General features: G+C 39.3%; 2 protein-coding genes across 3 annotated transcripts; both read right to left on the reverse strand.

Annotated features, from left to right (window-relative positions):
- Window positions 1–12,934: 12,934 nt before the first annotated feature.
- Window positions 12,935–92,672, reverse strand: frmd3 (FERM domain containing 3). Its single transcript, XM_067394041.1, has 14 exons — window positions 92,568–92,672; window positions 72,115–72,219; window positions 63,393–63,435; window positions 62,085–62,163; window positions 51,889–51,986; window positions 50,933–51,056; window positions 50,371–50,458; window positions 49,796–49,884; window positions 45,868–45,931; window positions 38,024–38,112; window positions 32,839–32,913; window positions 32,646–32,714; window positions 31,463–31,587; window positions 12,935–15,856 (listed from the first exon to the last, which is right to left on the reverse strand). Exons 1-14 carry the CDS (start codon window positions 92,670–92,672, stop codon window positions 15,204–15,206), a joined length of 1,806 nt encoding a protein of 601 aa, XP_067250142.1. The 3' UTR covers window positions 12,935–15,203.
- A 3,635-nt stretch (window positions 92,673–96,307) lies between these two features.
- Window positions 96,308–111,168, reverse strand: gkap1 (G kinase anchoring protein 1). 2 transcript variants are annotated; one of them, XM_067395404.1, is made up of 12 exons: window positions 111,075–111,168; window positions 110,200–110,434; window positions 108,847–109,008; window positions 108,673–108,750; window positions 101,934–102,066; window positions 101,798–101,826; window positions 100,218–100,361; window positions 99,976–100,062; window positions 98,190–98,253; window positions 98,037–98,107; window positions 97,857–97,934; window positions 96,308–96,647 (listed from the first exon to the last, which is right to left on the reverse strand). In XM_067395404.1, the coding sequence occupies exons 2-12, from the start codon at window positions 110,428–110,430 to the stop codon at window positions 96,606–96,608; spliced, it is 1,119 nt and encodes a 372-aa protein (XP_067251505.1). In that variant the 5' UTR covers window positions 110,431–110,434; window positions 111,075–111,168; the 3' UTR covers window positions 96,308–96,605. The 2 variants fall into 2 exon arrangements, with proteins under 2 accessions (XP_067251505.1, XP_067251506.1); XM_067395405.1 differs by lacking the exon at window positions 108,673–108,750.
- Between the last annotated feature and the right edge of the window lie 636 nt (window positions 111,169–111,804).

Genomic DNA, 111,804 nt, shown 5'->3' on the forward strand with positions numbered 1-111,804 from the left:
TCATGCGCCGTGGTATCACGTCAAATCATTCACAAGTATAAATATGAAGCTATTGTGAACGTAGTTGATTTTTAATTAATATTTCATGTCGATATACAATGCTTACATACTTAAAACTAATCATGGTATTGACATCTTTGTAAAACTGTTGACTTTATAGAACAGTGGCAAGGAATAGTAATATTACCGAGCTCTGAGAGCCCCCAAGTGGTCGGGAGCATTTCCGTTGTGTTGTGAGCTTATGTTTGCTTTTTTTAATTTCGTTGTGTTTTGCACTACTGGGCCACCATATGTGACGGTTATAGTCGCTTTCGGCAGCGAGGACGGCATTTGGGAAGTTTGTTAAGAGTATATTGCTGCATAGGAATTTCCAACTTATTACTTCTAAGTGAAGAACTGAAAATAAATTAACGTTACTGCTCGAGCACGAGCAATATGCTGCTGGCTGCAGTTCACTTAACGGCCATCGGTATCGCTAATAACAATGGTTTCTGAATTGTACATGTAACCCGTTTAAAATAATACAATATTAGGTCCCACTTTATATTAGGTCTCTTTAACTACTGTGTATTTACGTAAGAATTAATTGTAATTATTTTGTTCATGCTGTTTTGCAGAATACTTTACCTTACGCACCAGAGAAAGAAGCGTGCCGCCATCTTTATAATAATGTCTTTGAACTTCCGGTTTTGCGGTAGCTTTGTACATTTGGCATCGCTGTCGAAGAATAATTAGCTGGTGGGTTTACTGTTTTGTAGAATTAATAAAGTTATCATGAGTATTGTAATATTTAAAGCATATGTCTAGATTTTAAAACGAATTTTTTTTTTTTAAACGAGCAGTTCATTCATAAATATGTAAGATCGCTTTGGAAATACAAACATACATAAGGTGGGATATGGTGTAAGGCAAATATTAATATTTTTTGTTACTTCAATATTAATATGAATCAATATTAATGGAATATGAATTCATATTAATAAATTGTATGAATTCATATTAATGAAATATTCATGCAAATCAATATAAATTAACTATGGACATTAATATAATGAAAAACTCTGTCAAGTGTATGTCCAAAATTTGACCGGTATAGTGTATACAGTATGTCATTTAAAAAAAAGAATGAATGTATTAATAAGAAATATTAATTTACATTAATTAATACTGACTAAATCACAACCTTACGCAGTATGTAGGTAATGTGTTAATACTGATTTTGATTTGATGATGCACATAATGTAATGTTAATATAATGATTAAATATGAGCCTGTAGGAATATCAACCACACAATGAGCCACAAATAACATACAATAGCAATCAAATATTTTCTCTGCGTTAACGTATCCATATAAATGCCTGTTTGCTAATAATATGCATATTTGTTTTGTTTAGTTTTCTTTTCTTTTTATCAGAAAATAAACAGCTTTTTAAAGATCCTTCAGTATTTGACATACGTTCCTGAGAGAGCCGCCTGCTGTTAGACAGTAAATATCAGTGATCAGGGGTTTTTATATAGAACTCAATATAGTTGAGTGTGATGCATTGACAGAAATGTGTCATTAGCCCTTTTGCTATCAGCTCAGCAACAGATGTGACATCACGTCAGATTTGCATCACAAGTAGCCGTGTTAATTTTGATTAGTTGATGTGGATGTGGTCAAAGCCCTGTGTCAGGAAGATCAACTTCAGTCTGATCCTGGACCGCTGAAGGAAACACAAATGTAATCATGCTATGCATTATCATAGACTTAAAGGGATAGTTCACCCATTACTCACTCTCATGCCATGCCCAATGTATGTGACTTTCTTTTTTCAGATAAACACAAATGAAAATTTTTAGGAAAATAATCCATCTCTGTGAGTCCATATAATACAAGTGAATGGGTGCCACTAATCTGATGTTTGAAAAACCACACACAACGATTGTGATGGTAATCCATATGACCCCAGTGGATGAATCAATGTCTTCTGAAGCCAAATGATAGGTGTAAGAAAAATACTCTTTTAAATGTAAGTGGCGGTCCTCTGTGTTTCCACGTTACTTCTCGCACAAACTTCATGACACACTACAGAGAAACCTGTGAAAATAAATATTTGTTGTTAATCCTTTTGATCTTTAATTTATTCACAGAAAAACGAATCTTTCATTGAAGTAAAAGAACTGAAAAAAGGGGGATCTCTTTATGAAATGTTTTTCTCCAATACACGTTGGCCACAATTAATGACACCCTTTTATTCAATACTTTTTTCAACCTCCTTTTGCCAAGAGAACAGCTCTTGAATTTTCTCCTATAATGCCTGATGAGTTTGGAGAACACCTGACAAGAGATCAGAGACCATTCCTTTGTGCAAAATCTCTCCAGATCCTTGTTGGAGCTTCTTCTCTTCAGTTTTCTATAGTGCACAGGTCAGGGAACTGGGACGGTCATGGCAGAAGCTTCATTTTGTGCTCAGTGCTACTTTTTTGTGTTGGTTTTGACGTTTGTTTTTGGATCATTGTCCCGATGGAAGCGGGCCAACCATTATTGGATTTCTAGCAGAAGCGGTCAGGTTTTAATTTTTATCTGTTAGTATTTGATAGAATCCATGATGGCATGTATATGAACAAGATGTCCAGGACCTCCAGCAGAAAAACAGGCCCACAACATTAAAGATCCAGCAGTATATTTAACCGTACACATGGGGTACCTTTATTCCTGATTACACCAAACCCATCTCGTGTGTTTGCTGCCAAAAAACTATCTTTTGTTGTTTGTTTCATCTGACCATAGAAGCCGGTCCTGTTTGAAGTTCTGACAACTGAATATGCTTGAGTTTGTTTTTGGATGAGAGCAGAGGATTCTTTCTTGAAACCATCCTGAACAACATGTGGTGATGGAGATGTTGTTTGATCATTTTTTTAGGCTGAGAAAAAAAGTCAGAATTGTGCAATTGCGAGTGATAAAATCAGAATTGTAAGATATTAACTCGATATTCTGAGAAAAAAAAAGTCATTTTCCCACCTCAGAATTGGACTTCATAACTCACAATTGCAAGTTTATATCTCACAATTCTGAGAAAAGAAGTCAGAATTGCAAAAAAAATTAGAATTGTGTGATTTTTTCTCGTAATTGCGAGTTCCCATTCAGTCGGTCACGTTCGACGTACGTCGGACAGACCGACGAATAGGAATCTCGCCAGAGAAGCCAATCTACTTCGAGTGTAACTAAACGAGCCAATGCACATTGGCATGCAATCATCTGCACCAACTGCTCACCTCGCAGCGCGGGTATATAATGAGCAGCAGGTGCGTTGCATCTTCAGCTTTTCGCTTCGGAGCCGAACTACTGCAAACACGGTGGTTTCTACGAGCGAGTGTTTGAAGAACGGACTTCAACGAGCCAGCTCTCTCTCTGACTGCTCTTTTCGTCCGGTGCAGGAGGAACAGCACAGCAGCGGGGCCAATTTTTTCTTCTTTGCTTTGTGTTTTGCCTTTTTTATTTGAGCAAATTAAGCTGTGTATCAGCGTGAAGGCCGTTTTCACGGCTGGTGACGGTGCGCTTAAGAGCGCTAAAAAGCTGTTCTCACAGCTGGTAAGAGCAGCGTCTGCAAAGAGAGTGCACACGACAGGCTGCACATTCCCTGTCTGTGCTGCAGCGGCTATTCCCCTGCGTGCTTCAGCACCTAAAAGAGTCAGTCCTTGAAAGAGCTTACACGAGTAGTTTGCGTCTTTTTAAAGATATCGTTCTACTTGTGTGCTGCTGGATGCGGTCGTTACCTGGCGCCCCACGCTGTATCGCGTGCTTGGGCTTAAGGCACGCTGAGGCGGCGTTTGTGGACGAGTCATGTACCCATTGTGGGATGATGACCGTCGCGGAGTTGCGGTCTAGACTCCAGTTCCCGCAAAGGGGCGGAGTCCCGGTGCCGTTGCCTCGTTCCAATCCTCCTCCCAAGGGTTGCTTCGGGCAGCGGCACTGGTGACCTGAGGATCACGGTGAGCGCGCTTCCTTCGGGGAACCAACCCCCTAGGAACCCTCATCCCTCCTGCACTCCGCAGCCAGTAGAGCTGCCGGGGGAGCGCGGTGGACCACCCCAGAGGTGTGTACCATCCGTATCCTTCGGAGCTCCCCAGGATGTCCGGATGTCGATCGCTGCATCGGAGGGTGAGCCTGATACTTCCGGGGATGACTATTCGGCGCAGCTGCCTCCCTCGGGAGTGACAACTGTGCCCGATTCAGACCCGGAAATGATGGCTATGCTTTCCCGGGCTGCCAACGGGGTCGGGCTCGTGTGGAATCCTCCACCATGTCCCGAACCCTCGAGGTTGGACGATTGGTATCTCGGGGTGGCAAGGGCTGGTTCTCAGCCCCCCACCCCAGTGCCTTTCTTCCGGGAGGTGCATGAAGAGCTCACTGGCACGTGGACGGCACCTTTTACTGCCCAAAACCGTGTCGGTGGGTCCTCCTCCCTCACCACCCTTGACGGCGGGGCAGCGAAGGGTTATACGCGCATACCCCCTGTGGAACGGGCCGTTGCTATGCAACTGTGCCCTAACTCCACCTGGCGGGGGGAGCCGTCTCTCCTTTCCCGGGCCTGTAAGCACTCGTCGGATCTTACCAGCAAGGCTTACCAGGCCTGTGGGGAAGCTGCCTCTGCCCTACACACTATGGCGTTGTTGCAGGTCCATCAGGCCAAGGCACTGCGGGATCTGCACGAGGGTGGTCATGACCCACAAGTTCTTCAGGAACTTCGTGCCGCGACGGACCTCGCGCTTCGTGCGACGAAGGTTACCGCGCAGTCAGTGGGTCGTGCGATGTCCACACTTGTGGTCCAGGAGCGCCATCTCTGGCTGTGTCTCGCGGACATGAGGGATACCGACAAGGTCAGGTTTCTTAATTCCCCCGTGTCCCAGACCGGCCTCTTCGGCGACGCGGTCGAGAACTTTGCCCAACAGTTCTCGACTGTACAGAAGCAGTCTGAGGCCATCAGTCATATCCTGCCGAGGCGGTCAGCTGCTGCTCCACCAACGCCCGCAGCACCTCAGACTGCTCGTCGCCGAGGGCGCCCCCCTGCGGCAGCCCCCGCTCCCGCGCCCCAGCAGCAGCAGCCTCCGGCTAAGCGGCGCCGTGGAGCCGGTCGCGGTCGGGGCGCCCAGCCCGTCCCGCCACCCCCCAAGAAGAAGGGTGGCAAGGCCAAGTCCAAGCGGCCCTAGGACGGGCGACCCGGAGATGGAGAGGACTGCTCTACAGGAGGTGGTGACCGCACCGCTCCTTCCCCCGGAGGAGGGCCGGGTGGAGAATCTTTTGTTTCCTTCTGTTTTTGTTCCGCCGCTGGCCCAACAGCCAGCGGTACCCAAATTCTCAATAAAAGAGCAGTTTCCTCTATCTCTGGGTCCGAAGAGGGCTTGGAGAGCAGTGGGAGGGCAAGAACCTCACCACTCTCATCCCCCTCTTCTCTCGCCAGCGGACAGCAGCGAGCAGCAGGCAGTCAAAGCCTCGACTGCTCCCTCTGTCCACCCGTGGAAGCAGGTAAGTGTTGCACAGCACACTGTGACGCCGCGTCGGGCCGCCTCGCAGAGAGAGCCCCCCAGGCCGCGTCCCTGCGTTCCACCTCGCTGCCCCGCTGCAGGACCCTGTGGTTCCTCTGGTCCCGCTGGTACGGCCTCTGGGGGCCAGGTTAGCGCTCACCAGTCCGTCCCGCTGGCTCATTCGGACCATCAGGCTCGGCTATGCGATTCAGTTCGCCCGGCGTCCCCCCAGGTTCAGGGGTGTCCACTTCACTGTAGTGAAAGATGTCGATGCCCCTGTCTTGCGTGCGGAGATCGCAGTCCTACTGGCCAAGGATGCGATAGAGCCGGTCCCTCCAGCCGATATGAGGTCAGGGTTCTACAGTCCCTACTTCATTGTACCCAAGAAAAGCGGCAGGTTACGACCGATCCTGGATCTGTGCGTCTTGAATCGGAGCCTTCACAAGCTACCGTTCAAGATGTTCACGCAGAAACGCATTTTCGAATGCGTCCGTCCCCGGGATTGGTTTGCAGCGATCGACCTGAAGGACGCGTACTTTCATGTCTCGATCCTTCCGCGACACAGGCCTTTCCTGCGGTTCGCGTTCGAAGGTCGGGCATATCAGTACAGAGTCCTACCCTTCGGGCTGGCCCTGTCTCCCCGCGTCTTCACAAAGGTCGTGGAGGGAGCCCTTGTTCCCATGAGAGAACAGGGTGTTCGCATTCTCAACTATCTCGACGACTGGCTCATTTTAGCACAGTCCCGGGATCAGTTGTGCGAACACAGGGATTTGGTGCTCAGACACCTCAGCCAGTTGGGGCTTCAGGTCAACTGGGGAAAGAGCAAACTCGCCCCGGTGCAGAGGATCTCTTTTCTCGGTATGGAGTTGGATTCGGTCGAGCAGATAGCACGCCTCACAGAGGAACGTGCTCGGTCAGTGTTGAACTGCCTGAATACGTTCAACGGCAGGACAGCGGTCCCACTGAAGTTCTTTCAGAGGCTCCTGGGGCATATGGCGGCTGCTGCGGCTGTAACACCGCTCGGTCTGCTTCATATGAGACCGCTTCAGCACTGGCTTCACGGCCGAGTCCCGAGATGGGCGTGGCAGCGCGGCACGTTCCGGGTGTCAATCACTCAGGAGTGCCGCCGAACCTTCAGACCGTGGTCGGACCCCTTGTTTCTTCGGGCAGGAGTGCCCTTAGAACAGGTGTCCCGGCATGCTGTGGTGTTCACAGATGCTTCTGCCACCGGCTGGGGTGCCACGTACAACGGGCATGCAGTGTCAGGGGTTTGGACGGGACCCCATCTGTATTGGCACATCAACTGCCTCGAGTTGCTGGCAGTGCGCCTTGCTCTAAGCCGCCTCAAAGGCCTGCTACGGGGCAAGCATGTACACTGCGACCGTTGCGTACATCAACCATCAAGGTGGTCTACGCTCCCGTCGCATGTCGCAACTCGCCCGCCATCTCCTCCTGTGGAGTCGGAAGTTTCTGAGGTCGCTTCGGTGTGCTCAACCGTGTGGCCGACGAGCTATCACGAGCTGCGCTTCCAGGAGAATGGCGACTCCACCCCCAGGTGGTTCAGCTGATCTGGAGAGAGTTCGGAGAGGCTCAGGTAGACCTGTTTGCCTCACCAGAAACCTCCCACTGCCAGTTGTTTTACTCTCTGACCGGGGGAACACTCGGGACAGACGCACTGACACACAGCTGGCCCCGGGGCCTGCGCAAATATGCGTTTCCCCCAGTGAGCCTACTTGCACAGACTCTGTGCAAAGTCAGGGAGGACGAGGAGCAGGTCTTGCAGATTGCGCCTTACTGGCCCAACCGGACCTGGTTCCCAGAACTCTCACTCCTCGCGACAGCCCCTCCCTGGCCCATTCCTCTGAGGAACGACCTTCTTTCTCAGAGACGGGGCACTCTTTGGCACCCGCGTCCAGACCTCTGGAAACTCCATGTCTGGTCCCTGGACGGGACGCGGAGGTTCTAGGTGACTTCCCCCCCGAGGTACTTAACACCATCACTTCGGCTCGCGCACTGTCTACGAGACTTGCTTACGCCTCGAAATGGAACCTGTTCGTCGAGTGGTGCTCTTCTCGCCGGGAAGACCCCCGAAGATGCTCGATCGGTGTCGTGCTTTCCTTCTTGCAGCAGGGGTTGGAGCGTAGGCTGTCCCCCTCCACCCTCAAAGTCCATTCTGCTGCTATCTCCGCTTACCACGACCACATAGATGGCAAATCTGTTGGTCAGCACGACCTGGTCGTCAGGTTCCTTAGGGGGGCGAGACGGTTAAATCCTCCTCGTCCCCCCTCCATACCCTCTTGGGACCTTACTCTGGTGCTCAGAGCACTTCAGATTGCTCCCTTTGAGCCTTTGCTGTCAGCAGACTTAAAGGTTCTGTCTATGAAGACTTTGCTGCTGGTGGCATTGGCCTCCGTCAAGAGGGTAGGGGACCTGCAGTCATTTTCGGTCGACGAATCGTGCCTACAGTTCGGGCCGGGTGATAGCCATGTGGTACTAAGACCCCGGCCTGGCTATGTGCCCAAGGTTCCTACCACTCCCTTCAGGGACCAGGTAGTAATAATAATAATAATAATAATACATTTTATTTGTAATGCGCTTTTCTTAAACCCAAAGCGCTACAGTAATAAAATAAAACAAAACAACACAACAAAAGCAATACAATTCATTAGAGAAAGACAGTCTTAAATAAGTGTGTCTTAATCAACTTTTTAAAATGACCCAACGTTGGTGCATTTCTGATGGGTAGAGGAAGCACATTCCATAGCTTAGGGGCTTTGTATGAAAAGGCTCTTTCCCCCATGGTCTTTAGCTTACGTGAAGGCTGGTAAAGTGAAAGAGAGTTAGAAGAGCGAAGAGAGCGTGATGGAGTATAAGGACTGATGAGATCGCAAAGATACTCAGGTGCAGTCCCATGAAGTGCCTTGTATGTTAAAATAAGAATTTTAAAATCAATTCTCGCATTTATGGGAAGCCAGTGTAATTGTGAAAGAACAGGTGTAATGTGTTCACGAGGAGAAGTACGAGTAAGCACACGAGCGGCAGAATTTTGTATATACTGAAGCCTGCTCAACGATTTAGCTGGAAGGCCAGAGAACAAGGCATTACAGTTATCTAACCTAGTTGTTATGAAGGCATGTATAAGCCTTTCTGTGTCTGCAAAAGAGAGAAAAGGTCTAAGTCGAGCTATGTTTCTCAGGTGGAAAAAATGCAGTTTTAGAGATGTGTTTTATGTGTGCTTCAAATGTTAAGTGTGGATCAAAAATGACACCAAGATTCCGCACCTGTGAAGTGGGGATTACCGTGCTGGAATCAAGAATCAAACTGATCTGCTCGGCCTTACGAGTAGCTGCCACTGTACCAATCTGCATCAGTTCAGTTTTGGAGCCATTCAGCTTCAGGAAGTTATTCTGCATCCAGATACCGATCTCTGCTAAACAACCACGCAAAGCTATTAATGAGCAGTGGACATCAGGACTCGTGGTGATGTAAATCTGCGTATCATCAGCATAGCAGTGATAGCCAAGACCATGTTTCCTGATGATCTGCCCAAGCGGAAGCATATAAATGTTAAATAATATTGGACCCAGTACTGAACCCTGAGGAACTCCCTGTCGAACAGGCACGGTGTCAGATTTGTGGTTACCCAAGCCAACGAACTGGGTACGATTTGTTAAATAAGACCGGAACCAGTTGAGGACAGCTCCAGAAAGACCCAACCAGTTTTCAAGCCTGTCAAGGAGAAGAGAGTGACATATAGTGTCAAAAGCAGCACTAAGGTCTAGTAAGACCAAAAAACTGCAACACCGGAATCTGCTGCGATAAGAAGATCATTTACGACTCTAATTAAAGCGGTTTCAGTACTGTGCCCTCTTCTGAACCCAGATTGAAAAGGTTCAAAGAGACTGTTCAGTGCTAGGTGATTATTTAACTGAATGGCCACAACACGCTCAAGAACTTTAGCCAAGAATGGGAGGTTAGAAATCGGCCTGTAATTGGATAAATCAGAAACATCACAGCCAGTCTTCTTAGGGACTGGTGTAATGGCAGCTATTTTTAGTTCTGGAGGAACAATTCCAGAAGTCAATGACAAGTTCACAATTGAAGTCATAAAAGGGCAGATTGATGCAAGGCAGTTCGTAATAACCGAGCAGGGAACCGGATCTAAAATACTGGTAGTAGGGTTCATGGACTTCACTGTACTTATAATAAAATCATCTCCAACCGTTTCAAACATAGAGAAGGTAGTGGTTGGAAAATTTGAAGGCTGGATATCGACTAGCTCAAGAGGAGTGATGGGATTTAAAGAGCTATATAAACCCTCAATCTTACCAGTGAAATAATGAAGAAACTTGTTACATTGGTCAACAGAGGAATGAACAACAGCCTTAGTTGGTTTGAGAAGACTGTCAACAGTCTTAAACAATGATTTAGAATTTGTTGCAGCATTACCGATGATGCTTGAATAATAGTTCTTATGTGCAGTGTTCAAAGCAGAATGGTAAGCAGACTGTTGTTCAGTGTAAAGCAGCCTGTGTACCATCAGGCCAGATTTTTTGTACTGCCGTTCTAATTGCCTACCGGCAGCTTTCATTAGACGTAATTCTGGGGTAAACCATGGACAGGGTTTCCTAAAAGTAACAACCCGTTCTCGCACAGGTGCGAACTCATCCAGAAGTGAGGATAGCATGGAATTATAGTGCTCAACGGAGTTAGTTGTGGGAAGCCCAGAAACAGAAGTCGAAAAAAGAGTGAAGTCCATGTGCTTGATGTTACGAAATTTGATAGTTCGCTCAGTAATGGATCGTGAAGACATAACTTTTATCTCAAAAGTAATAAGTCTATGGTCACTTATATTCATGTCAATACTATCCAAAGATTGGATACCAACACCAGCAGAACATACCACATCCAATATATGGCCCAGCCTATGGGTCGGAAAAGTAACATGCTGTTTAAAGTCAAAACCATCCAATATATCCAAAAAGGTAGCAAAACAAAGTGAGCCTGCAAGCGCTGCCCTCGGAGGAGGCAGACCCAGCCCTGGCTTTGCTCTGTCCAGTTCGCGCCTTGCGACTGTACTTAGACAGAACTCGAAGCTTCAGGACCTCAGACCAGCTCTTTGTCTGTTACGGAGGCCAGCAGAAGGGAAAGACTGTCTCCAAGCAGAGGATGGCCCACTGGATAGTGGATGCCATCGCCCTGGCTTACCAAGCTCAGGGCGTGCCCTGCCCGCTCAGGTTGCATGCTCACTCCACGAGAGGTGTGGCATCCTCCTGGGCGCTGGCTCGTGGCGCCTCGCTAACAGACATTTGTAGAGCTGCGGGCTGGGCGACACCTAACACGTTCGCTAGATACTATAGCCTTCGTGTCGAGCCAGTCTCATCCCGTGTTCTCGCCTCAGGTCAGAGGCACGGAGAGGCCCCGGCTTAGTGTCGGCTTGCTGCGCTACAGGCGCGTTCTATTCTCCAGAGAGTCCCTACGGGCAGACCCTGTTGAGTCCTCCGGTTACCCTTCGGCAGCCGACGTGGCGGAGCGTCTGGCGCCAGGCCTATACTCCGTTGTATCCTTGAGAACCGGATTTAGGCTGGGTTCCATATGTGTGACCCTACGGGGATCCCATATGGCTTTTTCCACGGCTGCTCCTAAACGAAGCCTGTGTCTTTCCCTCTGGGAGAACCCATCTCTATCGAGTTGGAGTCACCCCAGTTCTTCCATATGTAGCACAGCCCTACAGGGTTAGTCCATATGTACTTCTCCACATAACTCCTTCGGGGAAGGATGTGGCTTCCGCAGCGTTCCTTCAAACGAAGGTTACGCTTTCCCAGCGTTATCCAATAGTCTCACTGAATGGGTTTTGGAACAACAGTGATCGACCCTCTCTGTGTGTTAGCCCTGTCCCACCGTCCGCAGGCAAGGGGGTTCAGGTGGCTTACAACAGAGCGCTGGAGGAGGGCAGCTCCTGTGGCGCTTTGGTAGGGATTCCTATTCGTCGGTCTGTCTGACGTACGTCGAACGTGACCGACTGAATGGGAACGTCTCGGTTACAAAGGTAACCCTCGTTCCCTGAAGGAGGGAACGGAGACGTACGTCCCGTCGCCACAGTTGTTGTCCTGCTGTGCTGCCGCCTGCTTGGTTCGGCTCCTCAGCGAAAACCTGAAGATGCAACGCACCTGCTGCTCATTATATACCCGCGCTGCGAGGTGAGCAGCTGGTGCAGATGATTGCATGCCAATGTGCATTGGCTCGTTTAGTTACACTCGAAGTAGATTGGCTTCTCTGGCGAGATTCCTATTCGTCGGTCTGTCCGACGTACGTCTCCGTTCCCTCCTTCAGGGAACGAGGGTTACCTTTGTAACCGAGACGTTTATATCAAAATTGTGAAAAAAAAAGTCAGAATTGCAAAAAAAAAAGTGAATTATGAGATTTTTTCTTGCAATTGCGAGTTTATAAGTCAGAATTGTGAGTAGAAAAAGTCAGAATTGCAAGAAAAAAATCAGAATTGTGAGAAAAAAAAGTCAGAATTGTGAGAAAAAAAGTCAGAATTGCAAGAAAAAAGTCAGAATTGTGAAATTTTTTCTCGCGATTGCAGGTTTAAGTTAGATTTGCTCGTTTATAAGTCAGAATTGCTAGAAAAAAGTCAGAATTGTGAGATACAAACACGCAATTGTGAGTTATGAAGTCAAAATTGTAAGATAAAAACTTGATATTCTAAGAAAAAAAAGTCAGTATTGGACTTTTTAACTTGCAATTGCGAGTTTATATTTCACAATTCTAAGAAAAGAAGTCGGAATTGTGAGAAAAAGAATCAGAATTGCAAAAGAAGACAGAATTATGAGATATAAACTTGTATTTATGAGAAAAAAAGAATTGCGAGATAAAAGTTCGCAATTACTTTTTATTCAATGGTGGAAAACAAGCTTCCATACATTAGACTGTTAGTATTAGTAGACTGTTTGCTACTTTATTTTAATGGTCCCCCAACAGACATTCTACTGACTAGGTAACTACATGCAAACTTATTCTACCTAACCCTAACTTAACAGTCTACTCTAATGAGAGTTAGTTGACATGTAGTTGCAAAGTTACTTATAGTTAGTAGAACATCTAAAGTGGACCATTGAAATGAAGTGTAACCAATTCATCCACTGGATTACAGTCACTATCGCTGTGTGTTGTTTTTCAAGCGTCGACCAAGTGGCACCTATTTACTGCATTATATGGACTCACAGAGATGGATTATTTTCTTAAAAATCTTCATTTAAGTTTATCTGAAGAAAGAAAGTCATGTACATCAGGGATGGCATGAGGGTGGGTAATAGATGAGAGAATTTTCATTTTGGGGTAAACTATCCCTTTAATTACATACATAAAAAGTGTCAATGGAACAAGCCATCGCAGGTTTTTCTGGTTTGGCATGCATGGGGATATAACAATGAATAAATAGAAAAACAAACTTTAAATATATTTTGTCAAACAAGTTATCCAAAGGGAAGTTAATCAGGGACACATTTAATGATTCAATCAATTGCCAATTAATAAAATCAAGTTGTGTGCTGCATGAATGACTGAAACCCTTTACTGATACAATTTACACAATCAAAATGGCCTGCATTAAAAATAAGTAAAAAATATCTATGAAGAAGAGCCAACTGTGCAAATGAAATGTAGACTTTTTTGGGCCAAATGGACAACATTTGTAAAGGAAATTTTATTAGCTGCACTTTGTTTCAATACGTTCAAACTTTTGACTCCCCCATAATGATATCGACACAAACACTTATGTTCTTTAATTATGCGTAATATGAGAATTTGTGGCATTTCATGCATTTTGGTTATGTATTTTGTGTTTATGTAAATTGTGTGATTACAGTGATCCGTTTCATAAGAGCCTCTCAAATGTACTAGCAACCTGCTGTTACATCTGCTCATGACATCTGAAAATCTGAAAAATCAAAACATTATATTTTGTGCTATTCTATATAAAAAACACAGCACAGCATTTTAAGGTAAGCTGTTGGTGATAATAAAAATATTTCACTTCTATACCACCTACTTTCTAGTGTAAATCAGTTTAAATAAGATAACTCAGGTCTGAAAAATATAAGTAACTGTAAGCGTCACATAAAAATGTATAAAAATTTAAAAACAGATATTAAGTTTTAGCATGTATAGCTTGCCCTTGCTCTCATATCTGTGTGTGTGTGTGTGTTGCTCTGCGAGAGGCAGAGAAGGTTTATTCCAATACAGTGTTATGAGGTCAAAATCTGCTTGTCTTATTAGCTGATTTAATTTTTAAGAAAAATAAGTTGATTTAGGGAAGCGGGTCCGAGCTCATTACGTGCCTGTGCCTCTTCTACCTTTTGACGTGTATTATTTGTGTTGTTATGGAGGTTGATTGAGTCAAAGACATCAAACCATTTGAAATGGACTCTTCATATGAGTTTACACAGGATTTCACACTGAAACTGGTATCAGGGTCCAAAATTAACTTTGGTAAGCATCAAATGTGAATAGACAAATTGGCTTTTGTGAATAAGTACGTTTTTTACAGGCCGGTTTGACTGGTTATGTAACCTAACACATGGTTTAAACAGTGACCTTTTTACGGAAGCTTGTTTCCCCCACGGAATAAAAAATAAAAAGGTAATTGTGACTTTTTTTCTTCCAGTTGACAGTTTTTGAGTTATAAACTTGCAATTACAAGTTTATATCATTTTTCATCTTAGAATTGTGAGATATAAAATCAGAATTGCAAGAAAAAGGTTAGATAATTAACTTATATTGTTATACCCTCTTTTATATCCCTCACTGGCATAAGTGCATCAAAGGGATACAGTCTACAAAAGATTTTGCCTCTTCTAACAAATTTACCACCAGAAATTAAGCTAGTAGGCCATGTTGTGTCAAATTCTTTCCCTTAAGCCAGCAAAACTGAAATATGAGGAACAAAGTCATAATGTGTCTAGATTTTTGTTTTGTGAGAGCTGCTGTTTTACAAAGAGATTCACTTGTATGTGATGCTTTAGCTGATGGGGAGTCAACTCAAAAGTGTCTAGTATTCTTTTTTTAAAGTTGATTCCTATGGCTGAAGTCGGAGTGCAAATACATCAATATACACTACTGTTCAAAAATTTGGGATTGAAAAGTTTTAAGTCTATTTCTCCAATCTTCTGTGTCAAAAAACATTTCTTATTATTATCAGTGTTGAAATCAGAAAGCAATGCTGCTTAATATTTTTGTGGAACCCGGGATACATTTTTTCCAGAATTCTTTTCCATTGAAGATTTCAGAATCCCACCATTGACAGGTAAGGCAAAAAGTTCATTTTGGACCCTGATTGATACTTTTTTAATGGCAACAGGCATGTGAAATGAATGAAAAATATTGAAAAGGCATACATATCCACTGTCAGTGTTGAAATGTAAGATGCATTTCTATCAGAGCTGTGCTTTTCTTGCACCCTTTGTGAAGCTGACTGAACTGTCTGAGACCTTTAGTAGGCACATGCTGCTGTCTAACGCTACTGATGAAACTACAGCCGGGACACTGCCTCAGTTACTGCTATGAAAACTTGCTGGCGGCATGATTTGCAAAAGATGTGAATGAATAAATCATGTAATGTAGGAGAGCAAACCTGCCCATTCCATTTCATTCCCGCCCCCGTTCCCTGTAGTTCCTGTAGGACGGTGAGCCTCAGTCGCCCCATAGCTGCTCTGTAATGAGTTCGAGTTTGCAGAGGAACCAGCGTCGCAGGGGGCAGTAGTACTCGTAGTGGAACTGCTCGAACTCGGGCGTCTGGCGGATGTCATGCAAGAACGAGATGTCCAGGTCCGACTCCAGCAGGACGAGGAGGAGGGGAAGTAGAATCATGAGGAGGCCGGTGGCCATCACCACCAGACGGGCAGCACTGCGCAGGCAGGCCTGCATCTGCTGCCGCCCGTTCGACGGGTTACACAGCGACTGACGAAACGCCTCTCTGGCGAGTTCCCTCTCCCTCTCCGCCTGAAGCTCCACCTGCATTTCTGGATCAGCGTGCAGCTCCTTCAGCAAGCGCGCGGGGCTCTGGAACAGAAGGTCCAGGCCGCCCTGACCCTCCTCCACTGGTGTCGGCACCATGCTGGCGCACGGGCTGTACGCCGTGTCGGATATGGTGAGTGTGCTGCACCCATCCTCTTCACTGTCTACATGTATCTCTCTCCTTTCCTCATCTGCTCTCGTCCTGTTGGCTGCCTCGTCTTTGCGTCTTTCCTGACTGTGGTTTTCCATTTCTTCTATTTCTGCTTCCTCAGGAGTGACCGACGGTTTCAGCGGGGACAGATGAACCGAGTCTTTCAAAGCCGAGAGTCCTGCAGAGGGAACGATTGCTTGTGTTAATCGCTGAAAATTCACAGTATTCATTTTACACTGATATTTCTACATTTCCTGAAGGACATGAGGGTCATTATCAGGATAGCTTTTAATACAGCTATCTAAAATCACGAGGATTACTTGTCTCATCATTTTATATTGTCATTTCACCCACACCTAACTTTCTCCATGGTGAAGCACTAATTCAAGGCTTTAACAGTACCACTTTTACGAACTTTTAAAATAAAACATTTTATTTTTAAATATTTTATTCCTCATCGAAAATATCTCCATTCATCACCATTAAAATGAATAGAATTTTAAAAAATGTACCTTTAAATTAATTAATTACTATTTTCTATGTTTTATTAATTTTTTGAAAAAAGTTTGTTTAACCTGTTACATTTCCACCTTCTCTAATCTTTCTGATTATTATTAGTAGTATTAAGAAGTAAGTTTATAAATAAGTAATATTATGCTTACATTCTGTTATGGGGGAAACATTTTTTATCCAAAAATATTGTACTTGCCAAATAACAGAAGAATACTAGTGTGGTGTAATGCAATTAATTAACTATTAGACATTTTTGCTTTAGAATCCTATTAACATTCAACAGCAAAACATTTAGCACAAAACATGTTTTCAGAGACAAATGTCGTAGGTTATTAATAGTTTTTCCCCCCCAATTTCTAATTACAAGGTAATATTCTAAACTTTCTTAAGTTTTTTGTTTGTTTGTTTTGTTTTGTTTGTATTTGCCACTAATCTGAATACTGGGTGAAAACACATCCTGCTATGGTGATTCTCCAAAGTCCACGGCAGTTAAGAACCTGGTACTATAGGTCTGTGGTGGAGAGAAAAAAAGAAAAGAAAAAAAAAATATATATATATAATGCAAAACCACTGTATTTTATATAAATACTACACTCGTACCACGAACTGTAGTTTTAATCGCTTTTTAGGCGAGAATGTAGTTGTTTAAACCTGAAATAAGTAACTATAAATAATATGTTGTATTTGGTGTTGTGAAAGGGTTCATTAGTGCGTAATATGGATTAAAAGAAAGTTACATTAATACGCCATTAGATGATAGCAAACTACGAGTGAATGAGTCAGTCGCAAAAGACTTTTAAACTGAAAGGGACTTTAGTCAACAAATGACAAATAAATCCCTTAACTGTAAAGGACAAATACAAATATCGCTTTCCTCAGCGGACATTCAAACAGATTTTTTATAATGGATATAATATTATGGACATCGACCTGAAGAATGAATGTTATATCAGACACAGGTAATGCTTGCTCAGATGATCTCTCTCTCTCTCTCTCTCTCTCTCTCTAATACTGTACAAAATTCAATGAGTTTCAATGGAGGGACTTTTAGAAAGGGATGTTTTATAATTAGTAGTCAAACTGTCAACTTGAGATTTTAATCTGTGGCAGAAGGAAGTAGTTCTGCACAAAAGAGGGTTTTTAAAGACACTCCGTTGTTGTTTCTTATTTATTTACACACTCATGCCGTCAAACTGTTGTATAAACACAATATCACACTCGTAGCCGTGCGATATGGCTGTATATCAGCACACTGTGATTACCTACGGCCGAATCATAGCCATGCAGATATACAGTATATATTCAAACAAAAAGGACCCAAGAGTGACCCACATTCACAAAATATTCTATACGCGATATCCTTTGAGCTAACTAAAATATAAATTTATGTTATTGTGGCTTGCAAACAATTGCACAGTTTAAAGCTTTTGCTCTAGTAGTGTGCATGTTGTATGTGTTTATACAGCAGTTGAGAGGCACGGCTGTAGCCTGTGTTCTTTAGACAAGTCCCGTCTAAATATAGACCCAGCTGCCTGGGTAGTGTGGATTAAGACAAGTCTCCCGGCTAAGTTGTCACTGACGTCGATGCTTCTCCATGCAACTATTCTCTAACACACACAGAGCTCTGTAATGCCATATTACATAACCATCTTCTCATTTCTCAATGATATCTTAACATACATTGAAAAATAATTCACATCACTTTACATCAGAACTAGATTGTTGGATTGAAAGCATTAATTCCACATTCTGTAATTAAATAATCCGTAATTGACAAGGGCGTACTGGATTTCAGGGCATCAGCATTGACAGCCACTTAACAGTGCCTGAAATGTAATATTTGTCAAACTAATTGGATAATCATGAGTTATCTATTGAACACCTTATACAGAAACACACTTAAGCAAGCAGTTGCAGGCACGGGCAAAAAGAAGATGTCACCATAGCGACATAGAGAGCCATTTAGCCCAGGAGGATGTAACAGTCATCACTAGTTACAGACCAGACTATGGCTACCATGGTAACAGTTAGATGCAACAATAACTTAATATGAGGGTGATTTTCCAAAAGAATGTGAAAGACGTAAAAAAAAGAAAAAAAGACGTCATTTGGCACAAATTAGACATCCCCTGCCTTCCCATCCGATGATTTGTCATAACAGCAATGTACAAAGAACTAGATTTTTCCATTTTCTGAAGAAAACTGTTCATTGTCTGTGCAAAAATGATTGCAATTTGAATGCTTTTATTTGAAACCACTGTTAATTCATTCATCACTTCTGTTTAGTAAGCCACTGTTTCATTTTAATCATCAAGTTTAATCATTTAATTTTAATCACTCAAGTTTACATAAAAAATTCCCCTAGAAGAGTTTTTTAATCATAGATTTTGTCTTTAGATAAGTTAAATTAAGTCAATATTTTGTTATATTTTAGTCAATTTTACTCTACTGTTAATCTAAAATAATAGGTGAAAATAAAATTTTAGTTTATGAGAATGAAACAAAATATTTGTATTAACATTAAACAAAACACTCCTGACATTTAACAAAAGCTCCTGAAATAACATTATTGTACTACAATATTGTGAATTATTTTGGTTAAGTTATTCATTTTCTGTGTTTTAGTGTAGGCTTAATCATCATCATTAACGTACATTTTTTTTTGTCAACTCTTTGGTCATTTATTATTAGTTATATTACTGACAGGCTAAATCAAAGTACGATTCAAAAATTTTCTGCTGCCATAAAAGAATAGTTCATCCAGAAGTGTACTCATGTCATTTCAAACCTGTATGACTTTCTTTATTCTGTGGAATGCAAAAGTATATTTTTTAAAGTATAGTGTTAATCAGTTTTGGTGCCCATTGATGTCCAATGAATGGACAAAAAATAAAAATAAAAAAAATAAAAAAGAAGTTCTATCAATTGATTAAAAACAAAAAAACAAACAAATTAATTGCACATTTTTCTGTAATTAATCACGATTTATTGCACCTAACATTAAAGCTTAAAATGTATTTTTTTATATTGTAATAATTTCACATTTAATCTCCAAAATAATGTAGAAACAACATAAAGACAGTATATTTTAAATATTTGATCTAACAGGTAGGAAATATACAGAATTTGAATAGTTATTAAACACTTCACAGATTTCATGCCATAAATTATAAATTATAGATTCATTTTTATTAAAGCTGCAAAAGTTATTCAGTCAAGAGCAGTGAGTTATTTTCTTTTACTTTGATTCTTTGATTAACATTAAAGGGTTAGTTCACCCAAAAATGAAATTTCGGTCATTAATTACTCACCCTCATGTCGTTCCAAACTCATAAGACCGTAAGAACACAAATTAAGAGATTTAAAGTTATTTTTGTTTTGTTTTTGCACACAAAAAGTATTCTCGTCACTTTATAAAATTAAGGTTGAACCACTGCAGTCACGCCTACTATTTTAACAATGTCTTTAGTACCTTTCTGGACCTTGAAAGTGGTGGTTAAATGAAAAAGTCAGATACCTCTCGGATTTCATCAAAAATATCTTAATTTGTGTTCTGATCTAAGGTCTTACGGGTGTGGAACGACATGAGGGTGAGTAATTAATGACAGAAGTTTAATTTTTGGAAGAACTGACCATTTAAAGACAGACAGCAGCAGACTTATTAGGCTGCTGTCACTTTAAGACCTGACACAAGAGTGGATCTGAAACGCATCCCATTTTCATAACTCTTTACGTTCATTTAAGACTTCATTTAACTCATTTAAAGACCGTGCTTACGAGGATACTCAACAAAACGGGAGAACTTAAGCGGCTGGCATGCTGTCTGAAGCGCCAATCTCTGCACATGAGTCGTATGTGTGTCACACAGACAGGAGACTCACAGACAGCGCTCCAGTACCGCACTGAGCTTGTGTCTTGTGATGCTTGAATGGTTTAAAAGCATTTGCATGAATAAGAAAAAAAAAGGCTGCTGTTACTTGCGCTAAATATTTGAACACGTTAAACTGAAAAAATTAATCGCTTGCGTTAACATGTTCATTTTGACAGCCCTAAAAAATACATTCATTGTTTATACAAGTCATTTCTCAAAATATCTTCTGTTATGTTCAGAAAGACTTTGGAATGACAAAGATGAATAAAGGATGACAAAATTTAAGTTTTTTCAGAATGATGCAAGGTTGCTAGTCAATGAAGAAATCAAGTAGGAATCATCATTTTAGCAGTATTTTGGAAGCTTCCGTACCGGTTCCTGAGATGCGGTCTCCATGCCCAAGCAACCGCACATATACGTCTCGTGCCGTGTAGTTGGCCATGCGGAGCTGCAGGTTGTGACGTGTGGTGATCTTCACCTGACAGCGCATGGCGTCCGACCGCTCTTCCAAACCTTCATCCAAAACTGCCTTCAGAACCTCATCTACATCCTTTTGTAGACATTCCTCAGCAACATCTTCACAACCCCCCACACTGTGCACGCCGCTTCCACACTCCCCATGCTCTCCGAGAACCTCCATATCTGACCCCCTGCACACCTCCCTCTCAATCCCACCTCACTGTACAATGACCTTCTCACAGCTTCTGCTCGTTTGAATGACTCCCTGGCTCTTCCGGCTGGGTTAATGCTGTAATACATCACACACACCCATAAGATGGGGTCCTGCTGGCCCCTTTCCTTCACCGGATAGCATGTCGACAGTGCTAACAAAGTCGGGGCATTAGGGGCAGGATCAGCCCAAATGCAGGATGAGCTATTTATACAGCATCAGTCATAGCACAAGGCTTTGCTAATCACAGGGGCTGATTATGGTGAAAAGATCCACTCCGGAGTACAGTACAGCTAGCAGACATCACACTCATCCTGGTCTGAGGTGTCATGCAGTTGTCCCTGAATAATCTCTTTTTATTATTTTATTAAAGGGTCATGAAACCCCTTATTTGAGCCCCAGTTAGTTCTCACCACATTTTTGAAAAATGCTACAAAAGTGGCCAAGGTCGTCAAAGCTTCCCATAAATTCACGCTGCAGTTCACCATTACACGCTACAAAACAAATATATATATTTCATTTCCTGTGAAAGCTATAATTTAATAGACAAATAAATGCACAGCCATTCGCATTTGTACACTGCAACGAAAAAAGGAAGACATAATGAAGCCTCATTTACTGAAATCACGTGACTTTGGCAATCCGAACCACTGATTCGAAACAAAAGATTTGTAAAGCTTCGAAGCTTCATGAAGCAGTGTTTTGAAATCGCACATTACTAGATATTGTTGAATAAAGCCGTTATTTTGATTTTTTGGCACACGAAAAGTATTCTTGTCGCTTAATAATATTAAAGCCGGGTTTACACTGCATGCATGTGCGGCGCGTTACGGCTGCGACGCGGCTACCGGAGCTGATACGCGGCCACTCTAGTCAATGCTTGTGTTTACACCAGCCGCGCCTCGCCTATTTTTGACGGACGCCGCGTCCAAGACGCGCAGCTCAAATACAAAATAAAGTCAAAATAATCACCCTGAGTAAACTCCCGCTCATATTTCACTTCTCTACGATGCCAGAAACTGACGACAAGAGATTCGAAGTTGAAAAACTTGAAATTTCTTTGTTTTTGTTGTCCATAACTGGAATATTAAGTGTAAAATTATTATTAACTTCATCTGTATAGCTACAGCAAAATAAATTATGGCATAGCAATAAACATAATTAAACCGGACAATATATAACAATTTAGCCATTAAAACATGAAAAAAATCAACGAAAACAACGTCAGATAGGCAAATCTCATTGTCTCGCAAATCCAGACGCTTCGCTTTTGCCGGAGCCGTAATGCAACGCACACACGTGCAGTGTAAACGAGGGGTAAGGTTGAACCACTGTAGTCACATGAACTATTTCAAACATGTTTTTAGTAGCTTTCTGAAAGTGTAACTTAACTTGCTGTCAATGGAGGCCTCATTGAGCCATCGGATTTTAACAAAAATATCTTAATTTGTGTTCAGAAGATGAACAAAGGTCTTACAGGTGTGGAACAACATAAGGGTGAGTAATTAATGACATAATTTTTATTTTTTGGTGAACTAACCCTTTAAGCTAGGCATCTTCTTATATGATAAGGACACGCAGACTCATGAATAATTATAAAGACACCCATGAGTCATCGATGTACTATGGTACAAGAAAACGTCACATCCTGTAATGTAGACATGAAGACAAATGAACCCTCTGGTGCTGTTTATTTTCTACTGCACAAGAGGCGTGACTAACGAGCATTATTCACGCAATTGGATAGTCCTTCAACCAATAAGATCAACGATCCGGGTGACGTACTTTGTGTTCTTTGACGCAAAAGTGTAACAGAAGCAGTAGAAATGAATGTACGGGTTTCCAGACTGAGTTGCCTGGCGAAATCAAATCGCCGGCAGATCAGGCTGGGTTTACCCAGTCTAGTGCTGTTCGGTAATTTGTGACCGATTTATTTATTTATTTATTTATTTTTACTTCATCGGAATAGTACAAAACTTGGTAAAGGTTTTGGCACTTGCTATGTGAACACACACACACACACACACACACACACACACACACACACACACACACACACACACACACACACACACACACACACAAAATAAAAAATCATGGACATGATTCAAAAAGGTTATATGGTCCTGAAAAAAAAAGTCACACTTGTATTGTTTGCAGTCAAAAATGGCATTGGAAATGAATGCAAGACAAATTTCATCTAGTGGAAGCATTTAGTACTGCACCCAAACAAAATCTTAGTGAAAGCTCATTTTTTGAGATATCAACCTCATATTTTGAATGGTCCAAATGTCCATCTCTATAAGTAGACATGCACACACATTTTTTTCCAGCACTTCAAACGTTATTTTTAACGTGATGACCACAAACATTATTTGTTCATCCTTCTAAGATTGTCCCCATTTGTAAAACTGAATATTTCAAAATGTAGGAAATTCTAAATTTGACAGACAACACTTATTTAAAAATAAAAAAGACATTTATTTCCACTATCAGCAGCAGGTGGTGGCAGAGTAGCATTTATTTGCGTATATTTCCTCTAATAGTTTTTCACTTAGTTTCACTTTTGAATAAATATTAAACATTATAAAACGACTAGGTTTAAAAATACATTTTGTCAATGAAGTACTCACAAAATCTCATGAAAAACAATAACTTTCCTTGAGAATAAATTACACAAAGCAATCAGCCCGCTTTGTCAGTCAGTGCAGCGCAAGCTCACACTTGTGAAAACTCACATTTTATTCAATGAATCTATGTGCACAATAAATGTTTAATTTTTGATGCTTTTTTCACACGAAAGTGTGAAACTGATGGTCGAATTGAATTTAGCCAAGGAGGAACAATTAATAAATCTTTATTTATTTTTCTATGTCGTCTTAAGTTTGAATAACTAAATTAATGCTATGCCTGACTATTTAAGTGACTATATTCTGTTTATAAACTAAGTATTACACTATTGATGCTCAACACAGCAGCAAGTGACATTTCACAGAAAGTTTTACAGCTGGTTTATATTATTGCGAAAGTTCTAAAGAACGCTCCGTGCATATAGTCAGTTGCAATGGTAGTTGCAAATAAATTAAATTTTATATTAAATGCAATTAGCTGAACTTCAAAGAGCTTTTTGACCCACTTAAGTAGGACTTAAGTACATCTTTATGTGTAATTTCAAAATTTTCTTGACATCTTTGAAATTAGGTTATAGTATACTTTAATTGTATGTCATGTATTTAAATATATTTGTAATTACACATTTATAGTAAAGTTGTAATAAAGTTGCAATTTAGCCATTTAAAATATAAAGTAAAACTTTTAATTTCACATTAAAGTACACTAAAGTGCATTCATGTCATGAAAATGTACTCTCTTTAAGTACATTTAAGTGACCTCTTATTTCAGTAACATTAATATATATATATAATTATATATATATATATGTCTTTTTTTTCTGTCCACACTTCCTTTTCACAAGGCATGCCAAGTGGCATCGGCTGTCGTATGTCAAGTAAATAAGCAAAAAATAGCTGGCACGTTCATATAAGCTTCTCCTTTTGTGTTTCACAGAAGAAAGAAAATATTAGGAAGTTGTAATGACTAATGAATGAAGGTTGGTAAATGACAAAATGTTTATTTTGTGGTCAAATATTTCTTTTAGGCTTCTAGCAGAACTGTTGTGGTGCAACAAAAGACAAAAGTATGTAAGACTCAAAGACCATTTAAATATTTCTAACCCAGAGCAGTTAACACTGTCTAATCTAGCAAATCAACTCCTTGCAGCAAACAAGGCATGTCTGGAAAGATTTGAAAGCCTCTGAACGGGATGGAGCTGCAATATCTAATAGACAGTGTAATTTGGAAAGCCACTGTGATATCTAAAAGGTGAGCCAACAGATGGTCTATTTTAATCAAAAGCAATGTTGTCGTCACTTGCTTGAGTTGTAAATTTCTCCCTTAAAAAGCTAAAAGCTACTTTAGCATCATGCTGACAGATTCATCGAACCAAAGAGAGCCAGATTTTCAGATATGAGTCACTGTTCTCCAGGGTGGAAAACTGAAACACAGTTTGACTCTAGAACACAATCCCCAATGATTTGGTACTGCACAACAACAACAACAACAACAACAAAAACTGTACTAACAAAATGAAAGGGGTCATATTATGCTATAGCTTTCTTCAGTGTGTAATGTTGCTGTTTGAGCAGGAAAATCGTCTACAAAGTTGCAAAGCAAAGCAAGTTCCTCCAGCAGGAGTTATTCTCTATACAGTGTCACTGTTTCTGAACTCCCTGAAATGCCTCTATTGTAGTTTTGAGTTTTCTTCTGGCAACGAACACGTTACAATATTCCTCATTTCAATAATTTCTGCCCAATGCTTAAGCAAAATACAGGGGTGGGGCCTGGTTGAATTGTGTTAGAAGTGTGTTGAAACTCACGGTTATGGTAAGGGGCGTGACATTTCTCAAATTTGCTCAAAGCAGTTGACCAATCACAACACAATGGTCGAGCCGACCAATCAAAGCACATTTTGCATTTTCGGAAGGAGATGCTTCACAGAGACCGGATCTAAACAGAGCGTTACTGACAGACTGGGAAGAGAGGTGCTGCAAAAATGTCAAATATATAAGAAATAAGGTATTATTTGAACATTCAAGTATGAAAACCTATTCTAGTAGAGCCCAAAAACAAAATCTAGACTTTGAAAAAGGACATAATAGCTCCTCTTTAAATGAAAAAAAAGGGAATCTAAATGATGAGTATGTAAACAGCTTTATAATGCATTTCATTTTAGCAGACTTAGCATGTTAAAGGTTTAGTATAATAAACTAGTTTGTTCCAATCTCTATATCTCTGTCTTAGCAAGCACATTGTTTTCACACAGGATGTACCTCTGAGAAGGGCCAGTGTGACATTCAGTCGTTAAAACCTTGTCCTCTCCTCTGGTAACCCAATCTTTTAGGGGCTTAGTATTGATGAACAAGCTTCAGGACTCCTCACATGGACTCTACAGCTTGATCTCCCCCGACTCACGTGACTAAACCCTTACATGAAACACTCTAATCATGCTGCTCCTTCACTCTGAGTTAAAACAGTTAAGTGATTCAATTTAAGGACTTCATTAAAGCAGCAGCTTCTAACTCTGTAAGCATGTGTACTTGTGTGTCACTGCGTTAATGCACACCTCTAACAGCACAAGCCCGAGCAGGCCTCTTATTAATCACTGCTAACATGCTGTCTGCTGGGATATTCACAAGTTTTTAAAGCTCTGATTGGAGTCTCCACAGATACCGGCACCTCATCGGCTCACTTTGAACAGATCCCCTGAGAATGGGAGGCTTTATACCTGGCAACACCATCTATTTTAAAGGTGCACTAGGTCAGTTTTGCCAGCAGCTATCATCCTGTAGCCCAAGACTGGTTGCCCACTGAAGCTAAGTTGAGCCTCGTCAGTACCTGGATGCAAGACCTCCTGGGAAAACTAGGTTGCTGCTGAAAGCAGTGTTAGTGAGACCAGCAGGGAGTGCTCACCCTGTGGTCTGTGTGGGTCCTAATGCCCCAGTATAGTGATGGGGACACTATGCACTTCGGATGAGACATTAAACCAAGGTCCTGACTCTCTGTGGTCATAAAAAAATCCCAAAATGTCCTTCGAAAAAGAGTAGGGGTGTAACTCTGACATCCTGCCCATTGGCCTCTGTCCAAAAATGTTAAAAATGGAGTTATCTCGTTTTGCAACGAAACTCTTCATATATATATATATATATATATATATATATATATATATATATATATATATATATATATATATATATATTGTATGTGTGTGTGTGTGTGTGTGTGTGTGTATGTGTATATATATATATGAGCAATATCACACGAGTAGCCGTGCGATATGGCTGTATATCAGCACGCTGTGATTAGTCCGTAGGTAATCACAGCGTGCTGATATACAGCCATATCGCACGGCTACGAGTGTGATTTTGCGTTTATACAACAGTTCGACGGCACGAGTGTGTAAATAAATAAGAACAACAACGGTGTGTCTTTAAAACCCTCTTTTGTGCAGCACTACTTCCTTCCGCCACGGATTCAAATCTCAATTTGACAGTTGGACCAAGCCTCCATTACTAATTCTAAAACGTCACTTCAGAACTAGTAACGAAGGAACGTTTCAAAACTCAAGTTGTCAGTTAAACCAAGCCTCCGTTGCTAACTCTAAAATGTCACTTTAGAACTAGTAACGAAGGAACGTTGAGTCGCTTCATTGAAACACATTGAATTTTCTACAGTATTAGAGAGAGAGAGAGAGTAGCTATTACCTGTCTGGTATATTGCATTACATTCATTCATCAAGTCGATGTCCATAATATTACATCCTTTAAACAAGTCCGTTTGAATGTCCGATGAGGTAAGCGATCTTTGTATTTGTCTTTTTTTTTTTCAGCTTTGGGAATTTCCCATCCATAACACCACAGCGCTAAAATAACTTCCTTTTGAAAAAGTTCCTTTCAATTTACAAGTCTCTTGTGACTCACTGACTAATTCTCCTGTAAAGTGTTGCCGCCATCTAATGGCATATTAATGTAATGTTCACTCAATCCATATTACTTCATGGACATATTTATATAAAATAATATTTATTGAACAACATATAAGCACAATTGTACAGTTCAGTCAAACATGAAGCACTAGTTATTAAAAAAAAATAAAATAGGTCACCATTTACGCTGGTATGTGGGTTTTACAAATATTTAACGAATGAAAATGATTTTAAAGAGCTTGTGACAAAACCTACTAACTCCATTGGATCCTCAAACTGTCAATCAAGCCACATTAATCCGCCTCACCTCGTGAATGAAGTGCGCACGCAGTTTGGACATCTCTGTGCAATGCAAAGGTAAATAAAAGATCTGATGTTTGAAAAAAAACATGTAAAGCGTTTTCTTTACTCAAAAAAACATATGTTTATAAAGTTTAATGTTTTACATATTTGAAGCAGAGAAGAGTCTGATATGTCCCGTCTAGTTGTAGTCAATGTGCTATATGTAACGTTAACGTTTATTATCAAATTTAATATAGCACAATTCGACTTGCTCTGTAACAAATAATAGATTAATAAGACCAAAGATTGCCCGTTCTATGTAAATTGAATTATGTCTCGTGTTTAACCACTATAAGAGCCAGCGGCAAATCCCCGAGGCACTGGCCGAGATGAAGCTGTTCTCGGCGGTTACAGAAGCACTGAACGGCCGCTGACGCACTCGAGCTCGCATCTCCGAAAACGCCAAAACAAATTGTAAAATAGGCGCTGTTATTAAATATGAGTCACATATTTCAGGTCTAAACAACTACATTCTCGACTAAAAAACTATTAAAACTACAGTTCGTGGTACAAGAAATAGTATTTGTAAAAATTACGGTTGATTTGATCGGCCGCCATGACGGTCACTTCAAGCGGAGTGATACAAACGGTGAAAAGGCAGTAGGAGTGCTGTTTCAAACCTGCTCGTTACGTGTGCGTCATAACTGTTTACTCCCACTGACATTCCCACGTGCGCTGCAGAGATGCGGTGGATATTTCACAAAGAGCGCTGCATGTTGCAAAATCACAAGGCGGCGCTGTTGCACAATTTTACAGGCTCGCGCAACAGCACTTCAGACTGCTTCAAAGTGATTCTCAATCAATGAAAAGTGCAGATTTATGCCAAGCGATTGCTAATGAACTCAAGTTGATGAATTATTACAATGTCTACTTTATGGCCTTTATATAAAATGTTTTAGACGGTTTTAAGAATCTGAAGGATCAGCCAGCACTTGTGTAGACATTTCAAAATAATAGTCCCGGTGTATTTCGGGCTTGTTTATTATTAAAAGTCACACGCCAAGTTTTTTTTTCTTCTGGGCATAATTGGTATTTTGGTTACACATGTTACAAGTGAGGCTCTCGCACTTCCCTCCTTGCACCACCGGAGAGAGCCCTCACCTGAATATTGACTATTACCCATTCGGACCTCATTTCCCAGAGGCCCTCATTCCTGGGACTGATTGCACACACCAGCACCACATCACACTCACACACTTTATAAGCAGCACACACACACACATGTTTGTTTTTGTGAATTGTGGGGACTTTCCATAGGCCGCAATGCATTTTATACTGTACAAACCGTACTTTCTATCCCCCTACCCCTAACCCTAAACCTAACCATCACAGGAAACTGTGCACACCTTTATTTTCTCACAAAAACATTATTTAGTATTTTTATTAATTAATTTACATTGTGGGGACCGGTGGCTGGTCCCCACGATGTAGGTGAACTCAGGTTTATATTACATCGTGGGGACATGTAATATAAACAAAAACACACACACACACACTGCAAAGTCTTGATTTGCCCCGGTGTTCATTTCTGAGAATTATTGTGGATTGTGATTGTTGTGTACGACTGGACTGTTCCCCGTGTGTGATTCTCTGCTGCCTGCCCTGACCCTTACCTGTTTTTGGATTGTGTACGTTTGCTGCCTGCCCTGACCGCAGCCTGTCCCTGTTTACGCTTCTGCTTTATCCTTGTACTGTTGTGTTTGCTTTTAATAAAAGCTGCAAATGGATCCTCACTCGGTCGACCCATCATTACAACACAATAAATTGTATTTAATTTGATTTCCATTTAATTCATAGTAAATTATTGTAGTCTCCCCCACAGTAAGAAAAGACTAAGAACATTATTTGACACGTATATTATTTATTATATAAATTTTACTTGTAAAATCTGTCCCATTCACTGAGAGAGATACTATATGACATAGCAAGGAGAACATAGGAAAAGGAGAACCATTTAAATGCTGTAATTTTGCATAATTTAACATGTATAATAATGCATAATATTAATATGTAATTAAATGTAATTGTATGCTATGTAATGAAAATTAATTTCAATAAATAAAAATACTGTTAAAAATCACACATTATTTGTTTGTCCCATGTAGTAGACCATTTTTGTGCCATGGGTAATAGGAGGTTTTTTCACCCGGCAACCAACGCAAGTATAATTCAAACCTGTGGGAAGCACTGTATATATATATATATATATATATATATATGTGTATATATATATATATATATATATATATATATATGTGTATATATACACTCTATCTCCTCTCCACCAATAACCTGGTGTGTGGTTGGCATTCTAACGCAGTATGGCTGCCGTCGCATCATCCAGATGGATGCTACACATTGGTGGTGGTTGAGGAGATTCACCCTTCCATATGTAAAGCGCGTTGAGTACAGAGAAAAGCGCTATATAAATGTAACAAATTATTATTAGTTTTTCATGCAAAATATACAATGGGTGATAAAAAGTGTTCTTGGACTTTATAATGAGACTTATTGCCATAAAAAGAGCATCACGTTAGATTAAATGTATTTATTTATTTAAAGCATTTTTTCTTAAGGCCAGTATATCTTTTCAATTATTTTCAATGGGAGTGCACTGTATTTAAAAAGTATATTTCACGCTTAGTGCTGCATGCTTGGTGTTTTTTTCTGGTTGCCGAGAGTTGAAACTTTGGGTAAGATGAAGTGCTCATCAATGTCACTTTTTACCCAGCCATCCAATCACAGTGGAGGAGGGTCAGGACAAATACCACACTGACCAACCGTCACATACTGCTTGAACAACAACAACCGACGACAAGAAGCACAACAACAGATCAATATCATTTAAAACAGAGGCCAGAGCAAGTACTTTACATTGTGTCAACATTTTTATATTCAGAAACAAACTATGTAAGAATCAGATACTAGTAACACTTCCACAGATATTCCACATCATAGCAACCAAAGTATCTCAACTGGATAAAACCGCTGTGCCGCTGAAGAGCTCTCAAGCGCCCACAGCTAAACAGTGCCTGGCGTTTTCAGCTGGAAAAAATGCTTTGGTGGACATACTGCATTACTAAGATAAGACTAAATTAAGTCATTTTTTTCAAAGGTCAGTGAAAAGTGGTGCTTAAACCTTCGGATGTTGTTATCCACACCTGATTTATCTATTTTGTAGCAAAAGTGATGATCTATCCATTCAGTCGTATCCGACTCTCAGCGACCTTATGGACAAGCATTCTCCGTGCTGTCCTGTCAAGCAGTACTTCTTTCAATTGTTTAATGTTCATATTGGTGTCGAGCCAGCGTGTTCTTTGCCATCCCTTCTTCTTCTGATTCCACTGACCATTCCCAACATTACTAACTTTTCTAAACAGTTTGCACTCATTATGTGGCCAAAGTCAGCCAGTTGCAATATAGTGATTTCAGCTTCTAGTGACGTCCCTAGTTTTATTTGATCCAGTACTTCTGTATCTGTTTTCCTGGCTATCCATGGTATTCATAACAATTTCCACCAGCTACACATATTGAATGCCTTGATTTTCCTTCTCTTGGCATTTCTTAATGTCCAACTCTCACACACAAAGAAGTTGGTTCTGACTAATCTGCTTTTGGAAGTTAAAGTGATATCTTTGCTCTTCCAGATGTTCCAGATCAATCAATCATTCTCTTGTAGAATAAAAAGAGCTTTTCTAGTTTAATAATATGACCAGAGTCTCATGTTTAATCATATTTGTTAGTAAATTTTAGTCTTTTTCATTTCTTTAAGGGTTAAAGATTTTTACAGTTGGAAAAGGTTCATCTTTAAGGTGTGTATGCATGCAGGTGTGTTTGTGTGTGTTACCATTGTCTGCTGAGGAGTCTCTGTGTTCCCTGCTGGAGCTCAGTGCTGGTATGAGGGGCTCCATGTTCATTATGAGCTGTTTATGACTGAGTGAAGTAAAGCTTCTGCTTTGGCCAAACTGAGACCTGAAACACCCACAGAAGCAGACACAGAAAGACAAAAAAATTAAGACATGAACTTCTAAAGTAATAAAAAAAAAAAAAAAAATAAAAAAAAAAATATATATATATATATATATATATATATATATATTTTTTTTTTTTTTTTTTTTTTTTTTTTAAATGTTTGATACTATAAGTCATTCACAAATTAAAATACTTAAAAAAACTTTTTTTAATTGTTTTATTGCCGTCACTTATTTCAAATCCCAGTTTTGCCAATCATAACATAACTTTTGTGAGATGTGTTCTTAATTGTATTGAATTTAAACTGGTTTAAAAAGCATGTTTCTTGCAGATATAACACTACTTAAATAAAAGACTGCTTAAGTGTACTTAAAGAGAGAGTACACTTTCATGGCTGTTTCTTAACACACTTAAGTAGACCTTTAAAAGGTGCACTTTGTAATGATGTCAAATTAAATGTTTTAGATTAAAGTACATTTTAAATCTTTAAAATAATAAATAAAATACAATTTTAACCTTTTAATTTACTATTATTTTAAATATACAAAATTGCAAGTTCATCATTACAAATGTACAATTACAAATTTATTTAAATATGTTAATAATACATTTTCATGTATATGCAAATAACACGCAATTAAGTGTCTAAAAACAGTACATTTAGTTTGCACTTAAGTATATTCTTTTAAAGTAGATTATTTCCATATTAAGTATGCTAAAGTATTTTAAAATGTTAAATGTTTTTTTTTTTTTTTATAAGGGAAATGAAAGCCCAGTGTCAAAAATATAATTTGTTTAATTGTGAGGGTCAGTGTGAGGATGGGAAATGGTCACAAAAAACTAAATTATAACTTTTTGGTCAAGGAAAGCTTAACTAGATTATACAGTAAGATTCATAAAACATAAATAAATGGTAAGTGTATGTTATGGCCCTTTTAAACCATATGAACAGCTCAATCCCCACAACATTCTAACTCACAAACAGCCTGGCTGAGTGAAGTGTCATCTAGATACAGGAAGAAAAGATGTGGTAAGATATATTTATAATGGATGCTGACCTGTGTACAACAGGAGGTTCTCGCTGAATCTTTGAACTGGCTTCAATCACTTCTTTAGCCACCCGGCCACTGGAATCAAGCCAGAAACAATCATTTGATTCATAATGTGAAATACAATGAAACATAAATAATACAAAAAAAGTCTGACATATGATTTACTCCCATCAGATAAAATGCATCTAAATCATCTTACCTGTAGCGAAATCGGCTTCCCTTGAAAAATATACTGCTGCTGGACACAGTCTTTATCTGACTTGACTTTGCACATCTAAATCACATAAATCAGAGAAATGCAATAACATTTAGATATGACTGAAATTGCAATACATATATATAAACTCAGAACTGTGAGAAATAAAGTCAGAATTGTGAGATAAAAAGTCGCCTTTTTTGTTTATCATTCTGTGGCAGAAACAAGCTTTCATAGTATAGACTATGATCTGTGACTATGAACCCTAACACCTAACCATAACTTAACAGTCTACTAATACTCTAATAGTTGACTTGTAGTTGCAAAGTTACTTACAGTTAGCAGCATATCTAAAGTGGACAATTGAAATAAAGTGTAACCTTCTATTTTAATTGTAAAGCACTTTGGACTTTCTGCTTTAAATGTGCTTTAGAAATAAATGTGTATTGCATTTTATTGTATTATTATTATTTATATTACAATACAAAAGTAGGACCATATGGAGTCTGTTCCTGCTGTTTTTTTCCCAGCAAACAGACTGCAGTATTCTCATTTTCATTTAGCACTTTTTCTATAAATCCATTGATCATAATTCAACAGATTTCCCCCATAATCAGTGTAGAAAAGCGTACAGATACTGTGGTCTGCTCATGAGAGCAGTTTGTCATTGATTGACTGATGTGTGTGTTGTTAATATGAAGACAGGGATAACTGCCAGTGTCCTTGTTTGATATGTGCAGGCCTGCTGTCATTAAAGCTCTTAATTAAAGGGCTTTCAACAGTAATGTGACACCACCCACACATAGTATCTAGAGAGAGAGAGAGAGAGAGAGAGAGAGAAAGAGACATAGAGGCACTTATATCAGGGTCGTTCTCAGGAAGCGCTGCCATTTGTGTGCCGTGTGCGTCCCCATGACCTCATACTGATATAATTACCAGGATCCAGAACTTAGTCACATTATTATATAGGTGTAACCTTGTTTAGTGTGGAATGCAAAATCTATTTTTAAAAATGTACAGTATATTTAAAGCTTTCATTGAATTTTAATTCATGCTCTCATAATATTTTTTATTTTGTTTTCCTTTAAAATGCTGTATGCACTTTCTGTTCAACCCTATGTTAAAAATAATGATTTGAGGAACAAAATCCTAAAAAAAACAAACAAAAAAACAAATGTAGGTTTGAATTACATTCCATATTTCATTAAGTACTTACATTGTGGAAAAATATGACTGTAAAATAACTGTAAATTATTGTATTTGATCTTCAAACCCAAAAGGCTTTGTATTTAAAAGGATTAGGACAAAAAGAAAAGAACAGAAAGGTCATGGGTTATAAATAACTAAATACATACATACATTTATACATACATTTAATTATTTTAGCATAGCATTAGTAATATTTTCTAAGAATGACCCATATACACCACTGTTTCACAGTTTGAGGTTGGTAAGATTTTTAAATGTTTTTAAATGTCTCATGCTATAGTAAAACCAGTAATAGTGTAAAAAAAAAAAAAAGCTATTTAAAATAATTGTTATGTATTTTAAATCGATTGAAAGTTGAATTTTCAGCATCATTACTCCAGTCTTCAGTGTTACATGATCCTTCAGAAATCACTGTGTCCTAACCAGACGCAATAGAGTACCTCAGAGATGTGACGTGTTTTTTGTAAAAAAAACCCGGAAGCGAGTTAGCATTTTAGGACTTCCGGTTCCAACGCCGTAAAGTCTATGGGTTTTTTGAATGGGTTTTTGCTAAATCGCCTGAAATAAGGTCTGTGGTTAACAAAGCCTCTAAATATGTTCACGTTTTGATCTATGACATAAAACACACCAGTTATAACCTGCTTGTGATTTTTTAAACCTTTATCGTGTCTTAAAAACGGCGGTTGTTAACAAATTGCTAAAAGGGACTACTTCCTTTGGCGGGGACTTTAGATGTCATCATGACAAACAGGACATTTGGACAGTATTTCTCATGAAAAAGTGGATAAGTATTCATACACAGCGCAGATCATAATTAGTGAGCATGTTTTTAAATAGAGTTGTTTTCTAAATAAAGTTTGAGGAAGCTTGGTGGTGACGACGTTGATCCGCGACCATGGTGTGCTGTAGTCCGTTTATAGCCTACTGTTAGCCTTTTATATCTGATGACTTTATTTAGGCTTCAAAATCTATAAATGTTGTGTTAACTTGTAAAGATTAACTTGATAGACAAAACGTGTAAATGTCATAACCCTTTGTTAATCACAGAGCTTATTTTCTGCGATTTTCCAAAAGTCTATGGGAAAAATGCATAGGCTTTCGATCCAGGGAACCCGTTGGCCTACAAAAACAAGTCATCCCTGAGGTACTCTATGCGATAAGATTCCAGCGACAAACTATCGCTGTGTCCGAAATCGAATACTTCTCTACTATATAGTACGCGAAAAACAGTATGTGAATAGTATGTCCAAATTCACAGTATTCAAAAAACAGTAGGTGAAAAGTACCCTGATGACTAACTACTTCCAGTGAAATTCTGAAGTGTGCAAACGATAAACACTTTACTATCCCATGAGGCCATGGGAGAGGATTTGTGAAAGGAGTTGAAGGGACGTAACTGACGCTGACGCTAAGACGCGATAAAAGTCGATCAAAAATCACAGCCAATCAGAAAAGCGTGTGGGTGGGCTCTCTCAGCAAGCTCCAATGGCACTCGCAACGAAATGGATAAGTACATAATCAAATTCATGAAAATTACACCATTTTGACATTATTAAAAATACATACCAAGTTACTGAAACAATCTTTGTCATAGAATACACTTGTCTGTTCACAATAAGTTTACAGTTTGAACGTTCTTGTTTCCTTTAATTTATTTTGAAGATCTGAGGTGAATTGTCCATTGGTGCTTTCAGTACAGCTATAAAAGACAATATGTAATAATTCTGTCCGCTAGAGGTAACTAGAGGCCTATTCAAAACAAAGACGTAGCTTGATGACGGCAAGTTTTAAAGCAGAATCTTGGGACATGTGGTCTTCACCTCAACGGATGGTGCAAAAGAATTGGGATTGGAGTCGGGAAGAAATCATGTTCATGGATGCGATTATTAACGTTACTGTAGTATGAAGCAAATCATACACATGCTTCATGAGCAGCAGAACTTTTATTATGTCACAGTCGCCGGCGCCGCTTCTGCTTTTCCGGTCATGAGTATGAGGTAACGCAGCTCTGTTTATCATATTAGATACATTTGAAAGTGTTGAAAATGATGTTATAACGTTACTCTGAGCGTTCGCTCGGTGGCTGATGTGAGACACTGTTACACACTGCAGTAAGATAGATCGATTTTAGAATATCATATTGAATGCTGGATGGCTTGTGTTGATAAATGGCATGGAATTCATTTTAAAACATATTGTAATTATGTATTACTCTTAATAAAAATAAAGCTGCATCTGATTATGCTATATTAGCTACTTGACAAAATAGTGTTTTTCTCTGAGGCATGGTAAAGAATGGTACTTGAAAAAAATAAAGAAAATTGATTTAAACAATAAGACTAAACGTGTTGAGCTATATAGCAATAATTAGTTTTCTGTCTATAAATAAATCAAAACAGTTGTTCCCTTGTCTATTAAAACATGTAAATATTAAAGCGTCTTTGGTGTTTCCATCGTTTCTACAAAATAAAACCGGAAACCAAGAGTAACGCGGGTATGACACAATTGACACGCGACTCCTCACACGTCCCGGAGCCTTGGTTAAAATTGCAATTTTCTCACGATTTACAAATAGTTGGAAACATTTGGGATATTTTAAGTACTCAAATGAACAAAATATATAACACTGGCCTAGTGGTTTTTGGATATTTTATTGCAAAAATATTACACATTGCACCTTTAAATAAAGCACATAAACATTACCTTGGATTATCATTATCATACTTTATGTTGTTACTCCAGCTGTGACATCGCAAAAAAAAAAAAAATAGAAACCGTTTCTAAAATAGAAATCGTCGCTTGTCGCCGTCGCAGCTGGTTAGGACAAAAACTCTGATTAATATGGAAAAGATACCTTTTATCGCATGTCGCCTGTAGTTAGGGCACGGTGATTTGCTGCTCAAGAAACATATCTTAAAGGAACACTCCACTTTTTTTGAAAATAGGCTCATTGTCCAACTCCCCTAGAGTTAAACAGTTGAGTTTTACCGTTTTCGAATCCATTCAGCCGATCTCTGGGTCTGGCGGTACCACTTTTAGCATAGCTTAGCATAGTTCATTGAATCTGATTAGACCGTTAGCATCGCGCTTAAAAATGACCAAAGAGTTTTGATATTTTTCCTATTTAAAACTTGACTCTTCTGTAGTTAATTTGTGTACTAAGACCAACGGAAAATAAAAATTTGCGATTTTCTAGGCTGATATGGCTAGGAACTATACTCTCATTCAGGCGTAATAATCAATGAACTTTGCTGCCGTATCATGGCTGCAGCAGTGCAATGATATTACGCAGCGTCTCTCACAAACGTCTCCATGGTTGCAATGCACGTTCCCTGTGCAAGCAGGGGCTCACGGGCGCTGCGTAATATCATTGCACTGCTGCAGCCATGGAACGGCAGCAAAGTTCCTTGATTATTACGCCTGAATGAGAGTATAGTTCCTAGCCATATCGGCCTAGAAAATCGCAAATTTTTATTTTCCGTTGGTCTTAGTACACGAAAAACTTAGTAGGAAAAATATCAAAACTCTTTGGTCATTTTTAAGCGCGATGCTAACGGTCTAATCAGATTCAATGAACTATGCTAAGCTATGCTAAAAGTGGTACTGCCAGAACCGGAGATCGGCTGAATGGATTCGAAAACGGTAAAACTCAACTGTTTAACTCTAGGGGAGTTGGACAATGAGCCTATTTTTTAAAAAAAGTGGAGTGTTCCTTTAATATTATCATGTCGAAAGTTGAAGTTATGCTCCTTGATATTTTTTGTGGAAACCATTATGTATTTTTTCAGGATTCTTTGATGAATAGAGTAAAAAAACAAACATTTATTTGAAATAGAAATACTTTGTAATATCATGCTGACCACAAACTTTGAATGGTACTGTATAAAAACACCAAACCACGAGCAAATGCTACTTAGAAGACACATACAGAGTGTGAGGAAAAGAGAGACTGAGATAGAGAGATAAAAGGACGGCTCACTTGTAAAATGCCTGATTTTCCACAGCACATTTCCAAAGGTGTTTACAGGCTGCTGGTGTGGAGGTGTGGAATGTCAGAACCAGTTTCTTCTGCAGAGAGATGAAAAGATAGAATGAATAACTGAAGTGTGGAATCTTAGCAAAGGTAACAACAATCAACTTAAGTGAACGGGGAGGTAAAAGGACATAAAAAGGATCTATAAATTACACAGAGATGGAATCTGAGCACAATGTCATAAATAATGAGAGCTGAACAAAATGCTGACCCAAATCTGTGTGCATGTTAGTGAGAGTGATGGCCGCTGAGTGTATTTGTGGGCAGCAGGACGGCTTTACCGGGAAGAGTGCAGGGAACATGAGAGTGCGGATCAATATAACACGTCATAACGGCACAGTCGGTCAGCCAGTTAGCAACAATTTGACTGGAACGAACACAATGTACACTACACATATTAACCTTCATTTACACTACAGATACTGCAATATGTTTTACAAGGACACATATTAGTGTAATAAAGGAGAAAATCACAAGGAGCTGTGCATCATCATCATTACACAAGATTGCGGAGTGTTGTTATAGTCACAACGAATAATTAGTCTCAAATTACCAATAAATACTTAAATTTATTATGATTAATAATCACAATAGACAATTCTCATAAGTAATATACAGCAGTTAATTTACCTGTTAATTCTATGTTTACAATTTTGTAATACAGTTACTTCATAATAAATGATCGAGCATACAAATTTTCATCAAAGGGTTTATTCAGATTTTAGGCAATTTAATGTTCTAATCAAGGTGATTTTTATTAAAACATACCGATTTCACCTTTTTTGTTATTTAAGGATCACATTAAAACTGTCTTGGTCTTAATCTTAAAATCATCATAAGTGAATTATTATATGCTAACATTTTTCTTAATCTAAAAATCATACTCCAGTATCGTACTCCTGTCTTCAGTCACATGATCCTTCAGAAATCATTCTAATATGCTGATTTGCTGCCCAATAAACATTTCCTCTTATTAATAATGTTGAAAAAATAAATATAATATTTTTGTGAGAACCATGATAAATGTTTTCAGGATTCTTTGAATATAAACTATGAATATAAACTTTAAAAAAACAGCTTTTATTTGCTTTTATTAAGAGAATAGAATGAAAAGTCTTTACTGTGACTTTTGATCAATTTAATGCACCCTTGTGGAATAAAAGTACTATTTTCTTTCAAAAAAAAAAAAAAAAAAAATACTGACCTCAAACATTTAAATGGTAGTTTACCCAATAGCTGATGAAATTATCTTTCACATTATAAATGTTTCTATATTGTGTTTTATCACCACTATAATGCTGTATTAACCAATCAGGAGGACATGAACTGGTTTGTAATAACCATAATATGTTAGATTAATCATCATGCATGAGAGGACAAAAGCTACATCAGCACCTTAATGAAAATGTATAGCAGTATTGGTTTTCTACTGGATCAATATGCATCAGATTCCCGGTTCTCTCGTTAACACGGTTGAGATTACAGTGGAATGAATCTGCTAATCTGGCATCTGAACTATGTGACAACCTGAGCCCATCAAATATATGTGCTGGATTATACGTCCAGGACCGAAGCGGAGGTGAATAAGTCTGTGTTAGGCCAGTGTGGCAGAGATATATATGACGTCTGATAAAGTGCTGTGAAAAACAGAACTGTCAGGAGAATAAGTACCATTAACCCTATGCGTGTGTAATCTGAGCCTGGGATCAATAGATGGAGCACTAAGCAGAACAGTGAATCCAGGAAGAAATCAATACAAACCACTTCCAGGCCGTTTAGCATCAAACTGCCGCCCCCTGCAATATACTGCTGTACGATCAAACTGAGCTTAGAGTCACATCATTAAAACAAAGCAAAATGTCAGAGCGCTCCCCCGTTCTATGCTCAGAGAGATCTGAAATTGACAGTCAACTACTCATTCGGGCTTACAGTGGGCATCCTGCAGTAAACTAACTGTGATTACAAACGGTATCCTCAAACTGTGGTTACCTCAGGTAAAATTATAAAAATACAAAATACAATTGATTGAAATTGATTGATTGAAACCATCCTTCCATGGTTTATTTGTAATTTCTGACTAATTTTAATGAATCTTTATACATATAAGTGTTAGGGTTATGTTGGTTTGTCATGGCCTCTTGGTTTGCTTTTCCTTGTTTCCTGTGTTTTTGTTCCTGTTTCAGTAGTTCCATAGGTTTCCCGACACTCATTTTTTACCAGATTATGTTCACCTGCCCCTCCTTGTCATCTTCTTTGTATTTAAAACATCAGTTTGATTCTATTTTAGTAACACTTTATTTCAATAGTCTACTTGACATTTTACTAATGTCTCAGTTACTGGTGTAACCTTCATTCCCTGATGGAGGGAATGAGACATGTTGAACCAGAGACACTAGGGGTCGCACTTGGGAGCCCCAAACACCTCTGGCGTTTTCAGAAAAGGTCAATGGAATTGGCGTGTGGAATTTGCATGCCTGGCCACACCCCCGGACATGCGGGTATATAACGCTGCATTCACACGGGGTGTCGGCGTTAATGCGTCTCATTTACTTTGAATGGATGACGTCATGCGTTGGCGAACTGAATCGTGGGTTCCATCGCATCACTTCACTCGCATTGCAAGCAGCAGAAGTTGAAGATTTCTCAACTTTTCAAGCTTTCCAACGCAGGCGTCAGCCAACCAGATCGCTTTATGCAAACACCCTAGAGCAGTCGCTAGCCAATTGCGTTCGTGCAACACCGGAAAGTAATGTGATTGGCTGTTATCACTATAACAGTCACGTCAACACAAGCTTCAGACATGCCTTCCGTCAAGCGTTGATGCTGACTCCCCGTGTGAATGCAGCATAAGGTGGCCAATGTGCATCACACACTTCAGGTTTGTTCTGAGGAGCCAAGATGGCGTCTAAACCCCTCAGCAAGTTGTGGCAGGAGGAAAAAAACTCTTGTTCTCTCCATCAGGGAATGGAGGTTACACCAGTAACATTCTCTTTCTGTTGCTCATTTCAATGTTGTGTCAAATGAGAGACACTCTTGGTCCCTATACTAAACGCCACAACTGAACTGTGTCACGAGACATTGCAGTACAGATGTGGGTAAGGCCCAGGGTAAATGACATCAGATCTCTCTAAGAAGGGGACCTCTTCACCTCTAGGAAGAGGTCACTCCAGCCGCTCAGGGTTTTACTGGTTGTTAACGTTGGGAAGCGTTGTCCTTCTCTTTGAGAAAGGAACACTAAAGAGACCAGAACCTACCCGAATGAGGAGGTTAGTATGTGGAAAACACATCCTATGGACTCACCAGAAGTGAGTACTAGTGGGTCTCTGGGGAGAGCTCCACCTGACAAGGGGGAGACTACCAGCCACAGCGACTGGTGACAGAGCTCCTTCCAGGTGAAGACACTGGGTTCACCCACTGGGAAAGAGTGGAAGAATACATCATATGGGGGTCACCATTTGGGAATCACTACATACAGAGCACTAGCACTTACAAGGGCTCACCTGAAAAGGGACAAACCATGAGTAATGGTAGTGAGGTCCTCCGCCAAACTCACCTACCATAAGAGAGCTTAATGATGAAGGGTGGCCCAAGATTCACCATTCAAGAAAAAAAAAAAAAAAAAGCGCACCTCATAGAAAAGGGAGGGCGCTTCTGCAAGCACTACACCCAACCAGTTGCCTGAGTTTTACCTGTTGTTACCTAAGACTTGAGACAAAACTGGTTCCATACGGAGATGACAGAAATTTGCGACGGTGAAATTAAGTTTGGCAGAGCTGATGTGGCTGCGATACCCCAAGTGGAGTGAGCTCTCACTCCCAATGAGCACAGTACACCTTGGGTCTGATAAGCCAGGAGAATGGCATCCACGATAAAGTGGGCCAGTCTCTGTTTGGAGACAGCCTTCCCCTTTTGCTGTCCTCCAAAGCAGACAAAGAGCTGCTCAGATTTCCTGAAGCTCTGTGTGTTGTCAAGGTATATGAGCAAAGTACACACTGGATGCAGCAAAGACAGGGCTGGGTCTCCTTCATCAGTAGGGATAGCTTGCAAGTTCACCACTTGGTCCCTGAAGGGAGTAGTGGGAACTTTGGGCACGTATACAGGCCGGGGTCTCAGGACAACGTGAGAGTATGCTGGCCCGAATTCCAGGCACGATTCAGTAACGGAGAAGGTTTGTAGGTCCCACACCCTCTTGATGGAGGTGAGTGCAATCAGGAGAGCCGTTTTCAAAGAGAGGGCACTAAGCTCTTATTGTAAGGCCTTAAACGGATCCTTCTGTAAGGCCTGTAGGACCAGAGAAAGATCCCAAGAGGGGATGAGGCAAGGTCTTGGAGGTTTCAACCTCTGTGCACCTCTCAGAAGCCCAAAATTGAGGTTGTGCTTCCCCAAGGACCTGCCTTCTTCCTCCCCGTCTTTGCACAGTGTCTGTGCAATGAGGGTCATTGGGGGAAACGCATACTTGTGCAGGCCCTGGGCCCACTGTGAGCCAGTGCATTTGTGCCAAGAGGGACTTGGTCAGGGAATGCCACATTTGACAGTGGGAGGATTACTGGGAGGTGAACAGAACAGAATTAGATTTTAGTCGACTAAAATCTTATGATATTTAGTCAACTAAAACGAGACTAAAACTAAAACAATTCAGATGACTAAATCTAAATGGCATTTTAGTCAAAAGACTATGACTAAAACTAAATAAAAATTTGCTGTCAAAATTAACACTGTGTTCAAAAGTAGCATGAATATTAAGCCCAAAATATACTTTGGTTTTTCATTTTTTGGCATTTTTTCTTTCTTTTTTTTTTCTTTTCTTTTTTTTTGCATTAAGAATACAGCAAGACAAACAATTAACCCATTTTTTTTTTTTTAAATGTTGAATTTGTTTTTTCATGTTCAGTGACACTTTAAATAGGACAACCATTAAAGGACTAGGAAGACTTAGCTAGGTTATTAAATACATTTGTAAATACTCAGTAAAAACTACAAATATTAAATAAGTCTTATGATGCAAGTTGTAATTTGTGGCCCTTTGCATTTTTTGTGGTTTAAATGTGGCCCTTTTGGCTTCATAACTTGAGTCCGAACTCCAAACCTTTACACGACAACGATGCTAAAAATGGAAACGTTTTTCCTTTGCGTTTTTCGCATACAGCGAAAACAACTAGAACGCTGTATTTGGTGATGTAGGCCAGTAGTTGCCGATGCCACTTTGTACAGAAACACTACGTGCCTATAGACTCAAAGCGTAATATGCATGTGCATGACAACAACATTTTCATTAATTATACGATATTGACGAAAATGGTATTGTTTTCAAAAACTTGCACTTTGAAACCACTTTGAAAACTTTCCACTCAATGTAAAAAAGTGCTGAACTTCTTTACAAAATGAACAATAGTAACTTAACCACAAAAATATTTTGTAATTATAAAATATAAAAGCTACGCTTTATCACTACTGACACGCTAACTTTTTTCATATTTTACATTACATCATTAAAAATGTTTATAATATAATTTATTGTCATATGAAATAAGAGAAACATACAAGAAAGGGAGAGAAGAAAAAAATAAAATTATGTAATTATAATTTTGTAATTATAAATATTAAATTGCAAGGGTGCTTTGTGGTTGCTTAATTAATTTAGCCCTAATCTTTAGAATATTCTTGTTTTCAATGTAAGTCTACTGTATGTGATTTTTTTTTTTTGCTAATTTTATTGTCTACATGCAAAATAATAATAATAATAATACATAGATAAATAAATAGCACAAATCTCCTCAATAAGCCACACATTTTGAGGTATTATTCATGTCAGTGCTGGATGAGTTAACTACAAGACTTTGAGGTTTGTTTAAATGCCTGACTCTAAGTATGAGCAATAATACAGATTCTGTGAGATTTGAGTAGCAGAACAGGTCAGCCATTGCTCAACCTCTTAGGATAGTGAACAGTCTGCACTTGTGGAATAGTGCGTATCACAGACAGACGTGTGCTTGTGTGAAACACAATCACATGTCCAGTATAAGTAAACACACACACATCTGTTCAAGTGTGTGTGTGAACATGCAGATAGGGACAGACTTCAGTGAGAACAGCATACAATGGTTCTTACTGTTCACAATATCAACCCGGAAACTTTCAGACTTGCATGGGTGGTGAACCAGACAGACGATGACATGGTGTACAGAATTAAACAATCACACACAGATTTACACATCGAACAACACTTTAGTTTTATACCCATCATAATATGCATAATTTCAGAAGCAACTTAACAAATATGTAATACTTTTAAGCAAATGGTTTTCAACATTTTTGACTCCAGGGCCTAATAACTTTTCTAGTTTGTGATTTACTGGATAAGGATTAAGCTTAAGGATTTAAAAAATACATTTTTACTTACAATTTATATCTGATAAAATATTTTAGTGCTTGGCATAATTACAAAAATGTATATTCATTAGAAAAATGCATAATGTTTTAAGATTTCATTCATTAACTTGACTTTTCCAGGAGTAGAAATCACACTTTTAAACTTTGGCTTCCTCATATATTCAAGTTTTCCAAGACAGTGGGAACCCTAACAAAACAACAATTAAAATATGATTTTTCTTATTTTATTTTATTATTTTTTATGTATATTTTTATGTTTTAGCTTATTTCAATGCTTGTTTTGTCTTATTTTAAATCATTTTACAGCAAAATAATATAATGTGGCTGCCTCACACAAAATGATTTCAATGTAAATTCAAAATCAAAATGAATCATTTCATAAGTGAAATACTTGATAATTAAGTTTTTCATAATTGTGCAGTCATGATTAGACAGTGTTGCTCATGAAATTCTTATGAATACTCTATGTTGGGCACTACAACTAAAGTCTGATCAAAATCAGGACAGATATGTAGGTGAGGAACTGTAAGGCTGTATAATAATAATTCATAAGTTAATCAATGGTCATGATGTATATGTTTACTCACCAGCAATGGAAAAGTGTACACAGAGAAAAGAAGACAGAAGCACATGTAAAACTAGATTTAAAGCGTGACACACAAACAGAAATGACAGGCACAGGAAGCTGAATAAAGGCCAGTTCACACCAAAAATGATTATAATAACTTTATCAGTGGCCACACCAACGGCTGCTAATATTCTGTTTATTATCAGTTTGCGCTTCAGTTACGTTGTCTGCTGCTTTAAATGCTTGAGCTTTTTAAAAAAGGCTAAATTCTGGTTGGCTTTTCATAATTCATAATTAGAAAAAAAATGTTCTGAAAGTGATTCCAACTATATTGTTCCTCCATGATGTTATTGTTATAGATGTGTTGTGGACTCTATTATCAAATAATTAGAATGATTTTTCTAATTTTATACTTATAGTTATCATTATAATTATTGTCCTTGGTGTGAATAGGCCTTAAATCTGTACTAATCGGATATCTTCGTGAAAATACTGAGGTGAAAAGAGACGTTTAATAGGTTTTATTCTGTATAAATCATTAAAAAATCTTTTCAGCTATTTATTATAGTATAATGAAGAACAGGGACATGGGAATGTTAATAAATATATAAAAAACAATGCGAGTGAGTTTACCAAAGGTCATAAATGAATATAAGATAACATAAAATTATGTTTATAACATCCTCATGATGTAATGTACAGCATAATGAAAGTCAGAATGGTTTTAAGTCAAATTAAATTGGCGTTACATGGTAAATGCATTATGAACCATATGACTACAATGGATGAGAGATTTAAAAAGAAAAAGAGCTTACAAGATATTATATTTTACCTCTCTTTGCACGCCAATCACATAGAATGTTTTCCCTTCAAACTTGAATTTGCTGACATCTGCCCTGCAAGAGTGAGACATTACAAAAGAATTGTTACAAGTGAAATATTCACTGCAACTACTTCATGTCAACAGTCAGGCATAAGAGAAAGAGAGAGAGAGAGATAGACATATAAATGATAAGAGAGAGAAATCTCTTCAAACGTCTAGCCTTGAGTGCATTTATCTGCTTGTTGACTGTGGGCTGGTGTTAACAACTGTACAAAATCTCATGTCATAGATCATGAGCACTCACAGACTGCTCACTGATCAGCTGATGTATACTGCACCGATCGACTGGCTTTACGTAATGTCTGTGAGTCAGAGCACATGGGCATTAAACTCTGTCTGGAAACAGTTTTATTTACAAGCTCAGGCTGATTTTGAGAAAGAACAGCTCCTGGTCGCAGCTCAATTTGCAAGAATGACGGCACCAAATATTTTAAAGACATTCAAGACTTTTGTTTGAGAAACTTAGTGGCAAGATATCCTTAAGCATACATTCCACTTTGTTCTCAGAATTATGTCTGATTTCACATTTAAGGCCTGTTCACACCAATGATTATAACAATTAACCATACAACAATACAACAAATAACTACAACAATAATGATAACCACAATTTTAATAATTCTTAGGATTTAAAATGCAGTGCATGCTCATAATAAACAGAACGTTATCAAGAACATTGGTGTGGATGCTAATAAAGTTACTGTTATAGTTATCATTCTTGACATGAACAGGCCTTCCCCTAAATGACACAAACACTGAACTGTTTAAGCACTTTACAAAACAGTTAAGTGCTTCTTATTGTCTAAAGGCCCATTTACGGCAAGGAAAATAACTATAAAGTAGGGTTGTCAAACGATTAATCACGATTAATCGCCTACAAAATAAAAGTTTGAGTTTGCCTAATATATGTGGGTGTACTGTGTGTAATTATTATGTATATATAAATACAAACACATCCATGTATATATTTGAGAAATATTTACAAGTATATGTATTTATTTATATTTTTATATAATTTATATGATATATAAATACATAAATAACATATTTCTCTGAAATGTATACATTAATTTGTGTGTATTTATATATACATATTAATTACACACATTATTCACACATATATTATACAAACTCAAACTTTTATTTTGTATGCGATTAATCGCGATTAATTGTTTGACAGCCCTACTATAAAGATAACAATGACTATATTTCATCCACACCAACAGATGACAACTTTCTGTTTATTATTGTCAAGGTTGCATGCAGTGAGTTCAATAAAGTGGATGCGTGACAGGAGTTTGAGAAATACTCTACACTTTTACTTTGACGTTAATGACACCAAACCATGAACAGAAAGAACTGAGGGCTTAAATACACAGAGATGATCACTGACGGGACAAGAATCAGGTGCGGAACTTAATTAGAAACTATGGTAACAAGCTAGAAACGAGTGAAATTCAGGCAAACAAAAACAGGGAAAACCATCACAATGAAACTAAAGAGTGATTATAAAACTATTAAACTAAACAAGACAACATTGTGACATAAAACCCATCTCCCGGAGAGCGCATCCTTGCGCTGCAATAGTCCAACATAGGAAGGAGGGGGTTTGGAAGGTGGGTGAAGAGCCAAAGGACGAGATCTTGGATAGGCTGGCAAAAGGGAACACCAAGGTGGAGACGATAGACGGAGGAGCCAGGGTGGAGCCAGAGGATGACCCAGAGCAGTGCCAGGATGAAGGCCCATGGCAGAACTGGCAGAACTGATGGAGGGAGGAGCCAAGATGTAGCCAGAAGCTTGACCAACTGAGGTGAAGCCGTGATAAGAGACTCAGGAGTAACCTGAAGGTGGAGCCGCATTCATGCATGACAGAGGTAGGGACATCTTGGCAGACTTGTCAGAGTCTGTGCAATGGGGATGATGGTGGAACCGAAGGGAAGGAGGAGCCTGGTGGAGCCAGAGGGGTGGAGGGTTGAGGCACACAGCAGGAGATCAGCAAGTCCGAAGCGGGGCCAGAGTGACAATAGACCAAGGAGGAGCCAGAAGGATAAAGGAGCCTGGTAGAGCCTGAGGGATGACAGACCATGGTTGAGCCAAGGGAGCGTTGAGCCAAACTGATGGGTCAGAGGGCAAAGGTGGACTCTGGGCCTCGGAGGCTTGAAGTAGAGGTCAGGAATCCATGGATCAAGGGTGTAGCTGATGACTGGGAAGCCCAAGGTGGATCCGAGCAGCTGGGCTGAACCACAGAAGGAGGAACCGAGGCCTAGGAACTGGATGGCTTATGCAGGAAGGAGAGGGAGGCTGGACGGGACCATCCATGTTGATGGAGACTTGGAGCTGGGCAGAGCCAATGGTTACGAAGGCGACTTGGAACTGGGCAAAGCCAATGGTTACTAAAGCAATTTGGAACTGGGCAGAGCCAATAGCGATGAAGGAGACTTGGAGCTGGTTTGATTTAATGACAATATAGAAGACTTGATGGCTGAACCATCAGAAACAAAGACGATTTGGAACTTGGCTGATCTAGCTGAGACAAAGATTACTTGGAACTGGGCTGTACTAGCAGAGCCGAAGATGACTTGGAACTGGGCTGAACCAGCAGAGATGAAGATGACTTGGGGCTAGATGGAACCAGTGGAGACCTTGAAACAGTATTTCATCCAGCTCATCAAATTATAAACCCTTAGGAACCCACCTCATTGAATGCTTCTCAGCGATGGGAGTGTGGGTAGGGCTCCAATCCATCCCCTCAAATTCCACTAATATTTGTGATGCTGTTGCCAGTTCATGCACCTGTTCAGACTCTGCAATGGGCTTGGGCTCCAGAATGAACGTTGCTCTATTTTCGTAGAGGGATCGGACATTGCTGAAGGCTGGCTTGGCTCTGGGCCAGGAGTGGGGATGGTGATGTCTTCATCAGAGAATCAGACAGTGAATAGTGAATTAGTCGCATTTGACCAGCACTAACTCCACATATTTGGCAAAACTCAGTCAAGGACCTTCCATGGGCAGGCGTGCCTTGGACCACCTGTTGAGGCTGGTGTGATAGAAAACACAGAGTGACTGGATAGTGAGTCAGGCATGCCAGATCTAAGAAATCTGTTGTGTGGTCCTCGAGGGAACGATCCTCAAGGTTCAAGGAGAAGCATGCGTACTGTGGGAATATCCATTCCTTTTTTCCCATTTAATTCCTCCAGGAGGTCTGGTATACTGTCATGGTTGCATGTCCAATTTATTGGAGTCCAATAAAGATGATGTGAGATGCAGAATGCACAAATAAAGACACTTTCAATAAACACCAGGTGAATGAGAAACACACTACACGTAAACATTGATGTTCTTTAAATTCGGGTGGATTCTGATTGGCTGTCAATGTTTTATCATTCATCAGCTGGAAAAATGGTTCTGAAAGAGATTCCAATGATTTTGTTCATCAGTTTTGTTATCATTATAGGTGTGAGATGGACGCCTCTATTCTCAAAGAATTAGAACGATTACTAAAACTTTACAGTGACAGTTATCATTATAGATATCGTCTTTGGTGTGATGGGCTATAAGTGAGTGTTTCTTTCCAGAATAATCTGAAATGTGGACACTAGACGTTTGCAGGTAAAATCCAGTCAATTCAATAGGAAACCATGTGACTGGGAATTTCACAACAGGTGGATTCGCCATGTTGAGCAGCAGAACACTTCTTGGTTTGTAAGTGGCATCTGTGTGTGTTGGGCTTCATACATCACTGCACTATTGACAATAGACAATGGACCTTTTTGACCATTTTGTGACCGCACCTTACATACTACACTGAGTAGGATGAGGTGGAGGTGGAGAGTATATCTGAGAGTGAAGCTAATGATAAGATGGTTTTTAAAGTTACCATTTTAAAAGATGTATCCGCTTATTTCCCTGGAAAACCACAAACCCTCTTGCAGTGAATCCCAGGAAAGCTGTGGATCCTGTGAAATCCTGAAACAAATTAAATTAAAGATCAGATTTATGATGTTTTAGCTACATCCAAAAGTAGTTTTTGCATTCCAATACACTGTTGTTGTTTGTTTTCTTCTTCATTTTTTTGTAAATGTGCTAGATGGACTTCTTTGTCCATTGCTGTTTTTTCATCATCTCACAAGTGTGTGCTGTATATTTAAATGTGTCTAGTTGAAAGTTGTTCAAATATATATACTGAATTTTATCCCTAGACTAAAATGCATGTTTGAGTAACTTTTAGTGACATATCTTAAAATTTGTTACTGCCATTGTTTTGTCTCAAAATGCACACCAGCAATGTTTTTTTCTAGTGTATGTTTATAAAAGCTATTTAAATATCCTAATTGAACTAAGGTCTAATCCTGGCTTAGGCTAAGCACTTTCTGCGAAACAGGGCCTATATGTATTAGATACTAGATACAGTAAATAGTAGACATTTTGTAAGTTTCTGAGGCGAGTCAGTACCTTGCATGGGTGTGGGTCCACTCCATATGTGTCTAGTGTGTGGGCCCTCTGAAGAAGGTTTAACTCGGCAAGTGCAGGACACTGTCCCCTATAGAAACAATGTAATTTTACAATATAAGACTAACTAAAATGATATATATATATATATATATATATATATATATATATATATATATATATATATATATATATATATATATATATATATATATGTATTAATGTTACACATACACTACATTTCAAAATAAAATAAAAAAAAATACATCAAACATGCATTACTGTAATTTGATCAAAAGTGACAGTAAAGACTTTCACACTGTAAAAAATAAAATAAAATAAATGGTTTTGAACTTTCTGTTCAAAAATATTTAGCAGCAAAAATAGTTTCAACATTGTTAATAATTAGAAATGTTTATTGAGCAGCAAATCAGCATTTCTGAATGATTTTGTGATTTCTGAAGGGTCATGTGTCACTGAAGACTGGAGTAATGATGCTGAAAATTCAGCTTTGCTATCACAGGAATAAATTTGTGGGTTTTTTTCTTTCTTTTTTTTCTCTCACCTAAGCTCAGTCTGGTGGATCTCCATGATCTTGCGCTCTAGTTTGAGGGACTGTTTGGGGAAGAGCTTGAAGTCACTGATGTAGTCAGCAGGATGTTCCTCAGGATCATAGTCCCCAAGTTCAGCTAGAACAAGACAAACAGCCTTAAAACTCATCAAATTAACACATGAAAAATCTAACAAGCTTGTTAAGACATCTGTGAATCTAAAACAAAAGACTCTCATCTGTTCCTGATCTAAAGCCATATTTACACTGTAGGTCTTGATGCCCAATTCTGATTTGTTGACTATATCCTTTTATTTTATTTATTTATTTAAACAAAGCAGCTTACATCTTCTTTTAAAAGTGACCCATATCTGATATTTGCATTTAAACTATTTACTTGGTGAAACAACCCAAGGTAGCCTACTGACCCGGAAAGGCTTAGGCCAAAAAGGAAGTAAAAATGGTGAAATGTGCACTGGATGCTGATGAAATGATAATACAAGCTTTTACTTTCCGTACCATCTTTAAAGGTCAGCAAAACATTGGGTTAAGCCTTCATCCTCCATTGCACCATTGAAAAGAGTCATATAATGGTGGGTGGAGTTATTCCCACCGTTGCTTTTTCAATGATGTACGACTATTTGGGAATATTTGATCTGTCCACTTACATTGCAGATGCAAATGCACATATCCGATTCATAATAATGAATAATGTAATGTAAATGCGGCCTAAATGAGGTTCATATCCATGAGAAACTCTCTTTGTTTTTCACTTTGAGCAGGGAAATATGGAAAGAGGTTTGAAATATGACTGCTCATTAGTTAAAAAGGTTCCAGAAGAAAATTTATCAGGAACACCATGCTACTGTAGCTGTCAATCAAATCATTCTCAAGCTTTGGTTACATAACAAAATGTAATGAAATGTGTGATTGGTTGTAAATGTTGTATGAAGATGAGGTTGTATTCTTACCCTGCACTATACAGGCTCCAAGGTACGCAGCATCGGCGAACGGGCATAAAAGCCTACCGTGGTACACGTCTCTTTTCAACTGCAGGTACAGAAGGTACCTGACACAGAGTAACAACAAGAGAGGAGATATTTCAAAAGAGCGTTAGTGTTATTTCAACATGAAACATTCACCATGGATTCTATCTCTTTGGCTGCATTCACACTAAAACCCCTGTGAAAAAGAAGTACTTTACTTCACTTTAACATTCTTTCAAAAAGAGCACTTCTTATGCAAACAATACAGGTTAAAATAATATACTTAAGTGCAAACTTTATGTTTTTGGACACTTTCGGATGCTGGTAAAGCAGAATTTTTGTACGGCATTCAGGCTCAGGAGATGAAACAGAGGCTGCTCTTTTTCCTCTTTGCAGCACAAGAAGGTGTAACAGTTGCACAGCTTCTTGCTGTGAAAGTTCTGTTCAGTTTAGATGTCATTTTGTACTTGTGCTTCTGTTACTTGTATTCCCTTTCAGTTGAGTCCCTGATTATTCTTTAGGTAGTAGCTATGGTTACTACTTGTTCATTACTGATTAGTTTTACCTGCGCCTTGTTTAGTTTCCTTTGTTTGCCTTTGTTTAAAGCTCTGTTTCAGTATATTTCTTGTCAGTTTTTGTTCATGTGTGGTATGCAATCTCCTAAATTCTTGATATTTATTCTCCAGTGATCTCCTGTGTGTTTAAATACATTTAAATTTAAATAAATGTAATAAAAGAAATTCTGTTTTTTTGTTTTTTTACTCACAAGTCTTCTTTGTGAGCTTTGGCTACCACACCACCTTACACTTGCATGTTATTGCAATCAGTTGAACTTAAAAGTGCTTTTCTTGTTCCACTTGTGGAACTTAAGTACATCTTTATACAGTATGTAATTTCACATTTTTTTCTATTATCTTTAAATACTTTTAAAGTGAACTGCAGAATGTGCTGACAAACATTTATGGTAAACTAAAATATACTTTAATGTAATTTCTATTGAAACTTGTATGTCATGTATTTAAATATATTTGTAACTGCACATTTGTAATGATGAAGTTGCAATTTAGTAAATACTGTTTATTAACTTTAATTGACCCTTCGCCAGGAGTTTGATTGACAAGTGATCTAACCAGTCAGAACACCGAATCCGCCATTTTGTCCGACAAAGCAGTCAGGAGTTAGAAGATTAACCTTGGTGGACTTAAACTTAAAAAAATGGTGTATATTTACATCTTTCAGCGCTTGAAACAACATTCCTTCTTATGTTCATTCATGTTTATTTGATGCTATAACTGAACTAGTAGGAAGAGAAGATCGGTTCAAGAGCCGTTTGAGCTGAGGCGCTACAGCGATCTGTCAAGAAACATTAAAAAGCCACAAAACGGATTTTATTGTTCGAATTTATTAAAAAATTACACCATTTGAAAGCTGGGACTTTGTTTAATATCATAAGTAACCTGCTCTGTCTTGTCTGTCGACGTGTTGTCAGTATCCTCTTTGCTCCGCAATGTATTTTTCACTCTGTGTGGCGTGACAGCGCCACGGCTTGTTGGACAAAGCAACAGTAACTAAGGGGGGCGGGTCTTTGTGAAGGGTCAACTGAACATGCTACAGTTAAAATTTTAATCAAGCATGACAAAAGATTATTAAAACAGTAATTTAAAATGTACTTCAAAGGAAAACTTAATTTGACATTATTAGAAAGTTCATATTATTTATTTTAATATTTGCTGTACCTTCGAATGCACATTCAGTACAATTAAGCACACTTCTTTTTCACAAGAGAAGCCAGAGTACCCAATACCAAATGTTAAATGTGGCCCATATCAGAGAATGGTCTGAATAATCAACTTCCTGAATAAAATGTATGCGTAAGACCCAATATGTTAATTCTAATATTATCAAAAATATTTTTGTTATTATATTAAAAACAAGAACTTCCAAACTTAAATCTATGCATTTTTATTTTAACTTTTAACTTGTAGTTACTTTTCATTGGTACTGTTAAAAGCAGTTTATAATACAGTATTTTAAACAAAATGTAAATTTCTGCAACATCATATAGTGCAGTTCATAAGGGTAGATTATGTGCATAATAATGATTTTCAAGTTAGTCTAGATTTACACTGAAAATCACTTGAATTCTAATCTGCCTGTTCACACTGAATTTGCAAAATAAAATATCAGTCTTATTTAGAATTGAACAATGTTGAAAATGTCAGGTTCAATGTAATTTTTGCTGTTCGAAATTGGATCTAAAAAAACTACCCATGTAAGGGACAACTGCACAACCAGTTACCATAGGGGTCTGTCCTATAGACCAGTAAGCACAAACACATCAGTAACAATAACAGCACCCCAAAATGTGTGGAACATCTAAAACAGCAGTTTACTGAATGGATGCTTTGTCTCGAAGTTTGACAGCTGTAGAATGGCCTTCTAGTATCGCAATTGACTGGTATTTAATAAAAATAAAATGTTGATACCCTTCAGTTCTGGCATCATCTTCTGATTTTCAGAGCAGAAATGTCTACCCGATGGTCTGTGCTCACTGGCAAAATAGCCCTGCTTAAATACACTAACATTTCTAGGAACTGAGCGCTAAACACTACTGTTTCCTTTAAGAAATGTTACATTTGTAAGGCCTAAAAATAAGTGTAGACACATGATACACCTCACACAGGTAAGTCTGAACTGGCAATGACATTTAAGACGAAATACTGACATGTACTTTAAAATATAACATAATACCTATGAGAATCTTTACTTAATTTTTAAAAAAGTACCAAAGAAGTGCATTAAGTTGTTTTCTAGGTATGTAGGAGCTCAATATTTTATTTTATTTTTTTAAATCATGGTCAAACTTGAAAATGCATAATGGTTCTACATTATTTATAATTTTCTTCCAAGTCGATGCATAAAGAAAAAAAAAAAAACTAGTGTTAAGGGAATTTACAACCTATTTCAATTTCCTTTGGAAAAAGAAGTGTACTGTACCATACTTTAAAAAGCGCACTTGTTATGCAAATAATATACATTAAAAGAATATACAGTACTTATATGCATACTGAATACAAAGCTTTTGGACACTAAATTACAGGTTAATTTCAATTAAATGAAATTTTATTATAATTTAACTATATTAAATGCAATTGGTTGAAGTTTAGAGTGCTTTTTCAACCTACTTAAATAGGACTTAAGTACATCTTCATATTAACTAATATACTTTGTTGTTTGAAACTTGTAAGTCATGTATTTAAATATATTTGTAATTACACATTTGTAATGATAAAGTTGCAATTTAGGTACACTTAAATATGTTAACTTTAAATTTAATATTGAATAATAATTATAATCAAGTACTTTAAATGTGCTTTAGTAAGCAAATTAGTACAATGCAAGTTTATATTCAATACACTTAAGTGCACTTCTTCTTCACAAGGGTAATGTGACAAATTTCCAAGAGAAACATGATATTCAAGCAATAAAAAAATTATTAGGGTCGATGGAAGGACTTGATTTTATACAGTGAAGTCATTTCAGAGGTGGAGTAAGTTCTTTCACATTTGATGAAAAATTATATAAGATCACATAGGAATCATTCGCAATAACCGGGTCCATTTTTATTTCATGGTGATTTATGAAGTTTATATGATGGAACTGCAATGAATTGGCCAAACATTTGCATCTGCTTTTGTGTACTTGCATGTTTCATTTTCGCCATTCTCGCTCTTTGTAACCCACCGCACTCAAATCCGTTCCTTACATTAAATATTAAAGAGAGAGCTGTAGGAAAAAAATATAGATGTTTTCTGTGTCAAACTGAGTTTTAACAGGAAAAACTCTGGTACAGAGCAGAAAATAGCATGAACGGACACATTAATGCGTCCATTTCAAACCTTTTCTTTCTCTTTCACAGGATGTAACCATTTAACTCTGACAATCTGGGCTCCCCAATACTCTCACACACATACGCCTCGCACTCTCTAAAGCTTCTGTCTGGCCACGGGAACATTCTCGTTTTCCAGCGCACAGAGAAAGCATGGAAGATCAAGAAAGACAAATACATTTATCTTGACAGTTCAGATGGTGTACATGCACTGAGCACCATGTTTTGAGAGCAGCACTAATGATTTAGTCACACTAACAATCTGTGAGTGTGTGTTTGTGTATCTATGCAGATGTCTGTGCATGTATGTGTGTGTGTGTTTGAGAGAATTAGCAACGCTTGTGTTTGGAACGTTGCTCTCTGATAATGTAAGAGGAATATGTGACACACATTGACACTGACAGTCTATTCAGAATGTTTTTGCTTCCTTTTGAGGAAGAAAAAATCCGATTTAAATAAAACTGAGGAGCAAACTGTTACGGGTGGCTGGTAGAGAGATGAGGCAGATACGGATTTCCACGATAATAGAGACTTTACTTCAAACAATGGCAATGAACAACAGACAGACACCTTAACAAAACAGAGAACGGACGAGGAGTGAAGGGAGTGAGTGCAATATAAAGGGAGTGCTAACAATAGAGTCCAGGTGCAGGTGATGAGTGATGATGAGGAACTGACGAGGGAAGTGAGTGCAGGTGTGGAGAACAGGAGGATACTGGGAAATGGAGTCCAGGGAAACAAGGGATCTGTAACAGTACCTCCCCTTCCCGGTAGGCGCGTCCTCGCGCCGTAGATGTAACAACCGGGAGGGGCGGGCGCCCTGGAGACCTCAAACCGGAGCAGGGGAAGGAGTAAACTGGAGTGGAGGTCTCCAGGGGCAGGTCCAAAACCATGGCGGGTCAGGAGCCGTGGGCAGCCATGGCGGGTCAGGGGTTGAAGGCAGCCTTGGCGGGTCAGGAGCCGTGGGCAGCCATGGCGGGTCAGGAGCCGAAGGCAGCCATGGCGGGTCAGGTGCCGACGGACGCCAAGGCGGGTCAGGTGCAGCAGCCAGACATGCAGCGGGCATACATGGCGGGTCAGGTGCAGCGGGCAGCCATGGCGGGTCAGGTGCAGCGGGCAGCCATGGCGGGTCAGGAGCCGAAGCCTTCGAGGCGTTGAGCCCAGGCGTCGCTGAAGGACTGGCGGGTGATGGCGGAACCGAAGGCTCCGCCGACCGAAGCGCAGCCGGGGCTCCAGAAGGCCGCAGTGAAAGCAGAAGGACAGCCAACAAAACGAACACCGGGGGGAGTGAGGAGGCCAACTGAATCCGAGGGACGGAGTGACGGAGCGGAGACGGAGGAGTGAAGTCCAGAGGGGAGGGCAGGCTGATGAATGACCAAGGTGTGAGTGGAGGCAGGATGGAGACTGGTGAAGCTGGAGGACTGATGGGCAACGGTGGAGCAGAGGGAGGTTGGAGCCGGGGTGAAGGTAATCGCCCAGAGGTCCGAGGTGGAGATCTGGGCGAGGGGGCTTGAGGTGGAGGTGCAGTAGAGACCTGACTGGGAGGCGGCGGGAGAGGGAGGCTGGGTGGGAAAACAGTCTTTGGGCTGGAGAGTTCAATCACAGAGACCATACTAGGAGCGGCTGGCTCGGCGGCGGCGGCTGGAGCGGCAGGCTCGGCGGCGGCGGCTGGAGCGGCAGGCTCGGCGGCGGCGGCTGGAGCGGCTGGAGCGGCTGGCTCGGCGGCGGCGGCTGGAGCGGCAGGCTCGGCGGCGGCGGCTGGAGCGGCAGGCTCGGCGGCGGCGGCTGGAGCTGAGGGCTCGGCGGCGGCGGCTGGAGCTGAGGGCTCGTAGGCGGCGGAGACTGGAGAACTTTGCTCGGCGGCGGAGACTGGAGAACTTTGCTCGGCGGCGGAGACTGGAGAACTTTGCTCGGCGGCGGAGACTGGAGAACTTTGCTCGGCGGCGGAGACTGGAGAACTTTGCTCGGCGGCGGAGACTGGAGAACTTTGCTCGGCGGCGGAGACTGGAGAACTTTGCTCGGCGGCGGAGACTGGAGAACTTGGCTCGGCGGAGACTGGGGTTGAGGGCCATTTCATCCCCTCAAATACAATTAAAATCCCCACAGGCACTGGAGCTGGCTCTGTGGGGACTGGAGCTGGCTCTGGAGATACTGGAGCTGGCTCTGGAGATACTGGAGCGGGCTCTGGAGATACTGGAGCGGGCTCTGGAGATACTGGAGCGGGCTCTGGAGATACTGGAGCGGGCTCTGGAGATACTGGAGCGGGCTCTGGAGATCCTGGAGCGGGCTCTGGAGATACTGGAGCGGGCTCTGGAGATACTGGAGCGGGCTCTGGAGATACTGGAGCGGGCTCTGGAGATACTGGAGCGGGCTCTGGAGATACTGGAGCGGGCTCTGGAGATACTGGAGCGGGCTCTGGAGATACTGGAGCGGGCTCTGGAGATACTGGAGCGGGCTCTGGAGATACTGGGGCCGCTTTCTTCCTCCTCCTCCGCTTACTGGGCCCAGTAGCGGAATATGGGTCCAGCCTGGGGCAGGCAGGGAGTTCGCTGGAGCGGTGTGCGGAGGAAGCCGGAGGTTGACTAACTGGCCCGGCCAACCGTGTTTCTGGATGGACCGGACGACAACACTGATCCTGAACCTCTTTCACTAAGAATTTGGAGCCATTCAACCACAAAATTAAATTGATAGTTTCGCTTAAGGAGAAACAAAAAACAGGTTCATCAAAACGGATAGTGTCGTCATCCAATCCATCCAAAAACAGGGAGATCAACTGAGCGTCGGGCCAGTTAGACAAGTAAGCAAGCTCAACGAACTCCTCCACATACCTCTCCAGCGAACGTCCTACCTGCAGGAGCCCGATAATGCGTTCGCCGGCTGTTAGGGTGAGAGGCGATGGAGGAGCTGGATCCAGGGAGCTGGGGAAAGTCTCCATTTTTTTTTTTCGTGGAAAATCCGGTCGGTTTGGGTCCGTTCTTCTGTTACGGGTGGCTGGTAGAGAGATGAGGCAGATACGGATTTCCACGATAATAGAGACTTTACTTCAAACAATGGCAATGAACAACAGACAGACACCTTAACAAAACAGAGAACGGACGAGGAGTGAAGGGAGTGAGTGCAATATAAAGGGAGTGCTAACAATAGAGTCCAGGTGCAGGTGATGAGTGATGATGAGGAACTGACGAGGGAAGTGAGTGCAGGTGTGGAGAACAGGAGGATACTGGGAAATGGAGTCCAGGGAAACAAGGGATCTGTAACACAAACATGTTTCATATTCATTTATGGAAAAATAATGATGTCCAAAATGATGAAAAGAAAAATCTTTTAAATAAAAGTTCTTGAAATCTTTGTAATCATGTTGGTATGATAGTATTTTTAAGTATTATTAAAGGTGCCGTATACGATTTCTGAAATTCGACATTGAACATTGTTGATATTTGAAATCAACCCTAACAAACCCATGCCTCTCTTCATTGCTCCACCTCCAAAACTCACGATCCAATCCTAACCACCCTGCTCAGAGTCAGTCTCGAACCCCGGCCCGATCTCTCCTGACATGTGAAGTGAATGCACTACCAGTGTCTAGTAGTTTAACTGCAAAACTCTCACTATCTGTTTATCACAGCTGACACGCAACAAAATGCTTCATGAAAAATAAAGCGCAGATGATGAACGTACGACAAGGAAGCACAAACAATGAATGTACTGTACACAAGAGTAAATACAAACTAGAGTTTTTTGTTAATCGCCAACAGCACAGCAGCTCCAGGCAATCAAAACCCAGTGTTACTCACAAGGAATCAAAGCAGCCGCGTCTGTTTTCAGGCCTTCCCTCTTAGCTCTCTCCAGCGCTGGAAAGCGTTTCTAATATAAACGTGGGTCCTAAAGCACTTGCCAAGTCATAAACCTTCATTCCAGTGATATTCTTTTGAGCTCTTTTGTATTGTGTCCCATCCCTCGTTCTGATGTTTTTTCTTCTTATTTTCAAATCTCCCACTTGCTTGTTTTCTCTCCTTGACTGTCACACGCCCCCTAATGCTGATTGACGTTTGGTGTTGGTATCGGCCCGACTAACTTACAAACTGTGTATTTGAAATAATACTGAATACCCCTCTAATTAAGTATACTTATTAATTTTCATGTCATCCTTGTGACTGTTGGTTCAGCCCAGACCCAAGTTGTCTTCATTATCGCTGGTCAAACCCAGTTTCAAGTCGTCATTTCCACAAGCATGAACCGGGTGGTAGTTCAGAACCAGTTCTATTGCCGGTTCGGGACTGGTTCGACTGACGAGCCTTCTAAGAACCGGTTTGCCTTTCCACGAGCTAGAGAGTCAGCACAGAGCCAGGTCTTATGTCACTGTATGCATCTCATCTTTCACAGAAATGCTAGCGTACAAACACACCAAGCTTGTTTGAGATCGGCTTCTCACAGACCGATCGGCGTATGACATCAAAGCACCGCGAGAGCGATCCAAAAGCACAAGTAGTCATATGCTCTACAAACGCTCCCGTGGCACTCTGATGTCACACGTCGATCAGTCTGCGCATCTCTAATGCATATTGAACAAGCCTTTCATCAACAATGGCCAACGTTGCGTTACTATTGATGCTCATGGCTTTGCAATCCTACATCAGCATCCAAACATAGCGACTCCAACACGTTTGTGTAACACCTGGCTCTGTGCTGCTCTGTAGCCCGTGGAAAGGCAAACTGGTTCTTAGAAGGCTCGTCAGTGGAACCAACTCCGAACTGGCACTAGCACTGGTTCTAAACTAGCACCTGGTTCGTGCTGGTGGAAAGGGGGTATAATTGATTTGAAACTAGGCTCTGGCTCTGAACCAGCACTCAAACTGCCTTGGTGGAAAAGGGTATTTGTCTTTGCTGGTTCAGCTAGAGTCTAGTTTCAAATCAGTTCTTTGTCTTTCGACACACAAAGCACCAGCTCCGAACCAGGAAAAGTGGTTCGTAAGTAGCACCAAAACATTGCTGGTCTAGAAGTAAGGACCGCTTGCGTCAGGGGCTGGGGGCGGGGTTACCGTGACCAACCAGAAACTTGCGAGATTTTTGAAATAGCAGCTAATCAAGCTAATAGCAGCTCGATCGTAATCTCTGTCTATATACAAATGGATGTAGGTTCCTAAAGCCATGAGCATCAACAGTAGTGAAACATCTGCGATTGTTAAGGGAAGGCTTGTTCGAGATGCATCGGAGCAGCGTGGATCGATTCTGCAGGTGACATGCCGCAGGTCCGCGGGTGTGTTTGTAGAGCATACGACTCCTTGTGGTCTCAAACAAGCTTGATATGTTTGTGTTTGGCGCTGCAGCACTAGCTTTGCTGTGAAATATGAGACGTATACAGTTACGTAACACCTGGCTCTGTGCTGGCTCTCTAACCCGTGGAAAGGCAAACCAGTTCTCAGAAGGCTCGTCAGTTGAAGCAACTCCGAACTGGCACTAGCACTAGCTCTGAACTAGCATCCGGTTCATGCTGGTGGAAAGGGGGTATCAGTCATCACTGGTTAAGCCCAGTTCCACATCATCCTTGTCTCTGCTGTTTCAGCCCAGTTCCAAGTTGTCTTCGTCATTGCTAGTTAAGTTCAGTTCCTCGTCATACTCATCTCTGCTTAAGAAATGAATAAATCCAAGTCCAGTACGGAACATGCTAATGACATGTGATGTCTGCGTGAGCAGGTGCGAGGAGGTATGGAAACACATATATTGACTGGCAGGTAAGACATCTTATCATTGCAATCGAACTAAATGCAAGGATAGGACGAACATTTTTTTTTGTCCTGAGACTTCCACAGAAGATATATTTTTCAATATTTAGACCACTTGTATTATTGATTACTATCAGGATATGAAGAGAGTTTCAACCAGAATAACAAAATTTGTGTGTGTGTGTATATGTATATATTATACATTATATCATTATAAATAATGATCTATTTTTTCATTTCTTTCTTCTGATTTTGGAGTGAAATATGACCCGTACATGTTCTTGACAGGTTTTGTGAGATACACTGTAATGAGATCACATTGGTTACTTTGACATGAAAGAAGCCACAGATCAGTCGTTCTGGCTTCAGCAGCAAAGCAAACATGCTCTTTCCAAATGAAACTGGAACAATCTGCCTAGGAGGCGTTTTTAAAATGCAAATCTCTTCCAGAGAATCCTCCATCTCATATACTTGACTTGAACGATTCAGAGCTGTTTATACTGTGACTGGCCGGGGTTGTTTTTATGTTATTCCAATGCAATTTGAACATTAGATCAGAGAACTGTTACCTTGTCAGCTCTTCCTTGATCTTGATTGGCTCCTGAGGGTAGAACTTCACCCTGAAGCACATAGTGTATGGCTGCTGACCTGAAAACAGCACAACATCAACAATCAGATGAGGGGAGAGAGAGGCCACTTGAGCACAAGCCAGTAAATGTGAGACAGATTATGCAGAGAACTGTAACCGAGGGCATGAGGGGAGCTAAAATGATTATATTAATCCATGAGATGAGGGAAACCCCTCTGGTGAAGAATGAAATGAAGTCTTCAAAGATAAACGTAATGAGTCTGAGAAGTTTAGAGCTCAGGGGAAAGACTGATTTCATTGACGTCACTTGTCTACAATCTCTCTCTGTCACTTTTCCGCTATGTGTTCATTCACCTTCCTTCTGTAATTTTACATAAAACTTAATTTGTTTTTACATTTTCTGAATGTGAGTGATGTTTAAAGGGTAAGTTCACCCAAAAATGTAAATTCTGTCATTAATAACTCACCCTCATGTCGTTCCACACCTGTAAGACCTTGACCTCCACGTGACCACATGAGTGGTTCAACCTTAATGTTATGGAGTGACAAGAATACTTTATGGGTGCAAAAAAAAACACAAAAATAATGACTTTATTCAACAATATCTTCTCCCGGTGTTCTGACATAGACCCTGGAAGCGCTGAACATAAACAGCATAGGACACAGAAGAGAAGATATTGTTGAATAAAGTGGTCAATTTTGTTTTGTTTTTGCACAGTAAAAGTATTCTCGTCACTCCATAAAATTAAGGTTGAACCACTGCAGTCACATGGACTATTTTAACAATGTCTTTAGTACCTTCCTGGACCTTGAAAGTGGTGGTTAAATTGCGGTCTATGGATGAGTCAGATACCTCTCAGATTTCATCAAAAATATCTTAATTTGTGTTCCGAATATGAACAAAGGTCTTACGGGGTTGGAACGACATGAGAGTGAGTAATTAATGACAGAATTTTCATTTTTGGGTGAACTAACCTTTTAACCTATGTAAAAGTGCGGTCACATTGGCAAATGTTGGCAAAAAATCCATGATTGTCTATTGTAAATAGCCATGTGAGATGCACAGTTTACACATTAGTCACTTTCAAACCAAGCAGCTTAATGTTGGTCAAAGCAAATAAAAATCCATCGGACCAACTTGAACCCGTTTGCGAAATATGCATTGGAAAATGTATCCACCTTATGCAAAATTCCCATTGAAACTGATTTTGTCCACAAAAATTCACGAACAACAGTAAATGTGACTTGCTGCCACCTTGAGGGCAAGAAATAAATAAATAAAACTTACATTTCATCTGTTTCACTACTGGTTTGCTTGGGTCCAACCAATGCTGTAAAAAATGACAAGAGAAAGAAATGATTCATTGCTGTGCACTGACAAGTAAAGATGGTGACAAATCAAAAATGTTTATGGTCAGCACTTTGGATAAGCATCCTGCTCAGGAAATGATCGTAAACATTTCCACTGATGAACCCTCCCTTTTTTCGATAACGGTCATTAATATTACAACATAAATGACTGTAAATAATTCACTACAGTGCTGCTGGGAGGTTTTCTGCTTGACTGAAGAAACATTGTTCTACATACAGTAGGGTAAAACCCCTTGGTGGGTTGTCATGGTAACTTTGTTCAGAATTTAAAGCCAGTATAAAAGGCTACTTAAGGATGTCTACCCTGGTGACAGAGCAGAAACAAGTGCATGAAAGATTTGTGAGCGTTTACATTACTCTTCAAAAGATTGGGGTCAGTAAGATTTTTTATTTTATTTTTTGTAAGACATTAATACTTCTATTCAGCAAGGTTGCTTTGTGTCATTAAAGACTTTTACATTGTTACATTGTTAAAAATCCAACATAATATTTTAAATTGTAATAATATTTCACAGTGTTACTCTTTTTTCTGTATTAAAAAAAAAAAAAAAATGCAGCCATGGTGAGCATAAGAGACTTCAGTAACACTTTAGTTTGTGTAGTTACACATTACATCTACTTACTATAGTAACAACAGTAAATTCTGCATAATTATAAGTAACTAACCCTAAATCAAACCCTAAATCAAACCTTAACCTTAAAGTAAGTACATGTAGTTAGTTAATATAACTCAGCACTTTTGTGTAAGTAATTACACTGTAATAACGTCACCTTAATATATAGTGTAACCAAAACAAAATCTTACGGACCCCAAAGTTTTGATACGTATTGTACTTGGGTCCGTGTACATTTGCATCCATTCCTTTTTATCAAGAAAAACAAAAAACAAACGGTTGTTGTATTTTTAAATGCTATGGTGAATACCAAAATTTAAATTAAAACCGGATACACAAATTTCATGTGCACAAAATAAATATTGACTTATTTTCAGCATATTATCTTATCTTCACTTATTTTGCATAATGCGCACCGCCTCCGACAGGTGTATATAAATAGGAAGCAGATGCAATCGCACTCTGTCTTTCGCTTCGGAGCCAACAGTTGGTGTCCAGCTTCAGACTTCACAAGAGTGAAACTAAACAGCCTTGAAGATTCAGCGTCTGTTTGTGTTGGTGTTAAGGCACAACAGCGAGGTCGCGAGCTTCCCGGGGAGCCTGAGCTTAAGCTCTCAACTGCTGTTTTAACAGCAACTGAATTCCCATATAAAACACAATTGTCTGTTGCGATTTGGGCCGGTTGCTCCCGGTGTGTTTGGGGAGTGGTGTACCTGAACACATCGCGTCACTCCCTGTGTGCTTCAGCACGAGAGAGCTGACTCTTCCCCTTCTAAAAGACGTCATTCTGTCTGTGCGTTTCTGGAGGCGGTCGTTTCCTATCCTCACTGACGGCCACAATCACTTTCTCTCATGTCTGCTTAGCGCGTTGTTTATCTCGCCTTTCTCGTAAGGGCTTGAGCGTTCAGCGCGCCGTGTGCCGTCGAGCTGCCGGCTGACAGCGCGCGTTGCCATGGCAACCCTGCGCGCCGTCTGGCGCTTTAGATGCACGGTCGAGACTCGAGCGCCTGGAGTCCCCTTACTTATTCCCCGATCTAGTTTATTTTTCTGAATAAGAAAAATACTACTTTGGTTAATAAGCCTGGGTGACCAGAGGATCACAGTGGGGCTATACCCGCCGAGCCATTCTCCATGGGCCCCCCACTCCTCTAGTGCATCGCAAACATGTTGTGACTATGTCCGTGGATGGTTCATGTTTAGTAAAACATGGCCACGTCGGCGCCCAGTGCGCCGTGTGTCATCCAGTTGGACGGCCACGTTCACTGTCCAACATGGCTGGTAGCTTCTGCTTGGATTGCTGGTCCTTCTCATGAGGGACCTAGCCACTTAGTCGGAGCTCCAGCAGAGGATCAGATGTCGACTGCTACATTGGAGAGAGTATTGTTGGGCTCTGAAAATGAAGATGATGCTGAGCGTCCCAGTCGTGATGTGCTCATGCTAAATCAGATTCAGACTTGACAACCATGCTTTCCCGTGCCCCTGGGGGCGTTGTGTGTCGCATACTCGCCTTGCCCCGCCCCCTGTGCCCGGACGTGCATGGAAAAACTTGGCAGTTTTGTAGCCTCTTTGGTGTTAAATATGGAACGCCAAGGGGGCCATAATCTGCATTACAAGTTTTTTCTCTCTCATTACCCTTTAGGGTGGGGTCGCAGTGCTACGGGCACACCACCTCTGCCCTGCATGGGTCTTGGCCCCCGGCAAGTCCGTGGTAGGCCAAAGCACTCATTTCATGTGGGTAGTTCTGAGTCAGGATTGAGCTACGCATGATGCAGGTCATAGCGCAGGCCTCTGACCAGACAATGTCCACCATGGTGGTCCGGAAACACCCCTGGCTAGTCTTGCTGGGATGTGTCATCGTCAAGTACACTTTCTCGATGTGCTCATCTCACAAGCTGGCCTAAAACCCAGCCCACTCTCCCCGCAACCAACCCAGTTGGTTAGCAGGAGGCAGTCCTGGGGATATGGTGACCTGCAGCTGAAGTAAACAGTTCTTTCCCCGGAGGAAGGAGAATTCTGGTCTGTTCCGCCGCTGGCTCTCCGGAGTCCAGCGGTACCCACGAATAGAACTGTTATCTGATCCTCCAGGTCCCAAGAGGGTGTGGCTGGTAGTGTGCAAGGCCCCGCCTTGCCACTCTCAGCCCTCTCTCACTTCACCAGCAGGTTCCAGTGTGGTGGTTCAGGCCGCACCCCATGTGCCGTCTCCCATTCACACTGCTACCTTGCAGAGTCTGACCACACTCCGGGCCGCTCCCATGCCGTCCGAGTCGGGTCCCCGTACTCTGCTTGCGGCTGTCAGCGTGCGAGGCCCTGCCTTGTCACGCGCAGCCCCCCCTCACATCGCCAGCAGGTGGCAGTGTGATGGTGCAGGCCGTGCCCAGTGCGTTGCTCCCATACGCACTGCTGCCTTGCAGAGTCTGACCACACTCCGAGCCGCTCCCATGCCATCCGAGTCGGGTCCCCGTACTCTGCCTCGCTGCCCCACCCCCGGTGCGTCTGTGGTGCCTTTGGTCCCGCTGGCTCGGTGTCTGGAAGCGTGGATAGCGCTCCCCAGCCTGTTCAGCTGGCTCATTCGTACCATCAGACTCGGCTATGCGATTCAGTTCGCCCAGCGTCCCCCGGTATTCAGGGGTGTCCACTACACTCAGGTGTCACTGGACATCGCACCTGTTCTCCGGGCGGAGATTGCTGTCCTCCTGGTGAAGGATGCAATCGAGCCGGTCCCTCCAGCCGATATGAAGTCGGGGTTTTACAGCCCCCTACTTCATTGTACCAAAAAGGGCGGTGGGCTATGGCCAATCCTGGATCTGTGCGTCTTGAACCGGTACCTTCACAAGTTGCCGTTCAAGATGCTCACGCAGAAGCGCGTCTTCGAAGCAACTCTCCCCCGGGCAGAGGATCTCTTATCTCGGTCTCGAGCTAGACTCGGTTGTCTGGACTGCGCGCCTCACCGAGGAACGCGTCCAGTCGGTGTAGACCTGCCTGAGCACGCTCAAGCGCAGGACAGCGGCCCCACTGAAACTATTTCAGAGGCTCCTGGGGCATATGGCATCTGCAGCCGTGGTAATGGCGCTCGGATTGCTCCATATGAGGCCGCTTCAACACTGGCTTCGCGGCCGGGTCCGAGATGGGCGTGGCAGCGCGGTGCGCTCCGTGTTCCCGTGACACCGAGCTGCCAACGCACCCTCACCCGGTGGTCAGACCCCTCGTTCCTGCGGGCTGGAGTGCCCCTGGAACAGGTGTCCAGGCACGCTGTGGTCTCCACAGACGCCTCTGCCACCGGATGGGGGGCCAAGTACAACGGGCATGCAGTATCGGGTCTATGGACGGGGCCTCAACTGCATTGGCATATCAATTGCCTGGAGTTGCTAGCAGTACGTCTTGCACTGGGCCGCTTCAAGGAGCTGCTGTCAGACAAGCACGTACTGGTCCGCTCGGACAGCACTGCAGCCATTGCGTACATCAACCATCAAGGTGGTCTACGCTCCCGTCGCATGTCGCAACTCGCCCACCATCTTTTGCTGTGGAGTCATAAGCATCTGAGGTCCCTTCGGGCCACTCATGTCCCAGGTGTGCTCAACCATGCAGCCGACGAGCTCCCATGGCAGCCTCCACTTGCGGGCGAGTGGCAGCTCCACCCCCAGGCGGTCCAGCTGATTTGGCAGCATTTCGGCGAGGCCCAGGTAGACCTGTTTGCCTCCCCAGAAACTGCCCACTGCGAGTGGTTCTATTCCCTGACCGGCGGCACGCTTGGCACGGATGCCCTGGCACACAGCTGGCCCCAGGGTCTGCGCAAATATGCGTTTCCCCCAGTGAGCCTTCTCGCACAACTCCTGTGCAAGGTCAGGGAGGACGGGGAGCATTATGCTCGGTCAGATCCGTGCTTTCCTTCCTGCAAGAAGGGTTGGAGCGAAAGCTGTCTCCCTCCACCCTGAAGGTGTATGTTGCCGCTATCGCTGCACATCACCACGCAGTTGAGGGTAAGTCCCTGGGGAAACACGATCTGATCGTCAGGTTCCTGAGGGGGGTGAGGAGACTAAATCCTCCTCACCCTTCCTCCATACCCTCTTGGGATCTGACCCTGGTTCTTACATCTCTCCGGGGTCAGCCCTTCGAACCTTTGCAATCAGTCGAGTTAAAAATACTGTCTCTCAGACCGTCCTCCTGGTTGCATTGGCTTCTCTCAAGAGGGTAGGGGATCTGCACGCATTTTCGGTCAACGAATCGTGCCTAGAGTTCGGGCCCGGTGACTCTCACGTCATCCTGAGACCCTGGCCCGGATATGTGCCCAAGGTTCCTACCACTCCCTTCAGAGATCAGGTAATGAACCTGCAAGCGCTGCCTTCGGAGGAGCCTAGCTTTGCTCTGTCCCGTCCGCGCTCTGCGTGTGTACGTGGACAGAACGCGAAGCTTCAGGACCTCAGATCAGCTCTGTATCTGTTACGGAGGCCAGCAGAAGGGAAAGGCTGTCTCCAAGCAGAGGATGGCCCACTGGATAGTGGATGCCATCGCCTTGGCGTATGATTCCCAGGGCGTGCCTTGCTCGCTTGGGTTGAGAGCCCACTCCACCAGAGGAGTGGCCTCTTCCTGGGCGTTGGCTCATGGCGCCTCGCTGACAGATATCTTTAGAGCTGCGGGCTGGGCGACACCTAACACGTTCGCTAGATTCTATAGCCTACGTGTAGAGCCGCTATCTTCCCGTGTACTCGCTTCCACTAGCCGGTAGTGTCGGCTTGCAATGCCATTCCCGCCCCCTGGGCCGGATGCGTGGATATTTTGACTCCAGTCGTGTTCCCCGCTTGGCGAACCCTGTCGAGTTCCTCCGCCTCCCCCTTAGGCTCGGACATTGCGGAGTGTCTGATGCCAGGCCTACATCCATCGCTGATGCTGTCTGTTGGCTGGGGCCTATATGTCGTGACTCCTCTACGTGAGTGGTCCCATATGTGTATCATCCACGGTTTAAAACTCCCTACGGGCGAGTCTGTGTCTTTCCCTTAGCAGAGCCAGCTCTGCTGTCACCTGTCAGATGAGTCTCCCCCTACCCAGGTGGAGCCATCCCAGGGACTCCATATGCGTACTGCCCCCAGGGCCAGTCCATATGTGTATTCTCCACGTAAGCTCCTCCCCCATTGGGTAGGTAGTGGCCTCCGCAGCGTCCCCTACGGGTTTGCTTCCCCAGTGTAGTCTAGTTTACTTAGTGGGTATGTCGGAACAGCAGTAGACTCTCTCGCCGTAAGCTCGCCCCCTTCACCGTCCAATTGGTGCGACGGGTGGCTAGAGCTTGCACTGGGCACTGGAAGGGGTTTCGTAACTGTGGCGCTTTATTTGGGATCCCAATTCGTCGGTCACTACTGATGTACGTCGAACGTGACCGACTGAAAGGGAACGTCTCGGTTACGTATGTAACCCTCGCTCCCTGAAGGAGGGAACGGAGACGTACATCATGTTGCCACAGTTTCTGTACCCTCGCTGTTGTGCGGACACCAGTTGTCTCCTCAGCGAAAAACAGAGTGTGATTGCATCTGCTTCCTATTTATAATACACCTGTCGGAGGCGGTGCGCATTATGCAAATATCGCACGCCAATTCCATTGGCTTGTTTTAGTTCACTCGAAGCTGATAGGGCTCTCTAGCGATATCCCAATTCGTTGGTCACTACTGACGTACTTCTCCGTTCCCTCCTTCAGGGAACAAGGGTTACATGCGTAACCGAGACGTTTCTCCCACACTTTCGAGAGCCATGTCTCTGAAACATGATAATAATTGACTTTTCCACCCCATTCTCACGAGGGGTCCGATACTGCCACATGTCCAAGAGAATGCTATACTGGTGGCAAACCAGTAGCCTATGTCCCGCTTCGTCCAGCGATAGTGATATTGGAAGAGCAAATTCACTACTTAGGCTATAGTCCACTATGAACACAATTAACATGTTAAGCTTTTTCCTTGAAAATAAAACAAAGTTATGAAGACACTGATATTAAATGACCAATAAAGATGTGCAGACAAGCAGGTCAGGCCGAATATGAAGGCAACGCGCTTTCAACGTAGCGTTATAGAAAACCGTTATAAAAGCTTAACATAAAAATATTGTCCTTCCACTTTGTTTACGTTGCCGTTGTCTTAGCCTTAGATGCTGTTGATGACAAGAAAATGTGCGAGAAAATAGTTTCTCCCTGGTTGTTGTTCTAGTAGAATTAAGCCACGTAAAGTGTATAATGTCCAGCGACACGGCCGTAACGCATTGCTTTTAATGAGAATTGAGAAATATTTCATGTCAAACCTCCACTGAGGCAAAGGGCATGGGAATTTTGTCATGAAAATCACAAATTCAGGTATAATTTTGTAATCATAACAAATGTTCAATTTGTTTCAATTTGAACAGCATAAGTGACTCCTAATCCCACATACGTTCTCAATATAAAACAATATAAAACACCTAACAGAGCCAGACGAAAAAGTCACAGTAATTAAGATGTCTTTTTGGCCTTTATTCATAGCCTATAAAATAGAGAAAAAAGCAAAATAATGGGATTGAGACCACAAGCGGGAAGTCGATCATGTTAGAGCGCTAAACAACAGGCTATAGGACTAAGGTTTAGAAATGTAATGTTTAGGTTAAAATATAAATGTAAAAATAATAATAATATTAATTTAACAAATGAAAATTAATCAATGTCATTTAGGCAGGCTCTTGAAGTGAGTCATTCTATTGACGCCAGAGGAAAAGGCACTAGACGGCGCTTTAGCGTCTGTGTGTATGACGCAAAACACTGGAAATTAAATTTAGCTTTTTTATATATTAAAAAACAAGTTGTATATCATTTATATTATTAAAAAAAAAAAAGATAATCTTGCATAAGGAAAATTAGCTTGTATCTCCCAATTCTATTCATCAGTGTTATTCATCGCATTTTCCATATTTAATTTTTGGTTTAAATAAGGAAAACGAATGGACGCAAATGTACACGGACCGTACATGGACCTACTTGCCACTGAGGAAGCAGGATTTTAAGTTGTATGTATGTTTGAGGTTTAATTATTGTAAAAGACTTTGCAGAATTTGATCACAGATTACACTTGTTTTGATGAGTTTAATGATGGAGCCACAGTATATCTGCTGTAGTTATAATAAACTTTTAGGTCAGAATTCATTTAAAGGGGACCTATAATGCCCCCTTTTTACAAGATGTAATATACGTCTCTGGTGTCCCCAGAATGTGTCTGTGAAGTTTCAGCTCAAAATACCCCACAGATCATTTATTATAGCTTGTCAAATTTGCCCCTATTTGGGTGTAAGCAAAAACACGCCATTTTTGATTGTGTCCCTTTAAATGCAAATGTGCTGCTGCTTCCAGCCCCCTTTCTAAAAGAGGGCGGAGCTTTAACAGCAAACGCTTCGTTGCTCAACAACAACAAAGCTGGAGAATCTCATGCAGCCAAAATGAGGATTGTCAGTAACGGTGTTCAGCCTTACATTGTTCAAACCGGAGTCGACACTGATGGAGAGACTCAGGAAGAAGTTACAACTTTTAGAATGAAACTGGACTTTTCTGAATGGTTAGTGGATAAATGTATGTAGTTGCTGTGGAGACTCATCGACTAGCATGTGCCGTCATGTTAATATTTTGTGTTGAATTGAACCTCGTTTGTGAAGCAGTCCGGTGTAAAATGACGGCATGATAACAACACTCTACTACAACAACTCTTCCTCTTCTCTAAAGCAGCCCAACATGGCCACACCCCCTTTGTTGCTTGTTCTCGGGGGCGGGGTTTATGTAAATTTTAGGGCTAGTGATGTCACTACCCCAGGAAGAAGCTCGTTGTAGTCCTTAAACAGAGAATTATTTAGAAGAAAATATCTCCCTTTGCATTGAACTTTGAGTGTCGTAACTTTGCAGAAGTTGTTTATGCTCAAACAGCAACATTACACACTAACTAAAGTTAAAAAAGTGAAATCATAATCAACCACCCCTTAAATGAATACTGGGGTCAAAAGGAACTTTATGAGTGTTGAATGTGTAGTTACCCTTTGTTTCTCTGGATCCACATATCTGATGCCAAAGTAATCTTTCTCCAGCAGGCTGTAGTAGTTACACACATGATCCAAGAGAAACTGCCCTTTAGTGTCTCTCTGTGGAAAAATCAACAGGATAAAAATCAAAACCAAACCAAATCATTAGAGCAGAGATTTAAAATAAGTTATAATAGTGAGCCTGCCAGTTCAGAATATATTGACAGTGTATCATAATGTATCATATTGTGTATCAGTGTATCATATTGACTGTTGACTGTATAAATTCATCGATTTACAACAGGGGAAAAAAACACTAATAAATCCTTCACTGAATGAACTCAATGAATCCATCAGAGCTGCTACTGAATCAACAGTAATACTGAACCACAAGTAATTATTTTCAGCAATGTCTAACTCCAAATGAATCTAGAAATGTTTTATGTTCTTAAATGTTTGTGAATATTAAATCAGTATCATTACTGACTGGTTGTTCATATGTGTAATTGAAAATACATTTACAATTTTTGCAATCGTATATAATTTTGATAAAAAAAATGTAATTTTTAAAACATAAAAAAATAAAACAAAATCGTATATAATATGGTTTAGGACACGCAGCTCATTCTTCACTAGCATGCAGTGAGTGATGATGGGTTTATGGTCTCATACAGGATAGTGTCTCTGTCTGCTCGACCGAGCAGCTCTGGTTCAGCTCTGATGACCATCAGCTTTTTGACCTTGCTGTTATTACCTGTGACGCAGGCTGCTATAGCACACTCCTACTGTGTGAACTACATCTCACTGAGGGGGCTCCAATTCCACTACAGAGGTACTCTACAAACGATAAAGACTGGGCTGGACGTTCTGCTCTTACTGTATGAAAAACATCTTTAATTTAGTTTTAGTTTCTAAATATTAATGAAAAAAATAATAACTAAATGTCTCTTTTTGCACATTTTTAAATGTGAAATGTGGATCAAGCACTACACTGGACAGAATTAAGAAGAGAATTTCTTATATATGTCTCTTCTCTTACAATGACAGAAAGAACTGCATTTGGTAACACTTTATTTTACGTTACATCTACTTACTTTAGTAATAACAGTAAATTATACATTATTACAAGCAATTAACCCTATTCCTATAATAAGTACATTTTAATTAATATTACTCAGTATAATTACACTGTAACAAGGACACCTTAAAATAACATGTAACCCTCCATTTTTACATAGAACTATATAATACATCTGCATCCTTAGAAATATGAGCGGTGTTTGCCTGTGCAAAACCTACTGCCCACAATGATATGGTGTTATTTGTCATTTCTAGGGGGTCGCTACTGTATGTGCTTTTTAAGGTTTTCTGAATGATTGTTAGTGTATCACCACAATAAAGGTGCTATTTGTGGGTGCTAATGTGTTATGAGTGGATGTTAGTGTGTTGCTACAATGCTAGGTGTTATTTGTGGTTTCTAGTGTGTTGCTATGTGGGTGCTAAGGTGTTCTGAGTGATTGTTGGTGTGTTGTCACAATGCTTGGGTGTTATTTGGTGTTCTGAGTTATAGTTAATGTGTTGTCACAATGCTAGGATTTTATTTGTGGTTGTTAGGGTGTTGCTATGGGGTTTCTAATGTGTTCTGAGTGATTGTTGGTGTGTTTGCCACAATGCTTGGGCAGGGCTCTCAAGTTTTGGAGACAGGCAAGAGTGACATCTTTTTGTGAGACTGTAGTGGGTGGACATCGGTTCCTCTAGGGGGGTCCGGGGGCATGTACAAAATTTTGTACATTTTAAATTTAAATGCATGAATCTAGTGCATTCTAAGAGCAAAATTAAGTGACTAGATCAATGAAGAAATTTGTTCTCTTGTAAACAATTTTGTGATCTAAAAGTAAATAATTAATAGCTGATGGTTGGGCACATTAGTCGTGTACACAACATATAGTAGGCTAAATGAGAGTTCGTAAGTGGTCAGACATGTAGAGTACACATTTAAACCATTAAAAATATGTAGCAAAAGAGGTTACTTTTGTTGAATTAATTTATTTGTGGGAGCACGTGTCTGTATTTGTGGAACTAATGGTCGCTCTTTGATTATGCTTTTTTTTTCATTGGTTGTTGCATTAAGTCTTACCCAGATACAGTAGTGCTATTTTCTGATTGGCTATTGTGTAGCCTCTTTCTTTTTTTTGATTGGCTGATAAGTGGCAGGTTCGAGACGCGCTTGATTCCTTCCCGGTTCCAGAGAGAGCAGATACATTTTGGGCGCTGCGGCATATTAAATATATGATAAATAGTTTTTCTGCGTGAGAAATACAATGTGTGGCGGGAGTGCGTGACAAAAGACCGAAATGAGTGACTGTCACGCTCAATGCGTGACACTTGAGAGCCCTGCTTGGGTGTTATTTGGTGTTCTGAGTTGTAGTTAATGTGTTCTCACAATGCTAGGAAGTTATTTGTAGTTGTTAAGGTGTTGCTATGGGGTTTCTAATGTGTTCTGAGTGATTGTTGGTGTGTTGTCACAATGCTTGGGTGTCATTTGGTGTTTTGAGTTGTAGTTAATGTGTTGTCACAATGCTAGGATGTTTTTTGTGGTTGTTAAGGTGTTGCTATGGGGTTGCTAATGTGTTCTGAGTGATTGTTGGTGTGTTGCCACAATGCTAGGGTGTTATTTGGTGTTTTGAGTTGTAGTTGATGTGTTGTCACAATGCTAGGAAGTTATTTGTGGTTGTTAAGGTGTTGCTATGGGGTTTCTAATGTGTTCTGAGTGATTGTTGGTGTGTTGCCACAATGCTAGGGTGTTATTTGGTGTTTTGAGTTGTAGTTAATGTGTTGTCAAAATGCTAAGAAGTTATTTGTAGTTGTTAAGGTGTTACTATGGGGTTTCTAATGTGTTCTGAGTGATTGTTGGTGTGTTGTCACAATGCTTGAGTGTCATTTGGTGTTCTGAGTTGTAGTTAATGTGTTGTCACAATGCTAGGATGTTATTTGTGGTTGTTAAGGTGTTGCTGTGGGGTTGCTAATGTGTTATTAGTGATTGTTGGTGTGTTGCCACAATGCTAGGGTGTTATTTGTGGTTGCTAGAGGGTTGATTTATGGTTACTAATGTGTTCTTAGTGATTGTTGATGTATTGCCACAATGCTATAGGGTGTTGTTTGTGGTTGCTAATGTGTTCTGTGTTGTAGTTATTGTGTTTCCACAATGCTAGGGTGTTATTTATGGTTGCTAGGGTGTTGCTATATGGTTGCTAAGAGATTCTGAATGGTAGTGTGTTGCCACAATGCTAGGGTGTTATTTGTAGCTGATAGGTTGTTCCTTTAGGTTACTAAGGGGTTCTGAGTGATTTGTTGGTGTGTTGCCACATTTGTTAGAGTGTTATTTGTGGTTGCTAGGGTGTTGCTAAGGGGTTCTGAGTAGTAGTGTGTTGCCACAATGCAAGGATGTTATTTGTGGCTGCTAGGGTATTGTTATATGGTTGTTAAGGTGTTATGAGTGATTGTTGGTGTGTTGCTTGCTACAATGCTAAGGTGTTATTTGTGGTTGATATGTCCCTATGATACCCTGAGGTCCGTTTCCAGTACCGTGATGTAACTCATGACATCACACAGGTGGTGGAGCAGAGTACTTCTGATTATTAATCGGTTTTACATTTTTGTCAGATTTGTATCTAATGTCAGATTTTTGATGTACATAATGAACACTTTTGGAGAACTGTCACTATTTTTGTTCTCTGTTGTTTTACTTTATTTACAGATGTCTGATTCAATTGCGAGTTCCCTCTTATGTCATAATCCGTAAGAGGGAAGCAACCGCAACTTTCAGATGCCATCTTTATTTGTTTAGCTCAACTGTCACAGAATGGAAAGCACAGGATTGTGGTATATCAAATCCAGCAAAGGAAATCTATGCTGCCTTCAAAAATCGATCAGATGAAGGTATCTCATGAGACAGGAAGTGAAGCTAACATTGGATTCAGACATGCCTTGATGCCTTCCTACCATGAAATGCATCCTGCAAAAGGCAGCATTTTTAAGTTTTCGGACACAGTCCATGTCATACTCAAAAGAAACTATACTTCTAACCACAGGATGAGACCTGTAGTTCCAGCCACACAACTTTGCGATGCTGTTTGCAAATGTTCGTTGAAACTGTGGTTTTATGTTAATAAACGATGTTACTAACAAGCGAACTTACAATCATAGTTGGCTAATAATGTTTTAGGAAATGGAATCTATGGGTTGGGTCCTTTTCTTCATTGTAAGTCTGTGGAAATTTTTGGCCCGTTTTATCATCAAGGTTGTTTTGAGGTTTCATTCATGTCTGTAATTAGAATGCACTAAATAATACAAATGTCATGTTTTGTTCAAATGACTAATCCTATGTATGAGCAATAGTAATAGTGATGCTTGCTTTAGCAAACACTTAATTAATAATCACGCATGCATGATGGAGAGAGAGAGGCAGTATGTGGGAGAGATTATCAATTATTAAGGAGTCTAATGAGATGACAAGTTTAAACAACACAACCACACTGCATTGCTGCTCTTTCTTTAACTCTCCATCTTCCAAAATCCCTCCAACATTCAGTTAGCCTTAGCAATGCCTCTGTCAGCCACTGTACACTGAACAAGCAGAGTTTAGGACCGTGAAAGCTTTGCCCTAGATAAAATGTTCTGTAATTAATACCCATGCCATATCAATTATGAGTGCGTCTTCCTTAGATCTAAACGCCCAATGTTTGCTAATCCAGAGGTCACAAGGATCCATTAATATCATTATGCAGAGGATGACACGGAACATGAGCAAAACAGGGAAGAGTGAAAATTAGTGAGAGATTTACGTGAGCAAGAAAATCAGAGGGCACTTTCTTTATGCAGAAAATCAGAGTAACCAAAAAAAAAGAAAAAATATGATACTGGAAAAGGCAGATGTTAGTATTCTACTTGAGCAGCTGATCATATGTGGAAGACAAACCTCTTGTCGATTCCCATTAACCCCTAATTTTTTCAAAATGGTTTAGTCTGTCCTTGGCCCAAATACATAGGAAGGGCTGGTCAATGTTAAAGGCTTGGAGGTATGGTGATGTAAATATATATGTGATTATATAGAGCAAATCTTATATGACCCACCTCATTCTGGATTCACTAAATTTCTGTAGTGCAACAAAAATCAAAGAAACCGAATCAGTGAGGATGCTGTTCAGAAGAAATAAATAAAGTCTCATATTGTCTCAAATATGGGATGCCATTTTATTGTTAAAATCATGTCTGTCAACTTAACATGTCAAAATAGTGGGATTAATTTGCAAAATTTTAATTAAATGGATCACCCTTCTGCAGAACACAAATGAAGATATTTTGAAGAATGTTTAAGCTGTTTTTATCTATACAATGAAAGTCAAAAGATTCCAAAAGTTTCTAGTTTTAAAAACTATTAAAAAAAAAAAAGTGTAAAAGTAATCCATGCAACTCCAGCTGTTTTATCCAAGTCTTCAGGTGGGGTCACATTAGCAAAATTTTGTAGGCAAAAAGTGTTGTCAATAGTATAGTATGAAGCACAACTCACACACAAGGCATTTTTAAAACAAGCAGCTTTCTGTTTCTCAATGAAGCAAAATCACTTGAACGATCCATTGTTAAATCTGCATAGGGAAATCTTACGTGAAATTCCCAATCATTTGGAATACTACTGAAATAACTGGATTTCACCCACAAAAACTCACTGAACAAAGGTATATGTGACCACATTTTTCAAGCTTTAACACAAACAACACCGGACAACTAAAGGGTGAAAAGGCAGGAACTTAAATACAAGGTTAATAAGGGAACTAATGATGAACACCTGTGATCCCTGTAAAGTCATTTTAAAGTATGTGTTTTGAGCTTATCACACCACAGAAAAATGTGTTATTAACCACCCAGCCAAATTTGAATGATTAAAAAAATCTGCAAGTAAATGAAATAAGTTATCAAAATCTCGAAAAAATAGGCAGAGCTCTTTGCTCTCAAACGCTAGGGGCGTGTCCGCTGTCAGTGCTGAAACCACACCCACTCGCGAGAGCTACCGTCTCAACTTACTTGTCTAATGAGTCAAACATACTGATGCATATAAACAAAAGAATCACGTTTGAGGGTTGCACATTTTAGTAGAGTTACTGTGGACTACCTACTAATTATAACATACGCAAACTCGGTACTTACACTCTTTGGTGGGCACGTAGCCTACTGCCGGCCTGTTGTCGAGTCGACAAATGATGGTGCCGCGAGACGGGAGGAAATAAGAAGACCGAGCTGTATTGTATATTATAACAATCATGTTATATGCATTTGCGTGACGAAGGCATTACTAGCTAAATGTACAAAGGGCTGTATGAGCGTAATGACACTCGAGACCATAGGCTCGAGACACAGCGAGTGAACCGCTGTAGAGGCGGCGCCACGCTCGGTGCGTCATCGACTGTTATATAGTGTTAGGGGAGGGGCTATGCTCGGGGGACGATGTGCGTCATTAGACCCCCGTTTTAGCTCCGCCCAAAAAATCCTGAGCAGAGACTTGGTGAAAAACTGTTTTACGCTCTAACTTCACAATTAAGCATTACTCAATTCACACACTTTGTAATGTGTTTTAGCAATACATTTGTAACATTTATAAAGTGTTTAGAAAGAATTCTCAGAATTGACTTTACAGGGACTTTAAATGAATTACCATGACAACTAAAAGGTGGTGGGAAAACAGAACAAAGGAAGACATTTGACATGAAAACAAAACTAGAAGTCCATGAAACTAAGAAAAACAAGGCATAACTGTAACATATGCCGAGCAAAATTTAATTGGTCATCTCAAATCAAATCATCAACTCATCTATACAAAGGCCAAATATGGCAACCTGTCAAAAACATCAAACCTCATTGATTTTTGCATGTCACATGACTTAAAGTCATTATGTCATGACACCAAGGTATGATACCTTTATGTCTTTTTTTTTTAGAGCTTGAAACTTTTGGACCCCACTGACTTTCATTGTATGGACAAAAACAGTTCAAAGTTTATCTTCATATATCTTCTTTTGGATGAACTATTCATTTAATTCAAAAATTCACCCAAAAATAAAATTTCTTGTCGTTCCACACCCATAAGACCTTCGTTCATCTTCGGAACACAAATTAAGATATTTTTTCATTTTTGGGTGAACTAACCCTTTAACCTGACCTGTATGTAAACTCCTTAATAAGGAATTGTCCTACCATCGAAGATATTCAAGATTGAAGTACCATCCTGAAATATTTTTGAATTGACATACTGTCTAAAAAACAAGGTGCTCATTGTGTGAGACACTTAAAAACATTATTTTTTGCAATTTTGTTTAGTGACACCAAGTGCAGATTCAGAATCCATTTAACCGTCCTCCAATATTGGTGTGGATCTGACCCTTATGACCCACACAACATTTATGCCTATAATGAGAGCAATCTTGAAACCATAGAAGCATTTCTCTGTCCGCCCTCTAAGCCTGAGTACAGGAAAGTGGATTATGCTGACGACAGGTCTGATGTGAAACTGATCTGGTGTGGTAAGACGATGCCTTTGTCCAAGTCTTTCTTGTGTTACTTGTTTTCTTGTGTTACATCTCATGCTCAATTCATAATTAAAGATCTAAACATATTCTAAATATGACAGCTTTGTTTAATCATCATCTTCTAGAGCTGTCTTGTGTGTTGAAGGGAAATGTGGACTTTGATGCGTTTAATGAATGTTTCCTCTTTGCATGATTTACTGTGCAACATAAATCTGCAATGACTAACATTACAGTTCAGTTGACAATGCTGTTTTGAAGTCTACCAAGTGACTTTTGATTATGCATATAGACCTGCAGTCTTTAAACATCATTGGCTGTATATGAATCATTTGTGAGAGCATAAAGCAATTACTGCATAAGAAAAGATCCAAATTATTATTGAGCACGAATCTTGATGGGATGTGACTGATTCGAAGATGGCACAATGTCACAACGTCAATAATCACAGTGTTATTGAGGATGTTAAAAGGTTGAAAAGGTCGAGTTGAATACAGAAATTAGCAGAGGAACATTTAGGAGGACTTATTTAAGACAAATAGAGTCACGTCCGTCATGCCAAAAAAATGTCCAAAGGATGTTTTATTTTAACTATTTATTTTGAATCGTCAAAGATTAAATTGATTGGGCCGTGCTGCGAAGTTCAAAGTAAACTAGTGAAACACATGAAAACTGTGCTATTTGTTCTTTATTTATTGTTTCTGACCGAGAAAACCCAAATATTTTCAGAACGTTATGCAAGCACGTTTGGCCAATTCACAGAAAAGAAAGAATCGAGACAAATTCGTGAATGATACGGAATACACATAATAACTGCTGGAACATTCGCACGGAAAGCATTTCTCAAGTCAGTCGGAGGAGCGTACATGGTACAAACAGTGTGTATATAGCCGTACACTGTGGCCACGATAACTAACCAAATTTAGCCGCACCGCCAGGAAAGGAGGAGGAGGGAGATTGGGGTGCCGCGGGCCAGATGAATATGATTGGCGGGGCGGATATGGCCTGCGGGCCTCCAGTCGACGAGCCCTGGTGTAGGACATAGCGTAACAGTGTTTTTGAACTGTGAGAGGCGTTACGTTTTCTTAAGTTGAATACAAACTCATCGCTTCACTTCAGAAGGCCTTTATTAACCCCTCGGAGCCGTGTGGAGTACGTTTATGATAAAAGGATGTACATTCTTGAGCTTCCCGTTCACTGCCATTATAAAGCTTGGATGTGTCAGGATATTTATTAATATTTCTCTGATTGTGTTCATCAGAAAGAAGAAAGTCATATACACCTAGGATGGCTTGAGGGTGAGTAAAGCTTGGGGTAATTTTCATTTAAAAGTGAACTAATCCTTTAATACTGCTTATAAAGCCAACAGGATGGTGAAGTTTGCAAATGTGGTACTTTTGTCCTTAAAGAGAATGAAACTGAACCAATCACAACTGTTTGTGTTTGGATCATAAAACATTTAGCCTATTCGTTTTAGACAGCTTGAGTGAATTTTCATGTTGTTTTCTGTGTTCCCTTGTGAAAAAGAAGTACGCTTTAGAATACTTTTAAAAAGAGTACTTACAGAAATATGATTTAGTTTAAAAAATACTTAGATGAAGTAAAACTGAATATAATATTTTACAACACATAATTGCATGCTAATTGCAGTTAAATGAAAATGCATTATAGCTTAAATTCATATTAAATACAATTAGTTGAACTTAAGAGGGCTTTTGACCCACTTTACATCTTTATATGTAATTTCATAATTCTGTTGTCTTTGAAATATGGTTAAAGTGAAGTGACAATTATTTATGGAACCCTAAAAAATACTCTTTTTTTTTTCTTTTTTCCCCATATAGGATAATGTAGAGTGAGAGGAAAACAGGCTAGGGAAATGAGGGAAGGAGACCCAGGCCGGAACCGAAGTTCAATGAGTTTCATGGGTTGTAATGTACTTTTATTCCAGCAGAACTGCTGTGAGTGACCGATAGAAGTGTGTATCAGTGTGGGTTTGTGTGTTTAACAGGTCATATATCCCCAATGGCCAAACATGCTGTTGTCTCTTAAAATATCTATCACACACACCACACACTGTCACTGCACTGCCTCAGGCTAGTGATGTACAAACTGAATGGGAGGACACTTCATCACACACACACACACACACACACACACACACACACACACACACACACACACACACACACACACACACACACACACACACACACATTTACTATCTAAATAAGGACATATCATAGACCCTTTTTTATAGCAATAGTATATATATATATATATATATATATATATATATATATATATATATATATATATATATATATATAAAATATAGAATATTGACTGACCCTGCCCTACCACCTTATTTAAAATGAAAAACAAATAATTTATTTTATGTGTGAATAAATTTTTCAATTTCCCAAAAATTCCACAATGAAATGTGTTTGAGCAAAAGAACAGGAACAGCTTGTGAAATAAAGTGTAGCAGTCTCGACACAGACGCACACGCTCTCTTTGAACCGCAGCGGTTATACATATGCGCTGCACATCACTGAGACATCATTCAGCACGAGTGCAATGACGTCATTCATTTACACCCCTCCTGCTCCCCCTCTCTCTCCTCCTGTTTTATGATCTTTTTCTTTCTTCAGTCATTCTTACAAAAAAAAAATAAAAAATCTCATCAAAGGGCATAGAGGAGAAGGATAAGAATAGCATGAGCACTATTTATAGTCTCCGCCACAACACCACCTTCTCTCCTTCTTGCTCTCCGGACATTTATTGATGAAAAGACGGAATGAGAGAAGATGAGAGATACATTTCTGCAGATGGGGCGATTTGCATTCGGTGTAATACAAAAATAGAAATGTTTAATCGATGATGACACTGCTACATTTTTAAGAACAGCAAAGAGAGTGAGTGGAGAATTTTCAATGTGACTAAATCTACAACACTGCTAAATAACCCTTACAAAAAAGTGCTGTGGTGGTGCCATGATACAGCGATGGTATCAGATGGTAAAACCATGGTACTTTGATTATATATCATGAATGATTAGCATTTTCATACTCCAAAAGACCATTCAAAGGACACCATGGTTTGTCCAAAAGATATGGTAATATCGGTAACACTTTGGTATGGGGAACACATATTCACTATTAACTACAACTTGTGCCTCAATGAACTCTTAATTTACTGCTTATTAATAGTTACAGTGGTGGTCAGAATTATTGGCACCCTTGGTAAATATGATCAAAGATGGCTGTAAAAAAAATTTTTATTCAATAGTTTTTGCAACCTCCTTTTGCCAAGAAAACAGCTCTCACTCTTCTTCTATAATGCCTGATGAGTTTGGAGAACACCTGACAAGAGATCAGAGACCATCTGATCCTTCAGATTCCAGCTCCATGTTGGTGCTTCTTCTCTTCAGTTCACTCCATTTTGTGCTAAGTGACACATTTTTGTTGGTTTTGATGTTTGTTTTGGATCATTGTCCTGACGGAAGATCCAACCATGGCTCATTATAGGATTTCTAGCAGATTTTGATTTTTTATCTGTTAATATTTGGTAGAATCCATGATGCCAAATATATGAACAAGATGTCCAGGACTTCCAGCAGAAAAATAGGCCCACAACATTAAAGATCCAGCAGTGTATTTAACCGTGTGTACTTTTTATCCCTGTGTGCACCAAACCCATCTGGTGGGTTTGCTGCCAAAAAGCTCTTTTTTAGTTTCATCTGACCATAGAAGCCGGTCCCGTTTGAAGTTCCAGTCTTGTCTGACAACTTAATATACTGGAGATTGTTTCTGGATGAGAGCAGAGGATTTTTCCACCGTGCATTTGGACATTTTAGACAGACGTCCTCTTCCAGGCAGATTTGTAACATCTTTAGTTGATTGGAAATGGGGATTTTCAATGCTTTAGCTATTTTCTTGCAGCTACTTTCTATATTGTGAAGCTCAACAATCTTGTGCTGCACATCAGAACTATATTCTTTGGTTTTACTCATTGTGATGAATGATTAAGGGAATTTGGCCTTTGTGTTTCCTCATGTTTATACTCCTGTGGAACAAGAAGTCATGCCTGGAAAATTTCATGTTCATGATCACCCTGGTGTGCTAAAAAATGTAAATATGAATGGGAAAATACTTGAGAGATATTTTACTCATAAACAATTCTAGGGGTGCCAATAATTGTGGCCAACATGTTTTGGAGAAAAACGTTTATTTCATAATGTGATTTCCCCCCACTTTCAATTCTTTTCCTTCAATGAAAGGTTAGATTTTTGCTCATTTTATGAATTAAAGATCAAAAGGATAAGCAAAGCAGATTTATTTTTACAGTCATCTTTGATCAGATTTACCAATACCAGATTTACCAATAATTCTGACCACCACTGTAGTAAGGTAGTTTTTGTAGCATTTAAGTTTAGGTATAGGGTAGGATTTAGGGATGTAGAATATGGTCATGCAGAAAAAGACATTAATATGTATAAATAGCCAATATGCAGGCTAATAAGCAGATAGTTAAGTGAGAACTGTTCCCCACACTAAAGTGTTACGTAATATCATGGTATTTCTTGTTAGTGAATATATATTAATTTATATTTTAAGTATTATTTTTCTATTATTTTCCTTTAACTTTTCTTTTAACCCCCAAAAATACTTAGTTTAAATCCTTCAATTAACAAGTTTTTCTGGTTTACCTTCTTTATAATGGTTTCCAATTTCCATCATCCATCCCTTGTTTGATAGTGTTATTTTAGTATTATTTATATACTATTATAGTTTTTTTTTTTTTTGTCATTTTATTAGTTTTTTTTTCTATTACTATTTAGATTTCATTTATTTTTATTTAAGTTTTAGTTTTTATTAATTTCCCAATAGTAATTTTAGTGCTTCAACTTATAAATAATTACAAAGAATTGGCAAGTAACACATTGAATTAAAAGGAAATTTTATATTTATATATAAAATTGTATAAAATAATAGTTTTATTTCAGTTAAAGGGATAGTTCACCCAAAAATGAAAATTTGATGTTTATCTGACCCAGCGCATCCAAGATGTAGGTGACTTTGGTAGACTCTTCAGTAGAACACAAATGATGATTTTTAACTCAAACCGTTGCAGTCTGTCAGTCTTATAATACATGGCAATGGTAACAAAATCTATGAGAGTAAAAAAAAACAGGCACAGACAAATCCAAATTATACCCTGCGGCTCGTGACGACACATTGATGTCCTAAGACATGAAACAATCAATTATATTATTTTTTACCTTGAATACACCACTATGTCCAACTGCCTTGAGCGTGTGCACGGCATCCGGTGTGTGAGGTGTGTACGCGCTCTGGCATGGTTGAAGCAAGCACCGGAAGTGATCTCTCGCGCATATACATCACTCATTGTTTACACAGAGCACAAACATTGTAGGAACGACGGCTAATCAAAATGGTACTTACTAGGGCTGACCGATATATATCGCATGCGATTGTCACGCGTAATCCGTGAGTAAACGTTCAGTCGTATACAACTCACGCACCGGATGACGTGCGCGCGGGGGTAAGCAGATAAACATCAAATTTTCATTTTTGGGTGAACTATCCCTTTAAAAAATGTAGACAACAATAATAACCCTGGTTTGATAGTGAAGTTACACCTGAAAAACCAAGTGAAAACTATTCAAGATAAAATAAATAAAAGCCAATTAAGACAGCTGTGCATAAATACATGCATATTATCAAGAAATGAAATTAGCTATCAAATATATTCTTTTACAGTACCATATACCATAGTACTTAATGATTACCATATTAATATAACATAGCATTTAGATACTGCAAAGGTAATTCAAAGAAGACCATGGTGTTGCCATGGTGCATGTTTAAAGTACCATACTACCTCCAGTTACCTATTACTGAAAGCCGTTAAAACAGAAATTATAATTGGCTATGAAATTATAAAGTTCCAGCTTAGGAAAGACTATGAGTTAAGAGGCAGCCAAAATGTTCTATGTGACTTCATTTTGTCCAGTTTTACCTATGCGAGGAAGTTTAACAGCAGAAGCTGAGCGCAGCATCAGTAGCACATGAGTGATGCAGCAGCCACACTGAAGAGCATGATCTGCCTTAATAATGCATGAGCTATCTGTCCTTCAGACACTGAGAAGACACTCGGCGCGCCTGAGCCAACACTGAGAAATGACCCAGAGAAAACACATCCGATTTACTTTAAGACAGAAATATGCTTATTATTACGTTCTGACTGACCCAGTAAACTGAGCATAACTTGACATGGTTTCAGTCAGTCCAAAATAGGGAGAACCAAACAACTGTTTTTGATTAGGACCAGTGTATTTCTCATGACTTATAACTAAAATACACAGCCCTAAAGATCTATGATCTAAATCTGGCAAACATATAGGTTCGTGAAAAACATTAATTTTTACTGTATATAAAAAAAGAGTTTTACATTTCTAAATGTTAACATTTTTCTAAATGTAAAAATCTGTGGTTCTTGCCTTTACAGAACTCATTCTGATGATTCTAGGGTGTTGTTTGTGGTTTATAGGGTTTTCCTATGTTGATAAGTTATATTTTAATATACTTCTTTGCAGTTGCTCAGGTGTTTTAGTAATGTTAGGTGGCTGTGTGATTTCTATTTCACTATAGAAAATGATGCTTGCCCTGGCAAACAACAAAAAGACAAATCGCAAGTGTTGCTATGATATGATCAAAAACGTAACATTTCAACCCACTTGTGAATGGACTGATAATGTCAAAGGCTGTATTCACAAGTTCTATACGTACAGTAATCATTTTTTAATTAACTTTTTTGGCATGTTATCTCATTTTTGGCTCCCAAAAAATTCACATTTTGAAATAACGTGATGATACACGGGGCAACTTTTTGAGCAATGTTGCCGAGCAACGTTGCTTGGGCACTTTCCCACTGAGAATGAGCAACAAATTTATATCTGGATATGTTAGAATGGTCGTGAGCAATTCTTTGAGATCCTCCAATCAGAATGTTATCAGCTGATCATGTGACTGGTTCGGAGATTTCAGAAAAAAATCAAACAAGATGGCGGCCTCTCAGCAGCAGTGGAGCGGAGAAAAGGAACGTTAACTTTTTACGTTAGTAAGTTGTCATGCGTCAACCCAAAACAGGGAATTTACCTCATATATTGCTTAAAATACCAACAACTGTCCAATGAAATGCATGTAAGCTGTAATTAAGCCACTGAATATTTTCAGTTGAATACTAAAAAGACGGGGTCTGTTTAACGTCTGTAGTAGCGTAGGCTGTAGGGAGTATGGCACATGATTGTAGCTTTTGATGCGACTGACGCAGGTTCAAATCCGCCTTTTGCTGAACTCGCTGTTCTCCCTTCTCCTATCACAAATCAGATCAGACAAGAATTTATTTTAAATAAAAATGAAAAACATTTTTGAAAATTTGAAATAAAGTGTCTAACAGGTGTTTATAATAAAGTATTTATTGGGTTGGAAATAGATTTGCTCCTCTCTGATTAGTTGCTGCCAACTGTCCGTTGCCCTAATTAGTTGCCCTGTGTCTTATCAGGTTGCCTGTTGATGGCAACATTTTAAGGTGATGATACATGGGGCAACTTTTAGAGCAATGCTGCCGTGTGATGTTGCTTGGGCACTTTCCCATTGAGAATGGGCAACAAATTTCGATCTAAAGTATCCAGATAGAAATTTCTTGCCCATTCTCAATGGGAAAGTGCCCAAGTAACATAATTTAGCAACATTGCTCAAAAAGTCTCTTTAGGCATTGACACATTTAGGGACATGGTAATGGGGGGAAATTAGATGGGAGGAATAATTATAAGTCCATGCTTTTGCATTAACTCACAAAACTTTTGCCTTCCCCCAAGAAACTTTGCTTTTGCTCACAAAATCTTTGTGTTCTCCTGGTGATGGAAATACTATGAGTTTGGATGAAAAACTCTATCAGTGCTTTAGTGAGCAAACACAGAGTTTCTCAGGGGAACACAAAGTATTGCGATAGAACAGCAAAGTTTTGTGAGGGCAAAGTTTCTCAGGAGAGCGCAATACTTTCACAAGAAAACACAAAACTTTTGCAAGCAAACACAAAGTATCTCAGAGAAACACAAAACTTTTTGCCAGTCACTCCAATGTTTCTTATGTGGACGCAAAAATTTTACAAAGAACACAAAATCATTTAAATATAATTTTTCTTCCCATCTCATTTTTCTTTTTCATTTTTTCATTTTCCCTTATGGGCTCCCTAGATTATATTTCATTCTTAGCCACAAAATATTGCAATTTTGGTTAATTTCAATGTATGTGGTCATTTACCATGTTTTCCCTCTATGTTTCATGACTCAATATCACATGGATTTTGTTGTTCACCGAAGGTGATCACAGCCATGCTACTATTTAGACCAAGGGTGTAATTGTGATATGACATTTCTCAGCAACACACAGTAGCACATTTTCGTTCTTAAATGAATCAGTGTTATGAAAGAATCAGTTGAGTGAATACAAACCCGATTCCAAAAAAGTTGTGACACTGTACAAATTGTGAATAAAAACAGAATGCAATGATGTGGAAGTTTCAAATTTCAATACTTTATTAAGAATACAACATAGATGACATATCAAATGTTTAAACTGAGAAAATGTATCATTTTAAGGGAAAAATAAGTTGATTTTAAATTTCATGGCATCAACACATCTCAAAAAAGTTGGGACAAGGCCATGTTTACCACTGTGTGGCATCCCCTCTTCTTTTTATAACAGTCTGCAAATGTCTGGGGACTGAGAAGACAAGTTGCTCAAGTTTAGGAATAGGAATGTTGTCCCATTCTTGTCTAATACAGGCTTCTAGTTGCTCAACTGTCTTAGGTCTTCTTTGTCGCATCTTCCTATTTATGTTTTCTATGGGTGAAAGATCTGGACTGTAGACTGGCCATTTCAGTACCCGGATCCTTCTTCTACGCAGCCATGATGTTGTAATTGAGGCAGTATGTGGTCTGGCATTGTCATTTTGGAAAATGCAAGGTCTTCCCTGAAAGAGACGACGTCTGGATGGGAGCATATGTTGTTCTAGAACTTGGATATACCTTTCAGCATTGATGGTGCCTTTCCAGATGTGTAAGCTGCCCATGCCACACGCACTCATGCAACCCCATACCATCAGAGATGCAGGCTTCTGAACTGAGCGCTGATAACAACTTGGGTTGTCCTTGTCCTCTTTAGTCCGGATGACATGGCATCCCAGTTTTCCAAAAAGAACTTCAAATTTGATTCGTCTGACCACAGAACAGTTTTCCACTTTGCTACAGTCCATTTTAAATGAGCCTTGGCCCAGAGAAAATGTCTGCTCTTCTGGACCATGTTTAGATATGGCTTCTTTTTTGACCTATAGAGTTTTAGCCAGCAAATGGCACGGTGGATTGTGTTTACCGACAATGTTTTCTGGAAGTATTCCTGAGCCCGTGTTGTGATTTTCATTACAGTAGCATTCCTGTATGTGATGCAGTGCCGTCTAAGGGCCCGAAGATCACAGGCATCCAGTATGGTTTTCCGGCCTTGACCCTTACGCACAGAGATTGTTCCAGATTCTCTGAATCTTTGGATGATATTATGCACTGTAGATGATGATAACTTCAAACTCTTTGCAATTTTTCTCTGAGAAACTCCTTTCTGATATTGCTCCACTATTTTTCGCCGCAGCATTGGGGGAACTGGTGATCCTCTGCCCATCTTGACTTCTGAGAGACACTGCCACTCTGAAAGGCTCTTTTTATACCCAATCATGTTGCCAATTGACTTAATAAGTTGCAAATTGGTCCTCCAGCTGTTCCTTATATGTACATTTAACTTTTCCAGCCTCTTATTGCTACCTGTCCCAACTTTTTTGGATTGTGTAGCTCTCATGAAATCCAAAATGAGCTAATATTTGGCATGACATTTCAAAATGTCTCACTTTCAACATTTGATATGTTATCTTTATTGTATTGTGAATCAAATATAACTTTATTAGATTTGTAAGTTATTGCATTCCTTTTTTATTCACAATTTGTACAGTGTCCCAACTTTTTTGGAATTGGGTTTGTAATTCAATGACCCACTCAAAAACACTTGTCACTCGTCGCCACCTACTGGCGTAACGATGTAAACTGCTGAGTCACTGAAACATTCCCACTCATGCATAGATTGACAAACGCATCTCATCATTAGTAACTATTTTACATTTTGGCAAATTGGTGCCTAATTTGTATGAATTTGTGCTATATAATTTTTTTACATTTTCAAACAATCCCACCCAGAGTTAGATTTAGGGATATGGTTAGGAGTAGACCTTCATGCTAAATTTTTCCTAAAAAAGTTTCTGTACAAATCATGTATGAATTCATACAAACTCGCCACCTAGGAAAACTGTTGGACTGATTGTCTATCTGGAATGCAGAAACAGTGTGTTGTGTTCAAAAGTGAAACTGTGTTGACTACTGTTTTGAAAAGTGTTGTGTTCTGATATAATGTGTGGGAGAACGGAAGTGAAGGAGTAAACAAGATGGATGAAGTTCACTACTCCTGCCTCATGTGCTTCATTGCTTACGAACTCCTGACAGACACCACACAAGCGGAAAGTAAAAGGTCTGTATATCAGCACTCTTTAGGCCAATCAAATTCAAGGCCCACAACTAACTGCTGACATGTACTATACACGACACACATCTAACATAAACTCAGCATTTAACTCCACGTGTAGCTAATAAAAAAGTAAAAGCTGAGTGCTTATAACATGTAAAAGTGCACCGATGGAGGTGCAGCCTCTTTCTATGAGGATAGTCATGAAATATGCAGGAGAAAGCCATCACAGAACAAGAAGCCATTAGAGCCTTGTGGCTTTCTAAAATATTCATAAGACCAAACAGAACGCTCCTTCTTTTGGCTCAAAAGTTTATAAACAGCACACCGGAGAGAGATAAAGAAGGAGGAATGCATCACTCTTTCTGTCATCTCTTTCTTACACTTGACCTATTCCACTTTGTTCCATAAGTGCAGATATACATATATGGACCAGCAGGAAATTACTCAACAGATATTTTAAAAGTTGGCAGAAACTTTTTTTAAGCCTTTTTCACTGATCTAGGATTAGCTTACCTCAGGTAGAACCACTATAAGAGGCCAGCTTCCTGACTTCACCATCAAAGTGTGGTTTTCTCGAAAGTAAAGAACGGAAATGATTGTTGCTTCCATTAGACTGCATGTACATTAGTGTGTAAGGTGCTGATAGTGATACTGTAAAGAGCTAGACTACACTTCCACATCACCCTCAGTTATCATCACACACTTAAGCCTGCAGCAGAGCTGAATGACAATAAATGCATTAAGGCTGCCTCACAGCCTTTATAGATTTGATTATATTTATATTAGCAAAACTACATGCAGATTTTCAGTAGATTGGATGTTTCCAAGAATGTTTTGGCAGGAAGTACATTGTCAAAAGTATTTCCCAGAAATGGTTTTGCTCATTTATCTTGACTGGAACATGGAGAGCATGATGGGAAGAATTCCATTGGCTGTGTCTCAAAATCTTGTGAGCTGCCTACCCGGACAGGATTTTTGAGCATCATCGACACTTTAAGACATTATGCAGTGCTTCCACTGGCTTTCCAAAGATCTCAAAAAGTGGCATAGCAATGATGAAATGAGCAAGTCATTATAACTGCATATTAAGTGCTATCTATCATCTAACATCTGTTCTATGCCCCCCCCCAACCCCCCCCCCCCCCCCCCCCCCCATGCCATAGTTAGCTTTGGTTTGTTGCCATTGGGGATTTCTAAGGCACTCCCTTGTGAAAAAGAAGTGTGCTTGTCTTGAAAGTGCACTTGTAGTGTAATCTTTTGTCATGCTTTAAATAAGTTAACATATTTTTACATTGTAAATGTAACTATAGTGTGTTGTTTGATAATACAGTTAATCTATTTTAAACATACTACAAATATATTTAAATACATGACATACATGTTTTAGTTTACTATAAAATGCTTGTCACTATAGGTAGCACATTTTAACCATATTTTAAAGACAACAGAAGTAATAATGAAATTACAAAATAGTACTTAAGTCAACAAAAGCACTAAATGTAATATTAATTTAAACTATAATAGATTTTCATTTAAGCAGTGTCCGAAAAAATTACATTCGCACTTATATATTCCTTTAAGAAATAAGTAGCCTACTGTTTGTAAGTATGCTGAAGTGTACTTGCTTTTCACAAAGGCTAAATCTGCGTTCAAACCCTGTGTTTTGTATGAAATAAGCTATACAAATAAAAGGGACTTGACTTTACTTATGAAACACGGTTGCCATAGCAAATTGTTTTCCATCAAAGACTTTTTCAGCAGTCCTCCATCACTTTGGAAAGAAACAAGAGAGATCATGAGGTACATGGACCCATACGTGCTGCCTTATATCATGTTCTCCGTTCAACAACCTCTGCGAATTAAAACATATCCAACAGGCGTGCAATAATAGTTATAGTCTATTTCCAGCAATTATATTAGGCTTATTTATAAATGAAACACGCCTATATGAATCTTTCTCTAGTACAAAGAAAGTCAAGGGCGTAACTGTTTAACAGGCAATTCAGTGACGGCAGTAATGAAACGAGCAAACCATGACGAAAGCGTCATCACTCCCTAGGCGTCTTCCACCTAAACAAACGCGAGTATACAACTCAAAGAGGCCAGTCAACAAGAAATTGTCAATTCAACACGTTTAATACGCATTATGTCCTTTCGGCATGTTTATAATCGCAATAAAGAGGAGCATCGCATCACTGAGCGCGCGCACACTGGAGCACACGCGCTCGCTCGCGCCTACCTGGATGCTGCACGAGATCTCGGAGTCGTCGAGCAGCCGAACCGTGCACTGGACCTCCTGCGCGAGGGAGGAGATGCTCGGACTCCGAAATCGAAGCATTTTCATGGCTCTTGGTTCCGCATAGCAAAACAAAAAAGCGCCTTTGGTTTTGGAGAGGACGGCGTGTCGGTTACGCGTCGCTTATGTCGCAAGCGGAGAGGAGGAAAGAGAGATGTCGCGTTATATGACCGGGAGAACGATCCCCCTTTTCTTTCTCTCCCCCTCCCTCCCGAACGCGCGCGCCTCTCTCCATCAGTTCAATCACATCAGCGATATCAGCAGGCATCACCTGTAATGAACAACTACACACAATGGGTTGCCATAACAACGGGAGTTACAGTACAGTTTCTGCCTAAAATTTGATCGTTACTTCTACTTTTGCTACAGCATATGAGAAAATAAAATCATATGGGATTGAGCTTTTAAAGTCTTTATTTATTTATTTATTTATTTCACTGTGGTATACTATAAAGTCACAGGTTTTACTGTGTAGTAATAAACTCTGAAGCTATTTTGGTGAGAAATATTGTGTCAAAATTGTAGTGGCTGTAAACTATGGGAATGTTTAACTATTAAAATGTAAATTGCTGCATATTAAATAAGGTATTTCCCAGCTAACAGAAAACGTTCTCGGAACTATATGGCTCGTTCTGGCTCTCTCAGAGTTATGAAATGTTCTTCCAGTAACGTTAGAACGTTTGTTAATAGTTTTAATAACGTTCTATGAACGTTAGCACAAAAATGTTATATTTATACATCATTCATTGGAGGTTTTAGTTGGAAGTTCGTCTAACGTTTTTTAAACTTTATACTTGTTTCAAAACAGTCAACATTCAAAATAATGTTCCTATAATGTTTGTAAAATGATAAAAAAGGAACGTTCCCTTTAAGCTGCAGTCTGTAGCCTAACGTTTTCCTTAGCTTAGCCTGGTAAGCTTGTAATAATGTTATTCGGGTGGTACTGGTAGGTTTCCGCGGGAAATTTGAGCATGTAGCCGATCGTCTTTGCGTCATTACATCACAGCTGTTTACATAAAGAATGAGTCCCAGCTAGTAGGCTATACCATGTGAGGATGGCAGATAATTTATAGCCTTTTCTCACAGCAGCTGCAATAATTAAACATAATTTTGATGGTGGATTGTAATCCAAAAAGGTCCAAATGACAATCATGAGCAGGGCTTGACATTAACACCCGCCAAATGCGGGTAGATTTCAGCTATGGCGGGTAAGACAGCCACTCCCACTAGCCACTTTGGGGGTTGAATATAATTTCAGCCTACACCTTATCAAAGGTAGCCAAGCTCATCGTAGCACAAAATTGAAGGTGAATTGGCGGAGTTGCGCTGAATGACACACAACAGAAGCACTCTCTCTCTGTTGATCAGATCTCCTTGCGCCTGAAAAGTCAAATAGAGTCACACACAGATGTATCTCACGTGAATAGAGTCGGTTATGGTTAAGTGTACATAAACAGGTGGGTAAAAACTGGATATGTGTCAGTATATTACATACATGCATTCAGCAGTCCAATTAAATATCTGTCTGTCATTAATGTTAATCAAACAACAAAAGATGATAAATAAATGTTAAATAAACCTACTGTATCTGAAAAAAGATTATTTAATTTACTGTTGTATTTGTAATTAGCTTCTTTGTTCTTTTTATATAGCCTAACAAAAATAGCTTACACAATTATAAAAGTTATCATTTTATGGTCATATTACCCACCCCTACATAAAAGCTGATATACCATGTAGGCCTAGTCTTGACTTAGGTGGTCAATCTGAATTTGAAAATTTGAAAGGGTTTTAAATCTAGCTACTCAAGTAAAATGACTCAAAATCAAGTCATTTTAGCATGCCAAAGTCAACTTTAATCATATAAAATGTAATTTCCCAACAGTAAAATTGTGGCCAGTGAATATGTTGTGGCTAGTAACTTGGAAAACCACTAGCCACAGAGGCTGGTGAGCAAAAAAGTTCATGTCAAGCCCTGGTCATGAGTCACAACAAAAGTCTTCAGACTGCGGAGCGGGTAAAGAAATTGAAATCTAACACTTAGAAACACACAATGCTGTTGTTGTTAACATTAACAATTTGAGAACAAAGTATAACAATAATAATAATTTGCATGGTTTGGCATGATCCGAGCTAAGTGATCGTTAGGCAGCGTAATTTATTGTAATGCTTTTTTTCTCAGTTGGTCAAAACAAAAGTGGCAGACATGTTTCTTACTTGTTCAAATGACATTTTCCGGTGAAAATTCTTACTTTGGTCATACTTCAAGACTACAATCTGTGATTGTGAAGTACAGTATCTATTGGTATGGTGACTGACAGCAAACATTAGATTCATCCGTGTCGACGCACAACCCACATAAAGATGATAATTCTGAAGATAACTGCAATTGCAGGTTTTAAACAGAGATGGCGACAAAGAGGCAAAACTTATGGACTGCAGTTTTAAAGATTTTGCTAACCTTCGCATTAAAACCTTTTTAAAACATTTTGAGAACATCCCGAAATAACAGTTCCACAGTTTAATGGGAACATTATCAAAGTGTTCTTAGAACATATTTTTGTTAGCTTGGTTACTGGGTATCTTACATTCTAGACACAATGCTAGCATCCGAATATGCCTCTTTTTCTGTATTGTATGTGAAAAGCAGTATCATATAATAAGACGAATAAGTCAAATGAATAATTCAATGACTCATTCATAAAGACGATGTAAAATAAAGATTCATTAAGACTTGTCGCCACCTGCTGGCGTAGAGATGTAATGTAAAAATAGCCACTGAAAAAGGCCCAACACTGATGCACAGACTGACAGTCTGTCTAGAATTCTGTAATTACACACTACATGAGTAAATTGCGAGGAAGACTAATGAACATGTATGTAATATGTAGCTTACTTATTTCCTGAAGCAGCTTACACACAGTAGTCCTTTTTGTAGGTTTACATGCAATGTGTGTAATGAATCCAGTATACTGGACATCAAATGTCCACTCAAAGAAAAATAAATATGCTATAATTTATTTTTACATGTTAATATATTTTCTAATTTAAATATGGTCATTCTATGTACAATAGTACAAATGTATTTCAGATAAAAAATATGGGATATTTTTAATTAAAATAAAAATGATTACATTAAAATTAAAAATAACCCAGTGTCAAGTGGTCTCATGCGGACTAAAAAAAAAACATTCTTCCACAAATGACCAATCCATGTTCTCCGAGTTAAATAAAAATACCCAGAAGTTGACCTGACAACACAACTTCTGTAATATGCCAATAAAATCTTAAATACATTTCTCCAATATATTGGTCATTTAGAAGGACACATTTATATAGGATCCCCTTCAAAGAGAATCTTGCTTTTTAACGAATATCAAATATACATTTACACAAATATTAATAAACAATTTGCAAAAAGAGTATACTATTAATGTACCTAAATAATCGTAAACACACATATAAATAAAATATTTGAATATACTACTGTATATATCAAATTAGATCACATGTAAAGTGATAAAACGTGTCGTTTTCAATGTCCTATTTTTATTATGCGTTTGTCTCATATCCCATTCTGATAATTATGGATTTAATGAGCAAAGACTTTGGATACATTCATTAAACAACAATTGTTTCAAATAAACAACTAACACACTAAGAAAGATAAGATTAACATCTTTATTGAAAAGAATTCCAGATTGTATGCCTTTCATTGATAGTGCACAGAACAGAAGTGGATTTATTCTACAGTTTAAATCCAGTGGCACTGACAGATGAACGTCCGTTCCAGAGAAAATCATCCTCTGTTGTCATCATAAGCCACGGTGATCAGAACTGTGCAGCAATAAGCAGGAAAACAAAATGCATGTATGATGGTGGTAGTTTGGTTAAGAGTGTGTGTGGTGTTTTGAACAGATATTAAAGATATTAGCAGCTTGACAAAAGGCATTCAAGCTGTCTGTCCTTTAACATGCATCTTCATACATCCCCTTCTGATGCTTTTTTACCCTTCCGGTTCCCCTGTAAAAAAGAAATTACAAACACTTTTAATTAAGATACTGGTGATGTCATGTTTATTTCTCACTGTAGGATGCGTCTAAACAAACAATGTTATGCTCATATTGATGACAATTTGACAATTAAAAAAAAACTAAAAAAATCCAGTCCAGATGTAATTTTGATTAAATTCAACATATGTATTAAAATCTAAAATATAATGAATTAAATGAAAATATATTACATATATTTTGTATTATCAAAATTAAAACACACACATATATACATATACAAAATATATATATATATATATATATATATATATATATATATACATATACAAAATATATATATATATATATATACATATACAAAATATATATATATATATATATATATATATATATATATATATATATATATGTATATATTCTTTTGTATATATATATATATATATATATATTATTGAAATGATACTCTTAATATGAAACTAAAACCACCAGTAGGTGTCAGCAAGTCACTGTCTTAATGAGTGAGTCATTCAGTCATTCATTCAAATGATTCATTCAAATGGCTGATTCCTTCAGAAGTGAAGCTAGTGACCGTCATGAATGGGTCACTTAATCATTGTATTACTTGATTCATTTAAATCCTCAGATTCAGTAATGAAACACGGCTGTGTGTTGCTCAGAGACACACAACAGCTCTGCTGTGGCTTTGTTTGGAACTATCTTCATTAGCAAAATTGAGCAAAAACAGTTCAATGATCAACAAGCCGTGATCAAAATTAACGCTAGAGATTTCTTTGTTGTCCACCATTTTAGTCCCACATGTAATTCAGCTCACAGTCACCGAAAGTGTATGGGTTGATGATGTAAAACTCTGGACAAGTTGTTCATGCACACGTCTGTTTTTAAAGCGTCTTGACTGTCGGACAGTCTGACATAAATGACAGATAAGATCCCACAGTGTGACATGAGGATCATGTTCGTACAGTCTGACAAGCAACAGTCGCAAAGGACTATTGTAAATCGTACAGTGTGCACCTGGCTTAAAGCTACTGAATTTGTTCTAGATCATTAAATGGGATATAATGGTGCCTTGGAATTGGGTCCAAAAAAGAGGTCAAAAACTGTCTGCACTGAGACCCCGACACATTTCAGATACACTCATGAAGTTCTGCGGTACATATGCTAGAATGTGATAGTCATTGCAGGTTTGGATGCATCATACCTGATGTTTCGGTTGCTCTGACTGTAAGCCCTTCACTTTTGACCTCTCTTGCTCCAGAGCTGTGTGTAATTGTGACACCTAGAAAGGGGAAACAAAATTTGGTATGCTCAAAATATCACAACACAACACTAACATTAAGGCAAGTGCCTCCAGAGAACGACTGAATGTACAGACACACACCTGCGAGGACAACTCCTCTTTAATGTTTAGGAGCTCCTCCACCTGCAGCAGAATTTCAGCTTTGTCCTTCACTGAATATAAATAAATGTTATAAATAACCAGAATAAATGCAAGATTTCAGTCTGTCTGCTGTAATTGCTGTCCTGCACTTACTTTCTCCCTGTTGAAGCATTTTAAGCAGCTGACCGTTTCTGGCCTTCACTTCCTTGTATCTTTCCTGAAAAAGACAGAAAGATACTGTTAATCAGACTGAAATCATCAGTTGTTAATTGAGCATTAGTCAAAAAGACAGGCCACAAACACATTTCACCAGAGACAGCAGTACATCAAAATCAGCAGAACAGTTATTTACTAAATTAATTCTAACTTAGACAAAATGTCTTTTCTTATGCTGATTACTGCCCTTGATATTGTTATTATTATTGCCAACTAATGTAATTCACATTCAAATAAAATGTGTGTGCATGCCATATTTACACCAGTCACTTTAGTTGAACATGAGTTTTGTACTCTCAGTGTCAATGTCTACACAAGTGACAAAAATTAACTTTTCTATTAAGGTGCAATGTTTGCCCCTTAAAATGATTTCTCAGATTTTTTTAAATTTACAGCAATTTTTTCTAACATTTTTTAAAAATCTTATTTTGTCAAATTCTTAAATTTAATAAAATTCAATTACAATAATACGACACTATAAGCTGTTACCATTTAAGATTAAAATCAGCAAAATCCACCTTTTAGTCACAGTGAGTCACTCAATCAATTATCCAACCATTCATTCAGGAAAGAAGGAAGTGACTCTCTTCACTGGGTAATTCGCCCTATTTGAACGCAACTGATTTTCTAAACATCTGAGCTACAATTCTTATTACCCAACGTCTGTGATTTCATGTACTAATTCGGACGAGACTAACATCTTTGTGTTTATTACAGAGGTGTGAGTGTGCGTTTTCTATATGTGGGCCTTGCAGAAGGTCATCTGCTGTGCTTGCGTGCATCACGTACATGACTCATATGACGTATATGTCTTGTAATTATTTATTTATATAACTGTAATTTTACACCTTAATTACCGGTAAAATATTTTAAATTTAACATGAGGTTATAGAAGTGGCGATTTATAATAAACCCACATAAGTGAACAGAGATATCTAGACAAATACCTGAATGATAATATGGGCAGTCTTTGCAGTTTCCTCAATTTGGCTATATTTATTAATTTCATCATTTTATTTTTTTTGTCGGATAACATCCATATTGAAATGAAATGAAAGCATGCACAGATTTGTGCACAACCAGTAGCTCAGGTAGATCAAAAAACACAAGGAGAAACGTGAGAATAACACAATATTGACAATCACACACATTCGCATTAGAACTGGATTAGATTTCTTAGAGGACCATTGATAGCTGAAAAAAATTTTGCATTGAAATATTTACTGAGGTTGTGTGTGAGAATACACAAACTGCTGGAGTCGTAATCATGTTTTTTTTTGGGTTTTTTTTATTGTGCAGCCCTATGACACGGCTAAATGAAAAATTAGCATTTCTAAAAACATCAAGATTTAAATTTAAAAAGGTTAAAATTGGTTTATAACATTTTAGGCCTGGTTTCACAGAAAGGGCTTAGATTAAGCCAGGATTAGACCTTAGCTCAATTAGGATATTTTATTACAATTAAGTAGTTTTTAAAAACGTACACTAGAAAAAAACATTAATGGTGTGCATCTTGACACAAAACAATGGCAGTGGAATATTTTATGATATGTCAGTGCCAGTTGCCTTCTGTTAAAACAGTTCAAACATGCATTTTAGTCTAGAACTAGCCTAAGCCTTGCCAGGGGTTATTTTTTAAATGTTCATTTAAACTCTAAGACCGAAATATGCCAGTGAGAATAAAAAATGATGCTACCCTTCATCGCTCGTCACAGCTTCTTACCTCCCATTGTGAAATTGTCTTTTTCAACTTTCCAATTTCCTGGTCCTTCTTTTCCAGTTCATATTTTAACTGTTCAGTTCTCACATCCTGTGAGTTTCAGAAAGAAAACAAGAACAACAGTTTTGGTGTTATACTGAGCTACATTCTACATTATGGTACATCTGACCACAAATTCCACACTTTTCTTCTTTCATCTGGGTCAAAGACTGTGAATGAGTGAATATATTGGCAGAAAGTCTGACCTGCTCCTGCTCTGAGGACGTGTTGACCTCATGACCGGCGCTGTTGCTGTACTGCTCTCTGCGTTTGTCCCGTTGGACGATCTTGCTCACATCATCCTCTAGCTGGTTGAAAAACTTGTCGTCACGCAGCGCAGGATTCACAGGCTTAAAAAACAACAGGAAGACTGTAAATCTGACAAACACTTCATTCCACACTTTCAGTCAGTATCCACTAATCTCATGACATCACTGGAGTATCAATATGTAAAACACAGTATGATGTTATATCATAAGTGGAAATCATGAAGAGTTTAAATGTTTTGATACCAAGCACCCCCAAATACTGTACCAAGCCCCCTGAGAAGGAACTGAACTATAAAATATAAAGACAGCTGTATATTTCCATGTATAAATCAATTTATATAAGTGTTGCTACTGTTACTTAAAACCAAAACTATTAAAAATCCTTGTCATTAATTGAAAAAAAGATTAAATAAAACCAAACATAAATATTAGATGAAAAGCTTAAAAATCTAGAAATGTTGCCTTGGCAACTAACTGAAATTAACTAAGTTTAAGTACAAAACTTAATAAATTACAAAACAAAAAATCATTTAATTTTAGTTCTTTTTTTGTAATTTTATAAATTTTATTAATTAAATTAAAAAGAAAAAAAAAATGTAAAAAAAAGTTAAACTAAATGAAAATGAGAAATGTTGCTTTGGCAACCAGTTGAGATAAATATTTTTTTCTATTTTATTTTATTTTAGCTAATGGTTATTTTATTTCTATTAAACAATTTATGGTTTTAGTTTCAGTTTTAGTTATAATAATTCTGATTAGAAGTAAATTTAAATATTAAAAAAGTGACAAAACTAAATAAAAACACTAAACTTTAAATAAACTGAAAATAAAAGCTCATTCAATATATTAATAAATTATTGGTTTTTATTTAATAAATTATTTAATTTATTTATTAAATAATTTTTTATAAATAATTTTATAAATACATTATTTCATGTCATAATTGTACTAAAGACAAAGAAAGTTCATTTATAATTAGATTATTATCTGGAGAACATTTATTTTGTATTAAATTGACAGTATCTTTTTCTACTCAGAGTAATATTAAGACATATAAACTTCTAAACAGATTTTCTTTTACTCATTTTTAACCAGTTTTTATAAAGTGGAACCATAATGTTTATTAATTTTGTTAATGCATTAAATGTATTTAATATCTTAAGTTAACACTAACTTTGACAGCCCTAAAAATGCATGTAGTAATATTATTTTTCTCCCATTTTTTCTGTGGAGCCCTCTAGTGGCCCTCTGGGTGTTTCAAACCCTAGTTTGAAAACTCCTAATCTAAATTACACCGAGAACTAAGTGTTTATATGCAAATGTCGTTTGCTTGAAATATATAAAACATTATGGCTTTACGGGTATATAATTAGTCATCATCAGTTCCATTATGCTTCAGAAAAAGCTGTCAGAACCGGAGAGACCGACTCTACCCTCAAACCAGCCTAAACTTGTATGCTTCATATTAATTAGACCTCTCCCAAACGTCTGCTCACTCAAACTACACGCTCACTCACCTCTCTGTCAGGCTTCTTATTCTGCTGATCTGCAATAGAGACAGTCAGTTAGAACGGCCTCAGTCCCTCTCACACAGCACTATCGTAACAGTGATTTGTCCGCTATCTCTCTAGATAAGACAACAGCATTTCTCACCCACACCACCCTCCTGCTGGAAGTCTTTGAGAGATACAGTGACTCGTTTGTCTTTCCCCTGCTGATTCTTCTTCCTGTCCTTCTTTCCTCCTGCCTTTGTCTTTGGTGATGCCGTCTCTGTTTTTTCAGGATCCTTGAGAGATTTATAACATTAAACATTAAGAATCATGGAAAAAAGGAAAATGCTGAAATAAGTAGTGCAATAGCTGCCATTCATAGTTTCATAATCAACTGAATTATATTATATTGTACAAGATATTATAGACCATTTAACTTCTAATATACCACTCTAACCACAAGAGGGAGTAGTTACACTTGTCACTACATTTAAAAGAGCTAGAAAATGAACCTTCACAGGAATGAACATGCAGCATATTGATGTTTTGGCAGTGTGGAGATGTAGAGAACAGTGGGCTGGTGCTCAATACGCTTAAAGGAATTGAATATCTATCATTTAAATTTCACTCTGTTCCTCAAACACATTAACCCTGTAAAGCCCGACATGAAATAATAGCCATTAAAAATAAAAATAGAAGTGTTTAAATATAGGGATATTTATATGGCCTAAAAGGAAGATGAAATTCTGATAGCTTGCCATGTAAATCAGAGAGATCTTTCTAACAGTATAGAGACTACTTGCATAAAATGCATATAAATATCAGTTGTCACTCTATATCTCCCATTAATATGCTTTAGTAAGATGATATTTAAATGCTTACTTTTATGATCAAAGCTGTAGTTTTAAAGTATATAATGCAATGCAGTACAATGATGATGAACAAATAAACCTTTCTCACGTTTGATTTTTCTAAAAAAAAATATGAATGGATAATTGAGTAAACCTAAGTTTCTTCAGTCCAGTAAGTGTTCATTCTGAAATATTACCAACAACATAAAAGTTATTCTTACATTTGCATACTAAAAATCAGTAAAGATTTCATAGAAAAAAAGACACGTGAACAAAGACCTGAAATGGGACATTTTTACAATTATACTAAGGCCTTTTACTTGCTTAAAAAAAAAAAAAAAAAAAAAAGACAACAGAAGGCAAGTAGTAGATTGTCAAAAAGATTTTTCCTCAAAGTTGATCATAATGATAAATTAGAGCCCTTAGAAATTTGCATATAAAATAAGATACAGTAGGCTTTAAAGGGTTAAGAAGATTTGATTGTATTCTTCCAGTAGTTTTTCTTCCAGCAGTGTCCATCCTCACTCACTTTGATATCATAGAGGAGCCCTAAAGGTTCTATCAGTGTCTTCATGTCACACCAAACCCATAAGACTTTTGTTTATTTTTGAAATACAAATTAAGACATTTTAATGAAATCTGAGAGCTTTCTGTCCCTCCATCGACAGCTATACGCAACTGACAATTTGACTCTTGAAGAAGTTCATAGAGAGATCTTAAAACTAATCCATATGAACTGAGCGGTTTAGTTCAAATTTTCTGAAGACACTCAAACACTTTATATGATGTAGAGTAGGGCTGACCCTGAATAGTCGACGCTTCGATAGGAGGAGCCTGATTCGACTACCAATCTCATAGTTGAATCTTTGCAGAGGTGTTATAAAACGAGATATGGGTGCGCTCAATATCTGATTTTACATAGATGTACCGGTTTTCTCCCAAAAGGTTCATATACAGCCTATTATGTTAATGCATTAAATAAAAATGTGAAAAGAAAGCAGCTTTGAATAAATATTTTTAATGTGCGTGAATAAATCCAACCACCCCTCTGACAGATTTAAGTTTCACTTGATGAACCATGATCTGTGACCGATAGAGGAGCATCTTGGTGGCAGGGATTAAATCTTTAACAATGTCTGGGATAAGAAAATCTAAAGTGTAAAATGAAACTTTGAAATGATCCAAAAAACATATGATGCAAGTTGTGCCAACAGCTTATGTCCTACCGCTCAACAGCGTCAAACATTGCAGCGTGTTTCTGCCGGCCAGCGTTAACGAGCTGACTATAGTGCGCTATTTGAAAAGACTCAAACGGACACAGGCAGATCACGTGAAAGACTGGATTTTTTTTCGATCAGGTAGGGTACAAGCGATTTCAAAACATTTCAGCCGCTTCTAATTCGATTTTTGGATGCTGTGAATGTTTAGCTAAAAAGACTGCCACTCCAGTTTAGCGTTTATTGTCTCTGCAGTTAAAAAGACAAAGTTGACAATTCTGGCTATACTTTCGTTATTTTAATCATTTCTTTAATTTTAAATGATTTATTGATTACTCTGGGTTATCCAATTTAACTATTTGTGGTGTTTTGAATATAAGCTATGTTCCCCTGCACTTCAGGCATTTTGCAGTTTTGACTTATGACTATTTCATTTTTTTAATTAGGCTAATTTTATGTATTAGAATGGTATATTCTGTTCTAATTTGATTTTGTAAATTAATGTTTGATTAAACAATTGACCCTTCGCCAGGAGTTTGATTGACAAGCGATCTAACCAATCAGAACGCCGAATCTGCCAGTAGAACAGTCAGTATAACTAAGATTATCCTCGGTGGAGTTAAACTTGAAAAATTGTGTTTATTGACATCTTTCCGTGTTTGAAACAACATTCCTTCTCATGTTCATTTGATGTTATAAATGAAATAGTAGGAAGAGATGATCGGTTTACGAGCCTCGAGCTGAGGCGCTACAGCAATCCGTCACGACCATGGTCACGACACATTAAAGAGCGGCAAAATGTTTTTTATTGTTCAAATTTCTTAAACTACACAGTTTGAAAGATGGGACTTTGTTTAACATCCTAAGTAACCTGCTCTGTCTTGTCTGTCGACATGTTGTCAGTGTCCTCTTTGCTCCACGATGTATTTTTCACTGCGTGTGGCGTGCCAGCGCAACAGTAACTAAGGGGGACGGGTCTTTGTGAAGGGTCAATTTTTTTATTAATTTAATTTTAATTTTTTGTTTGGTGCATCGATGTTGCTAGAATAGGAAATTTAGCTGATTTAATTTGATTTGGCGACATATGAAATGCATACCTATCTGCAGTGTGGCCATTCTACAGTTATTTATATATATATTCTACGGTTTATTGATCCAAAATGTTTTTAATCCTTTTCTTCTATATCTTTGAGTGGTGTTCTGTACATCGTGGCTGTGAATGTTTATCCACATTGCCTTTCATTTGTTTAAAACGGATAAAAATCATTGTCAGTGTCGTCTATCACTTGACAAGCAGTTTGGTTGCTTTATTAGAAAGTGGTTTCTCTGTGCTGTGTGTGAAAGAAAATAAAAGTTGTCTTAAGCCGTGGGTATAGGCCTTAATTCATTTTCCGCGTCCCACTCCATCTCGTGCACAGTTCAGCATGCGGACCTTTCAAAGTCTGTGCGCACTATCTAGTGGACTGCTGTTTTTCAAGCAACCCCCAAACCCCCACCCAGCTTTAGAACGATAAAACACTGACAGCTAATCATAATCTGTACTAATTTAAGGGCTTGCGCATTTAAAATGGCAGACAGACATTGCAGAAAGCTTTAATCGCTGAGGTCCAGAAAAAGCCACCACTGTTTGACAAGTCAAACCCACTTTTCAAAGAAGTATTAACGATGGGATTGTTATGCCAGGCTAGCAAACAGTGTAACAAATTTACCTCATGTATCCAGAGCTAGTTTCGACAACATTGTCTTGCTTCCTTTAAAGTTGCAGTGAAAAAAGACTAGGCGCTGTTTTTATTCCACTATATAGTCATTCTGTAATTAATTACTCACCCTCATGTCATTCCAAACACTTAAGACCTTTCATCTTCAGAACACAAATTAAGATATTTTTGATGAAATCCGAGAGGTATATGACTCCTCCATAGACAGAAATATAATCAACACTTTCAAGGCCCAGATAGGTACTAAAGACATTGTTAAAACAGTTGACGTGGCTACAGTGGTTCAACCTTAATGTTATGAAGCGATGAGAATACTTTTTGTCCACAAAAACAAAATAACAACTTTATTCAACAATATCTTTTAAAGTGGAACTCAGTAAGATTTGCAAAGCTCCCCCTACAGGTTCCTTCAGTGAATCACACTGTTGTAAATACTCCAAGCGCAGCTCTGGACTACAATGACTACAACGCTCACCAGCGCAGTAGTTTTGCAAATACAGTAAAAGAAATCTTGATGGAGGTGGGTAATTTTCAAAATTGTCTTATAAAGTCATAATGTATACATTGTTTTTGAATTACCGTAAAGCATTTTGTCACTCTCACGTGAACATGAGGCGAGATTGTGTCGGGTCGATGCAGCTCAACTTGCAAGTGCTGTTTTCTGGCGTAGACGTGCCAGAGGGGGTTAGTGCATGTCTCAAACACACCACTACAAGTCAATTAACCATCGTAAGGACTTAGAAAACTATTTATGAAGGTAAAAAAGTTACTTAGTTCTGCTTTAACACGAGAATGAACTCAAGCAAACATGCTTGAGCTTCCGTTTGCCACAACTGATGTGCGCTGATGAATGTTTATATGTGAATAAAACCCAAATTAATTCTGTTCATCATATAAAGCGATTGGGTCTCTTCAGAAAATTTGGACTAAACCACTCAATTCATGTGGATTAGTTTTACGATCTCTTTATGAACCTTTAAGCTCTCAGATTTCACCAAAATTTGTGTTTCAAAGATAAATCAAAGTCGTACAGGTTTAGGAATGACATGAGGGTGAGTAATTAATGACAGAATTTTCATTTTTGGGTGGAAGTGTGGAATGTTGGACACTTAATGCACTCAACTGTCGCAGCTTTATTTACAGTACATAGCGGAAGAGAAAGGGCAACCAGACCCTGATGTTGGATGACAAAATAACCTTATAAAACTCATACACTAGATGCTTGAGTACATAAGGCATAGTATAGGTGCAAAGTCTATAGTACGTCATCATAACATAATAGATTTAAAACTATTGAAAATAGTAATATAATCATGTATTTGAAATTAGTTTAGTTTCAACCCTCTACAATGTGAGTAAAACACTTGCATATGCGACTAAATCTTCACTTTGGGTGACTAAATAATGTCTATCATTAGCCATTGGCTAATAGATTTTCCTCACCAGTGTGTGTGTTAGAGGCTAAATATAAGGTTTGAATAGATAAATTTTAACTCGCTGAACACTGAAGTTGCGTCCCAAATGACGCACTATACACTATGCACTTGTGCACTATGCACTCGTTCATGTAGTGCGTGAATTGTATAAGGATTTTTTTTTCTTATAATAACGGAGTCCGATTCTCCCTTCCTCTCCACTACGTAATTAAAGCTGTGACAGTTGAGTGCACGAAGTGTTCAACATTCTACACTTCGTTTTTTCCATTAATTTAGTGCATCATCCGGGTATTTAAAGTGCACTTTTTTGGGGGGGGGGAATTTTCAGTGTGAACGCACTATTCGTGCTATTTATACTTAAAAACATCGTAGAATAGTGCATAAGTACGCTAATTGGGACGCACCTTGAGCGTTTGAGAGTTTCGCTCTCCATCTGCGACCTGCTCAATGGATGTGCAGCGTACCTGTATTTGACGTACCGTAAACTGTAGTGTGAAGGCGCATGACTCATCGACGCTTTGCTGAAAGTGCTGTTCCTCAAACACACGCAAAGAGGAAAGCAACAGCAAAAAAAAAAAAAAAAAACATAACAAGATTGGACCACCTCCATGTTTGACAGTTGAGATGGTGTTCTTCTGCTCATAAACTTTGCAGCTTTGCCGAATGCCACTCTTGACCAAGAAGAACATAAAAGGATAACTTGAATATGCTTAAATTCATTTGAAGGGATGTGACCAAACTGGAACGTTTTGGACCCATTGATCAGCGGTACATCTGGTGTAAAAAAGGCAAAGCTTATGAGCAGAGGAAAACCATCTCTACGGTCAAACATGGAGGTGGTCCAATCTTGTTATGGGGGTTCTTTGCTGTTGCAGGAAGTAGAAATCTTGACTGCATAAAGGACATCATGAATTTTTTGAAGTATCAAGCCATTTTGGCAAAGATGGTGATGCCTTCGGTGCAGAGACTGAAGCTTGATGATCAATGGACTTTCCTGCAGGACAACCGTCCCAAAGTATACATCCAAATCTATTTAAGCTTGGTTCAGGGATCAGTTGTAGAATGTTCTTGAGTGGCCTGTACAGTCTTCAGATTGAACTCTCATTGAAAATATTTGGTGGAATTTGTAGAAAGCAGTGGTAACATGGAAACCAAAGACTATCAGTGAACCTGAAGCTTTTTCAAGCAAGGAATGGGCCAAGACTGCAGTAGAGAGGTGGCAGAAGCTTCTAAGCACTCACAGGCAGAGTTTATTGCAGGTTATAAAGAATAAAAGATTCGGCTCAAAATTTGACTTTTGGGGGTTGATTAATTTTGTACACGTATGTTTAGAGCCAATTTGATTTTTTTTTTTTTTTTTTTTCCATTTTTTCCCATGAACTTTACATTCTCAGAATCACTCAAATGTGTATTAATAAACTTCGTATAATAGTTTACTGATGCCTTTGATGAATTGTTTTTATTTTGTTCTGAGCAGCAAAATGTCTCGCAGGTTAAGGGGGTTGAATCATTTTGATTGCAACTGTATAAAATAGTGTATCAGTCTGGCGAGTAAACTACAAACTATACTAGCCAATGGCGATTCTATTGCCAAGGTGTGTGTAGAGTGTCGAGTTTTAACTTGATAGTTGCATAAAATTAAATTTTTAGAGTCGTTTTATTTAAACTATGAAAATGTACCTTTTTATGTTCCTCAAATTCCAATTTACTCAGAATCAAGGCCTTCTCAAGGTCTGCCTCATACAGGTCACTGGTCAGCTGTGACAAACACAAACATGAACATGTTTGCATAAAGCAAGGAGAGAAATGGGCCATAGGAAAGTCAAATTCTGGGGTTTTAGCAGAAAGGTTTACCTGTTCATCTCTCTGTTTCCACTCTTGCCAGTTCTCCTGGGGCTTGGAGCCATGCTGGACAGATGCCGGGTTGACCAGATCATTCGCTAAATCCTGGAGCGTGAGTGTGGAGGGAGGTGCCGCAGACTTCTGAGGGATCTTCTTAAAAGCAAGACTCCTGAGCTACAGTGTGTAACGACAAAGACTCTTTGTTAGTAGGCATTTAGCTGACGTTTTATCTAAAGTGACTTTAGCCCAAAACAAAACAACTAAACCACCCTCTTCACATGTAAGGATGTTAGAAACGTCAACACTGACTCATCATCATTGCTATTTACAGAAACAAACATGGGGCCTAACAGCCTTTTTAGAAAAAGACATAGATAGATAGATAGATTCGGCTGAGTCATGTAAGTGGTTAAATGATAAATGTTATGATGCAAGATTTGTAATTCGCTTAAACCTTTTCGAACTTTATGAATGATTATTTTAGGTTTAAGTGGTGTGTGTAAAGGAACTGGAAGCAGGCAGTGTACGAGTGTTTCTAAATCACGTATAGTAGCGCCATCTGCGGTTTAAAAACTAAGCTCAGAATCGATTCAAGAGACAATTGCAATACATCGGAAAATATCAGAATCACTCCAGATTCTTCATATCGCAAATTGAGATTCTATGTATTTGTCCCAGCCCTAACAGACATAGATAGATAGATAGATAGATAGATAGATAGATAGATAGATAGATAGATAGATAGATAGATAGATAGATAGATAGATAGATAGATAGATAGATAGATAGATAGATAGATAGACTGGGACAATAAATTGATGCATCGCGATTTGTGGATCGATTCTGAGATTTTCCGAATGCATCACGATTCTCTCTCTAATCGATTCTGAGGTTAGTTTTTAACAGCAAATGGCGCTCTAGGCTAGCTTTTAACCGCATGCTCAAATGCTCACAAAGAAGAGCGCCCGTGAATTTGCCTGAGTCTGAGAATGTACTTGCACCTCAGAATGCTTTTATGACGCGAAATTAATGTAAACAGCCCACTGCAAACACCCATAATTCGCTTTTTCGACCTTTATGAAAAATTCTTTTATAGAAGGTTCAAGTGGTGTGTGTAACGAATTGGAAGCAAGCAGAGTACGGCTGTTTCTAAAGCACGCAGTGCCATCTGCTGTTAAAAACTAAGCTCAGAGAGAGAGAGAGAGAATCGTGATGCATTCGGAAAATCTCAGAATCGATCCAGAATCATTTCTTGATTCGTGATGCATCGATTTATTGTCCCAGCCCTAATAGATAGATAGATAGATAGACATAAAGAGAGAGAGAGCCATATAGACAGATAGAGATTATATGGCACAGATAGACCTCGTTGGCTTCACTCTGCTGCTGTTCCTTCTTCCGTCTTCTCTTCTCTTTCTTTTTGTCTGCATTTTGGTTGGTCTTCCCGCTTGGAGATTTCCCAGAGCGAGGCTTTCCAGCTCCACGACTGGCCTTTGGCTTTCCTGCATCCGAATCGGTGTCAGAATCAGAGTCGACCTGCAGCAGAGCGAAGCGTGACGCCGTGGTGGGCACTGAGATCATTGCTGATGCCATCATGAACCTGCCAATGAGACAATCAACACATGATGGTCAGTTTGGATGCTGCTGCTGCTGCTTGACATGAAATGATTGTATCAGATTAGTGTGAGGCATTTCAGTGAAGTGCTGGTGGTCTCTGGGACCAAGATAGAAAAACATATGTCATATTAATAGCATTCAAGAATCAGTGCAATGTACACATTAAGGACAACTCTTTTCGCATAATATACTGTTAATGCACACTGTTAATATAATGCAATCAAATAAAACCAGCTTTAATTTGTATTATTGAAAAGCATTATTGTATTATTGAAAATTATCATTGAAAAGCATAAATCTGCTTGCTGCAGAGTTAATAAACACTTGTCAACTAGAATGTGTAGTGAGTCGATTTGTGCTGGATTCGTGAATTGTTATATTTTAGTCTGTTTAAAATGAACTGCCTACTAGACTAAAGATTTGGTTATCACATTATTCGACACCTAAAATGTCGCTAGCTTAGACTTTTTTTTTTTAGCTCGCCAGTGCTGAACACAAGAAACAAACGAGCCCTATCGCTTTCATTTTTCCTGAACGCGTTTCATTCCGTTCAACATGTCTTGTGTAAACCTGCCGGAGTTTTGAGCGGAGACGCCGTTAAAATGAACTAAACAAACTTTCACCTGGTTATGACTGTCGGTATCCTCGCCTCGGCTTCGTGCGAATGGAAACTGCAAACACAGGCGAGAGTATGGCGGCCTGAACGGACACAAAAGCTTCAATGCTAACATTGAGTAGAAATGTTAATAACCGTCATATAGTAGTACTTACTGCAGAGGGCGCTCTGAGGCTCAGGAAGAGGAATCTTTGATTGTTTGTCTCTCTGAAGACATTTGTATCCTAAAAAATATTTTAATTCTATGAATATATATACCTGACATGCATAGGAGTATCTGCCGCAGCAATCTATAGGCTATAGGATTAATAAATAAATGTTTTATCAAGTAATCACAAATGACTGTGAAAAGTCTATGCTAATCAAGGGTGAGAAAAGCAATGCATACCACGTGACAACGCCAACTGATAATTCAGCAGCGGTCTGGAAAATAATTTAGGCCTGAATAATGAGAGAGGGTAACTTTAAGACATTAGTTCACTTTCAAATTAAAATTTCCTGATAATTTACTCACCCCCATGTCATCCAAGATGTTCATGTCTTTCTTAAGTCGAAAAGAAATTAAGGTTTTGATGAAAACATTCCAGGATTTTTCTCCATATAGTGGACTTCAATGGACCCCAAACGGTTGAAGGTCAAAATTACAGTTTACAGCGATCCCAGGCGAGAAATAAGGGTCTTATCTAGAGAAACCATTGCTCATTTTCTTAAAAAAATAAAATGTTATATGTTATAAC

Source organism: Chanodichthys erythropterus, chromosome 9 (genome assembly GCF_024489055.1).
Source record: "Chanodichthys erythropterus isolate Z2021 chromosome 9, ASM2448905v1, whole genome shotgun sequence".
NCBI classification, from domain to species: Eukaryota; Metazoa; Chordata; class Actinopteri; order Cypriniformes; family Xenocyprididae; genus Chanodichthys; species Chanodichthys erythropterus.

Excerpts from the sequence above, each read along its gene's own strand:
- gkap1 (XM_067395404.1), bottom strand. The coding sequence starts at position 110,430 with ATGATGGCATCAGCAATGATCTCAGTGCCCACCACGGCGTCACGCTTC. Across the intron at positions 108,751-108,846 it reads GGAAACAGAGAGATGAACAG|CTGACCAGTGACCTGTATGA; the intron begins GTAAACCTTTCT and ends TGTTTGTCACAG. Across the intron at positions 98,108-98,189 it reads AATGCTTCAACAGGGAGAAA|TGAAGGACAAAGCTGAAATT; the intron begins GTAAGTGCAGGA and ends ATTTATATTCAG.
- frmd3 (XM_067394041.1), bottom strand. The coding sequence starts at position 92,672 with ATGAAAATGCTTCGATTTCGGAGTCCGAGCATCTCCTCCCTCGCGCAG. Across the intron at positions 62,164-63,392 it reads AGTAGTGAAACAGATGAAAT|GTCAGCAGCCATACACTATG; the intron begins GTAAGTTTTATT and ends TGCTGTTTTCAG. Across the intron at positions 15,857-31,462 it reads AGACTCCTCAGCAGACAATG|GACTCTCGGCTTTGAAAGAC; the intron begins GTAACACACACA and ends TTCCCTCTGCAG.